This window comes from Podarcis erhardii, assembly GCF_964252035.2.
Source record: "Podarcis erhardii genome assembly, chromosome: 3".
Taxonomy (NCBI): Eukaryota; Metazoa; Chordata; class Lepidosauria; order Squamata; family Lacertidae; genus Podarcis; species Podarcis erhardii.
Genome location: NC_138507.1, coordinates 92,202,779 through 92,317,119, shown reverse-complemented (window position 1 = coordinate 92,317,119; position 114,341 = coordinate 92,202,779). Strand labels below are relative to the sequence as shown.

The window sequence follows — 114,341 nt, the reverse complement described above, 5'->3', positions numbered from 1 at the left end:
TGGGAACAGGTACAAAACAGACCAGTTTCTCTGACTGATTCAAGCAAGTAAATCTAATCCACAGAATGCTGGGAGGAGCTGTGTGTGTGTGTGTGTGTGTGTGTGTGTGTGTGTGTGTGTGTCATGTCAGTAGCCAGTCAAAGGGGAAACTGCCCCCTGCCCTGAAATACAGTTATTACTTGGTCCCCGATTATGAACCAAAGGATAGTGAAAGCATTTTAAAGGATGTCATACGCATCCTATGTTAGGGTTGCATTCATAGGCATGCACAACACATGTCATTAGAGCGTGCACCCAGGTCACATTTTCAAGGCAACCTCTGCTGCTCCCTTTCAGGTCCAGTAGGTAAGATCATCAGCACCAGTGCCATTACAAATAATTACTGAAGGTAATCTGTTTCAAAAGGCGTAGAATATATCATTTATATTTATTTAAAATATTTTTAGCCAGCTTTTAAAGCAACATCTAGAATTGAAATGTAAACCTTGCAGAGTATATGTAAACTTTGCCAAGTATCTGTTTCACAGGGAAGAGTTTGCCAGCTGGGATTCATTAGACACTGGGCAATACTCTTTTTTCCCCCAAGGTTTGGTACTTGTCCGTTTTGGCTCCTGAACGCCGCAAACCTGGAAGTGAGTGTTGCGGTTTGTGAACGTTCTTTGGAAGCTGAACATCCAATGGGGCTTCCAGGGCTTCCGACTGGCTGCAGGAGCTTCCTGCAGCCAATTGGAAGCCGCGCCTTGGTTTCTGAACGTTTGGAAAGTCAAACAGACTTCCGGAACGGATTCCGTTCGACTTCCGAGGTACTGCTCTACTTAGGTTGATCCCTAACAAGGGATATAGGACAACTTGCAAACAATGGTTGGTATGGGGCTACTGTAGACAGAATGGGCTATCAAAAGCCATCAACCAGCATGTTTACTACGGATGGGAAAATATTTTATATTCCTAGAGGGCAGCCCTGCACTGCTGAAGCAGGAATCTGAATTCCAAGTTAGCAGAAGAATCCAGCCTCTACCTTGTGTTCTGAAGTGCAGTGGGTTATTGTCACTGTTATTCTCTTTTTCAACATGATCCCCTACAATGAATTAATGTATCACAACCAGTTATTGTTTGGTATATGTGAGATATATGAAGCACTGCTTCATTAAAAGGAAAAAAAATGAATGTTGATTTCCATACAGTTTTAATGCAGTTAACAATTGGTTGGGCAACAGCACAAAATTAGACAGAGGGGGGAGAGAAGGAAGGAGAAAGGGGGACGCCTTAGAAAAGAGGGGATGTAGGGAGTCATTGCTGATATAATCAGCTTCAGTAAGGATGGAGATACCTTGACTTCCTCTTCAGTCCATCTCCTCCTCCACCACCACCTTGGCTACTGCTGTACTTGTCTGCTGGTGACATCAAACCCAAGCATCTACTGCAAAGGCAGAATTTGCAGAAGCTGGCCAAATTCTCTTGGCATGCTGGGTGCTGCTTTGAGGCTGCCTGTTGGCAACCCCTGCCTTGGATGCATTTGCCAATTCATGTGGCCACAGCCCAAAGGCAGGTTGCATTAGAGCATGAGAGGGAGTAGGTTAAAGGCTAAAAGCACTGTCAGCACAGTAAGCAGGAGGCTCACAAAATGTAACTGGGCAGGTCTACGCTGCTTAACAAGGCCACGATGCATAGTATTGGGCATTCCAGGTTTTCTGATGTAAAGATAACTGTGGAGAGAAGATACTTGAAATTCTTAGAATGAATTTTTAGATTGGTGCCTGGATCTCATTATTTATTATACTGTCTTGATTTTGTTAGGTAGAGAGTTCCATAACCCCAGTGCCACCACACTTAACGGCACAATTTCTCGTGAAGGACAATGTCAGGCACTGGCAAAGATAGGGCAATATGGTGATCTCTTAATTACATTGGCTAACAGTGCTGTAAAGAGTGGAATATTTAGGTTCAGTTTTTTTTAATTGTTAGAACAACTCTACAGTAGAAGAAGAAAAAATGAGTCTGGCGATATCCGACTTGGAGACTTTCAAAAGGGTTTTATCTACATTTAAATTTTATAGGCTGCTTTTTGAGCTCAAAAAGGCTTACAAAAAACATCATTAAAAAGTCATTAAAAACACAACACAAACTCATAAATGACCATTAGTTTATATTGTATTAGAACAGGAAGCAGCCCCAGTTCTCAGATGTTTCATGTAATTTTTTAAAATACAGAGTTGAAGTCATGCAGGCTTCGTGACTTTCTCCAGAGAGGGAATTCCACAATATAAGTGCTGCCACTGCTTTAGGAACTCGGTAATCTTGTCTTCTGCCAGTGAGCTGGCCTCAATCCATTGGTCCCTACCTCTACTCCTTTCGACCCCTCTCCTACAGCCAGTGGTACAATTCCCTTGTACAGTATTATTTCTAATATTCGAATGTCAAGGTTTCAACATTCAGAATATCTATGGTGCTTTTTGCATCATGATCTTCAAATATTAAAAACTGGCTTTTTAAAAAAGAACCATTAAACACATTGTGTCATTCCCAAAGGCTATATCTGATAAAGGAGCTTTAGGGCTCACCCGCACCTTCCACTGTGCCAATTTCCACTCCTCCTGTGCTTTTGAGGCATGGGACCGAGCCGTTTTGCCTTTGCTCTTCCGCTTTCCCATGGAAAACCCACTCTTTAATGCTAAATTGGGGTGGGGGGAGCCCAGCAATCTGCAGGAAACCCACTTGCCATTTGTTCTGATTCATCGCTGGTTTTCCCAATGGAAAGTGATGGGGCAAACGGAAGTGTGACTGAGCCTTTTACTCTTACAATTACTGAGCCCGTAAAGGTAAAGGTAAAGGGACCCCTGACCTTTAGGTCCAGTCACGAATTACTCTGGGGTTGCGGTGCTCATCTCGCTTTACTGACGTTTGTCCGCAGACAGTTTTTCCAGGTCATGTGGCCAGCATGACTAAGCCGCTTCTGGCAAACCAGAGCAGCACACGGAAACGCCGTTTACCTTCCCGCTGGAGCGGTACCTATTTATCTACTTGCACTTTGACGTGCTTTCAAACTGCTGGGTTGACAGGAGCAGGGACCGAGCAATGGGAGCTCACCCCGTTGCGGGGATTCGTACCACCGACCTTCTGATTCGCAAGTCCTAGCCTCTGTAGTTTAACCCACAGCGCCACCTGCATCCCAACTGAGCCCTTACTTACTTTCAATTGGTTTCCTAAAAGGCATGAAATGGATCTACATAGGAAGAGCATTGCCGCATCAGGCCAAAGGCCCAACTAGGCTAGAATCCTGGATTAGAGGCGATAGGGGAAACTTGCAACTGGGACTTGAGTGCAACAGCGCTCTCTCCCACATGTGATTCCCAGCAACTACTATGCAGGAGAGGCGTGCTGCCTCTTGACAGTGGAGTTGGAACATAGCCATCACACCCACACCCACACACCCACATACACACACACCTGTGGAATTTCCTGGCAGTGTGGCGCTTGAGAGAGCTACCTCCTGAATGACCCAGGACAGCACAGGAGTACAGAGTTTGCCTGCCTTCAGAAGAATTGGGTGCTTTTTTTTTTTTGTCATGTGATTTTGTATGTTCTAGCAAGCAGGATTAATCAGAGGACAGTTGCTATGGAAATTGCGAACTCTTAAGGGCTGGCTTGCATCTTCCAAGAATGCATTCTTTTAATTATGCTTATGTGTTGGCTGCTTTTATTGCTTTTAACAATGTTGGCAAAGAGTGTGATGCATAGTACAAACTGGTACGGGGATGTATAATTTGTATGTAAACGCTATTGTTTTGGGGTTGTTGTAGGTTTGGTTTTTGAAGAACAAAGCCCAACTGTATTAATTCAGTGTCTCGACAGCTTGACTGAAACACAGAACAAACAAAAATTCTACGGAATAGTTTAGCCTAATGCATATTGGATTTTGCCTGTAGTTCTTGGGTGGGGGTGGGGGGAATTATCAGCCTGAATTTGAGTGTCCAATCAAGTTAAATTAATGGTGGCTGAATCTTTCCTCACACTGTTAGCCATTTGAATAAGGCTCCACAGTTGCCAAAGGACAATAACAGAATTAGATTCTTTCCCCTTAGAGCTCCCACAATTAAGACATGCAAGTGGCGTTTGGGGAGGAGCGCAGAGAGAAGAAAGGCTGTGGTTCATTTGCAGCAGCACAGCCAGACGCCTTCATCTGCCCCAGCTGCAACAAAACATGTCTGCAGCCACAGCAGGCGCTCCAACCTTCCAAGAGATTGACTTCACCCCCAAAGGCGCACTCCTCCATTGTCTCCTAAGACAGACGGATGCCAGCAGATTCTATACCTTCATCAATAGAAAAGTCTTCATTCAAAACCAGAAGCACAGAAGGAATAATGCTGAGTCCAGTTTATTTATACAGTATACCACATTTCCCACAACTACATATGTGGCCGAAGTGATTTACAGAAAGCAAGAAAAATGCATCTGTACAAAATCCAAAATGCACTAATTATTTATGTCCATTTGGGGTCTGCAATCCTATCCCACCCTCAACCTACCCAAGAAATCCCTCCAAACTTATTACAAATTAGCTTTATTTCCTTTAAATTATTTGAATTATTTTGCCTAAGCAGGAACCACCCAAATCCATCTTGAATTTTATTACAAATCCAGAAATATACCATATGCTTAAATGGGATTTGGAAATCCATGCCGATTCTTATTTTATTTTTACATTTGCTCCCTTTATGAATAATAAATTTAGTTGTGACCTTTCTGATGGTCTTTGGTCTTTGGTGGTTTGATGTTTTCTCAGGGGGGTTGTGATGTGGGTTTCTTTCAAATGGTTTCAGTCTCTTATTTTTAAATCTTATAGCTGTTGCATATATATATATATATATATATATATATATATATATATATATATATGCTTTCGTAGCATATATATATATATATATATATATATATATATATATATATATTCGTTTCAATAGGTGGAATCACGCCAATTAAAAAAAATGTCTAGAAGTATTTGGTCCTGAACTTGTCATCAAGTGGATTCCTCATCTCAGTATGAAATGAGGTTGTCTCTTTCCTAGTGGCAAATACAACATAATGGGACTAGGGAACCCTTGGAATTATCTGTTAGAAAAAGCAGCAGTAATACTGATCAGGAAGGAGTGGCAGAAGGGGCAGGAACCAGATCTAATCCCTACCAAATAACTGGTCAGCAGAGGTGGCTTTAGAGTGGTGCAGTTGCACTGGGCACTGCCTTGCAGGGGGTGCCAAACCATGCAGTTGCACTGGGCACTGCCTTGCAGGGGGTGCCAAAACAATTCTGCAGAACAGAGTGCGAGAGGTGGGGGACACCAAATTTTAGCATTGCATAGAGTCCAAATTCCGCCACTGCTGGTCAGCCCCTATCACTAATTTTCTGACAGCAATGCATACACATAGGTAAAGTTAAAGTTAAAGGACCCCTGGATGGTTAAAAGCAACTATGGGGTTGCAGCGCTCATCTCTCTTTCAGGCCGAGGGAGCCAATGTTTGTCCACAGACAGCTTTCCAGGTCATGTGGCCAGCATGACTAAACTGCTTCCAACACAACGGAACACCGTGCTGGAAGCCAGGGCGCACAGAAACACTGTTTACTTTCCCGCCACAGCAGTACCTTTTTATCTACTTGCACTGGCATGCTTTTGAACTGCTCGGACAGAGCAATGGGAGCTCACCCAGTCATGGGGATTTGAACTGCCGACCTTCCGATCGGCGAGCCCAAGAGGCTCGGTGGTTTAGACCACAGCGCCCCAGCAGCTAGAGACGGGGGAGGCCTGCACATGCAGCATCTGTCTAGAACAAGGATGGGGAAACCACCAGATGCTGTTGTACTCCAGTTTCCATTAGACCCAGCCATCATAGCCAATGATCAGGAACGATGGCTGTTAAACAGCAGCTGGAGAGCCACAGCCCCCCATCCTGGATTTAGAACATACCTTAGACCAGCTCCGATGATTAACCCGGCTCAATATTCCCTCTCCAACTTGCAGTGGGTCTGCAGGGTCTCTTTCTCAGCACGTGGTACCCTAATTGGAGATGTCAGGGATTGAACCTGGTGCCTTCATCATGCAACGCTTGTGCTCTACTACTGCGTTAGTGTGCCTCCTCACAGGCCATTGGACCACCCACCCTCACTTAGGTTGTGTACCCCTTAGTGGTTTAAAATGCAGCTAGGTCATTCTTTTCTTCAGTTCAGATCCAAACTGGTTTGAAGGGAAAGGTATAAATGGACAGTACAGTGGACGTTCGGGTTGCAAATGTGATCCGTGCGGGAGGCACATTCGCAACCCACAGCGCCGCGTCTGCACATGCACGGGCTGCGATTCAGTGCTTCTGTGCATGTGCAAAGCGCAATTTAGCAATTCTGCACATAAGCAACCACTGAAACTCGGGTCCGTAACCAGAAAAAAGTGTCTGTAACCCGAGGTGTGACTGTATTTCATAAGAAAGAACAGGATAGATACAGGATAGACGTGGATTGGGGCTAACATACATACACCCACCCCCATACCAGTGGGGGGAAACGGAATGCAGAATAAACTGGAGTGTGAACATAGCTTCTGCCAGAGATGCACATGCTGAATCCTTTTGCATGCAAACATGCCTCCTAGCTGGAATGGAGCTGTATGTTTTAAGATCATTATTTTACCTGTTTATACTTAATTTCCCCGGTGCAAGTCAAATTGTCACATCACTCTTTTCTTCTTTAAGCAAAGGAATTTGTTCCTTTTGCATGAATATCTAGTACCACAAAGCCATTTGGGTGCTTATAGTATTAATCTGTGCAAAGCTGACTAGAAATATAGATGCTTCTGCAGAAAACTCACCTCTCACGGAGTCAGGAAAATTCACTGAGATTGGTGAACAGAGTATGGATCAGCATTAGAATGGAACTCTGCATTTCAGGCTGTGATGAGCTGAATATATAGACCTGGTGCTGGTGGCAATTGAACTATGCCAGGCATCACAATGGAGGGGTTCTATCTCCAGCTATGTGCCATGTTTGTTAAAATGGAACAGTTATTAGCAGCAGGAGTGACATTTATTGAGCTCTGCCTAGTTATATTATGTTGTTAATGTCTCCCTGCTGCAGTCCTGCACTCACACACAAATGCCACAGCCTGCCTCTTTTAACTGCCATATGGCATTATATCGTCTTCTTTTTTATGTGCTTGGCAGCTAATGTACCATTTTTATGACTGTGTAGAACTGTTTTGATTTGTGAAATCAGATGTGACATGAGACATCTTTTGCTGCATGGGCAAAGGTTAATGAATGCACTAATTTGCAAAAAGGATAAAAAGAGTGTGCATGTGTATGTTTGTGTGCGTGTGCCAGAGCCCTCGTGCCTCCTTCCCAAAGCCAGCCAGCCCTCTTTACCCACTTTTGAGAAGGCAGCGTGAGGACGCCAAATTTTGGGCTCACGCAAGGCACCATAATACCCAAGTCCACCACTGGCAAATGTTCCATGCTCAGACTATGCTACTAATAATTGTGTCTGGCATTTTGTGCCCCAGATTCAGTGTTCTGGTTGGGTTAGAAATACATTAATCACTTGTGGGTCTTGGACTTGGATATGAACATTAAAAACACACACGCACACACACACATATATTGGAAGGGTGGGATCACACCTACTGGGGCTGCCCATATGCATTCAGCAAAATTTCAGCACAGAGCCTATAGCTGTTCAAAGCAATATATTTTAATGCACATATATAGTACAGTGGTACCTTGGTTTAAGAACAGTCTGAAGAAGTGTGCATGCACACGAAAGCTCATACCAAGAACTGACTTAGTTGGTCTTTAAGGTGCTACTGGAAGGAATTTGTTTTGTTTTGACTATGGCAGACCAACACGGCTACCTATCTGTAATAAGAACAGTCCAGTTTGAGAATGATTTGGTTTACAAACTCCACTAAAGCAGAAATAGTGTCCCGGTTTGAGAACTTTACATCAGTCTAAGAATGGAATCTGAACGGTGGAAGGGCACCGGCAGTGGGAGGCCTCATTAGGGAAAGTGTGCCTTGGTTTAAGAACGGTTTTGGTTTAAGAACGAACTTCCAGAACGGATTAAGTTCGTAAACCAAGATACCACTGTATAGGCTTTCTGGCGATGTTCTGCTGAGCATGTGAAGAGGGGTATGTCCAGCAGATACAGTGCTGCTTCTCCAATGCTAGTATTCATGGTACACAAAGGTCAGCGCAGGGCTTTTGCATCACCCCATTTTGGAGTATGCTCTATTTACAGATCTTTTTGGTAATCGGGTTAAATCAGAATGCAATTAACCCACATTTTAGGGCTCTACAGAATCAAGAAGTAGAATAATAATGTTGATTTCATTCCCCACCACCTCCCTGGTGTGTGGTTTTGTGTGTGTATGTCTTTAGCAGTTATTGGCATCATTTAGAAAAGCTCAAGTATTAATTAAGAAATTTGTAGCGCTCAAACAGAAAAGGATCAGCAGGAAAAGAAAGACATTAGCAGGAGGGCCTGACCCTAGAAAAAGGCAGAACTGAGAGGATTTCGATTGCTCAAACTTAATACAAGGAAGTGAAATTAAAAGTTTTGTATTCATGGCTGATACTCTCTAGGTGCTTTTATGCCTCCTTTTATACCCTAAATAAAAAAATTGAGCTATGAACCTCAGCAGACACTAATTTTAGTAAGCAAGTACAATTCTCCCGGCTTCCAGCTTCCTTGTAAAGTCTCCCACTGTTATGCCCTGTAACATCTACAAAGATATTGGCTTTCTGCCTCTTCCCCTCTTTGAAACCAAACACGGAGGGTTTATTAAAAAGAACGTCATGGGGGAATGTTTTTGCAAAAGAACATTGGAAGCTTAGCAAATTAGATCTGGCTGCCATTTTACAAAGGAGCGTGCTTTTTATCAGCTCTAAAATTAATAAGCTGGAATTTAACTCAGTTTATTTTGTTTCTCCTAAAGTGTACCGGAGGCTTTCTTTCTTTTTCTTTTTCTTTTTCTTTTCTTTTGCATTTACTAATGATGCATGCCGAGTTGCTGACAGGATTGCCAACAACAGCATTCCTTGTTTTCTTAGCCTGGTGCACAGTTTGTTACCAACCCTCCTTTTAAAACTTTTGTGTGAAAAGTAGCCCATCTAACGTTTCCATTTGTTGGTGAACTGAAGCTGAGAGACTCTTGACCTGCCAACCATCAAATTTAAAAATGGCTTTTTAACCATTTCCCGGGCCCATTTCAACAGAAAATGTTCACTTATAAACAAGCAGCACATTGGCTACTCCTTGGCAGCGTTCACAAATGTAACATTTTGTACCACAAATCTTCCAGTTAATTTTTTTATTTTTTGCCGACTTTCGTTTTGCTCTAGTGCGAGAGTGCTTCCTCCCATCCTGATAGCAATAATATAGCAGCATCAGGGAGCCTTGGCAGAACAACTAATAAAACAGAACAAGTCCACCCCCAGGGCACTGTTGTTGTGTCAATGACATGCTCCAGAATATACCTGCAAAAATAACCCACACCAATCTGGAGGGCCCCATTATTCTGGTGAAAGCCCCTGTGGTTTCAGAACTGCCACAAAGCAATGCCAGTTGCCTTTCTTCTTGCCACAAAGCTGTGACTCTCATTAAGCCCCGATCTCAGGTTTTGTTTCTGAATGGAGATTGATCACCATGTAGGGAAAAGTGACGCAAAGCAGCCTCGAAGCTGCCACTCCGCATTTCGGCGCACCGAACGCTCCCGCCCCCTTGTGTGCCCTCTGTGGACCCCTTCCTTCCGACAGGCACCCTCTCCCATCAATCACTGCCACGCATGTGAAGCGTCCACACCAAGAAGCAAATGGAGGCATCGTTCGCTTCTGGTGTAATCTGACCTGACAGAGCTAAGACAAGCTGGTGAAGACGTGCTGAGCCTGAATGAAATCACAGCCACATTCCCTCTGTGAGCGAGATGAGGGCTGCCTGCGGAAAGGCAGGAGGCTGGGGGGGGGGCAGAGAGGGAGGGATTACTGCTCTCCTTGTGTCACTTTTTGGGCCTAATTCAATTTATTAGCAGCGCACAACGCCGTTCCCTATTCAGGAAGTGTTCTTTGTCTGTGGCACATTGTACAGCCGTGATTCATCTCTGGGGAGTGAGAGCATATTGCATGGCAGGGGCTTACTGAGTGGAAGCAGAATTAGCCACTTAGTAACTGCACCCTTTAAGCAACACACACACACACACACACACACACACACACACACAGAAAGAGAGAAAAGCCTCCTCGGCTTCCTCAGTCACAGGCTTCATAACGCTGCCCCATCACTGTGCCTTCTCATCTGTCCTTGTCCCATATTCACAAAGAGTTGGAATCAGGCAAATATAAATAAATAAATGCGAGCAACCAAGTCTTTTGTTACATGCTACTCCAATCTACGAGCAATGAAAGTCTCCTGGGGTTCGACATGCTTCCCTAAGGCTTGGAGGGATGGTCAGCAGAGACTGTGGTGTCTTTAGGATACACTGGGCTTATTTACATGTACATGCAACCTGGGACGTGGGTGGCACTGTGGGTTAAACCACAGAGCCTAGGACTTGCCGATCAAAAGGTCGGCGGTTCGAATCCCTGCGACGGGGTGAGCTCCCGTTGCTTGGTCCCTGCTCCTGCCAACCTAGCAGTTCGAAAGCATGTCAAAGTGCAAGTACCATAGATAAATAGGTACCGCTTCGGCAGGAAGGTAAACGGCGTTTCCGTGCACTGCTCTGGTTCGCCAGAAGCGGCTTAGTCATGCTGGCCACATGACCCGGAAGCTGTATGCCGGCTCCCTCGGCCAATAAAGTGAGATGAGCGCCACAACCCCAAAGTCAGCCATGACTGGACCTAACAGTCAGGGGTCCCTTTACCTTTATATGCAACCTGGGCATAGGCTGGAGAGGCTCACAAGAAGGTTGCGCTTCTTCATTTGTCGCCGGTTTGGATCTAGCACAGAGCAAGTCATGGCTCTGTTCTCAGCTCTTGCAGCAGCAGCACCCAGATTCTAGAGCACTCATCAAAAGCAACTCTCCAGCCTGCTTCATGCCCTTTTTGTTGTTTCTTGCTCAGATGCAGCTATTGCAACCCAGTTCATCCCTTTGAAATGCTCGCTAGGGGCACTAGCGTGGCCATCTGGTCTCCATCTTCAAAACAACTTGCCTGGCCAGTTCCCCAACCTCCCTGAAAGTCTTAACACCAGAATTCCCTGAAATGGAGCATGCAGGAGGCTACAAGCATCGCTTGACACTTAGCAGCAATCTGTGCTTTTCTCTCTCCCTTAAACTCACATTTCACCATAGAGAGAACTTGACAAGCAAATGAGATTCTATCTCCTTTCCATTTACTGCTTCAGCAGAGTAGATATTTACCACCACAAAGGCTTATCCACATTTACCTTTCCTCCGCTTTTTCCAGGCATGGTCTACATTTAAAAGCTGCATGTTCAATGGCATGAACTAGCAGGACAATAGAGAGGAAGAAGAGGATTGTAGACGTAGCTGGTACACACTGGGGCAAGCTCGGGATGGAGGAGACGTAGAAAGTCACTCACAGGGTGACAGAGGACGGCGAGGGGATGAGAGTCAGTGCACAGGAACAGGAGATCTGGACCCATCACCAGAGCCCGAGGGGCACCTGTCTCCATGAACACAGTGGGCTCTGAGGCATCAAGAGTAGCTAGAGGGGCAAGGGCTCTCTAGCTGGCCAGGTGGGGCTCACCAGCTCTGGGAGGAGGCAGGTGATTCCTCAGCCCGAGTAGGCTTTGAACAGGTGAGGGTCACCTGCCTCATCAAGCCCAGATGCTGCAATCAGCATGCAGAGTATAAAAGGGCAGCAGAAGTGAGGGGCCGTGTCTGCTCAACTGCCCATGTTGGGGGACCTCAGCTTCAATGCTGTAGCATCTCTGTGGGACTGTGCTTTGGACTGGATTTAGGATGAGTGGATTGACCCTGGACTGGGGGCTTGACATACTGACTTGCTGCCAGGTAGGCCAGGGGTTCAGGACACTCTGATTGGCATGTCTGTCTCGGCAGACAATGGAGGAGTGTGCCTTACGGGTGAAGGTAAACCATTGGAGAGTTATAGCACCTGCTGCTGTGGCTGTAGAGACCAAGGAACAAATTTAAACAATTGGGCTGTTAAATGATGTCGAGCAGAGGTGTAATTGGCAGGGAATTCCTCAAATGATGTGTGAATATGAAATTTCTGGGTTTAAGCCATTTATCCAGCCCGTAAACTCAGCAAAGCATAGAATGGAGCAGAGGGAGGGCAGGAGGGCATGATGCAGGCTTCAAGATCCGAAAGTGTGTTGCCTAAATTGAACGTGGGCCACAGTCAGATTAAAGGGAGAGGGTGGCAATTCACTGAGTCTAAGTATCACTCCTTACAACCTTAAATCACTAAGAGAAAAGCCTTAATTATCAGTATTTTGTGTTTTACCAACCTGACAGAGCCATCTTGGCATGTATTGTGCTACCACCTTCCTCGGTGCTTAGATGTAGGGAAAACAGTTTCATAACCTAATGACTACATTTGAGCCACCACTTTTGTTCTCTCCTCTCTCTTCTGCGAAGCTCCTTTGTTTCTCCACCAAAAGGTCTCGTCAGAACTGAAGTTTAAAAATAGACCAAATGGCACCAGAGCTTCAACTGAGCAAACAAACAAACAAACATGTTGCTGGGCTTGAAACATTGTCAGACATTAGACTTTGGATCTGCTACCCTCCTTTGTGTTTATATATACTGAATATAAATTAAAGCAAATAAGAGGTATTCACAAGATGGCCTGGCTACCATAACCATCTCCCTTGCTCATGATGTTAGGATCTCTAACTAAGGGATGGTGAACAAAATCCAGAGGCATTCAGCACTGGCTGGTCAAGTTTGACAGATGAGTGAGGTGGTTGTTCTGTTTCTCGCTATACCGCTGTTGTGCCTTGAGAAAATCTGATCTTACTCGCCGAATTGAAGCTTGGTTAAGCAAAACCTCTCCAGATTTTTCTGTGCAACTGATAAGATCCAATTCAGCGGGTAAAATCAAATTCTTGCGAGGCACAGCTCTCTGATCCAGGGAGATTACCGTATTTTTTGCTCTATAAGACTCACTTACTAAAAAGTAAGGGAAAATGTGTGTGCATCTTATGGAGCGAATGCAGGCTGCACAGCTATCCCAGAAGCCAGAACAGCAAGAGGGATTGCTGCTTTCACTGTGCAGTGATCCCTCTTGCTGTTCTGGCTTCTGAGATTCAGAATATTTTTTCTTGTTTTCCTCCTCCAAAAACTAGGTGCGTCTTGTGGTCTGGTGCGTCTTATAGAGTGAAAAATACGGTAGTCAGTACACAATACAATCAAAATATGGGCCAGGTTTCCAGTAAAACGTTCAGCAAACTTACCAAACTACAGTTCCCAGAATTCTTAGGGGGGAAGCTATGACTGTTAAAAGTGGTGCAAGTGTGTTTTCAATGCATGGTGTGGCCCAGGTCTGCAAGAGGACAGAGTCAAAGGTGCTTCTACCTGTAATCCAGAGAGCTGCAATAGCCTAGGTCAAAAAACTTTATGTCACCCAACATAAAGCTTAACTCTGTTTTATTTTCTCCACTTCAGCTTTCTAGGGTCTGCTTTTAGTGCTGCTGTGCTTCTAGCATTTCAAGTCAAGTTGACTTAACCCCTGTGTACGTCACACCAAGGAAACTCTTAAAATAGAAACATTATACTGTAGCAACAAACAGCCCAAAGCCTTATGGGTTCCCACACCAAGTCCTGCAAGGAGACAGATGTTTGATTGCAGAAGTGGGCTGGCTCAAAGGAGGCTTGGAAGAACCTTTCCAAAAACTAAACAGTGTAATGCATCAGTGGCTTGGCGGTTGTGTAGGAGTAGGGCTGGGGAAATCTGGGTTTCCGCCTCAGGGGAAAAAGTGGAATACAGCCACAGGCCCATTGACATACATTCTAGGCTCACTCATCAGCCAGCATTCTGTGACCCCAGAGCATCCTCACTGGGCTATTTTGGAGGTCCCGCCTTCTTAGCCTTCCCCTCCCGAGATAATTTTTGAACCAAATTCTGCACAAAGGACCCCTCTCTCAGGAATACAAAAGAAATCTGCATTTGGCAATGAAAGGGGAAAGGGGAAAGTCAGAAATCATTTCCCAAGAATGGAAAAAATGGCTAATGTGTTCCAAATCTTTGGGCTCTTGTTTGTGGCACTGCCTCAGTCCTGTCAGAAGACTGCAATTGATTCGGGATAGGAGTTACATCTGCCATCCCAAGCAAATTTCACATCTGCGAGCAAGAGAGAAGGAATTAAGAACAGCAGCAAGCAAGCGGCTAGCCAAGTGCTGCCACCTCTTGGCTGCTGTGAGTACCACAGCTAGCACCACAGAGCTAGAGAGAGACTTCAAAATGTGTGATATTTACTGCCTGGTCCCTCCCTGTCATAATTAAAATGTTGAGATAGCTCTCAAATCTTAACTAAGGGGGTTGGGGGTGTCCAACAGGTGCAGCCAGGACCAGAGTCAGGAGTTGGTACCCTCAGGCACTTGTCAAGGCCCACCACCCAGCAAGGGGCCTACTGTTGACCCCAGGTCCCACTGGTCCTTATCCTCTTTCTCCTCATTGTTGCTCCGTTAAACTTCCCGTTCCAATCTTCTGAGCAGTGGCAACACTATTACTACCTCCTGCTGCTGCTGCATGTGTAGACAAGGCTGCTCACCTGTCTTGTTAACAGGTTCTTAGGCAGTCAGCAATTTCTGGGCTATCAGCTTAGAGAGGTGGGAGAACCCAGACCCTGAGATCATCCTGAGGCCCTTCTTTGTGTGCTTCCTCAGCGTGAGCTTCTGGAGGGTGGCAACACAAGAATGGGCCTTTTCTGCAGTGGCTCCCCATTTGTGCAATGTTCTCCCCAGGGAGGCTTGCCTGGTGCCTTCATTGTACACCTTTTGGCACCAGGAGAAAATGTTCCTTTTCAGCCTTTGACTGATGAGCATCTCATACCCCCTTTAAACTTTTTGGGGGGGCGGATTATTGATTTGTTTATTTTTGTTTTTATCATGTATTTAGTGTTTTTACATTGTATTTTTATTTTGTGAACCACCCTGAGACCTGCAGACAAAGGACGGTATACAAATTTAATAAATAAGAATAAGTAAGGCACATAAAGTCGTACCTTCGAAGTTGAATGGAATCTGTTCTGGAAGTCTGTTCAACTTCCAAAATGTTCGGAAACCAAAGCACGGCTTCTGGTTGCCTGCAGGAAGCTCCTGTAGCCAATAGGAAGTCTCATCGGACATTCAGCTTCCAAAAAAATCCGCAAACTGGAACACTCACTTCCAGGTTTGCGGCGTTCGGGAGCTGAAACGTTTGAGAACTAAGCTGTTCAAAAACCAAAGTACGACTGTATTTCAGTTGAGAAACCTTGATGAAATGTTGTGTGCAGCATGCAACACATTTCGAATTACTTCTGAAGAAAGGATTGCACTGGTAAAAGTCATTTCAGATATATCCTAGACAGGGTAAGGCAGAGAAAGAGCATGAAATTGACTCAATTACGTTCAACAGAAACAACATGACATGTTCCCTCTTAGGGGAATGCATTAGCTTCTGAGGAAGGAACAGTCCACACGTTTCTCTACTTGGTGAGCTGCAACAGGAAAATACAGGGAATACAAAGGGGAGATCAATTGCTCTTTAACAGCCTCTCCCTCCCCAACGTAGCACTGCATCTGAAACTGCTCCAAATAAAGAAAATGTATTATTTAAACATCCCTGAAAATGTTAGGTATTGCACCAGATAATTCCTTGAAAGGCAGGTTAACAAGACAACTTGTTTTCTCAAGATCTTAGCTGTCAGAAACTCGACTGACAATATCTGAGAGCAGGGGTGGGGAACCTTAGGCCTGGGGGTCCAGTGTGGCCCTCCGAGGCTCTGTCATTGGCCCTTGGCACTCCCCACAGGCCAAGGACCTCCCCAGGTCATGCCATTTACTGGAGCTGCTCCTCCACCTCCTTGCCTGTCTGGAATGTGTCCTCAAGCGACAATAATGTGCCTTGCTAAGAGCTACATCCATTGCTATGCCCACTTTTGAATCTGGAAAGCGTCCCCTACATTGTGGAAGGTTGCCCACAAGAGAATGTGGTCCTTGGGGTAAAACAAAGGTTCTCCCCCCCTGTCTCGAGAGGTTATGGCTTTAACTCGTCTTGCACAGCCAAAACACTAGTCCTGGTTTCTTCGTGAAGCTTCCATCTGCCACATTTTTCAGGATCAGATCTCCTCATACCAATTTTCCATTTAACTCAGTCTCTTTGGCTCTTAGGACAATGACAGAGAATCACAACAGCAGCCATTTTGTATGCCTTTATTTTGAGTTATTTGACTTACAGGCACTGTGCATAGGTGGAGTTTTATAACTCGGCAAGTTCTTCGTGTCATCGCTAATCCGGGAGAAATATGTGTTGGGAGAACTACCTCACAGCAAGAGTTCCAGTCTCCAGGGGGGCCTTAAGAGACATCTGGAGAAACAATTCACTTCTTTGAAAGCCACAAAGCAAGGAATCTTGTTTTACAAACAGGCTTAAAAAAATAAAAAATGTATATATAATAGAAGCAATTTAAAAGCTAAATACAAGTTTAAAAATGGTATAAACTTACACTGCTTCAAGGACTCGCTCCCTGCCCTCCACATACATGGGAAAAAAAATACGTTTTGAAAACTTAGCATTATTATTTAAAAGATTCCATGCATTAAGACTTAGTGTTCTAGGCAACTAAAAAAAGGAATGGCAATAAATAGAACTTTTTTAAAAAAAACCAAACCACTTTTCCATGACACTAATGCAACAGAAAGCAGTCCATAAGGCACTTCCACACAGGCTATTATTAAACAGCAAAGGAAACCTGAAGGGGAAAAGCAGCCAAACAAAGCAACTATTTACAACAGCACTGAAGGATGACAGATAGGGGCCTAGTGAGATACAAATGAAGGAATCCCCCAAGGAGTTTGCATCCTTGAAAAAGGAGCCAAGGGGCATCATCCCATCCTGCAAAACACACACACTTGTTGCAGCATTAGAACCAACTCGAGATAAGAAACTGCAGCCAGCGCATTGCAAGGGCAAACAGGGTTGCCACATGACTACTGGGAAGAGTGGAAGCAACGGGTTCTGGAAGCATCTGGGATGCATCGTGAACATGGAAAGGTTTAAGGATTTGTTGGTACTGACACCATCCAGAAAAAAACAACTCTGGAAAGTCTGTGACCTCTACTGAACAGTCCCCCTTCTCAAGGTTTCTGCAGCACTCGTGAATTCCTAGAGAGGGAAAAAGCAAATGTACTGTCATCCCCTCCTGACATCAGTAAATGCCGCCCTTTGAGATGTGAGTACTGGAATGTTTTGCAAGAGCACACCTGAGACGTTGCTTGCCACTTTAAAAGGGTCTGCAGTGTTAACAAAGAGAAACCTGAATGGCAGGTATAGCCCTTTGCAAGCCAGCCCTTCATCTGACAGGCTACTAGGTCACTCCAAGACAACTAAAGTCTTGGCAAAAGCAGGAAAACTGTGGACTCCCATCAGCCCCCAGCCAGCACAGCCAATGTTCGGGGATGATGGGGGTCGCAGTTCAGGAACCCCTGGCAGGGGTTAGAGCCCCTGGCTTAGAGCCAAGGGATCGGAACTTTTCTCGCCAGCAGTCCAAACCCAACCCCAGTAGACAAGTGGATGCACTATCAAATATAACCCTCAGGAGCAGACAGAGCTTTGCTATTCATTCAACTAACTACTCGGCGATTGCGCAGCTGCCGTATGCCAGCAAGAAATTGCTCGAATATATTGAAAAGTAGACTTGATATTAAGTTATTCCAACAAGCTCCTGTATGCAGATTAACTACACTGAGGTTAGTACATGTTAAAAGGCCGCTGTTCAAGAATACCAGTTATATTTCTCCAAGGACGTTCTTGTTAAGTTCTTGATTCCAAAGACTCCGAAACTTCTCAGGAGGAAAGAGCACCGATAATCCCAGCAAACTGCCTTTAAAATCAGCAGCCCAAGTAATGTACTAACTTTGGGCACTAGAGGGCAGCAGATAATTACAACTCAGTCTCTCCTTCGCTCTGCAGCTTTGAGCTACCGGTAGATAGAATTTAAGCAAGACTAGGGCACTGTCTTAATTCAACGGAGATGTATGAGAACTGTACAAGCCCTTACTGGTTAAACACAGATTGCATAAGAACTACCGAAGGGGGAATTTACACTATCCTTAACTGCTAAAGACTAAAAAGTCAATATTGGTATGCACTTCCATCGTCCCAAGCTTGGCTTCACGTCCAGCATTTGTTCTGGCATATATATAACTGCATATTTACACCTTAAATAAAAGGAGCTTCTAACTTTTAGAACTGGGAAGGAGAGGGTGGGCAGAAAGTGTCTTGTAGTGCAGTTCAGAAAGTCAGTTTGGGGGGCTGGCTTCTGAGTAGTGGCAGAGCTGGACTTCAATGCAGGTCTTCACTCTGAGACAACTCCGTTAGGATCTCGATGAGGTTCTCCAGCCCCCAAAGGTAGCCGTCCTCCCGATTCCCTTCTATCCAGGGCACGTTGTGCTGGAGGACCTCTCCCTCTGGCAGTGGGGTGGTTTTCCCAAAGTCAATCATCCAGACTTTGGCCTGTTCTTTCTTGTCGTGGATGAAGAGGAGGGAACTCCCAATTACCTGCGACAGGAAAAAATTAAAAGGGGATTATCACACAGGATTCGAAGGCAAGCGGTCAGCATTCGCCCAATACATTTTGGCACCTGAGGCAAAACACCGGCTGCCACCGCCACAATGGAGAAGCAGTTTCCAAAGCTCCCTTCCCACCCAGGCTTAGCGAAAGGAGCCCTCACCTAGCCTCACCAGCTTGCTAGTCTGGCGGGGTGGATCAGAAAACCGTAGTTTTCGCTCCATAAGATGCACCTGACCATAAGACGCACCTAGTTTTTATGTGGTTTGCTTCCGAGGTGGCAGTGGGGCGCTTGATGCAGCGCCACCTCTTCTGTTTCTGCCACCTGAGGCAGCTGCCTCCCCCTGCTTCATGGCTGGGCCGGCTTTGGTCTAAAGGCAGAACTTGGCATTCTATGGTGTTGGGCCTGCTGTGTCTATAGCACTCTTGAGGTTATATGAAAACAAGGCTGCTAGCTCTCAAGGTCACGGGGAAGTTAAAACATGCAATGTGAGAGGAGTAGAAACTCTCTTTGACAATTAAAAAAAAAAAAGCAGTTGTTGAATATCCGCTCTCCCAAGTCGCAAACCCAGTTAAAAATTCAATTTTTAAGCAGCAGTTTTAGGAGAGTTAAAATAAGTTCTGCCACCCAGTGCCAGCCTAAAACCGAAAGGCCTGAATCTCCAGGGATAAGAAGCTCCCCAAATGCACTGGGGGCGAAATCCCCTCTCTTTCTGTCAGTCAGGGAGAGAACCTGGTCACTTCTCACATTTATTCAGACTTTCAGGACCAAATGACACACAGGACTCTTCATCACATAAATGGCAGCCGGGGTGGGGGGGGGGCAAGCCAGATTGGGAATATAATGGGGGGGTGAGAGGGGGTTTCCTCCCTTCAACCCCAGCGCTGATCAAAATCGGGGGCCCTGCACTTGCTATTCACACTGGGAGCATTCTACTTAGTGTGAATACCAGGGGGTTGGGTAGGAGTGATTCTGATCAGGGCTGCAGTATGTTCCCCCTGCATTATGGTCCCCATATAGTTTGCCACCCCACCCCCCATGAACATCAAATTATTGAATATCAAATAGTGATGCAATTCCAAAGCTTGTGGAAAGATTCTAGTCCGCTAACTTGTTTAGGTAAACCGAACTTTGCTTTGACCAGAGTTCTAACCTTATTAAAAAAAGAGATCATAGAAAGGCGGTTTAGTTTTTACCTCGTGGCCCCTGAAGAATGGTGACAATTCCAAGGTATCACGGATTCCCTTCAACCGGTTAAGGTAGCCGTTCTGTAGTGGCAAGAACAGAACATTTTTAAGAGCTTTGAAAATACTTCTGAAGCACCCAGTTTCTGAGCGTTGACCTTGCTTAGCAAGAGGCTGCACATTCCTCACATAGTTTGAACGGAAGGAGTTGCAATTTGTTTTGCGCGCGCGCACACACACACACACACACACTGCCTGTAAGCTAAATAACCGCTCCTGTATCAGGACTGCAAGCTGGGTGAGCTGCACTTCCAAGCAGCCAGCACAGACTTCCCAGCGCTTTACACCGCTGCCAGCTATCGAGAGAACCTTGTTCCTTTGCCCTTCTCAGTAACTGGCTGAATAAGAGCAGCTGGGGCCCAGAAATGGAAACAAGAAGAATTACTGACGAAAAAAGAATGGCAGATGAAATTAATGGACTATGCAGAATTAGATAAGATGACAGGAAGACTTCGAAACCTGCAGGACCAGAGATTCTCAGAGGAGTGGAGTAAATATGTGAATTATTTGAAAAGCAATTGTAATCAACAGATTACACTAGTAGGATTACAAGAAGTTTTGCAAGGAGGAATATATTGCAAGGAAGGTTATGAAGAGAGTTATTAGTTAAGATAATGAAAAGTAATAGTGAAATTAAGAAATGTAAATTAAGTGAAAAAGATTGGAAAATTTTCAGATGTGGTTGATGGAAGTCAAAATGTATAAGATATGAAATTGTGTTAAATGATTGTTGAAAATGATGTTAAAATTATATCTATATATCTATATATCTATATGAGCAGCTGGGTGGGGAGGTGAAAAGTTTTCAAGGCTGTAGCAGTAAAAAAAAGAAAAAAGTAAAGTAAAACACAAGCAGGGTCCAGAACCAGCAAAATGACATGCTATCATGAAATACAGCACTGGTGTTCAGCTACTGGGTCCCGGCCTGATCTGAGATGGGCCACAACAGCAGCAACCTTACCAACACATGCTTAAATATTAAAAGAGTCTCCAAATGCTTGTTTTGCATTGAAAGTGGGTCCTGGGTCTGCAAACAGTGGAATACTACTGTGCTTCAGCATATACACGTGCACCCTCTTTTGGAAGTGGCTGAGGCTACAGGGCAGGATTAAAAAGGCAAGCAGGAGGGCAGGCAGACCCAGACACTACCCTGCACCTTCCCACAAATGTGGCAATCTCTCCTGCCTGCGTTACAGGTTGGTCACCCATGACTGAAGACCAGGGGGCTCTCCAGATGTTCCTTTTCTCTGACCACTGGCCACGCCGGCTGGGGCCGATGGGAGCAACTAGCTGGTGTGTCACAGGTTCTCCCAACCACGACGTAAGGAGTCATGTTCACGAGAACCATTTCACTTTTAATTTTTTTTCAGACCTTCCCGGACTGCAAGCAAAATGATTCACATAGCAGAACGGCTCGGCAGTGAGCAACGTACCAGCTTTGTTCACTGGCTCCAGAAGAAGCCCCCATTAACTACCATCCATTGTAAACTGCAAACTTGCAATGGGTAAAGAGCCAGGTTCGGAGATGCTAGTCTGAGACTGTACACAGTGGGATCTAAAATTGAGCTCACTTGCCCAATTGGGTGGTTTGCAGCCTCCTTATCTAATAGGAGGCTGGGAGAGAGAGGTGGAGCTGTACGTCACCTGCATATTGAAGGCATTTAGTTCAGACCTTATTACAACTTTTCCCATTGGTTTCATGTAGCTGCTAAAATCAGGACAAGATGAGACACTCCAATGGCTAATCAGAAGTCCTCTAGCTTCACTTTCTTGGTCTTGCACTTCAGAAAGGACTGGCACCACCATTATCCTGGACTTTCCAGGTCTGTTCCTGGCATGACAACCCAGACGGACACGGTACTCAACAATACTGAAATCTACTGATGAGGTCAAGGGAAGCCAACAGGGTTGCAGTACCTCCCGCTACTTCCTGGCGTCAGGTCACCCACCAGGGCGACTTGGTGCAAAATATTTAGAGCTATTTCACCAAGCGACAGGGTAGGGTGTGTGTGCGGGATCAACTCTTTAGGAAAGTTGATGAGATTCCCAGCCCTTGGCTTCCAGGAAATAAAAAGATGGGGAGCTTCAGCGCAGTTTCCAGGTATGCAAAACCCTGCAGTTTACTTGGAAGGGTTGCCATTTCCCTCAAATCGCAAGATGCACCCACCTTTCCTCCTCCCTCAGCAACGGCATTGTTCCAGGGTTCAGTAATGGTGCAGGGTTGCTCACTGCAAGCTAAAAGGCCTCCTCCTGCATGTATTTGTGATCTTTTCAGTTTGCAAAGGGTAGTTGCATTTCATTTGTAACTAGAAATTTATGAGTAATCCCATAAAATTATGTGAGATGGATACACCTATCATTCTTTCCTCGTCCCCTGACAGGCTTCTTTAAACAGTTTGCTTGCCCCTTCAAGCTCCAGCCACCACCACAGAGGAAGATTTGTCAAATGTTACAGGAGGTGCCCACCTCTGGACCAAAAAGCAGTAGACAGATCGAGGGAGAGCAGCAGGACTGTAGTTTCCTTGTTCCTCGTAGTGAAATAGAAGAGGTTTTGTAACCATGTTTGAACATTGGAGCTCTCTCCATTATGCCTTGAAGGAAAGATGCCTTCAGCTGTCAGGAAAGCCACTAAGAATGGGTCACTACCAGGGCCGGATTTAGGTTTGATGAGGCCCTAAGCTACTGAAGGTAACGGGGCCCTTTATATGTCCAGCTGTCCTTTGTCAACAACAAATTGTCACTGTTTTTTGTGTTGAATATATGCTATATGGTAATTTATGGACCTAATAGGTATCCAAAGCCATTTGCACATAACAAAATATGTATTTTATCAAAATAATCATTAATTCAAATACAATTAAGAAGAAGTATATTAATAGTGAAATAATTGCACAACACAAAACACTGTTGCTGTATGTAGATTTTATTTGATTTGTTTTTTATCTTATATTTTGAAAATATACATCCAGGTTTTTTTCCCTTTAATTTTTTGGGGGCCCCCAAGAGAGTGGGGCCCTAGTTTGTTTAGCTGATAAATAAATACGGAAATGGTCACTACTGCACTCATAGACCCACTTGTGCTGCCAACCAGGCACCATAAACTTCCAACTATCTGTTTAAACTTTGTGTGTATGTGAGAGTGCGAGAGAGAGAGACAGACAGATAGACAGAGAGAAGGACAACAGTTCTTGCCTGTTTCCCCTGACATGACCCAGAGCCAGTCCAGGACTCTTTCCTTCATCAAAGTGCTTAGCAAAGAAGATGAAGCTGTCAAGGGTGTAGGCCTGATAGGTGGGCCTCATAAAAAACACCTTTCTACTTCCCTAGCATTCAAGGAATCCCATTTTCAGTGTTCCATTACTGACAGGATTTGGACCAGCTTAACCAAGAATCTGAACTAGTTAAGATATTGTGCATCTTGTGGATGCGTAACATAAACTGCCGAGGAAAGAGAGCAGGTTTCACATTAGCATGTATCTGTGGATATTAAAGAAACCTGGGGTACTAAACTAATAAGGAAACCAGCTGCAGCAACTCACCAGAACGTTACGATTTCCTTTTGTAAATTCTCTGAAGGCCTCCATGACTTGTTCCTTTGTCCTGGTCTTCTTGAAATCCCTGTTCACGGTGCCATCTTCCTTCTGCAAAAAGCAATGACAAAATCCAAGGCTATTACTCAGAAGAATGCATTTGTGTCAACAGACAGCTTTGCCGTTCATTAAACAGGATGCGGAATAACCTACAACAGGGCAAAGGTACAAGATGGCCATCGTTTAAATAACAGCCATGGGGTGGGGGTTGAATGACTTGCAGACTGTCCAGAGAAGACTTGAGAATGGTTTTATTTGGGGTGGTTGGGGGTATTTGCAGATTTTGAACACAATACATTATTCTTTCTTCAGCCATGGAAATTACAGGAAGGGATCTGCATTGCCAAATCCAGTCCTTTGTCCCACATGTGAAATGGTTTGCAAGTATAAAGCTCTGTGCTATACAGAGGTTGATGATCAATTCATCTCAGGCATGAACCTTTCCCAGCACTACTAACCAAACTCCTTGAAATCCACAGGGTTTGCAAACACCTCTAAACATATAAATTAGCCCACATCTTTTAGTATTCTGCAATGAGGAGTCTACAGTAATTCAAAGCAGAATGGAGTACCTTGGAAGGTTTCTAAGCAGAGGTTGGAATCTTTAGCTGTGATTCCTGCATTGCAGAGGTTTGGACTAATGTCCCTTAGGGACCTTTCCCAACCCTACAATTCTATAAGCCAGCACAATTCAAGTACTAATTTGAGCAAGTCCATGTGGTTTGTTTAGATTCAGATGGAATGAAGACACAGCACCCTTTTGCACCCATGGTTCTCATTTCAGCACATGTTCAGAACCTGAAATCCATGAATACACACTGTAGTGCCAGGGGACAATTTAACAATATCTTTTTTAAAAAAACAACAACAACTTGTGCAGTGTGGAATCAGACAGCTATTTACTGCTTTGTGGCTGCTTTAAGACTTCCTGTCTGGCAGCCTAGCTGTGTTGAGAGCTGGTATCTGAAGCCTCCAGCCACGGACTCAGCTGAAAGTCGCAAAAGGGTGCTATGTTTTCATTCCAATTCATTTCTCCTGCTTCCCCAGATACCCAAGCAGCTGTGAGAGTGTGGTAATGCCTGCGGCCTCCAGCCATGGGGTGAGCCATGCACCACCAAGCTCCCATAACTGCTCGGATATCCGGAGAATGCTGTAGGGCTAGAGGCTACAGGAAAACCGAGCCTCAAAACAGAACTGGCCACTTGCATCCAAACAGAACTTCTTAAGGCTTTTTCTTTTCTTTTTTCTTTTTTTCGGCTGGCACACAACCTTCTGCTTCTTCTGTTCACGAGTTTGCTCACTTCCATCGGCAAAGCAACCTGCCTAAAGAATAACTTTGCAACCTTACATAAACCAACGTGGCAAAGCTCCATGCATGCATAATATTTATTTATTGGCTGATAGCAATTAAAATGTCAGGCAGCAGGAACTATGGCAGGTGCCTTCTATCTTTGTTCACCTATCTGTATCTACTTATGTTGTTATACAGAGGGAGGAGAACGGGTTATGCCTCAATAAAGAGATTACAGGATTTTCATTTTTAAAAATTTAATTTATACACCATTTTATATATTTAAAGTATACCTCTATTCAGTGTACAAAAATGTGACTCACAGCTCTTTCTTCTACAAGAGACCTCCCATGCACTCTCTACAACGCACATTCAAAGACTGCCATTTCAGCTTGACAGTGAAAGACCTTGTTTGACCTTGGTGGAACTAGAACTTCATTACAATGCACTCTGCAAAAGTGCTTAAACATCTAGTTTAGCTGCGGGTTCAGTTGCAGTATATCGGGAACTCTATTGACAAAGGAAGAACTCCTGACAAGCACCTTTCTCAGAAAATATTCCACCTATTATCTCTGTTATGCACCAGATAGATTCGAAACCCTCACCTTGATTCCTTCAATCCTGAATCCGAGAGTCGCTGTAGAACTTATTGTTTCCCTCCACTGCATGTATCGGGGCTTGGTTACGGCACGCTGGGCGTTCTCCTCCTCAGTCGGAGCCTCCGGATCGACTTCAATCATCTTTTGATACATGTCCTTCCGTAGGCTTGGCTTCTTCCTGGCCTTTGTTAGTTCTTCCTCCAAGTAGGTTCTGCAGAGAGGACACTAAGTGTGACTTTCACAATCTTCGGAAACTTATCTATCACAGCCAACTGTGGGGGGCAAGTTTTCGGCCTCCCTCATATTTTGATCCTCTAAGATTCCCAGAAACCTGAAAACGAGGTCAGAAACCTTCCACGTACTGCTACTTAATCTCCTACCAAGACACAGTGGTAGAAACTTGCAACTAACCAGGGCAAAACACCCTAAAAAGAGCAATATCTGGAATGGAAATACATGTGTCGATTTAAGCTAAGAACTTAAGAGCAGTCTCTGCCCTGGATCAGGCCAAAGGCTGACCTAGTAGTGCACTGCTCAAACACTTTATATTCTGGAAACCAAACACATGTGTTTAACAACATTTATGGAAGGTGCCCATGAATAAAGATCACAGCCTTCTCTTTCAAACAGCATGTGGTAAGGCAACCATGAAAGGATAAAATAATTGCACGAGAAGGCCATAAATTATACAGGTGGGTAGTTCTCATGAGCAGTTTGAAATTCAGCATCCTTTCCAGATATAAGGGACACCTGGAATTGTGAATCACTCAGAGGGCATTAATTTGGCAGTATTAATATTGATCACCATCCCCCATTATGATGATAAAAGTAATGAGTGAGCCACTCTGTGCATCCATTGCCTTCGTCAAATGCCGGGATCCTACTGATTTTTAATTCCATTTGTGATGGGGGGAAAAGGATTCAGAAAAGACACTTTTCCTAAGCATGTCTTCCCCATCTGCCCACTAGAGGTCTCTGCTTTCTATTAGTAACAGCTGCTTGAAATGGCACTAGTCGGGGCACTCTTGGGTCAGCAAAATTTATGCCAGTCACCCTGCAGCGCTTCCTCAAGTTACTTTTTTGCTGCCCCTAACAAGCCTAAATGTTAAGTTCCTGATTCCAATAATGTCTAGAGATAAGGCTGACTACAGATTTGTAGTCAGTAAATTTGGGAGCCAAACGCATATCCAGACTTTAATCCAAATCTGCTCCCAGCCATGAAAGTTACTAAGCACTTTGCAGCAGGTTTTGTGTCTCGGAAGAAGGGGAAGGCCGAACGGTTGCCTGTAGGCCTTCCGAACAAGAGGAGTGTCAGATGTAAAACCATATTCCAAATCAAAACAAAACAAATTCCTTCCAGTAGCACCTTAAAGACCAACTAAGTCAGTTCTTGGTATGAGCTTTCGTGTGCATGCACACTTCTTCAGATACACTGAAACAGAAGTTTCCAGACCCTTCTATATAGTGAGAAGGTGGGGAGGGGTATTACTCAGAAGGGTGGTGGGAATGGGTGATTGGCAGATAGCTGTGATGAGCCTGTTGACGACTCTTAATGACTGCAATAGGTCTTACAGGAAAAAGCCTTGGATTCTTATCTCATTATACATGACAAAGCCATTTTTCACCTTTTCACCCCCAGCTTTTTCCTGTAAGACCTATTGCAGTCGTTAAGAGTCGTCAACAGGCTCATCACAGCTATCTGCCAATCACCCATTCCCACCACCCTTCTGAGTAATACCCCTCCCCACCTTCTCACTATATAGAAGGGTCTGGAAACTTCTGTTTCAGTGTATCTGAAGAAGTGTGCATGCACACGAAAGCTCATACCAAGAACTGACTTAGTTGGTCTTTAAGGTGCTACTGGAAGGAATTTGTTTTGTTTTGACTATGGCAGACCAACACGGCTACCTATCTGTAACATATTCCAAATGTTTCATACAAGCCAGAGGCGAGTGTAGTGGGCAAGGCTGGATAAGACCCTAAAATTAGATGTATACATGGGTGCCTCCATGTATATATCTAATTTAAAATATAAACAACAATAAACCATAAAATAAAATTGCATTTTTTGAAATGAAACAAAACCTGCAATAAGATAGAAAATAATGTGGTGGGTTTTTTTGTATACTTCCATCTTATATTTGAAAAAAACTCCCCTTTTTCTAATTGCAAAGTCTTTGATCAGTTCCTCAAAACTAATCTTACATAACACATCTGCTTCTATACTTAGTAGAGATAAGGCATCCAAACCTGTTGTTCTGTTGGGCTTTTTAATATCTGAGAAAACTGAGAAAATGAACACTCAGCTGAGCAATTTGTGAGCATTAATGTTAAAAACCCGGCAACCAATATTTGAAATAAAATTCCAAAGCTGACTCGGTTCTTCTCAGCATTCCACGTGCCACACGACAGAGCTTATCCAGTATATATAACGAGAGGCTATATTCCTCTGAATACTAGCCAGAGTTATCACCAACAGGTGTAATCTCCAGTTCCAGATCATCCCCTCTTCCCTCCACAATATACCACGTCATTGAAATTTGGCATAAACTGAAGTAGTCCGTGAAATCTTATGTCATGGATTGGATAGGGAGCCTCTCAATCTAATCCTGGGGACTCTCCTAGGCCCTCCCTGTCCCCAGGTCACATCCCTCATTGACACTATGCTCTCAACTGCTAGACTCTGTCCTTGACCAGTATTTGTCTGAATGGAGAATTGTGTGCATGTGAAGGCAGCCCTGTATAGGGAAGTTTTTAATGCTTGATGTTTTATTATGTTTTTATATTTGTTCGAAGCCGTCCAAAGTGGCTGGGGCAACCCAGACAAATGGGTGGCATATTATTATTATTATTGCCTCTGGCATCACGCATTTCCTGCCATAATAATCTTGTCCGACTCTTTGCTGCTGTTTGTATATTGAAAGGGTATCCTTTGTACCATTAATGAAGCATTTTGGCTCCAGTTTGAATTAGTTGGCCAAGGGTTCTCAAAAAGAATTCAAGTTTCTGTACAGTTGCCACCAGTTTTGAAGTACTCTTGTATAGCAGACCTACAAGTTGCTTCTAGGTCAAACAAACTCCGAGGCAAAAATCTTCCGCTATCTCCTTGAACCAGGATGTACTTTTTTGGGGAAAAAGTACTCGTTAACCCAGCTTAGAATGTTTTTCCATTTGTTCATGCAGTTAATTTGAACTTTGCTTTCCCTCAGCGCAAACAGATTCCAAGCCAAACAGAGCAAACAGCATTTTTCCTCACAACGAGTAAACTCACGATGACACCGGACAGTGAATTTCTTTATCCTGGAAAGGGGGCTGGGAAGAGGGTGGCTCAGTATCTAAACTGCCACTTCAGATAAGTTTATCCAGATATGCGGCTCACTGAAGACATTTTCTTCACAGGTAAACATCAAGACTTTCATTTTAATCTCCCACACTTAAATTAATTTTTAATAATAATAATAATCAGGAGACCCCTTTTGCATTTTGTCATGGTAATGTTCAGGAGGAATTTGAGACTGAATGGCAGAATTATACATTTAAGCTTATGAAAATAACCTGACAGACATGATATAGCCCAGCTTATCAGGAATTCCCACAGCCAACCTGGTTTAAATAACATCGGGTGAGGACTGCACAGTATACACCCTCTGTTGCAATTTACAGCTTACCCACATAACACTATTCAACTGAAAAGTACGGTCTTCTAAGGACATCTTTATTACTATACTTACCTTTGAGTCAAAAGGCCTATAAGACAGAGCAAGCCCTGCCATTAGGGAAAGTTATTTCATTTATTACTTTTGTATTTTTACTGACAACTAGTGGGAGAGGTACTTGTGGGATTTTCTGCCTCAAATGCCAAAACAATATCGCGGTATCGTGCATTTTGACTTGGTGCGGAGACAGGGTGTCCTAAGCTGATCTGCCCTCAGGCGGCAAAATGCAATGGAACAGTCCTGCCTATATCTGTGCTAAGCTTGGCTTAGTAGTCAGATCTGCACCATTTTTTAGGAAAAATATGAAGTACGTGGGGTTGGTTTCAAAGTGATACAGCAATATAAAACCAGCCTTTCTTGATACCTGAAATCCATCCACCCAAATGGCTGGGAAAAGGCTTCACCCTTAGAGCCTAGCTCTAAGGCTGTGTGGCTGCCATCTTCCAAGTAAATGCAGTAACAGAAATGTGTGGCATGATGACCTCATGCTCAGCATTTTCCTGCCTCCCGTGGGGGAGCAGAAAGGCATTAGGCACTGCAAGATGAAATCGTGCTTCTGTTGTTACTGGATAAAGCTGGGGAAGAGGCAGCTACCAAGAAAAACTGACCTGACTCCCATCTTGCAATCCATGACACAGGGAGAGTCAAAGTCAGCCAGGAGATCTTCCATCTGATTGTAACGCTCCCCATCCTTCACTATGTCCCCATGGTAGGCAGGAACATACGGCTTAAGGACATCATTCATCAAGCGGTCCAAGCAGCGCTGTTCAGACTCGCAGTGCTTCTTCAGTATCCTCCCATTAGCTGCAGCTTTGAAGCTACCTGAGAAACAGAACAAAAAGCAAAGGATAACACTGAGTTTTCCACTGGGTACGGAAAAGGTTTCACACAGGTTTCACTTGTTCCCTGCCTCTAACAAAATGGTTAGTGCATCAAAATGGTGCAGTGGCATCAAATAGTATTTCCAGGCACAACGCAGTCATGTTTACTTCAAAAAAGATCCTAGTTAGCAACTCCAGATCATTCAGGGGCACATGTTCAAAAGGGTGAGGTGCTAGAAGATGCTCAGATACGCAAGGGAGTGCTAATACATAATGGAAAACTTTCAGGTTATCTTTAGTGTACCCTTAAACATCAGGCTGAAAGGCTAGGCAACTGGAAAGCCTGGAAAACAGCAGCGAAGTCTGGTTCCTAGGTTAAAACTCTAGGTGAATTTCTCCATTCTAAGGCCAACTCAACAATGGAATAAGCCTCCTTGAGGGTTTTCAAGGCAAGGTTGACAACCATCTGCCAGGGATATATAGTCAGGCTATTCTGAATAAGAGAAGAGTGTTGGCCTGGACTGGATCCCAACAGATTTCAAACACTGTTTGTTTCGGAGCAAAGACTTGCTCTGGTGAGGACATCAGAGCATTTTGATGGCAGAAGTTATGTGCCCTTTTTCTGTGGCTCAGACATTAGCATTCATCCTTGGGCCATCTATTACAGGTGCCACATATTTCCCGAGGTTTGTACACACCCTAGCATTTGGCTCAAGCCACCCCCGTAGAGACGACCCAGCGCAAGCACTTATGTTTCAATTTCCAGAAACAATTTGCATTAAGGTAGCTAATTATCTTAATCCACCAAGAGACTTCCGAAACACTTTCTCTTTCTCAGGCGGGAGTTTCCCTTTGAGATTACACAGCACAACCTAAATCTTCTGTACCTGCGTGCCCTGCTAGCTGGATCCAGGGATATTTCTTCTTGAAGGACATGACGAAAGGAGACCAGTGCACCATGTTCTTGATCTTCCGCCATGACTTGCTCTAGAAAGGGTGAAAAACAATTAAGTATGGTTGACACAAACTGTAATCCCAGTAATATCTGACCTAGGGACTGTGGTTAAATGTGAAAGGGGAAACACTGGTGAAGAACAAGCTGAGGCAGGAAACTAAGTCTATGTTACAATAAGCAGCTAAATAATCCAAGGATTGACCAATCATCTGTTGTGTGCCCCACCTTTGAAGCTATATACAGAGGGTCAGTCGTTCACAAATTTGTTATATACGTACACACTCATTCAACTTCCTGTTCCTGTGTGAATTTACAGAGATGAGAGAGAGAGAGAGAACGAACAGCTTGCTTCAAAAAGAAAAGGACACCGTCCTATTAATACAAGAAGTGGGGAGGGACACTGAAGAGTGTTCACCTCTTCCTCTGCAGGCAAGAACTGAATTACTGTGCACACGCCCTTGAGAAATTCTCTGCCCTTTTGTATTTGACATTTGTTTTTGCCATGTCCCTGAATCCAGGAACCTATTTTTGTTCTCCTGAGAAAGACATCTGCTTTTGCCATTAGTTCTGAGTACATGAATGTCACTTTGACCAGAGGAAGTACTACCCACAATGATAACAATTTCACCTTTGATTAAGTGTGTCTCTCATGTGTGCACATGAGCCCAATTTGGGGTACGGTGGGGTGGGGAGAGGCAGAATAGGGCTATGTGCTGCATGAAGAAGTACTTTCTTTTATCTCTCTCAAATCTTTCAATATCACCTTCATTGGATGTCCACAAGTTCGAGTGTTAATGGACAGGGAGAAAAAGCATTTCCTTGGTAACAGAAAACAGGAATAAAAAATAAATAAAGTTTTAAATTATACTCCTCTGATTGCGGATGACGACTATCAGTTACACAATAAGAGAGACATATAGTTCAAACTTGGAAGGATAAAAAATACCCACCATTCATTTCTCAAGAGGCTGAACATCTTACTGCCCTTGCTACATTTGAACATATATCTTGTAATCATCAATCAATCTCTTCTGGATATCTATTTGGACATATGGACTCTGCATGTTTGAATTAGGATTGATGGATTATTCTTACTGTTAGTGTGAGCTGACGTCGTTTCTTTCTTTTTTCTTTCTGTTATATTTGCAACAAAACATATATTTAAAAAGAAACTAGACAGTCTTAATATTAACAAAAGTTGCAATTAATTTTAGGTGGTGTGTAACGGTTCCTTGCAACCATAAAAGGTGCATGCCCAAGATATTTTTAACTGATTAGCTTTTTCTGTCCTAATTTTAGCAAGATGAAGAGTAAAAGGGCAGATTTCTCCCCCCCCAACCCCCACCACCTCTTTTAAACAGAGATGTTGAGTTAAAGGTTACAAGTATGAAATCATGGGATGGTAATAACTGGAAATTAAGATTGCAATCCTATACTGTACAGATTTATCTGGGTGTAAAGCTCGCTTCAGGGGAGTCTCCACTTATGGGCAAAGTGGAACCTAGTCCTGCCATGATTCTGTCCCCTCAAAACCCTCCAGAGCCACAGTTCAGTCTTTCTCCTGTCACTCACAACCATATTTATACATTTTCAGGCCTATGACAGCCCAGCCTAAGCCAATCAAAACCATGCATTCTTCCTATGGATGTTGCTCTTTCGGCATCTGCATAGTTCATTTGCTTCCTAACTTGTTGCAGTGTGAGTGAGAAAGAGAAGGGAAGAAACTCAATTTTATCTCCTTTTTTTGGCCACATTGCAGGGGACAGAGAAGAAGAACTCTCCACAGATTTCCCTGGTTTTAATTTAATCTCTGGAGCAACATGCATAGTTCAATCCTATTAATACTTACTTGGAAGTCGGTCCCACAGTTATTCAAAGTTTTTTTAAAAAAACCAACCAACTACGTAGGGTCAGGTACCAAGTTAGCAAAGTTTACAGAAGGAAAGTTTTCCAACCCCTCTCCTCCTGCCACAACCACCTGTACCCCTGGAAAAGCGTCTCCCTGGAGTCACGAGACTCCGCACAACAATTTGGAGTGCTCTTGGCAAAGAAGAGGAGAATCACCCCAAATTTGCCCAATTCTGGACAACTCTATCCTTCTCCATCAGCCCACATTATTCAGGAGGGGCTGTTTGGAGCAAAGGAGGGAGAAGAGGGCAGGCTATTTTTTCCTTCTGTGAGCTTTCTTAAGTGAACTTACTTCAGAACCCAAGCCGTTTAGACTCAAGGAGCAAATAATCTTGAATCAAAGGGCATTATCTATGCATGTGCCACAACCTTCCACAGGCCCTTGGAGTCTCCCGGTCCTTGTGTACATGGGACCACCTGAAATGTGCACATAAACATTTAGGAGTAGCGATGGCAGGACCAGGGGAGATCAGCCTAGCAATGGGGTTCTTTTACAGAACCAAACTGGCAATTTGTCAGCAACCTCTCCTTTCCCTCTACCAAGTCCAGGTTTAGTCAAAAGTTGCAGCCTTGCCAAATTGCTGTCAAATGTTTCTGAAGGCATCTGCCTAGACTAACATGTGTGTTTCCAAGAAGACTGCCAGGAGCACTGTACTTTGGCTCTTTTGTTCTATGCTGGCAGAGAGCACAGTTGGATTCCCCTTTTGCTTTTTTTGTTTTGTTATTTAAGCAGTCCTTTGCTTTGACTGATGTAAAAAAAAAAATCTCAAAGGAGAGTCTCCAAGGGAATTTGGGCTTCACATCAATAAGACTCAACTTGCCCAGCAGAGGAATCCTCCTACGAAAACACAAACATAAGTCACTCAGTCCCAGGATAAAAGTGACTGCCAGAGCAGTAACTGTTCTGGAGCCAAGGTTTTGTTTCCTTGGTGGTTAGCAATCATATAGCAAGAGAAAACTTTGAAGCACTTCAAAGCCAGACTGAAATGAAGCAAAGCTACGTCAAGGATAGTACACAAACCATCACGGTACGTTTCCTAAACAATATTGTAAGCAGACTCCTTGCAAAACCAGCCCTTCCCCTTCGAAGTTAGTAATGCCCCAATGATGAGTTAAGAGTCCTAGTGATACCTATGTTGGGAAACTCTACAAACCATGTGTTAAAAGATGGGGGTAGGGGAAGGATGAATGGGATCTTTGTGTGCAGGACACTGAAAAACTCTTTCCCACGGCAGAACTACATGTGGAAGAGTAACATTTAAGGATTTCTTATCTGTGCGTCGCCCAATTGTGTGTGACATATGCACACCAGAGCTCATTCCCTGGGAACAGCGGCATTGTGCGCACACAATTGGGCAATGCACAGATAAGGAGTCCTTAAATGTTAACATTTCAGCATATGCTGCTGCCACACTGAAGGATTTTTAAGGCAGTGGCCTGCACACAAGAAAGGTCGACTTTTATATAGTGGTTGTGATGAGCCAAAAGAGTACACCCATATTATCAAACAGGGCCAGATTCAATGAGGGGCTATCAAGTTTCCTCAAAAGAAAAGACCAGATCTTAATGGATTTTGAACTTAGGGGCTTTCCATCTGGGGATATTATGAACAACAATAGGATGAAATTTTTGCTTCTTCAAGGCTCAGGCTTACATGGCAGTTGACACAGTTCTCTAGCAAGAAGAGGGTGTTTTGCTTCACCAACCAACGAATTGTGCTGGGTTTTCTTAAGTCTGAGTTCTTAAGGGCTGCCTCCAGGGGAAAAATTCAGTGCCATGCTTTTCTGATTGTTGCATCCGTGTAAGGCATTTCAGCTTGTCAGACAGAACAATCCCCCTTCTCCTCTACCTGTGCACTCTTCTGGGGGTTCTGGGGGTCCTCCTGACACCCCGAACCAATTTTGGGGGCATGGGGGGGGGAGAGAAGGAGATAAAGCATTTTGTACAGGCTTGCACCGATGTGACTCATTAGTTGAATCCTGCCCTGGGCATTTCTTTGCAGGTGCATTCTGCAACATATCACTGATGCAATAATAGTGCATTAGTAGTGTATTTATACTGGACTATCCACACACCATTCTGCTTTATTAGTTGTTCTGCAACACTTCGCCAATGTTACTGCGTTATTGCTGTCTGGAGGGGTGCTCTTGTATCGTAATTCAACAAAAGCAGGGCAGATGACCCCTCCCCCCATGGAACATCTGTGGCATAAAAAAGCATGCAGGATTTCAGCAGGACAGCATGGGGCACACACTCTGACTGGAAATGGTCGCATGTCCACCACAGGTGCAAAACACTGTTGAATACAGGGCCATGTGCAGCTACCCCGATACCATCATAACTGCAAATGATCATGAATGCACATTTAAAAAGACACCTGGAGGGAGCCTCTAGGTCAGCCTTTCATACAGCCCTCCATCACGAAGCTGTTGGGCTACTGGGCTACTGGGCTTCATGCAGGGCTACTGGGCTACTGGGCTGTTGGGCTACTGCGGCTTCATCTATCACATCCCTATAAAAGGGAACTGTGCATTTCAACCAAATCAGTGCAGCAAGATTGTGAACTATAACACACGCTTGCTATCCCTGTGTGTTCCTCATTCATAAACAAGGAAGCTTATGAACTTTCTCCCTTCTGAATTTTTGCTTGGATTTGGGGATCCCAAATTAGCTAGTTTTGTTCCTGGAACAGCTCCAAGGAGTTTATGACTTGCTTCTCTTGTAATGCTATAATCTCCTTATGTTGCGGCTGAGCTTCTCATGTCATCTTCAGCTATGCTGGAAAGCCACAAGGAAGCAATTCTCTATTACAGAGAGGTTAAGTTCATACATAAGGGAGCAGTGTGCTTGGGAATTCACCATGGACATTTACAGTCAATCATTGGCTATGGAAGCTTTAGGGGGCCATTAGTTCTCAGGGGAAAAAAGCCCTACATCAGCCCATTGTCCTCAACAGCTTCATTTGTTAGATTAAAACAAGGACTCATCACTTGCTCAACTGGTGTCTTTTGAGAGGGCAAAATCTAGCCAAATTTTGAATGGTGCTTTTTTTGTTGTTGTTTCGTTTCACAATTTATACAATAATAACCTTGCATTCAAAAGCCCCATGAAAGAAATATTGTGCCTGCCTGATAAGAGGTAACACCTCATTTCTCCTTGTCTTTCCAGAAGACTTTACAGAGAGCCCGTAACTTTGTAAGCTATCAAAAAGTTCTATCTGTCGTCCATGATATATGAACCAACCTCTAAGGTTAGAAGCAGCAATTTGCTGTGCAAACACTTTGCCCTATTGTGTAAAGCGAAGAGATCTAAAAGCATCCAAGAGAGTCCTAAAGGAGGAGACAGAATGTTTGCCTAGAAATGAGTTGACCTATTTTTGTGAGATGACATGGTGCCAGCAGTCATGGCGAATGGGGGGGGGGGTGAAGAGCAAGACCATTTCATGCTTATTAATGAAGGTGGGGGCTTTTTAGGAATGAGTCGAGGTTTCTGCAATGATAGCATCCTCTCTCTTTCCCCCTCAAAAAATTAAAAAAGCAAAACATCTTCCCTTCCCCACCAAGCAATAAGTTTTGTTTATTGGCTAAGGACATGGAACAGCAGACTACTCTGCCCATTAACAAGCCTTGGCAGGTAGAAACATCTGGCTGAACAGCTCATTGCTGGAAGCACAGCTTCAAGCCTGGCTCCAGTCCTTAGGAATGCTCTTGTTCTGGCACATACAGAATAGCCCTTACAGAGGCTTCAACCCAAGTGGTACATGACCCCAAGGGTGTCAGCTCCAGTTGACAATTGCTCTCTTACAGCAAGGTTTTGCTTTTCCATTGTCCCAATATTGGGCCCCAGACTAGCCATCATTCCTCCATAAATCAGGAAGGAAAGCCCTGTCTAGCTTTCCAAAATGAAGCTTAGAAGATTTTGGTAAATGATAACACAACCAGGAAGTCCAGTCCTATTTTTCATCTGAGTGAGCACTTCAAGCGGCTGATTGCGGGACATGAAACGGATTTGCTGCCCTGCCCCAAGCAGCAAAATGTCTTGGGGGCAGCCCTAACAATCAGTCCATATGTGTCAGTATGCACACACAGTCCCCATGCCAAAGAGAGGAAGAACCACTGCCATATGGACTTCAAGAGTCAGGATGAATTTGACCGTGCTGTGGAGCAACCCACAATCTTTCCTTCAACACAGCAGGAAGGCCTCACAGCTGTCTGAACTGCCAGGACTGAACAAGATGCCAAGGCTTCAAAAGTTCACCTCCTGGCACACAGTTCCTTGTAAAAAAAGAAAAAAACAAGGCCCAAGAGGGAAGGGAGGCAGAATTTTAGCACCTCACTTGCATCTCACATATGCCTTTGAGGGACAGGAAAAGCAAGCATACCTATGCCCTATGTTGCCATTCCTCCCCCACCAGCTACTTCCAGCTGGTGAAAACAAGCAGTCACAAGCCATAAAGCCTGAACTGAAGTTAAATTCACACAGATAAGGATGCTCTACAAGTTCATAAGAGGCGTTGTGTCCGATTTAACTTGCTGGTTCTTTCACCTGGCCTTGCTCCTGCAAGAGATGATTGAAGAACATAAGAAGAGCCTGCTGGACCACTGGACCATTTAGTTCAGCATCCTGTTCTCATAGGATGCTTGTGGGAAACCCACAGGCAGGATCTGAACACAAGAACATTCTCCCCACCTGCAGTCTCCGGCAACTGGTATATGGAACCATTACTGCCTCCAGCTGTGGAGGCAGAGCATAACCACTACATGGCTAGCAACCCCTGACAATCTTCTCCTCCATGAATTTGTCCAATTCTCTTTTAAAACCACCTAAGAGCTCCTTGATCTGCAGGCATTAGTAGGTGGGTGATAAGAACCAGCTGTGGGTGGCAGTGGAAGACAGAAGTGCCTGGCGTGCTCTGGTCCATGGGGTCACAAAGAGTCGGACATGACTAAACCACAACAAGGACCAGCTCCATGTGCAAAAATCTCTACCTGATGATTCTGCTATGTCAATTAAGTACCGACAGAGCATGTGTGGAGGCAGTTGTATGCATGCTTTGTATAATTTTTTAAATTAAAAATCCAACCCAGGAAATGCTCAAAAACACACAGGCAATTATAAATTTGCTCGTGCAGTTTTCTGGTTAGGAGCCTGGCCGGAAGAGAAAAGAAAGCAATTGTAAATTCTCAGCAGACACTTTTTTGGATTGTTGCAACAAGTGCTATAGAAATTTTTAATGTGGTTTGCTTGTGGAGTTTTCTGGGATGATCAAAAGAAAGTTATATACGTGTGTGTGTGTGTGCGCGCGCGCGCGCGCGTGTGTGTGTGTGTCGATATTTATAACCATGCTCCCCTATTCAGGAAGGCACCAGAAATAGTTAAAAGGACCGACAAAAAATAAATGAAAGCAACGAGGAAGTAGTGGGGGAGTAGCAGAAAGTGACAAATGATGCACCCAAAAATTTCATAGAATTGGAAGGGACCATGAGGATCATCTGGTCCAACCCTCTGCAGTGCAGGAATCTTTCACCCAACACAGGGCTCAAACCCACAACCCTGAGATTGAGAGCCTCGTGCTCTACCAGCTGAGCTATCCTTCAGGTTCACGCAAGATGTGTACAAGGGATGCAGGGAAAGAGTGCAAGTGTACCACTACACTTTCTGCCAAATATTTAAACACAGACAGCATGCTTATCTCTCTCTCTCTCTCCCTCCCTCTCTCTCTCTCTCTCTCTCTCTGTGTGTGTGTGTGTGTGTGTGTAAACAGGGAGCTCTTGTACATCTTATTTAATATATATGGGATCCACTCAGCTCTTCCTAGCAGGCTTCCATAAAATAAAAGCTGATCTACAAGTACAATGGTACCTTGGGTTACATACGCGTCAGGTTACATACGCTTCAGGTTACAGACTCCGCTAACCCAGAAATAGTACCTCGGGTTAAAAACTTTGCTTCAGGATGAGAACAGAAATCGTGCTCTGGCGGCGCGGCAGCAGCAGGAGGTCCCATTAGCTAAAGTGGTGCTTCAGGTTAAGAACAGTTTCAGGTTAAGAACGGACCTCCGGAACGAATTAAGTACTTAACCCGAGGTACCACTGTACAGAAGAAGTGTGTGGGGTTGTACCACTTCTGTCATGTATGCGCCACCCCCCTTACCCAGTGAAAAGGGGCTAATGTCATAATCTAACAAGGATCTTGAATTTGTCCAGTGTCTTTCAGGTGTTGTTGGGACTCCCAAACCCCATCAGCCCCATCCAGCCTGCCCATAGTTAGGATAATGGGATTTGTAATCTAGCAACACCTAATTCTAGCCTATTTAAAAAGTCAGAAGTTTGCACATTCTACCACCTCCAAAGTACTGAGTCACATTCTTGGGTTAATTTGAGGTGATGCGTAGCAATTGGGATATTGTTTTTGTTTAGTCGTTTAGTCGTGTCCGACTCTTCGTGACCCCATGGACCAGAGCATGCCAGGCACTCCTGTCTTCCACTATCTCCCACAGTCTGGTCAAACTCATGTTAGTAGCTTCGAGAACACTGTCCAACCATCTAGTCCTCTGTTGTCCCCTTCTCCTTGTGCCCTCAATCTTTCTCAACATCAGGGTCTTTTCCAGAGAGTCTTCTCTTCTCATGAGGTAGCCAATGTATTGGAGCCTCAGCTTCACGATCTGTCCTTCCAGTGCGCACTCAGGGCTGATTTCCTTAAGAATGGATAGGTTTGATCTTCTTGTAGTCCATGGGACTCTCAAGGGTCTCCTCCAACACCATAATTCATATGCATTACCTTTCTAATTATGTGGGTCTTTATTTCAAATGGTTAAGTTTTCAGATTTGCACTAGGTACTACATTAGTAACAAAGGAGATTCTACATTTTAGTGCGAGCAATAACTTTTGTGCAGCTAATAGCCTATCCAGTCTTAAAATTGAGGCATTCCACTTTACTGACTTATATCTTGAACTAAGCTACAGACTTGTGAAACTGATACTATCTCCGCTGTAAAAGTCAATTAGTATTTTAAGAGTTTATATTTTAAATAATTCAAGGAGTATCAGTGTTTGCTCTCTCACATTCCCCCAGAAAGAACAGTTCCAAAACACTTCTCAGTACGTACCCATACAGATTATAACAACCGGTTTTAGAAATATGTCTGTATTAATTTTTTTACAAATAAAAGAGACTCTTAAAACCAAGTACTGCTGAGCAACCTTGACCTTTTAATTCCTTTCAAGGCCTTTTAATTCCCTGTGGTTTATATTTGACATTAGCTACGTTAGTGTTTGGACAGCACTTTAATGATTTAAAGTGCTATTTGAAGTTTTATTGTTTTGCAAACTTCAGGAATGGAAACTGCAAATGCTGGTAAGTGTGCTAAAGAGCTCGTCATGGCCACGGGAGCTTCTGTTAAGTCAAACAGATTGTCTGCTGAGCTTCTAACAGGGATCTAGCTCCAGATATTGCTGGTCTACAGCTCCTGCCATCCCTCTTGGGTTTCCCATCAGCCTCTGGAGGACCACAGGTTGCCCATCCCTGCTGTAGATGGACAAGGCAAGAGAACCCCATTTATTTTCTTCATTTCCATCCAGATCATGAGTTGAAAGACTTATACAACATTTTTTATATATATAAACAGAGCAGAGGGGTGCACAAACATGTTTCTCTTAACATCCATCTCAGAGTTTTGCTGCAGGTACCATGTGTAAATACAAGCAACTCCCCATTTATGCAGTGGTTGTGTTCTGGGCTCCTACGTGCATCAGCAAATACCACGTTAAGTGGAGCACACCCTCTAAAACCCCATTAAGCAACCTCTCTGCCACTCTTTCTCCAATCCATATAAAAAATACTGTATCCAAAAATACCTACAACTAGAATTGAAGCTCTGGGGCTGGCTGGAGGATGCACAGAAAACCAGCGGTTGTACTACTTCTCCTTATCATTGGCAATTCATCCTCCTAAAGAAGAATACTCTGAAGAAGGCTCTCAAGGTCTTACAAGCAACTAGACTCATAAGGGGAAGAAATGGTCTTTAAAGATGTTGACCTAGTACTAATCTAACAGCCTTTGAAAAGGTAAGGAAAAGCACCTCAAGAGGACCCTAGTATCAGCACAAAACTAATATATTCTTGCTTTCAAATACTCTCAGAACAAACCAGCCAGCATTCTTTACTGGCCACAGCTACAAACCAACATTCAAAGGAAGTCCTCATATAGTCCATGAGGTCACAAAGGTGCTGTGGAGGTCAGGGTTCTCCACAAAGGGACCTAGCTGATGCATTAGATATAACATATAATGAAAAATAATTCCTGGCCATTGCTGTCACACACTTCTCCAAATACTGCAGTGGATTCAAGAGGTCACTTAAGCTGCATACCTGCTATGGTAAGAGTAATGCAAACACACACCTTCTATTGCAAGCAGATTGCATGGTTCCAGAATCTCTAGCCACAACTATAATCATTTCCATCTTGCCTGGATTAAAGTTAAACTTGTTAAGGCACATCTATCCAACCACAAGCTCCAGTTACTAATTCACAAAAGATACAGATGCTGCCAGCTGCTTTGCTAAAAGAAAAAGAAAGGTGGATTTTATTATATTAATTACATCAAATCTCAAATGTACGGACAATCTCTTATTGCAGCTTCTTATAGACATTAAAGCATAGGTGACAAAATTTGATTCTGTCCCACCTGCTACATCGGCCATGAGACAGAGCAAGTCTCTCTGCTGATGACCTTATGTGCTTGCTTAAAAAAAAAAAAAAAAAAAAGCAACACAAAATCAGTCCAGTGCCAAACCTTCAACCCTGACCCTATCATATGTTCCATGATACAATATTTCCTTTTTTGATAGATTTACAAGCTTCGTGGATCAGGGGAATGCTGTGGACATAGTGTATCTTGATTTCAGTAAGGCTTTTGACAAAGTCCTCTATGATATTCTTGTGAAGCTGGTAAAATGTGGACTGGACAAGATAACTGTTAGGTGGATTTGTAGCTGATTGACTGACCAACCCCAGAGTGCTCATTAATGGTTCTGTGTCATCCTGCAAAAAAGTGACAAGAGGGGTGCTGCAGGGTTCTGTGATGCAAAACCAATGCTATTCTAGGCTGCCTCATATCTAGGCTGCATCTAGACATGATAGGCATCTTCAAATATCTAAATGGTTGTTGCATGGAAGATAGAGCAATCTCCTCTCCCCCCCCCCCGCTCCATGTATGATCTAGCTGAGATTCCTGCATTGCAAGGAGTTGAATCAGATGACACTCAGGGTCCGTTCCAACTCTACAGTTCTATGATTCTATGTCATGTTGCAGTGTCAAACGCTAATGAACGTTTTTTAAAAAAGCTTTCCTCTCTCTCCTCTTTCTGTGTGCCCCCAAATTGGCTCTAAGGGGTGCCAGGAGAAACCCCAGAACAGCAGGGGAGGGGAGAAGGGCTCATTCCATCTGGCAAACCGAAATGCTTGCATACAGAACTACTGGAAAAATGCAATGTTGAATTCCACCCTATTACATCAGTCCCTTTTGGCACTGAACTGTCACTGGCTGTGCACTAACAAGCTTTCCCAGACTCCCTGCTTTAGGAACAGTCCATCAAGTATGAAACTAAGTTGATCTAGCAAGCTTTACACTAGTATACAGAAAACAGGAACAAAAATCTTGCAACCCTACCCATAACATGGTACAAATAGAAACAGTATTGTAATAGAAAGTTCCTGCTCAGTTGATCACAATAGCACAGGATAAGTTAAAACATTTCTGTTTCAGAAGTGATGCAAGTTGTCTTAGGAGAACTGACAGAACTATGACTTGCATGGAATATTTCTAGTTAACCTTGCATACAGCAGAACTCGAGTAAAAGCAAAAGAAGCTAATATTCATCAGTTTATATCCCATCTTTTGGCCTGGTTCAAAACAACAAGCTTGTTTACAGGTGGGACTCAGGTATGGTGCTCTCATTTGTGCGCACTCCTTGGGTTAACCTCATCCTATATTTTTAGGGCTTAATGTATCAGAACCAGTACCTTATATTGTGGCTGAAAAGCTAAGTAACACCCAATAAAATTCCTTGGGAACTGGAATGAAGTGAATGTAGAAGTCAGTCCTGGCCAACAGCCAGGATGCCACATTTATAGCCAAATGTTCAGTTGATGTATAATTGTGGTCAGACCATCTTAGGACAAGGGTAGTCAACATGGTGCTCTCCAGATGTTGCCAGACTACAGCCCCCATCAGCCCCAGCCAACATGGCCAATGGTCAGGGACGATGGGAGTCGTAGTACAACAACATGAAAGGCCCTATGTTTTCCACCTGTACTGTAGGAGAAGACAGAGCTGGCAAACCAAAGCTAGCTAAAGACAGTCCTGGCAACAGATGCCACTTGAGCATCCAGATGTAATGCTAGGTCTAGGAGCACATCACAACCACCACCAAATTATACTCAAGTCAGAAGTAGCTCCCATGTATATCTACATGGATGGTAAGCTGAGAAACCACAGCTAATTATGAAACACCTAGGTGCAGGCACGCAGTATGGTTGTATGGTAAATCTATAACAAGGAAAGCTGCCTTTACTTTGCCCCTTTGAGTCATCTATCTCTTGAAAGTAAACAAATCATGTTCAGAAATTCTCAGCACAAAGCAATTTGATTTGATTTCTGGAGTCTAAATCAAGACTTCTGGGAAGTCATCATATGTCAAATATCTACCCAAAATATTGGGGAGGGGACACTAAATGTTCTTGCATACAACAGGAAATTGTAGTTTTAAAAATATGAAGCTGTTCACGTTGTAAACCTGAAACAAGGAAATCATTTACACTTTTGTATATTCAGGATCTTCCCCTAAGGCATTTACAAGGAGGATAAGAGTACATTTTTCAGCTTTAGTAGATCTTATGCCGACCCATTAGATGTGGTTAAGAAATTATTCTCTAACTTAAAGAGGAAACAGTCACTGGAAACAGGAAAGTGGAATGTTTCAGCATTAATAATAGAAAAGCATTCAAAAGACGTGCAGATGCCTGCAGAGTCGCAAAACAATGCTGAGATAACAGTCCAGGAACCATTCTTGCACAATCTATTATACTGTGTAGGGTGTGCCCATTGTTATTTATTTATCCATTAATATCTGGGCCTTCCGCTACAGAGTTTAAGGAAAGTAACATGGAATTTTCCCATTTTATCATCTCAGCAACCCTGTGAGGTAGGTTATTGCTGAGAAACAATGACTTGCCCAAACCTACCAAGAGAGCTTTATGGCTGAACAAAAATGTGAACACAGTTCTCCCAATAGACTAATACATCAAAAGCAAAACAGAACATCTGAGCCTCACTTCCATTTTTTGGTCAATTTAAACATGCAGCAGGTAGTCGGATAAATTTCTTAATGTTCCCCCATCTAATCACTATTAATAATGATAATAAATTCACCTCATTAAAAGCTGAAAGACAGCTCACCAGGAGGAAAGGCCCATCTGAGCCTCTTTCCTGCTATGTTATTTTCTACTTGTGGGGAGTTCTTAAAACTTTTTAATGCTTCCATATGTAATCTGCCAACCTGATGCAGCATAACTTGGGCAAAGGGAAGGAGATCAATGTGTCTGCATATAGTGACATGGCACTTTCCAAGTGGTGGAGCAATTCCTTTCTATCATACTAAGGCTGTACATTTGTGAAGCCATATGGAGGAAGATGATTATCAAAAGGATACAGCCTTAGGGCTTAGCTTCTTACAGAAAACATCCTGTCTGCATTATGCCCTCATAGCTTTATCGGGGCAGTATTTTGGAAACTCCAGCATATGACCGCTAAGTTATTATTGAATCATAAAACTGTAGAGTTGGAAGGGACCCCAAGGGCCATCTAGCCCAACTTCTGCAATCTCAACTAAAACAGGTGGCCATCCAACCTCAGCTTAAAAACCTCCAAGGAAGGAGAGTCCACCACTATCTGAGGGAGACTGTTCCACCACCAAACAGCTCTTACCAACATAAAATTCTTCCTGATGTTGAGTTCGAATCTCTTGTAACACGAATCCACTGACTTGAGTCCTACCCACAGAAAACAAGCTTGCTCCACCTTCCATGTGGCTGACCTTTCGATATTTGAAGATGGCTATCATATCTCCTCTCAGTCTCCTCTTATCCAGGTTTAACATAACTCCCTCAACTGTTGCTCATAAGGCTTGGTTTCTAGACCTTTGGTCATCTTGGTCACCTTTCTTTGCACATGTTCTAGCTTCTCAATATCCTTCTTCAATTGTGGTGTCCACAACTGGCCACAGTACACCAGGTGTGGTCTGACCAAGGCAGAATAGAACAGGACTATTATGTCCCTTGATATGGACACTATACTTCACTGGACACTATATTGTGTATGGATTATGGTAGCAGGATAAGAATGGGATGGGTTGCATGGTGTAATGGACATAGCATAAAGTTTGGATGTGAAAAAAAAAGATGTTCTGCTCACCAGTCACTGTCTCATCGTAGTCTCTCATTTTTGTGAGGCTAAGGGAAACCAAAGCACTTTATCCACTAAAAAATCAGAATGAAAAGAATGAAAGGAATCTGAATTCTACACTCTTTCTTTCAAAAGGGAGCTGGAGATGGATGTCAAATGTAAGCAACTCTGCAGTTACGGTCAAAGCATTGTATGTGGAGATGTCTGTTTTTACAAAAATAGAAAGTCACAAACTACTGAACTCCCCAATTGTTTCCAGCTTCCTGTTACTGGAGATTTACTACAAAACAATTTAAACAACTCTTCATCTGCATTGTTAAGCTAGCAACAGGAAATGCTACTGCCGGTTGTTGTTTTTTTAAAAGAGGCTTAACCCCTGCACCAACAATCGGCTGTTGAACATTTTCTGCTTTGTTTGAAAAGCCAGTTAAATTCTTGGCATAGCTTGTAAAGTGATCCTCTGCTGGCACAGAGCTGGCCACAGCGACATCAGGAAGCCCTGGTATTTCCCTGTTCTCCGGCATCTTTCGAGGGGGACACGAAATCGCACCATCAGGCCTGTGCAAAAACTGACAGGCAAACTTGCCTATTAAGAAGTTCTGTGCAGTGACTGGTTGCTAAGCTACCGCATGACGTCCAGGCAGGCCCCGTTTCTACATTTTTCCATTACATTGTCCTCAGTCAAGCTAGCTAGCCTGAACAGGAGGAGTCCCTCAAACAAGTTAGCTCTATATAGAGATCAGCAAGAGATTACAAAAGCCCTGCAGGGCATTAGCTGCCTGATCACATGAATTTAAGCTTAGGAGTATGACTTGTGGGCACAGCGTGACAGACAATGCACTTGTTGCGTTGTACCCAACTTCTGTTTCCAAACGTGTAGTAAGTGGAACGATGGGGATCATACTGTGGCTCCAGTGTTAACAGAAGCTGAAGGAAAACATAGTGTTGGGATTTCAGAAGTACAAGTTCTCCTAGTATGGAGCTCACAACAAGGGATGAGGATAGGGTTGCCACCCGTCCCAAGAAAAATATGATCAGTGGTTTTTTTAGGGGGGAGGGGAAGCTTTTGAGGACATACTTAGATTCTAAAGCATCTTTGGCATACATTGTGTACAGACAAAACAAAGGGATGTTACAATCTGGTTTGGACGAAAGAACTCAAGTTCTTCCATTTTATACTGACTGGTCCAGTATAGCTCGCCAGAGCTCAGTAAAACTTAAGAAGTGCCCTTCTGACAGGTGGGAGAGGAGGAAGTAAAGCAGCAAGTCCCTTTGAAGTCATGCACAATACACTTCCCTCAACAGCTGTTCACATCTGGGATGAGGGCAAATGGTGTCTACATCAAAATGCACGGCATCCACACAACTCATGTATTAAAATAAATACGTGGTTCTGAATGCCCAGACATATGTGGAAATTTGAGTGAAGATCTGCAGAGGAAAAGCTGTTCTGCCTCTCATATGCAAAGCAGTACATTTTTAAAAGCTGGAAATTAAAAGCTACATTTGCATAGCTTTCCCCCAAAACACAGATTTGAATATGCTGTTTGTCCAGCTGTGTAAACACCAAGGCCAGAAAGCCTTCCCCTGTCCGGCTGCTCATATACCTGTAAGATAGGATGTATATCTTCTGAATGGAGAGAGATTATAGCAAGAGGTATTTGAATTATAAATACTACTGCAGCAATATGAATTACAAATATTCCTATTAAAGAGTAGGCAATATTGCTTAGGAATTGTAAAGCAGACAACAGTGCCTCTCTCTCCAAATAAAATCATTTAGCTACAACCACAATGTTATGAGGACTGTCTTGCTGACTCAGACAAAGGGTCGGTTCTTCCCTCACTGGCCTCCACCACACTATCAGTGGGAAGCTCCCAAGAATGGCACACTGTAGATATGCCCTGCCCCCAGTAATCAGAAGTACATGCCAATGACAGAAAGGGGGGCGGGGACTGGGGGCTGTTTAAGTAAAGGGGTGGAATAGAAATGGTTGAATTGAATACTGCATTTATTCAGCCAGGTCACTTCTTTGGAAGTCAGCACTTCAAACATTACATTCTCTCTTGCTTGCTGCATATTCCTCACTTTGTAATTTGCCCTTGTGATAAAGGTTCATACAGTCAAAACACATTGGATTCAACAGCAGGTGGAATTGCCAAAGTCAATTTTCCTGGAACCTCACACTCCCTTTTCATTTATTATTTTTTAATTGCCAAGTGCGTAAAACTGAATGTGCACAAGTTAAATGCATGTAAGTTGTGAGTTAGGGGTGCGGGTGGTAGTGTGGGTTGAACCACAGAGCCTAGGACTTGCTGATCAAAAGGTCAGTGGTTCGAATCCCCTCGACGGGGTGAACTCCCGTTGCTCGGTCTCTGTTCCTGCCAATCTAGCAGTTTGAAAACACGTCGAAGTGGAAGTAGATAAATAGGTACCGCTCCAGCGAGAAGGTAAACGGCGTTTCCGTGCGCTACTCTGGTTCACCAGAAGCGGCTTAGTCATGCTGACCACATGACCCGGGAGCTCCCTTGGCCAATAAAGCGAGATGAGTGCCACAACCCCAGAGTCGGCCACGACTGGACCTAATGGTCAGGGGTCCTTTTAAGTTGTGAGTTACCTGTATTTTCACAGCTACCTCTTTCAACAAAATATACTTTTCATTTGCTTTAGACTTCCTAGATTTCTCATGCTGCAATATCAACACTCATCAATGGTTCCTCTTCATCCTGGAGAAGAGTGACTAGTGGGGTGCCACAGGGTTCTGTCTTATTCAACATCTTTATCAATGACTTGGATGATGGACTCAAGGGCATCCTGATCAAATTTGCAGATGACACCAAACTGGGAGGGGTGGCTAACACCCCAGAGGACAGGATCACACTTCAAAACGACCTTGACAGATTAGAGAACTGGGCCAAAACAAACAAGATGAATTTTAATAGGGAGAAATGTAAAGTATTGCACTTGGGCAAAAAAAAAATGAGAGGCACAAATACAAGATGGGTGACACCTGGCTTGAGAGCAGTACATGTGAAAAGGATCTAGGAGTCTTGGCTGACCACAAACTTGACATGAGCCAACAGTGTGACGCGGCAGCTAAAAAAGCCAATGCAATTCTGGGCTGCATCAACAGGAGTATTGCATCTAGATCAAGGGAAGTAATAGTGCCACTGTATTCTGCTCTGGTCAGACCTCACCTGGAGTACTGTGTCCAGTTCTGGGCACCACAGTTCAAGGACACTGACAAACTGGAACGGGTCCAGAGGAGGGCAACCAAAATGGTCAAAGGCCTGGAAACGATGCCTTATGAGGAACGGCTAAGGGAGCTGGGCATGTTTAGCCTGGAGAAGAGGAGGTTAAGGGGTGATATGATAGCCATGTTCAAATATATAAAAGGATGTCACATAGAGGAAGGAGAAAGGTTGTTTTCTGCTGCTCCAGAGCAGCCGACACGGAGCAATGGTTCCAAACTACAAGAAAGAAGATTCCACCTAAACATTAGGAAGAACTTCCTGACAGTAAGAGCTGTTCGACAGTGGAATCTGCTGCCAAGGAGTGTGGTGGAGTCTCCTTCTTTGGAGGTCTTTAAGCAGAGGCTTGACAACCATATGTCAGGAGTGCTCTGATGGTGTTTCCTGCTTGGCCGGGGGTTGGACTCGATGGCCCTTGTGGTCTCTTCCACCTCTGATTCTATGATTCTAACACATCCACCAATGTATTTCCAGTAGAAAGAGTCAGCTTGTCATGGAACAGTATATATCATTTTTAGGCAGTTGAAGCAGCCTTAGTAAAGGCCCACGAGGGCCACTGCTAATCCACTAAAGCATTTGCCTTCTACAGATGAATAAATCAATATACACAAATGAACTGACGGCATGCATTTGCAACTGAAACTGGTGTAAGTTTATTTGCAAGTTAACTCCAACAATCAGACAACTGGAAGCAAATCACCCATTTTGTCACTTCAGAGACTACAATGGACGGCTACACTTCAGTAAGACTTCCAGAAATACAACAGTCATTAAATACTTGATTTTTTTATTCTTTTTTTATTTTACAAATTTATAAATGGCTTCACAACCTAAAGTCATCAATGTAGTGTACAAGTTAAAATGACAAAACCAGCTCCTGCCGTCGGGACGGATATACAGGACGATGAAGACAAGAACGAGCCGTCTCAAGAACAGCTTCTTCTCCAGAGCGATCTCAGCCCTGAATGGGAAACCTGGACTTTGAAAGTCATCTAATCTTCCTTGCTGTATTATACTGTATTGTTTTAGGTCGGAGTCAAATACTACAAACTAAGAGCATTTGCAGATGACCTAGTATTGACCTTGCAACAGCCAGACACTAGTACCAAAAGAGTATTAGAATTAATTGAGATATTTGGTCAAGTAGCAGGATTTAAATTGAACAAACAAAAAACGAAAGTGCTGGAAAAAAAATTAACAATGGAGGAAAGAGAGAGATTTCAGAACGAAACAGGTTTGGAAATAACGAAAAAAGTGAAATACCTGGGGATAAACTTAACATCTAAGAATGTGAATTTATTTAAGGATAATTATGAAAAATGTTGGTTAGAAGTAAAGAAAGATCTAGAAATTTGGTCAAGGTTGAGACTTTCCTTGTTAGGCCGAATTGCTACTATTAAGATGAATGTATTGCCTAGAATGTTATTTTTATTTCAGACGTTGCAGATCTTGGACAAGATGGACTGTTTCAAGAAGTGGCAGAAAGATATATCAAAATTTGTCTGGCAGGGCAAAAAGCCCAGAATAAAATTTAAGATCTTAACTGATGCAAAAGATAGAGGGGGGTTTGCCCTGCTGGACTTAAGACTTTATTATGAATCGGCAGCTTTCTGCTGGCTGAAACACTGGCTACTTCTTGAGAACACAGACATTTTGGATCTGGAAGGGTACGATAATAACTTTGGCTGGCATGCATACTTATGGTACGATAAGGCAAAGGTGTATAAAGGTTTCAAAAATCATATTGTTAGGAAAGCATTATATAATGCTTGGATCCGATATAAAGATCTGTTGGAAAGTAAAACTCCCAGGTGGCTGTCACCAATGGAAGCCAAGGAGGTGAAAAAACTTAATATGGATTCTAAATGGCCAAAATATTGTGAAATCTTAGAACATGATGGTGAAAGAGTTAAACTTCAGAGTTATGAGAAATTAAAGTCCAAAGTTCGAGATTGGTTGCACTATCATCAGATAAATGAGACATTTAAACAGGATAGGAAAATAGGATTTCAGAAAGAGAGGTCAAAATTAGAAACAGAACTGTTAGAACCCAATACTAAGAATTTGTCAAGAATGTATAATTTGCTGTTGAAATGGAATACACAGGATGAAACGGTGAAATCAGCTATGATCAAATGGGCACAAGACATCGGTCATGACATTATGTTTGCTTACTGGGAACAGTTATGGACCACTGGTGTTAGATTTACCGCATGTAATGCTTTGAAAGAAAACATAATGAAAATGATCTATAGGTGGTACATGACCCCAGTCAAGCTTGCAAAAATCTATCATTTGCCCAATAATAAATGTTGGAAATGTAATGAGACTGAAGGTACTTTTTACCACCTTTGGTGGACCTGCCCGAAGATTAAAGCTTTTTGGGAAATGATCTATAATGAAATTAAGAAAGTCATTAAGTGGACCTTTCCTAAGAAACCTGAGGCTTTTCTCTTGGGCATGGTTGGCCAATTGGTGTTAAAGAGAGACAGGACTTTTTTTATGTATGCTACCACAGCAGCAAGAATTCTTCTGGCAAAGTATTGGAAGATGCAAGAACTACCTACTCTGGAAGAATGGCAAACAAAGGTGACGGACTTTATGGGACTGGCTGAGATGACTGGCAGAATCCGCGACCAGGGGAAGGAGACAGTGGAAGAGGACTGGAAGAAATTTAAAATATATCTTAAAAACTGTTGTAAAATTGAGGAGTGTTAAGATGTCAAGGGGTAAGAAGCAGAGAATTACAGCTGTAATTAACAAATTAAAGAAAACTTAATGAAAGGGAATTATAGATAAATTGACTAAAGGGTTGCTAAAGAATCGTAAAACAAGGATGCAGTGATGGGGAGGTATGGGGAAGTCGAAGGAAAGAAGGTGCATGAAAATAAGATTATGAAGTTATACATGTTTAAATGTTTTGTATGTTTTTGTTTTGTGTTTCGCTTGTCTTTATTATGTGTTTGGAAAATGAATAAAAATTATTATAAAAATATATATATACTGTATTGTTTTAATTAGTGTTTTTATAGTTGTTCTGATTTTGAGTGGAGTGCCCTACCTGGGTGGATGGAGCAGCCAAGTAATTTCGTTGTCCCCGAGAGGGGGCAATGACAATAAAGATATTATTATTATTATTATTATTCATACAAACTGTAAAAACAATAAAACAATTTCTACAGGTGCACAGTTGATATTCCATAAATGACTGGGCCACACCTCAGAGAAAACTCAGAAGGCTGGATGGATCTGCAATTCGAAAAGCCTTGTTTCTAGTACAGTGGTACCTCGAGTTACAAACGCCTCAGGTTACAAACGCTTCAGGTTACAAACTCCGCTAACTTGGAAGAGTTACCTCAAGTTGATAACTTTGCCCCAGGATGAGAACGGAAATCGTGTGCCAGCAGCGCAGCGGCAGCAAGAGGCCCCCTTAGCGAAAGCATGTCTCTAATTAAGAACAGTTTCAGGTTAAGAACAGACCTCTAGAACAAGTTAAGTTCATAACTAGAGGTACCACTGTACAACTTAAGTACCCCTCTGGGACATGCAGTGCTCTCAGCAGTTCCTCATCTGAGGAGCACGGTTGCCAAACAGGGATATATGGAGCAAGGTGGTGCCTTAGGTAACATGGACCGGAGTGAGAAGTAGTGAGGAGGCTCAAGAGTTTCCTGGGTTATATTAATCAGCTGTGGTGTTTGTTGGCATTTGCCTGTCTCAAGAGTCAATGGAGTGTGCCTCTGGGGATGAAGTCAAACTGCTTGAGAATCACAGTGTCTGCAGAGACTGGTAACTTGCAACTGCTGCCTCCTGAGCTGTTTTTGCTGCGTTGGCAGTACTGAAGTAACCTCCTCGGGGCACAAGTCTGGGCTGTGTGCATGGAGGCCCTGGGTTGCCCAGATGACAAGACCCTCCTCTCAGCCTCACTGATCTAGTCCAGAGGAAAGCAGAGCAATTTGGCACCAGCTTGGTTGCATGAGTTGCCAGAAGGAGCCATCCAACCATCTTAGGGACTCAACTCCAGATTTGTTTGGGGTTTACTCCTTAGCCCTTTCAAGGGCTAAGATGTCCCGCAAGGCAGCAGGTGTGGATTTTTCAGGTTTACTCCCAAAGCCTTTCTCATGAATGAGTATAGGCAGCAGAGATTTAGGATCAGAGTTTTCCTTCTCTTAGATGGGCTACCTTCCCAGGTTGACAAGCCTCACCTGCCCCATGTTTCCCTCTACAGGACATGCAGTACCAGCCTTCTTGACCGTCGAACCCACTACTGGTCTTGTCTATTCAATCCATCAGAGCCATGCAGAAGAGGTCCCTAACTCACCAGGGGTTTGAGACCCATTGGCTAGCCTCACCTGGTTTAGCTGGTCAATCAAAGCCCATTTCTCAGGGTGTGGCTGCTGTTGTATGCTGGCAGCTACTAGGGGCCACAGGTAAGAGCTGAGTGCAGAGTGGGGACCAAAAGTGGTCAAACTACCCCAGAAGGAGCAAGTCATGTCTCCCAAGAGAGGTTCTACCCCTCCCCTAGCACCTGATACATTGGGGGCATTAAACATAGATATTGTTACAGCAACACCAAAATGTAACTACAGTATTAGAAAGAAAATGTTAGAATTTTATGTTTTATAAAATAGTATCAAGCAGAACACTTGATGAGCAGTTCTGTACATCGTTATGGGCACGCTCAATTTATGTGAGGCTTATTTCACAATAGCAGCTCAGGGCCACTTCTGTTGCATGCAATTAGCTAAGGTTATTGGTAGATGAAAGATTGCAAGCACAATTAAGTTTATGCTGAAAGCAATGTTTAATTTTAGTTCAGGCTAAGCTCTTTGCCTCATCTGTTTTGGAAACACATAGCTCAGCTCCAAGAAATGCAACATAATGAAAAATGCCTCTGATTATGTGCAGAATGCCTTCTCCTCTCTGTTGAGTAACCATACCAGCCCACAAGCATCTGGGAATAAACTTTCTAAATAAGAATTTGAGCCTTTCAGGCAATATAAGCCCTGGAACACTGTATGAAGAAAGTGCTGCTCAGCATGACTATGATTCAAGACTGTGCACAGAGGAGGAAATGAGGATAAGGTTGCAGAAGTACTCAGAGGGTAGAAATTTGCAAGGTCTAGAGTGGTCCTGACCTTCCTGAACTTGATCTTTGGTCTTTTACCAGTCTGCAGTATCGTGAACAAAAGTGAACCATCATTAGGCCCAGCTCTATCTCCCAGCAATGTCTGAAGCATGCAAGGCAAAAGCAGTCCATTTTCACCTTGCATACCCCAGTTAATTCATTCCTCATCAGGAGAACAGGGAAATAAAGCTGAGACATTTTGCTGAAGGTACTAACTGAAAATCTTCATTTTAGAACGGTACATCCAACGTGTTAATTTGTGATTAGGAAGACAGGAGCCACAAGGCACAAACTATCACATTTCCCAAACTGTTAGAAACACCAGAAAAGTAGTTCAGAACATCTTACACTGACTTTCAAAGACAGATGGCCACATCCCACAAATGGAGGAAAAAGCCCAAAGTGTTTTGTTTCAGCTCATTGCCATCAGTAGCCAGTGTCCTTCCAGACAAAGCACAATAAAGCTCAAAGAATTAGATCATTATCATATTTCATACTAATTTGCACTGGGAATGTTTATGTTGAAAATGTACTGACGGGACGGGGAGTTGTTAAGCAATAATTAAAGTTAACCCACTGAAAGGCAGATGTTGTATCAGCTCAAGCTCTTGCAGGTTGCATCTTCCAGAAACAAAAGGCATCTTCTAGCCTTCAGCGAGTAAACGAGGCATGTACTCCGTATTTCTAGAACATCTGGCTATACACAAATGTCACAAAGTACTTCCAACAGTGGTGATGTTACGTTGCGAAGCTGCTGTCAAGAATCCTAAACTAAAGCAAGTTCAATTCACTTAAGCAGCGAACCATCTGCTGCTGCATTCCTAGCCAAGATTAATTTGCGCCATGTTTATCAACCATGCCTAGTGATCGTCATAGGTCTCCTGCCCTTGGATCCAAGCAGGGTGCCTTTACTCGTATTCTAAGAAGCCTTCCCTCGCTGGCTCTGCCAGAAGCATGGGAGCCAATTGTTACAGCATGGCTTGTTTTCAACATTATCACCACCCTTGCCAGTGTCCCAGTTGTTTACCCTTTTATAGGGAGAATTGAATTCCACATTGTAACCAGGTCAGCATGAGACCGCAGTACTGGAAACAGATTTTCCAGACTCCTAGGTAAAAAGGAAGAAGGCAGTTTCATACAGCAGTGATTCCTGGGGACTTCATTAGTAGAAGTGTTATGGCCTCCTTCTAGACATGTCAGCAAGTTTTTAGAAGCCTGTTTATTATTCACTGTCTTTTCTATGGAAGAAACTCCTGGGTATCCATAAACGGGGTATGGAGGGGGGCGGAGTTTTATCTACCATGTCTGATCATTGCCCAAAAACCTCTCAATGCAAACCAATGCAGCATCATTCCATCACCAGCAGGAAACTGCCCTGTGCCTTTGCTTTGCATTTTGCCAATTCCACTTTGATAGACATCGTAACTAGGCCTGGGCAATATATCCATATATTGCCCAGGACCGGTATTAGGGGCTGATCGTGATGACGGCTTCAAACAGTGGTATATTGCTGGGGAAACCACTGCCTCCTGAGTCCCTCGACCTCCAGCGCCCAGCAGAGAGAGAAACAAACTGCAGCTGGCGCTGGAGGCAGAGGGACTCAGGAGTGGTGCCGGTTTCACCAGCGATCTGCCTTCATACTGGTGCAGAGGGAGAAACAAGCTACATCGGTGAGGTGTGATACAGCTTATTCCTCCCTCTGCTTCAACAAGCCCCCTGTCCCTCTGGCACACACACACACCAGTGGGATGTGGGGCTTGCTCAGCCGGGGGGGCGAGAAGGCTCAAAGAAGCCCAGTCTCCCTTGCCCATCTCAAGGCAACAGTGGATACTGCCTCTGTTGCCACCGCCTTGGGACGGGTGGTGGAAAGTGCGAGCGGGAGAAGCAGGCCACTCACCCCACCCCGCTCGTTTCAAGGCAGTGGATGGGCCTGCCTCGTCTGCCACTGCTTTGACATGGGCTCCTTTCCGACATTGTGATATACCGCCATGTTGTGGTGCCTAGATGGCAGTATATGACTATGTTGCAACACAGTTATCGCCCAGTCCTAATCATTTGCTTTGCTGCTGTATTGGGTGGGACCCTCTACCCCTCTCCTTCTGCACTGAAAAGTTCCAGAAGCACGACTAGTGAAGCAGTAGATTCACAACTGTGGGGCACAGAACAACTCCCTCATCTATAAACAGTGGTTAACAGAGCGCCATTTGAAGAAAAATGTCAAGATGAGTTTCATGGTGCCTAGTAAAGCAATTGTCTATAGCTGCAATCTCACCCCTGCCCTCAAGCTGCTTTAGAATACGCATGCACAGAATTTTTTCTATAATTTGTTACGTTCTTTTAAAGTATTTGGTCTCTGCAAACCACACACAGTGTCTAGTGCTCAGCAAGCACTTACAGTGGTGCCTCGCAAGACGAAATTAATCCGTTCCGTGAGGCTCTTCGTATAGCGGTTTTTTCGTCTTGCGAAGCAAGCCCATTGACAGTTTAGCGGATTAGCGCTATTAGCGGTTTAGCGGCTTTTACCGGATCAGCTGATAAGCGGCTTAGCGGCTTAGGAAAAGGGGGGGAGGGGAAAAAACCCGCAGGAACTCGCAAGACATTTCGTCTTGCGAAGCAAGCCCATAGGGAAATTCGTTTTGCGAAGCGCCTCCAAAACGGAAAACCCTTTCGTCTAGCGGGTTTTCCGTCTTGCGAGGCGTTCGTCTTGCGGGGCACCACTGTATAGCCTAACTGCACTGCAAAAATCTGTCTGTAGCAAAGGACCAATGCAAAAGGTGAGGTAGAACAGTTCACACAGGGAAAAGGCAAAACTGGATAGGAAATAAACTGTACACCATGTTCTGCTCTGTACTGAGATGTATTGTGCCTTCTTTGCTCATGTGGTTCTGGGATAGCATGAAAAGAATGGGAACCAAGCCTGTGAAAAATGATGCGTATTCACATTAAGAACAATTCAGATCTGATTGTAGCCATACAAGCCAACAGTACAATGTATGTTAGAGGTACACATAATGTGGATATCTTCCTCACATTCTCCTCACCCCCCAATCATCACACTACAATCTGTCTTACATTAAAAGGAGTTTCAGATTGATGCTACTGTGAATGAAGTAAAAAAAGAGTTATCATCATTCTCACACAATTGCAACCAGCCAGTGTTAGGACTATCTTTCTCCAATACAAAAAGTAATAATCAAGCATACTATATACACAGTATACAGATTTTAAAAAGAATAAATTATTTACCACCAGTATGTGTACTGTGAGAGTCCCATGGACTGCAAGAAGATCAAACCTATCTATTCTTAAGGAAATCAGCCATGAGTGCTCACTGGAAGGACAGATCCTGAAGCTGAGGCTCCAATACTTTGGCCACCTCATGAGAAGAGAAGACTCCCTGGAAAAGACCCTGATGCTGGGAAACATTGAGGGCACAAGGAGAAGGGGACGACAGAGGAGGAGATGGTTGGACAGTGTTCTTGAAGCTACAAACATGAGTCTGACCAAACTGTGGGAGGCAGTGGAAGACAGGAGTGCCTGGCGTGCTCTGGTTCATGGGGTCATGAAGAGTCGGACATGACTAAACAACTAAACAACAACAACAAATAACATAAACTGCAGCTTTGCCAGTTAACTTTTAGCCATTACCCTGGTGTAACTGATCTCCTTTAGGGCTGCAGAATGATTGTCAATTGGGCTTCCTATATTCTTGATTTCCTCCCCTATCTGGTGTGGGGCAGGACTGGAGTTCTGCATTTACACCACATGCTGGAGGAGGAGGGTGAGCAGGTAAACCATCAGAAGAATGGAAGAAGGTACACCTGCACCCATTATTTCTCACCTGATGTTTTTCTCTGCGGAACTGTGAACTCCACCACCACCAGTCACTGGGCCAACCAAGTCTCTTGGCCTAACCCACCTCAGCCTGTTATTGTCTACATGGTTATTTCTCCCAGAGTGAAAGAGGTCACTGAATCAACATCTCTTCAACTTTTGATAAAGTGACTCCAAGGTTGTCATTTTTAGGATGACCCAATCTGCAGACAGGTCCTCAAATGCATGCAGCTGTGCCAATATAGCTTGCAGTACCAAAGTCAAATGGAAGAGCAGAGGGTTACGTGTGATGTCTCCAGAACCCAAGCCCAATATGATCATACCTAGCTGCCCAGTTCTGGCAGTGTGGCTCTGTAGCAGCTACAGCCCACCTTGCTGCAATAGTTATGTTCTCAACACAAGCACAACAGTGCTGTTTGTGACCTTATTGTGTGTTTTGTCTTTTTATTTTGTATTTTGATGCTGTGAATTACCCCGAAATCTTCGGGTGAAGGGTGGTACGCAAAGGGTGGTACGCAAATTTAATGAGTAAATAATGAAATAATTTATAGCATGTATTCACTGACAAGGCAGTTCATAGGACTGGGTTGCTAATCTCAAACAAAATCAAGGGAAAAAAATCAAAAATATATATTCTACTTTGATGCCAGAAGCTTAAAGTCAAACCTTTCCGCAGCCGATGATGTCTGCCCAATACCTAAATCTGACAATAGTGCAAATGCTAAAAAATTAGCAGTCACAGAAAAAGTAGCTGCAGGGCTGTTCTTCACACAGTACCACAGAGGCTCACAGTTAAATTATATTTTTAAGGTGATTGTGAGAGTCATAGCTTCGGAAATATCTTCACTAATTATAGCACAGAATAGAGTCTAAGCGAACTTGAATCCTCTCTTACCACTGAAAAAAACTTTACTTTCACCATCAGCTTGAAAGCACATGGTTCATTCACACACCGCAATACGTCCTTATTACAAACAACTTTGCGCTCTATACTAAAACTTATAACCAGTTGGAAAGTCTTTCATATTACAGATTTTATTGCACACATGGTTTGCCTGAGAAAACAAGCTTGCACTGAGGAATGGACACCACATAGTGGAAAAACTTCTTAATGAAAGTGGGTGCTGTCAGGTGCTCAGACACTTTTCAAACCCAGACAGCATCCTCTTTTTTGAGTGTTGTCCTTTTCTATTCAAAGCCCTTTTTGTCACATGTTGCCATTTACCCCATTCATATATCCATCTCGGGTGCTGGTCAGGACTTACAATGTCCAGTAACTGAGGAAAACTCCCTTACCTTGGATAAAATGCCTCTTGGGGATTGCTTCTGTCCATTGCTGCTGTCCCACCTTGACGCCTCTGGCACTGCCATGCAGCCTTCGTGGACAGTCTTTTTCTCTGCCCAGAATATAATGCACACCCTGGGGAAAACACTGCCAGCTCCACGTTGCCCCCTCTCTTCTATTAACACTTCAAGAAGCAGTGCAGAAAATGCAGTGCAACTTCTGGGCTTCTTGAGTAGCAATCTACCCAGGCTTTCATGAAGGTTTCCCACATCTGCTGGAAGGCGATTGGTTACTGCGACTCATCAGTTCTGCTGCTTAGTCACCTCTGTCACTCCAACCTGTGCCAAGTTGGAACTATTACTTCACTTCACAGCACATGCTGTACCAGTTAGAAGTTGGTTCCTGTAAACTAGTTGCTCCATTTCAAATCAAATCCTTCCCTCTCTTTCTGGACGAAAGCAACAAGCTTAAAGTTGTACAAATGATATGGTGAAATGCCGAAGATATGGAGACTGCTGACAGCAGCAAGGGGATGATGAAACCTTGCAAACATCTGGAGAAAGTCCCAAACTAAATAGAGACATTTATCCAACAGGCGCTAGTGTAATTATGTTTCTGAACATTCTCTGGGCAATAAAAGAACTCAAAAGAGCGTGTTATCACAGTGCAAAGTGACATGTTGTTAGAAAACTGCTTTTGTTTTGATTACGTGACGTCTTCAGATTACTGGATGCCTTTTGATACAAGAGAAAATTTCCCGGGAAGCCAAAAGCAGTGGGCTGGTTCAAGAAGAACACGCCCACTCTTCCTCCTTTTAGCATGACCTTACAACCAGCTTTGGAGGGCATATCAGTAGCTGTGCCACCACCACCTCACAAAGCATGACATTATACTGGAACTTTAGCAACTACATACCAGTCAGAGGCACACTGGCACGAGTGATTACAACTGAGTTCTTCAACATAAAACCATGAAAAAGGAGCAATGGGTTCATCTTCAGTCATCAGCAGTTTAGTGTAAGGCATCTTCATACGTTCCTAATAAGGCAGTAGCAAATTGGTGGAGTTGCACCAAGGGATGTGGGTTGCCCATTATAAATATTTGGGCTACCACACTTGAAAAAGATAAAAGGCATGGAGAAGCACTTCTCTGATGGTTAATGCTTTGTCTTCTTATAATGGAACTTCAAAGAACAAAGGAAAACAATTTAAATCTGTGAAAACTACAATAGGCTTTTAATGGTAAGAAAAAACTTTTAAAGACTAAAAACAGCTAACAGATGTTTGGCGTTGGTCTACCTTGGTACAGATAAACTATCACAGCACAATTCCATGTTTTTTCAGTATTGTCTTCTTTGAATTTCGCCATTGTGAGAAGAACACAATGAAACAGTGTTTTTCAGTAAAGCACAAACCATTTCCTTCATGTTTCCATCCATTATGCAGTTGCAGAAAATAAAATACCGTATTTATCCGTGTATAAGACTAGGTTTCCCCCCCTAAAAAATAATGTCAAAAATTAGGGGGTGTCTTATACACAGATACATCTCCCCCATTTTCTTAAATCTGAGTGCCCCAAAATAGGGGGCTTATAGAAGGAAAAAGATGGTAATTTATAAGCTTGGATCCACAGTAGCTCAACAATCCTAAATAAATATATGCACCCCTTGATTTTGCAACTTACTTCCATGTAAGTTCACCTGGGGGTGCATCTTTAGAATAAATACAACTACCCAGTTGCAAAATTTATATTCAAGACGTTGGTACATTCTACAAGTCATCCATGAGTCAGATGTTTGTGAGTGATTATGAAATCAAATCACCCAAGTGGGGTGATTTGAATCCTGGGTTTGCATTGTTCTATGGAACAAAATGACTGTCTAAATGAGCACATGGAAAGGCAATTGGGGTCATGCTCCTACAAATGCAAGGAAACTGTGTGAACAGAAACTATGTGCATCATGGATGAGTGAACACACAGAGACTCTGTGCAAGCAGGAATCTTGAACACAGGCAAGTCAAAGGAAAGGCTAGCAGGTGTGGCCCAGGTCCACACTCCATGCATTCAGTTAAGAAGATAAGAAGAGCCCTGCTGGATTAGCCTTATCAGGTCCAGACTCCTATTTCCCACTGTAACCAACCAGATGCTTATGGGAAGCCCAGAAGCAGGCCCAGGGTGGGGTGTGGGACAACAGCCCCCTCTCCCTGTTGCTTCTGATCATGGTAGGAACATATAACAATCATGACATGACCAATTATCATTTTATCCTCCATTACTACCTTTTAAAGCCATCTAAGATGAAGGACATCACCACATCTTGTCGTAATGTCATATTTCAATTATGCACTTTTTAAAGAAGCACTTCCCTGTCTCTCCTGAATATCCCACCATTCAATTGCTATACTTGTATACGAGTGAACGGGAGCATAATTTTTTCAATCCAACAAAGCCTGACCTGACGCATTTCTGCAAAGGTCAAATGAAAACTGGGCACATAAATGCCATTTTCACATAATGGATAATGCACATATGCTCCCTGACAAAAACAGAGGTTGCATCTTAATATACTGTCCATAGGCATTCATGTAAGACTGTGTGTCATTTGTGCACATGCAGATTTCTAATTCTCCTGCTGCTATCTGTACAGATCCTTATGTTGTTCTCTATTCAAAGAGAAACTACTCAGCAAAAGCATGTGCAGCCGCAGAAAAACAACATCCACTTTTGGTTTTCTAATGCCCTTCCCCTCCTCTTCATGCCGCTTACAGTTAACCGTGTGGGTAGGAGGCTTCCTTGCTTGCAATTTGGGTCAGTTCAAAGGGCTTCGAGACTAATGCAAATCTGAAAAGGAAACCCGTAACGTATGCCATTGCTAGGGGGATTGCATAAAAATGGCTTTATCTGTGTTGACGTGTTTGGCTTGGCTTGCTGCCACCAGAAAAAGGAAACACATGGTGCATCCCTGGCTTTTCTTTCGTAAGAGGAAATCACCTCCCATGTATGCAAAGTGGTGGAAATGCTCCCTCGCAGGCATTATATGGTAGCACAACACTTGCTTCCCTTAGGGGCCAAACTAGACACCACATGGGTGATGTAAGGCCAGGATCTGTAATTTCAAGTAATTCGTGGCACAACACAGCTGTTTTGATGATCATGGATATGGCAAATTAACCTTTTCTCACTCTCCTTTTCCTTTCTACCTCTGGATTTTGAGAGATTACACCTGCTGGAATACCGACACCATGTTCATGTGCAGAGGATAAGCCAGTTCAGCACTGCTTTCATACCTTCAGATTTCTGGCTGGGAGGAACAGTTTTCTTCCATATTAAACAGGATAAAGATCCTGCACCTTCCGCAGTAAACATCCGACTCAGTTTAATTTCTACAGCTATCAGGACACATTTTACAAAACCCGACAAGTCTGGGCTACATGTTAAGTACATTAGAATGGAAGACGGCCCCCAAACTCCACAGTGATGAATGGCAGTGGTACATTCCATGAAAACGGAAACCAGAAATGTGGATGCCAAGAAGGAACAGTACAATGGCAACTGAACAGCCCCTAATTGAGAAACTGAAATCCTGGGCCTGCTCCAATGGAAAATTTATAACAGAAAAGCAAACTATCTTCCTTCAGATAAACACACTTCTTATCATGCCTTCTAAAGCCTCTAAGTCAGGTCTAACCCATCTATTGCTTCTGTCCTGATGCTCTCCTATCTGCCAGCTGTGATGCCGGATGGTTCTGATATAAAATTAAGGCCTCATGAACACTTGGTTTCCTATCCCCCTCACACATTTGCTTTTGTTACATAGGATAAGAATCTACATTCTACTGTGAATTATAACAAGAATTAAGGAGCTTGGTTTCTATCAGAGCTCCTGTGATGTGCTAGCTATTGCATGGGTCACAGACTGAGGAGACAAAAGTTCAAATCCTTGCTCAGCCACAGGGCTTTTGGGTGATCGTAGGCCGCTCACTAGCTCTCAGTCTAACCTATTTCACGGAGTTACTGTGAGGAGATTCATGTATGACACTCGAGGAAGTGGCAGAACAAATGCAAAAAAAAAAAAGTATGGAAAGTTCACATTTGATTACAGGATCCACAGCTTAGTGCAGTGCTTTGCATGCAGGAACTCTGAGGTTCAATCCCCGACTTCTCCAGGTGTTTGTCTGTTTGTTTTAAAACAGAGTAGCAGATAACATCTCTACCTGAGACCCTGCAGCATTTTCAAGAACCAGTGGTTCTCCTGATGTTGGAACTACAACTCTCATCATCCCTGACCATTGGCCCTGCTGGCTGGAGCTGGAGTCCAGCAACATTTGGAGGGCCAAAGGCTCCCAGTTCCCACCCTAGGGAGATGCTGCGAGTCAGAGTAGACAATGCTAGGCTAGGTGGACAGTTACTCGGGCATGGTATAAGGCAGCTCTCAACGTTCCTTTGCATTTAAGAGATAACAACATTTGACCTTCAACAGGAAGAAGCTGTTCAGGAGGAATAATGCAGCAAAGCTTTTGAAATGGGTTATCTTGGCATGAAAAAGCTATATACAGAATTGAAATTACAAATTGTTGCCATTGACTGGTGCTTTTACTCACATGACCTTTGACTACAACTTTCCTTCTCTCTGATCTTTAAAAGTAATCCTATGCAGCCATTCCCACAAGCCAAACTCTTTCTTTCTTTGTTTTTAACATCAAGTTAGTCATATACGTGAAACCAATCTACTGTTTTTTAAAAGCCCCATCGTTTCTTACTGCTGCCACTCATTTCAGCTTTGTTAGAATGTCAGGCTGATGATTAGTCAAAATCAGCAGGCAAAAACAACTAACACTCTGTAGTAGCAATGGCCCATGTGAGTGTGACCAGACCCTGGTCAACATTTCCTGTTGAGCTGCTCCTGAGATAGAAACTGCAATTAAAACAGTTGACTAGAGATTTCAAGTTTGAGTCATTCTGACAGTTTGGGATTCTTATTTTTTAAAAAAAAAATTAAAAGGAAGAAAAGTAATCACAACCTCAATTCCTTCCATGCTAATGAGTCAAGTGTGCAGCAGCTAAGAATGTGAGGTGTAAAGGAAGGAAAGTCCCAAGGAAAGTTCAAATGTCACCTCAGCACAAGCTCACTAGAGGTGCTTCCAGATCATGGCTAATCTCTTCTGCCTGTAAACTGCAAGAAGAAATGAAATTAACTTCTTGCACTATTGAGGGCATTATATTTTCAGCGTTCTGTGGGGCTGACACAGCTGTACAGACAGAGAAGGTATAAGTAACCTGAACAGCCATTCTTTAAATAATCTGTTTTAATTCTTCTCTTTGGTGCTCTAATGGTTAGGATTTGCTGTGCTCACTGCCCAGTCAGGGAATCGTTTTTTTTTGGGGGGGGGGCCTACCTCAGTGGCAGAGTGTGTGCCTTGCAAGCAGAAGGTTGCAAGTTCAATCCCAGGCATCTCCAGGTCTGATTGGGAGAGGCTCCCACATGAAATCCTGGAAAAATGCTGCCAGTCCGTGTAGACAATACTGAGGTAGATGGACCAATGGTTTGACTTGGTATAAGGGTTTTTGTTTTTTGTTTTTTCATTTTTGCTATAGTGCTTACTTGTTGCAGCCACAGTTGTCTAATAACTGACATGATGAGTTTTTATTATTATTATTATTATTATTATTATTATTATTATTATTATCAGCTGCAAAACAAAGTGTTGGTTTGGACCTGAATAAATCATACTGAGGGTAGACTCACTGAAATCAATCAACAAGTTTTTAGATTGGAAAAAAATAGCTATTTTTTAAATAGGGGGAAAACCCCCAGTTTTCTAATCATTTATTTAATTAGCTTGATAACACTCTTCAGTTTAAGCACTATTATTTTAATATTTTTATAGAAGACATTGCTGGAGTGCTAATATTTAGTGCTACTTTTTTAAAAATAAAGAATAGAATGGTGTCCACCAAAAAAGGGGCCAGTTTCACACATGAAAACCACATCTCCTGAAAAGACACAAAAATAGCACTAAGGATCATGCATATTAGTTGAGAGTGCACTGGCGTTCCATTTCCCCTCTTCAAACAAGGCAGGTTTTCTGTGGTTTAACTAAGGTGGGGCAGTTTCACACTATACATCTAATGTGGTGTCAGCCTAGGAGAAAAGATCCTGGTGTACACACCACCATCCTGCCCTCAAAGATGCATTGTTCCCATCCACCAATCTGGACAGACCTCTGTATCATCTCTACATTCCTCCTGGACAAGTATTCATGGTGGACCCTCCCCGTTTGGCAGAGGTTTTGGGCAGGGCACAATAATAACCAGATAAACTCAATGCACACTTAACTTGGAAGTTAGCCCCATTGTACACAGCGGATTACTCCCAAGTAAATACGCATAGGATAGTGTGATCGGTGCCTCAGCCACATGCACACAGTAAGTAAGCCAATGCATTATAGTAAAATTTGCTTGGAACACCTTTATTAGTGAGGAGGAATTTGCAAACACTGTAAGACCGAAGAACTCTATCCTTGATCCTCCCTCAAATGGAGTCACTAAATGTAGTCAATGCACAGAAGAAATTATTTAATGCTATTGACTTCCCAGTGTGAAAGCTCTTAAAAGCAGAGGAAATGAAGAGTGAGAGAATGAGGTAACTTGGAAAAAAAGAATTAACTCGAGAATAATATATTGCACATAGCTGAACCAGCACATTATATGGAATTGGCAAGATCATAGCTCCTACATCTGAAACGAATCATTTTCCACTTATATAATAAGTGAGGCACTGAAGAGTGAAAAGCTTCATGATCTATGCCCACAGTAATGCTAGACTGAAAGTGTTTGCAAATGCATTTTCTCCATTTAATGGTTGGCATTTAATTAAAATTCCTTATAAAAGAACCATGGTACCGCTTTACCGTACCATGAACTTTAAATGAAAAGCAGGCTGTTCCCAGAGAAAATCAACAGAGATTTTAATAGTGTATATATTAGTAGTGTTACATTTACTGAAGCTGGACTGTAAATGCAAGATGAATGGAACAGAAGGGGTCAGTGCTGGGAGTGAGGCCAGGGAAAGCAGACTGGGGGAAATTACTTGGTACAGCTTGATGGTCATTAATGACTGGCGCAGTCTGACAATACGGGGTTCAAACATGGGGTTCTCAGATCCATGTAGAATCAGAATCATAGCTCCCATGATTCTCGGTGTCCTCAAATGTGCACATATCATCATTCAGGAATGTTGGGAACCACGAGAACTACATTTCCCACAGTTCCAAGCATGCTTAGGTTCCATTGCAAATGCTTAATGAAAGGTCCATGGCCAATAAGAGATCTCAACGAGGAGCTGCAACTTCTCTTTCAGGGGTGTTTTCATTAACAGAAGGCAACTGATAATGTTATGCCCTGAACACTCTTAACATATATTTTGAAAAGCTGTGAGGGTGTGCAGGCAAATCCTGAGATATAAACTGATGTGGCGACCCTCACCTGGGAGGGTGGCTCAATACACACATGCCATCCAAGCTCAAGAGCTTCCTCAACAGCTGTTTTTCAGCCACTTGAAAACACTTCTTCTGCAGACCCTGTGCAACCATCCAGAAAAAGAACCTTGGTACTCTCTGGAAGCCCAAGCTGCCATGCAATAAATACCACTGGACCTAAGGGATAACTTTACAAAATTGCAAGTGACTTAACCTTTTATAAATCCAAATCACACAATGAGGTCAAGGTGGGTCAGGGCAGGTGCCATATGCAAACACCCACCAGACTGGTCTTCCCTTCTCAGATATTTTCATATGGAAATCAGGGAAATATTATGAAAATATTTGTGGATGTCAACTTTCTAAAAATAAGATCCAATGAATGTATAGTAGATGATGCCCAGCAAAGAGATGTACTAGAACACTAGTTTTACGAAGCTTTTAAAAAGTTTTATAATCTTGCTTCACCTTTTGTCTACTGATGTTTCTTCTATCCTTGTTCCATGGAGAACCATATTTCAGTTTTTCAGCCTATATTCTATCTTTCCTACCCCTTATTTGTACTTGTCATTCCTTGAATTTGTCTTTCTTTGTCTTTTCAGTGAGTGTTCTTTCTCTCTCTCTCTCTCTCTCTCTCTCTCTCTCTCTCTCTCTCTGGCGCAATCACAATCTCACTTTTTCTTCAGCCATAATCCACCCGGACTACCCCACCAGTGCAAGAACTGCTTTTATTTACAGCAGCTGTTCACTTGCCAAAGAGGTTTAATCAGAAGTTCTAAACTTTTTACTTTCTACTTAAAGTGACTTTGCAGATGAACACAATACAAATCATTGTAATAAATGCTAAATTCCTGGACAGTCCTCACCTCCCTCTCTGTTTTCTTCTCATTCTTTGCTATCCAAACCTTTTACTAGCACACTGACTTAAATGTACACCCACACATTCAAAGGGGCCAACCGAGCATGCACACTAGCTCCAAACCAAACGCACCCACACACTTCCCTTCCTTCAGCTATAATCTTGTGCACCTACCCACATGCCGCACACTCCATCTTCCTCTCTCGCCCCCCACCCCCCGGTATGCACATGTACCATGAGATGAATGGAAATTTAAAGGCTGGTAGTTTGCTAACATGGTGTTCTTTTAGACTATTCCCAACCACAAGAAGTGCTAATGCGGAATCAGAAAATGCCAGAAATCCCTCTTCGATCAAACACCGATAATGTGTTGGCACTCCTTCATTTCACAATACCACTCATTCCTTAAGGTAGCTTTTAAAAAACAGGGGTTTTGTCACACAAGACTTCAGAACACAATCCTGTTTTTAAACCATTATAAATGTAGACAGAGACATCCAAGTTGAAGCACGGGACTGGGTGTGATGCTTTCTCTCATTGCAAAGCAGCAAGGGAGCTTGTAAGGACAAATGACTAAGCAGGAAAAAGAAGTGATTGTAAGAAAAATGTCGTTGCTCAATTGAAGCACAAGCACGGCGGGCTGCTTCTGTTCAGACCAAACTGTATTCGGCAGAGACACGGAAATGGTCAAGTCATATCAGGCCAGCTATACTCACATCAAGCCATCCTATACTTGTTCGGAGGGACTGCAAAGTACACCTTTCAGACTCTCTCCCCTCCTACAAATAAACTTTCTGAACTCAATAAGACTCTTGATCCACAAGGGAACTTTGTGACTGTATTCCATGGCATCCCAGTTCTCAAAATTGGAGGAAAGCATATCTGAGGAACTGACAGGGCTGCAAGAAAGGGCTGCACAGTTATTAACAGAGGAAGCCTGCTATGAGCCTCTTGTCTTTTGAGCTGTGTTGTGCAGCCCCCAAAAGCAGATTCTTCCCCACCCCTTTCTTCTCTTAACACCCTTCTTATTTATTTTATTCATTTATGAATCACCTTTCATACGAGTCTCAAGGCAATTTACAAACATACAATAGCAGCACCTGTACAAAACAGCAAAACAACTAAAGGTAGGTTTTTTTAATGGTGCAAAATAAACATCTCCTATAGAGAGACCTTTTCATCCTGCTGAAAAAGCTCACCGGACTGAAATGTCTTCAATTGTTTCTGCAAAGGACAAATATTAGGTGCCTGTCCACAGCAGGGATGCTGTGCCACAGAACAGGGGCAATCACACTGAAAGCCCTGCTCTGCGTTGGCGTGGAGTGTGCTTCTGATTGTTTTAGCTAACTTCAAAGAAGAACTCTGGCACGCAACACAGTGAGCTACTGGGTATGTAAGGTCCTGAGCTTGTGGAAGTAACTGTCATGGCCAACGCTTCAGAGCCTTGGAAAAGCAGCTTTATTCACTGCGGCTTGTTAAAAGTCTGGAGGCTGATTATTATCTGAATTTTCACCTGGCTGCTTTCTATTTGTATTGTGTGCTGTTTTGACAATAAGGTGTGGTCCTTTCCTCTGGAGCAAAGTAACCTCTCTGGAATGGAACTAAAAACAAGCCTGTAAATCGTGGAGAGAGGTAAGTGCCTCAAACCATTTTCCTGTATGCTTAAGGAAGATCCCAGCAACAGAAATTTTGTTCCTTTCTCATTGCAAAAAGAGAGAGCATCCCACCGTTCTGCCACCACAGGATCATGGATCTTTGCTTCTGGGATACAATAGCTAGCCAAGTTCCAAGTGCTTTCCTTTATTCAGAACTCTTCACCAGAACTCTTAGTCCCAGAAAGAATTAGGATGCTCAAGTCCCAGGCTCAGCCTCTTCAATATTTTAAGTTACACCCTGCCCTCAATTTGACATGCAGAAGGGCTGCTGCTCACCCATCCTCACCTCTCCCCGCTCCAATCACCCCACTGGGATCCCTTGTCTCCCATTAACAATAAGTCTTTTCTCCATGCAGTAGCTCTACTGTTTCTGAGCACCAGAAGTCTAAAAGCAGGGGCTGACTTCTGGAGTTGCTGAGTTCATCACTACAAAAGGTGCTCTACACTAGACAGCATAAGACAACCCTCTCTCCCCCCAAAAATTCAATCTTTGGGCCCTATACTTGAAAGTGCAGTAATTTTGAAATATCATACTACGGCTTTGTTGTTTTGAAATGCCCTGAAACCATTTTTTCCCACTAAGTGTCATGCTAGATGGTTTCTTAAACTACTTCCTGTTCCAGAAACAAGAGGAGCAATTACGAATGAATTCAAAGCTTTTTTTAGAAAGACAGAAATATCTTAGAGAGACTGTTTTTATTTATGTCCTTAAAATTATGCCTGCACATGAATTTGGGAGGCATACCAGAACATACCCACAACCTGAACTGCAGCGAGGCAAAGGGATTGCCAGATCCAGACTAGAGTACTCAATACGTGCATTGTTGTGGTTCATTTCCACTGTGCAAACACATGTTTGCACAGCCTGCCCTTTCTCTCCATGCAGTTGTCTGTCATGAGCATGTGTGGCATGCTCATGACAGACAACTGCATGAGTGCAAGGGCAAGAGGCCAAAGAGGTTTCCCCTGTAGCTCCAAGGACTATTGGAAGGCAATTCACGAGGAGCAAAAGGATGGCTGGTGGCCTTTCCCCTTTGGTTTGAGACCACAGCAGGAAGTCTAGTGGTGGGGACCCTGGCCCCAATCCAGACACTTTCCAGATTAAAATATGTGACTACTACTAGCATGAAAATCTAGCATGGAAAATCTAGCATGGAAAATATTATTGATATTATCGCGTAATATTATTTATCCAGTTAATTATAGCAAGCAAATGTTCTAAATGTGCTAATTAGATTTGTTGTAGGCAGTGCTATATGTCTGCACATCTCTCTCTGGCTCCTAGGAAAACACTAGCTATTCCGGATCAGCATCATCGGTCGTTATAATTCAGAATCATATCTGAGCTATTTAATTAAGTGTTTTGCATTTTATGAAGCTGCTAGCACAGCGTTTTGCATTTCAGTAAAAGTGTATCCAATGGGTGGCAACCTTAAATTCCGTTCTACACATGCCAGCTTGGGAGTAATGTCATTGGGCAAAACAGGATTTATTTCTGGGAAAACATATTCAGAATCACATTGGAAGGAGTATTATACTGCCTGCACTGAACGCTATCAGGCTGCAGAATAACAAGGTAGGCTGTAACGGAGACACTTGCACAGGGCTTCCACTCTTTGTCGTAGGCTGGTTGAAAAGAAGACCTATAGACCTTGCTCTATGCCCAATATCTTCAAAACTAATGAACTCTAGGACCTCTTAGTGTCTTGGTGTGACCGGTGTTTTGTTTTGTTGGGCAACCGCAGACAAAGTGTGTTGAACGCAGCACATACCAAGCAATTTCCAAAGGTCAATTGGTGCTGAGTTCATTAAGTTCACATGGCAAGTTTAGCCTGTGGCAGTGCTACTGAAAGCAGAAGTGAAGGATGCAGAACAGCAGTTACCTTGGGATGAAAGAGTCAGATGACTAGAAGGGCTGCAGCTTCGTAGGCAGAGTGCATGGTTTTTATGCGGGAGGTCTCGGATAGGCCTAGGGAAGACCCCTGCCTGAAATCCATAGAATGGCACAGTTGGAAGGGACCACAAGGGTCATCTAGTCCTACCACCTGCAATGCAGGAATCTTTTGCCCAATGTGGGGCTCAAACCCATGACCCAGAGATTAAGAGACTCATGCTCTACCAACTATTCATAATCCTACCCTATAGTGGTTTTCCAGAGCTTTCCAAGTCTAATATTGCCTTTAAAAATTAATTGCCACTTGGTCTTCATGCTAGCTATTTAGTCTCAAGATCAGGACTTCTGCAAATATCTTATCATCTACCCCCAGAAAGAGGCACTGGGTAGTAGCCCCAAGGACAGTGTTTTCCTGTTTTATAACCTTAATCAGAGGTAATATAAACAGAGCTGGTCTCCCACTCACTCTTTATTTTAAAATACAGTGGTATCTCGGGTTAAGAACTTAATTCGTTCTGGAGGTCCATTCTTAACCTGAAACTGTTCTTAACCTGAGACACCACTTTAGCTAATGGGGCCTCCCACTGCCGCCATCGCACAATTTCTGTTCTCATCCTGAAGCAAAGTTCTTAACCTGAGGTACTATTTCTGGGTTAGCAGAGTCTGTAACCTAAAGCGTCTGTAACCTGAAGCGTCTGTAACCCGAGGTACCACTGTAGTAATTTTGGAATTTTTTTCCCTCACGGCAGGATTCTTTTGGTGAAGGGTAACAAACACATAAAGCATAGCCAGTCTGTCTCAGCCCTCCTATATTTTCCTTAGTTATGAACCTCTCACCATGTTTCATTGAGAAAATGCTCTGTAAATTTTTTCCCCCATATAGTTATCACCAGAGCCTAGATGATATGGCCAACCCTCCCCTTCAAGTGAGCAAACAGGAAGGCAAAGTTTGTTTTGTTCATCGTTGGGCTCTACTTTTTTTGTCACCTGTTTCCTCCCTGGGCCCTGAAAGAGCAAAGCAAAATCTATTTAATATGTGTATGTCCTGTCTCTCCTTCTCAATCAACAAAATTCATAATTTCCATAAAAGGCCACTTAGCATATAATTTTAATTATATTTTAATTCCATTCCATACTGTTCCAAAGCATAAGGAGGACAAATAGGTGTCAAGAAACACTTTCAGGCCAATTCTAATTAGTTCAAGGATAAGCCCGTTGAGTCTGATTCTTAAGTTTAGTTAGATGCATCTCAGGGGAACACTTTTTGGACAAGCTACATTCTGTAACATTTTCCACAAGTCTTTCCATAGGAGTCAATCCAAAAAGCCACCCATGGATACAAATCTGTATGTTGGAACAGGTCCTCAGCGAAACTGAACAGAACAGCAAATACTTTCAATTTCCTCTCCCTCTCTTCCTCCGTCTCTGTAACTGGAAAGTATGTTGTTTGCTCAAGTTATGACAAAGCACTAGCTCACTGCCTGGTATTGAATGTCCATCTAGCAAATCAGTTGAATAGCCCTACTGTTAGTGTCTGAAGGAATGAATGGTTTGCCTCCTGGCCACATGCAGAATTCAGACCTTCCTGCAGATTTCCAAAACTGATGTCTGGCTGCTGTGAGTTAGGGCAATTATTTTCTCTAAATGTACATGTGTAGTTCCACTTCTTAAGGAGCTGTTCAAGTCATCCAACACCCCGCATCCACAACTATTTATTACTTCATGCCACAACGTGATTCAGTTTCAACGGTAGTCAAGCTATGTTGTCCTCAGTTTAAGCTGTAGCCCTTCAGTAATAATAATTTAATAATAATTTATTGCTTATACCACACCCATCTGGCCAGACCTCCCCAGCCACTCTGGGCAGCTTCCAACAGAATATTAAAAACACAATAAAACATCAAACATTAAAAACTTCCCTAAACAGGGCTGCCTTCAGATGTCTTCTAAATAATAACAGGATGGCATTAGATCAGAGGTATGCACTGAACAGCCTTTTATGTTGCATCTTAAAGGTTGACAACCTTATTGGTCCTGTGGGCACCTTTGCAAACTGGAAAAACTGCTTGGGACACAACACACACACACTTTTCTTTCAAGACCAATTTCAGCAGGGAGGGAAGAGAGAACAGGTACCAAACAAACCCTGCCAGTAGGCCAGAAATTTACTGCCTTTTCCAGTGGCCTTTCTGTTATGTACTGAAGTTCTCACCCTGGGCCAGCAGGGGGATACTGTAGATAGTTTTCACTCAGGTCCACATATGCAAATAAGGGATTGAAAGTGACGTTCAGTGATTGGATAGTTACAGGAAATGGTTACTGTTGCGTTCTAGTGGAGCTCTATATAAGCAGGCTGGCTGAACCCTTCAGTTCAGTTCTGTTCTGGCCTGTGAATAAACAAGAGCTGTTTGAAGAATCGCTGTGTCGTCTGATATGTTCACCCACAACTTAATACTTTCTTATGCCTATCTATCTATCTATCTATCTATCTATCTATCTATCTATCTATCTACATACAGAGAGAGACAGATGCTAAAAGGACCTTATGTGTGCACATATACCATCTCAAACAGCAGGAGCTTTTAGATTATAAAAATAAGCTCAGGGCTATAACAGGCATATGGTAAATCCATTCTGACCCGAAAGTACTGAACCTGAACTGCCAACCTACCACTTTCTGCCTCCAATAGAATCATAGAATTACAGAATCGTAGAGTCGGAAAGGATTCTGAGGGTCATCTAGTCCAGCCCGCTGCAATGCTGGAATCTCAGTTGAAGCATCTATTGCAGATGGGCATCCAACCTATGCTTCAAATCCTCCAATGAAGGAGAGTCCACAACCTCCCGAGGGAGTCCGTTCCACTGCTTCTGTCCAGCAATTTGTAAGAAAAGGGGACCATTTCTGTTTGAAAAATCAACGTATATACAATATGTCAATCATCTGGTGAAGTACAACTTGTCTCTGTGCCTATGACTATTTCTCCAATTACACAACAGGATCATATATATGCAAAGGGAAAGCTGTACTGTGTATGGTTCCAGCATAGTGCACAGAAAGGCTGCTATGTCAAATATTTAGAGCAAGCACTGACAGGTCTGTTGTTGTTTTTAACCACGAACATCCTTTTCAGATGTTGACGAAAGGATTCACTTTGGTTCCTATATTGGGGTGTTGACATGAAAGCTTAAGAAGAATGCCAAACTTTTCCCCTTTTGCACTGGCACACACATGATAAGATTTCAGCGTGCACACAGGCAAACATGTGACATGCTTACAAAATCTGACACGTAATGGTGTGGCATCAGATCGCCAAATCTAATACTAGCTGCAACATTCTGGACAAAGCGTGAAAGCATTGGAGTTGTTTAAACTACTGTACTTTTTCATTTGGCTTTTTAAAAAGTTGTTTCATTTTAGAATCTTTTAAACTTGCTTTGAAATCATTATCCGCAGTTGATGTTGAGTGCACAGGCCTTTGGAATGGCAAAAAAGAACCACCTGGGCTGAAATAAATCAAAAGAAGCCCAAACCCATGGATATTTACTCCTGAGTAAGTCCAAAGGTCTAAACTGGTGCTTTCTCATAGACACCTGTACATACAGTTACAGACTGAGGCAACATTTCATATGGTTCTGCATACATTTCTGTAAAAAAAAAAAAAGTTGCTTTCAGAAGCAGCTTGGACTGCAATCATAACACCACTTAGCTGGGAATAAAACTCATAGAATCCATAAGGACTGACTTCAGGTTATTCAATATGATTTTTTTATTGCCCATTGCAAGCCAGGGTTTTGTGAGTTTTCCTCATCTATTTTCAAGACCTTCTTTTTATATTTTAAAAATGGGAGCACAAACCTACACAGCATAACAAGGCAAAGGGCTCCTGTATCTTTAAGTTAAAGCTTCCTTCTTGCAATTTCTGTCCTTTTATTGCTTCCTGTTAAGGTCAGGAGCAGGATTACCATTGAATAGCCTGCTAATTGCCCCTTGAACAGCTCCTCTTACAAAGCAACCCTAAGTGTCTCCTCTCAGAGGTAAGTCCTACTAAATTAAATTTGGCTCACTCCCAAGAAAGTAGGTTTAAAATTACAGCCTTGATGTTAGCTTTACTAATTAATTACTAAAATTAGTTTTACTAATTTTCTCTCATATAGATATATATAGATATTCTGCTTCCAACTGAGGAAAAGCAGCGCTTCAGCAGTAAAAGGTGCTGGTGTTGAAGCAACACGAGACTGCTCTTCATTTATATATCTTACTTATTATTTGCAGACTTCTCTTGTAATCCCTTCTAAAGTCATGGTTATTGTTTCTTGTTCCATTTCCATGCCAAATTGCTGTTTGATTTTCCATGTGAAATTATTAAAGGATCAGATTGTTTATCTTATCATTTATCTCTCCCTGTTTGGTTTCCTACTGGTAGGCTCTGATGGAACGGGAAGGAGAATCGTAATTCAAGCTCCTTTCTGTATTATCATTAAAGACTGTTTAAAATTATTACTTGCAATCTGTAAACGCTGCTGACTCTTTGAATCTGAGATTTATTACAGAAAGCATAAAATGCTACAACATGTCATTGGATTAAGCAGCCCTGATTCAGCTCCAGATGTGGAAGAAATACATAACAAGAAATCCTACGGAATTAGGCATTTTCAGACTGAGGTCATCAATTGCCATAGAGAAGATAAAAACAAATGTAGTTGAGCCTGGAAAGAATGCTGCTAAAATTGGAAAAACATTTAATATGAGTAGCCTACGGGTACAATAACACCATACTGTAACTTAAGAAAATCCCGCAGCACAAAGCATACCAAAAGGATTGCAGACTTAGCTTTTTAGTTTCTGGATCTCCAGGAAATCATAGCTTCCCTTCTTTCTTTCCTCCTCTGAGATTTGCCTTCCCAGTTCCATAGGGTCAAGCACTTCTGCCCATGTGCCCTATAGAAACTATTGTATAAATTGTGCTATTACGGCTTCATGGAAGAAGAAAGCAGCATAATAAGTTTATTCATTGCCCCCCTTACCAAAAAAAAAAAGCTTCTGGCAATGATAAACTATAGAAAGTACAACTGAAACTTAACCAGCTGTTACTATTAGTAAGTGGTAGTTATATATTTGCATAGGTGGTAGGAGCGTGTCTGAATCACAATGATAGATCATGGATTTCCATTTGCAACTTGTCAAACAAGCTGCACTTGCTAGAACAGGAAGACATTTTCTTATGATGCACATAACCATTTTGGAGCAATACAACCATGCAGTAAAATTGCTTCTTACGCTATCTCGGTGGTGTTCCGTTTCCAGAAAACAAGACACCCAATTCACAGGGCAATTTCTTAATATGGCAAAAGTCACCAGCTGTGAATGGGGGGACAAGGAGAACTGAAGGAGAAAGAAACTGCCCGACAGCATCACAGAGCGCTTGCAAGAGGGTAAACAGAGAACTGCAGAAGGAATGTGTCCCTTTCCTCAAGGCTGCTGGCACTTATCAAACTGACTGGAAGACTCAGCACCATGTCAGCAGAGTAATGTGTTGCTATAGGAGGAGTCTTCTCTTGTGATTGTGGGGATGGCTGCTACATTGGCCGTGTTCAAGCAATAGTTATATTGGGGCACACAAGATTTTCAAGACGTTTTTGGCAACCAAAACCAACCATTTTGTTTAGTGTGGTGGCATGGCAATTGTGCATAGCTTTGAAAAGAAAAGGTTTGGTGGTTCTGGACAGGGGTCTTTTTAACTTATCAAATGTTAAATGGAAAAGGTAAATCCAAGCCAAATGGGGATGGCGGCATATTGATGGGCACTGCAAAGAAACCCAACAACAACCAACCCCTGCCTGAACTGCACTGATTCCATAATGAGCAGTTATGAACTCATTTGCACACATCCTTTGTCTAGGCAAGGAGTTACTGAGCAGAGAACAGGGTCTCTTTCTTTACCCCATTAGCTTTTATAGGAACCAGCTGCCACTGAAATTAACCCATTTAAAATGTAAGGATTTGACTCCAAGCACAACACTTAGTAAATATCACAACATGACCAAACTTTACTTTAGTTCCTATTTGGCAAATGTCGATCAGAGGGCTATTTGTTGTTGCCTTTCCAACTAACCAACAGTGTTTTATTCTCCTTGTTATCATCAGAAGCATTATAGGCCATAATAAATGGGAAAGCAGCTTCTCTGCAGGCATGATGGAGGTAGCCTCTTCTTTTTTAAGTTAGAGGACTTGTTCTGAGTTTTGGAGCATGCACTTCCTATTAAATTCTCTGCATCTGCAGGCAGAATCAGGGAAGACGCCTGTATGAAACGCTGGAGGGAGAGCCACAACACTGAGAAGGGAGACCAATCTCATGATCAGTATAAGGCTGATTCCTGTTTCTAGAGTGCAACAAATGCAAAGAGCTTTAAAAAAGGAAGGGTGTCCAAGGCAATTCTGCTGCACTGATAAAAATTTCTTCCTGGGTAGGATCTTGCTGAGATGGAGAGGTCTCATCGCACATGCTGGGAGGGTGGGTTGTTCTTAACACGGCTGGCTACATATGTGGACATATGTATTCATCTACATGTTATGTGCCTGTTTTAAGTTACAAAAACTATTGCTGTGGCAAAGAAGCATAAACACACCACTTGTTATGGGCACTGTCCCAAAGGACCCTGTGCCAATCCCACTAAAATGCACACATCTGTAATTGTTTTGGATTTTTCCTAGTATTCTTTGAAGAAATGCAGAAACCTCTACATGGCCAGATTTTCACATTAGCCGTGAACCGTTTTATGCACTGCTCCCACAAGGCCCTGTTAGCTTGAATCTACTCTGAAGGCTCAGCTTTGTAGCCGACGTTTATGGGCATTTCTGCCAACATGAAGCAATCACAGCCAGTGGCCTACACATTCATTACTGTACCTGGTATATGCTGTAGTAACTGGCTTTAATGAGATAGCGGCTACTGCACTTGTGTTCATGGCAATCATGCAGAGCTGGCCCTACTGTTAGGCAGAGTGAGGTGGCCGACTCAGGCGGCCAACTCAGGCGGCAGATGCTGAAGTGGCAGGGAGCAAAAGCAAGATGCTGGTCAACAGATTTCCAGCCATGTGGTCTGTCCACCACTCCCTAAGCCAACCTACTACCCTCAGGTGGAGCGGAAGCCACCATTCCCTCACTAGTGTTGAAGTAAGACTCAGTTGCCAGTCTGTGTTCTACACTGAATGGGAGGGGGGCATCTTCACATTTACCTCAGGCAGCAAAAATATCTTGGGCCTGTTGCGATGTCATAGTTAACTATATTTTTCATGATGTGGTTTTGGTAATGTTTGGGCCTTCCTTTTAACATCTCACCCTCAACATGTTGGCTCTCCTACAAAGTAATTTCCAGAAAACAGTTAATTTCCCCACAGTGACTGCTGAATTCTAACACGTGTGTGTGGAATCTTGTTTGGGCTCCATCCATCTAAAACTAGTGAGAATAACTAGATGTATTCAGCCACCAGAACATAAACATGAACTTTGAGAATTATGCAAGACTGAGTTAGGCCACTGTGGCATTTTATAGCACATCCAGGTGCCAAGATAATCAAGAGTGTGACTTCACTGCCACACAATGACTAAACATTAGTACTGAGCTAATGTTTTCACTAAACATTTAGAACATAAACCTGTTCTAAAACAAGATAGCAAACTGGCAGGCATGGAAATTATGGCACCAGTGCTCAGTGGTGTTTTATGTCTTCACTTATTCTAGTGTACAAAAGAAAGATTGAGATTGTAATTTCAGCTACTGTGTATTTTAATTCTCTGAAGTTTCTAGGTTGCCAACTAATAACAGCTGGTCTCTATTTTAAAGAAATGTTTTCTTTATGGTGATTCCTTTAATGAATTCCTAGCAACTTGTGTTACTTACTTTAAAATGTTGGGGGGGATTAAAACGGTAATTTAGAAAGAGATAACTCTTTTTCAGGGGCATAACAACAATGCACATTATGAATGGAAACACTGGCTGCCAAAGATCAACATCCTGACCCAAATGAGTTCCACCCTTTATACTGAGCCACCACCCTAGATGTGTTTTCAAAATGCAAACTTAGGAAGTCTTCTCTCAGTCAGTCAGAGCTTCCTCCAACTCCATTTTCCCCGAGATACACATTGATGACCATTTAAAAAAATACAGAGGTTACAAATCAGAGAAAGGCCCCCATCCTCAAAATTGCACTGGGCTCCTTCTGGGATATATCACCACAACCTTATTTCAAAACATTGTTATTTTTATCTGGAGTAGAGAGGCAGGAAGCAGAGGCAGGCAGTAGCCCAAACTTCCCCAATCTGGTGCCCTCCAGAGGTTTTGAGCTGCACCTTTCACTATCCTTGCTCACTGGCCCTGCTGCTGGAGCTGATGGGAGCTGGGAATCCAAAACATCTGGAGAGTGCCGGATTAAGGAATGCTGCATATACTTTAAAGTTAGCCTAGCGATAGTGGAAATTGAAAAATGGTCCCCATTGGCTGACATCCTTATGACATCTTCTCTCATATGCCTCTGTGACTGTAGTTACATTTGTAGCTCACTACTGGGTTTTCAATCTCCTTTCTGTCCTTTTTTTGTTAGCTGCCTCGGCTGTCATCTATCAGGTCCTAAAATTCTGCCAGGCCATTAAGGTGAGCGGGTTCAAGACTTTTCGATGGGAGGAAAATGTGGACTCTCTTCCTTTGGCTACTTTTACTGAGCTGGACAGCAGTCTGCCTACCCCAATCAATCTGCTGTCACTTTTTTGCAGACCACAAAAGTCTTGCCTTGACACAGCAGAGCTTTTGAGGAGAGACAGTTGCAGCCCTTATTTTGTTGAGAAGGGTGGGTATACTGAATAACTCTCTCTTTCTACTGGAAGCAGATCTCTTGGAAAAGCAAACTGTTTGCATCCACTCTGTGTGTGTGTGTGTGTGTCATTCAGGGATAGGGCGTTTGATCCAGGGAAGTTAAACCATTTCCATTGTTTTAGACTGTATGCTCTTTGGGGTAGAATTCCTTATCTGAATTGTGTACAGAGCAATGTACACTTATGGCACTATATAAAGATACGTTAAAAATAAGTGGCCAGAGGAGATGCTCACACAACAATCCAAATGCACTAGGTAAAGGTAAAGGGACCCCTGACCTTTAGGTCCAGTCGTGACCGACTCTGGGGTTGCGGCGCTCATCTCGCTTTATTGGACAAGGGAGCTGGCATACAGCTTCCGGGTCATGTGGCCAGCATGACTAAGCCGCTTCTGGCAAACCAGAGCAGCGCACGGAAACGCCGTTTACCTTCCCGCTGGAGCGGTACCTATTTATCTACTTGCACTTTGACGTGCTTTTGAACTGCTAGGTTGGCAGGAGCTGGGACCGAGCAACGGGAGCTCACCCCGTCGTGGGGATTCGAACCGCCAACCTTCTGATCGGCAAGTCCTAGGCTCTGTGGTTTAACCACGTCCCTTCTAAATGCACTACACAGGCTTAAAAAGGTTGGCAACCTCCAGTCTAGCATTGGCTGTCTTCAAACCAAACAGCCAAGAGAAATAGATGCTGTTCGTTGCTTATCCTCAGCATTTTCTTATGATTTCAGAGTTAAACGGGCAGCACCTGACTCATGAACAGCTTTTTTGGCTGTGGTTCCCTCCCTCTGGAACCTTTTGCAACTAGAATTCCTTTCACACAGCTTTCATCAGCAGCTCAGTGCACTTTTATTCTCTAAAAGCTTTAATGGTAAGTGCTGATTTACTCTTTGGGAATTTCTGAAACTTTTTTTTTTTTCTGACAACTGTCGTTTTAATTTGATGTTAAGTGGTTCTAGCAGTCTGCTATTATAATGGAATTTTATGTTATTTTAAAATATTTCTGTGTGCATTGATTTGAATGCTCAGGCTGGAAAACTGCATCAGTAAACGCACAAGCATACAGACATGTTTCACTCTTGCTTCTACCCAGCCTCCTGCCGATCCCTTTTCTGAACCTTCAGTCAGTCTGACATCAATACCAGGGAAGATTCTGGAGCAGATCATTAAGCAAACAGTCTGTGAGCACCTAGAAAGGAATGCTGTGATCACCAATAGTCAGCATGGATTTCTGAAAAATAAGTCATGTCAGACTAACCTGATCTCGTTTTTTGACAGAATTACAACCCTGGTAGATGAAGGGAATGCAGTGGATGTAGCCTACTTTGATTTCAGCAAGGCATTTGACAAGGTGCCCCATGATATTCTTGTAAAGAAGCTGGTAAAATGCGGTCTTGACTATGCTACCACTCAGTGGATTTGTAACTGGCTGACTGACCGAACCCAAAGGGTGAACCCATCAATGGTTCCTCTTCATCCTGGAGAAGAGTGACTAGTGGGGTGCCACAGGGTTCTGTCTTGGGCCCGCTCTTATTCAACATCTTTATCAACGACTTGGATGATGGACTCAAGGGCATCCTGATCAAATTTGCAGATGACACCAAACTGGGAGGGGTGGCTAACACCCCAGAGGACAGGATCACACTTCAAAACGACCTTGACAGATTAGAGAACTGGGCCCAAAAAAACAAGATGAATTTTAACAGGGAGAAATGTAAAGTATTGCACTTGGGCAAAAAAAATGAGAGGCACAAATACAAGATGGATGACACCTGGCTTGAGAGCAGTACAAGTGAAAAGGGTCTAGGAGTCTTGGTTGACCACAAACTTGACATGAGCCAACAGTGTGACGTGGCAGCTAAAAAAGCCAATGCAATTCTGGGCTGCATCAATAGGAGTATAGCATCTAGATCAAGGGAAGTAATAGTGTCACTGTATTCTGCTCTGGTCAGACCTCACCTGGAGTACTGTGTCCAGTTCTGGGCACCACAGTTCAAGAAGGACACTGACAAACTGGAACGGGTCCAGAGGAGGGCAACCAAAATGGTCAAAGGCCTGGAAACGATGCCTTATGAGGAACGGCTAAGGGAGCTGGGCATGTTTAGCCTGGAGAAGAGGAGGTTAAGGGGTGATATGATAGCCATGTTCAGATATATAAAAGGATGTCACATAGAGGAGGGAGAAAGGTTGTTTTCTGCTGCTCCAAGAAGCGGACACGGAGCAATGGATCCAAACTACAAGAAAGAAGATTCCACCTAAACATTAGGAAGAACTTCCTGACAGTAAGAGCTGTTCGACAGTGAAATTTGCTGCCAAGGAGTGTGGTGGAGTCTCCTTCTTTGGAGGTCTTTAAGCAGAGGCTTGACAACCATATGTCAGGAGTGCTCTGATGGTGTTTCCTGCTTGGAAGGGGGTTGGACTCGATGGCCCTTGTGGTCTCTTCCAACTCTATGATTCTATGATTCTATGATTCTTCCCTCCAAAGTCTTCAAGGAAATATTCTGGATATGTCCTCTAACCCAATTCTGGGGGCATATGCATTTTTTCTCCTATTTTTATACTGGTATCTCCACCCATATGATCTAGATTGCTATGACAGCCTGCCCCACCATTCTCCCAAACTTGCATGAAAAAGGCTTGCAAACCCTTATCTTGAAGCCAAGCTCAGCTTCCCTAGGCTCAGAAGGCAACATATACTAAGCTCCATATTGTTTAAAATACCCTAAATAAAACATTTAGGATTCATTAATTTCAAGAAACCTGGTCTGCACCCAAACTGTGGTAAATAATATGAAACTACCCCATCTGTGAAGGGACGTGGGTGGCGCTGTGGGTTAAACCACAGAGCCTAGGACTTGCCGATCAAAAGGTCGGCAGTTCGAATCCCCACAACGGGGTGAGCTTCCATTGCTCGTTCCCTGCTCCTTCCAACCTAGCAGTTCGAAAGCATGCCAGTGCAAGTAGATAAATAGGTACCGCTGCGGTGGGAAGGTAAACGGAGTTTCCGTGCGCTGCTCTGGTTTGCCAGAAGCAGCTTAGTCATGCTGGCTGTATGCCGGCTCCCTCGGCCAATAAAGTGAGATGAGCGCCGCAACCCCAGAGTCGGCCACGACTGGACCTAATGGTCAGGGGTCCCTTTACTTTACCTAAATAAAACATTTAGGATTCATTAATTTCAATAAACCTGGTCTGCACCCAACTGATGGTGAATAATGTGAAACTACCCCATCTGTGCCACAATCACTAACTCTGTTTCCTGATCCTGACAGCTCCTGCTGAACTGGACCAAGAACACACAGTCCCAGTCACCCAAGAGTTTCTGGAATAATCTCAGTTCTAGCATTACTCTTTCACAAGACATATCTCCCACAAATGGAGTTTCTCTCACTTCTCATTACTCAAATACAATTGCACCCAGAGAAAAAAATGTTTTTTTAAAAAAATTGGCAAATTAATGGCGGGTGGGTGTGTTGGTTTTTTGGCTGCGTAGAACAGGAAAAACAGAAGCAAAGGGTCTGACTTGCACTTGGCTACAACGTGTCATATATAAACAAAGCTCACTTCAACTTTATTTCACAGTCACTGCCAGTCAAAGGAATGAATAAGCTTTCGCTTTCAATAGCTAGCAAATATTACACACTCTTATACACTGGCTTCCCAAACAGTCATGCTGTTTTGCTAATGTTAATAGAGGCTTGCACTTAAAAGCAGGCAGCGATCTTAGGATCCCTTGCATTATATGTGGAGAAGCAGATGTCTGAAACCAAATGGCAACTTGAAGAAGAGTTTGGGGGCTGAGCATCCAAGTCCCACCCCAATATTCCTGTGTGCTCCATGCAGGATCCCTCACTGAGTTATCAGGGGTCCTGATCATGAGGAGCCTTCTAAATGTGTTTAGCTGAATACACTTTGAATCCCCCTTAAGCCTTTGCTACTCAGCCCAGGAAGATCAGGAGTGAAGTGGGGAATAGCCAGCTCTCCCAGAGACACTGCAGGTGGCGCATGCAGACTTGCGGTCCCTGTTCAGGTTGCCATTATTGATTGTTGCACATGAGTGCTAAAAGCCTTTCACAGTTATCTGCACTTAGCAAAGGAGATGCTGGAACAGTAAATCTTAACAGCGGCTTGCATATCACATGGCATTTCCAGCTAAAAGGCCTTCACTTTCATGAAATGTTTTGAATGCCTAGCAAATAGTTCCACATTCCCCAGCTGCTGGGATGCCCTGGAAGCCACAGATACGGAGCCCCAATAAAGCTTTCATAGCAGAAATCTGCTAGCAATGAGTGACAATGGAGGATTAAAGTGCTGTAGCAATTATCTTACATGTTGGGCCACAATAAAGTATTGCACAACCATCAAGGACTGACCTGTTTCAGGGCAGGAGCAACTCCAAATGATTTTGGTGGCACTTTCCTCTGGCTGGAAAGTGTCAGGCAAACAAATTGCAAAAATTAGCAAAGGCCAGGCTAGTGGTAACCTGCTCTTCAAAAAAAGCAAGCAACCTAAGCATTCAAAAATTCTGTATTTGCCAAATACAGAATTTGTATTTATTGCTCTCGCATAAAAGCTGAAGGAAGTTCACGATACCAAATCCTGGAGCATAGATTTTTATTCCAATGTCTGCTTTAAACTATTTCTATGTGCCAAATGAGTTCCAATCCTCTAAGAAGGATAGGACCTGTATATGGGTGAAGTGATAATATCGCCACGCCAACACCAATGAAACCAAGTAGCACCACAGGGGGAAAATAAAGGGCATTTTGTATCATATGCTATTTAGAATGCAGCTTATTAATGAGTTGATGACATCTCTGGTTGACATGGATAAACTCCAGAGAACAACTATAAGCAGAAGACTTGGGAGTAAAAGTCCCAGGTGTGAGAATTTTAATCCAAACTGAAATGTTCTCATTATTCGACAGTTGATCTGTAAAAATAACTGAATCTTAAGATGGCCCCTTTAATTAGCTTCATGGTATTATGCCAACTCCAGTGTCTTAATTTATAATATGATGCACTGTCCATTTTTGTTTTGATAATCTTGTCATTGCTGTTTCGTTGCATTTTTCAAATTGAGTTTACAAAGTTGCCATTAGAATGTTATATTGTTAGGGGGAAGGGAAAGGTAGGATATAAATTATCGTCATCATCAGTGCTATTTTTCAGGAAAAAAGAGGTGCAGGAACTCACCATGAATGCCTCCCTCGCTCTCTTAAGAATGGCAATTGTGCCCACCTGAGAGATTCTGGAACTATGTTCCAGCCAGTGCCGGCTGAAAAAAAAGCCCTGGTCTTCAAAATAAATAAGTTTTCATTTTTGGAAGGGAAAAAAAAGAGAGCAATTTTTTCACTTCACACAGCTGTAGCATTTAATAAGGTATGGACACTGTCTGCTGAAGGCTTATGGCATGTCTAAAGCTACTAATGTAGCTGAAAACAGTGCACAAGGAGTACTTGCAAAAACAGTGAAAGAGGCAGTGTGCCTCAGGGAAAGTTTTTCATAGAAGGGCCATGATATCTATAATTGTTCTCATTCAACAGAAAACTTTCCCTGAAGCACACTACCTCTTTCACTGTTTTGTAAGAATTCCTTGTGCACTGTTTTCGGCTATATTAATAGCTTTAGACATGCCATAAGCCTTCAGCAGACAGTGTCCATACCTTATCAAATGCTGCAACTGTGTGAAGTGAAAAATCTGCTCTCTTTTACCCCCCAAAAAATGAAAGCTGATATTCTCAGAGGGACACTACATTCTGCAAATTCCATTTTGCGTGGGATGGGAACACAAGAGCTGCCTTGCTGGGTAAGACCAAGGGCTCATATAGTCCAGAATTCTGTCTCCAACATAGCCTAGGAAGATACTTCTGCAGGGTTGTAAGCAGGGTATTAAAGGGATGGCCATTTTCTGCTTGTCCTGGACACCCTGTGCTCAGATATGCACGGCCTCTGAACATGAGAGACTTCGCCCTTAGCTGTAATAGGCAACAGCTATGGATGGATAGATAGATAGATAGATAGATAGATAGATAGATAGGCCTATTCTCCTTGCCTACTGCTTACTGTAAGCTACACTACATCAACATATCTTGTGCCAGGGAGTTCCATCATTTGTCTAACTATGTGCTATGTAGAAAAAGTACTTCTCTGTCCTGAACCTACAGGCAATCAACTTTCTAGGGTGAATCCCAACTTCTAGTGTACAGGAATGCTTACAATACACCAAATAGAACTTAGTACCTTGTGGATGTAATGCCTGCGCCCTAACAGCCATTCCATCAGGCTGCAGAAGAGGGAGGGGTGAGAAGCAGAGCTATTTCATCGGCTCTGCTGAGGAGTCACCAGCTGCCTTTGGTTCTTTTTCTCCCTCATCTATCACCTAGCAATAGTTGTTCCATCAGACTACCTGAACTGTTTCCATCTAAATTAGTCATCCTTAGAACTTCAGAACTAGTGACTCAGTTTGCTTTTTCCTCCCTCTGAACCCCTTGTTCTTTTAGTGTCATGCCTTTTAAATCGTAACTCCAAGGCCAGGGATGATCTTGTTTTCTTTTTATTGATCTGCAAGCTTTTCAGATGACGAGCAAGGTAAAAAAAAATACATGCTAACTAAATAAAAAACCTATTACCTTCATCACCATAAATCTGCATTGTTGTCCGAGCCCTACTCCATATAATGCTTGCTGTGTCACTACCTATAACATGGCAGCCTCCACAAAACATAAAACATCTAATCAGTAAGGGGATGAGAACTGGATTCAATGCTACAAGGCAAAAAGCAGCAGAAATGCAAAAAGCTAAAGAAACAATAACAATCCGATCAGGTCTTATAGCAATGAAATAGAAGTGAGCTTTCCTACAATACCTAGAAAAGATGGAACAGATATTCATAAAGCACCATATAATAGGAATTAACTTCCAGTGTTGGCAACTAATGTGGTACAATTGATAGTTCGAGGAATTTGGAAGTGCCTGATCCAGAGACAGCTGAGCAGGGTGGAAAGGCTGGGTGGAGTAAAGGGTTAACATGTGTGATTCTGTCTGTTGATTCTTTGTGGTTCTGGAATGTAACCCTGACAGTGTTCCAGAGGAGTAATGGGGCCTTTGGCTCTAAAAGGGTTCTCCATGCCTGGGCATACAACATTATAATATTAAAACACATTTATGATGACTCATGCATGACAGGTACACCATGTAGTCAGCCTCAAGGGCTTCCTCCAGACAATTGCACTAAGCAACACCACTGATGTATTACATTCATGGATCACTCTGTCCTCCATCCTTTTGGAGCTGAATATATTCCTCTCCAAATTGCAAAACACAGATTTAGTAAAGCCCCACACTCTGGCCAGACGGTATAAGCAGCCAAGACTGTCAAACATGTCAAGCTCATCACTCTTATTCGCCTCCTCTTCCTTTGGAATAACTGTTACAACATGCCTTTTCCTATGCTTATGTGCTTTGGAGCATATTTCAAGTTTCCACAACAAGATGACGCTGTGACTTTCCACAATGCTGGATTGCCGTTTGTGTATCCTTCCACCCACTTTTAGATCTCTAGACTGCTTCCCTATTGAAACAAAGCGGTGTGCAACACAAACATTTGAGCTCAACAGGTTTCCCTTCCATGCAAATAGCTCCAGGTTAAATCCCTGGCATCTGCAAGGAGGGGCCAGGAATATCCCCTGTCTGAAACCTTGTGGAAAGCCACTGCCAGCCAGTGTAGACAATGCTAAACTTGAAGGGCCAGTGGACTGATTCAGCATAAGACAGCCTCCTGTGTTCCTTCTCCATTTCAACAAAATGAGAATAACTACAGTCGACGCTACAGGATTGTTATGCAGGAGTAACGTAGGAGCTGCGTATATGAGTAGGGTTGGGCTGAACAATTTCAGAGGTGGCTACGAAATACTAGACTGATTTAATCATGTATTGTCTCTCACAGTACAGCAGCAAAAATGGCATCTTCTTCAGGGCTTGAGGATATCAAGCTAAAGTTGGGGGCAGGGAGATCAACCATACATCCGAGATACTTGCCTAGCTAAGACACTTGGTGCTGTGGAAAACAAAATAGCTTTAGGTGAAACTGTGTTGAAATGTCAACACAAGGTCTTCCCCACAGAGAACATCCAGGAGTTAGTATAGACAACCGGATGTTCCTGAAAGGTTCCTTAATCAGGCAGTGTATGGCCTCAGAAAAAGGTCAGAGGGAGCCTTCTGTTGACTGAGCACTTAAGTGTACATCCCAGAAAGGAATTTTCCTAATGCATATCACCACCTCTTCTGTGTAGGTGGTAGCCTAGCCCAAAGTAGAGTAACAAACAAATTTTCCTCCAGGGTTAGAATGGAGAGCAGTGTGATTTCCAAGGTTTTAGTGGACTAAAAGATCTCACAGAATAAAATAAAATATAAACACATTTTGACAAAAGAGTTGTTAAAAGGCTGGCAACAAACTTCCGAGCCACAAGCCGGAAACTGATAAAAAATAGGTTGCTGCTTTGCGAATGTTGTTCACGCTGCCGTGTCTTCAACTTTTCAGGATCAAGATGCACGAAGTTAGCTGAAGCAGATACTTAACTAGATTACAAGCAGACCGTGATGGTAAGGTTTCAAGTTACATAAAGGCCCTTTCAGGACAGAAGTGCTGTATTAAATGTATGTATGTTCCCTTTGGAAATAACACAAACGCAAATAAGACATGTTTGCAACTTCAGAACTATTGGGAATGCACAAGGTCCCTGGAGGGGGCAGAACATATTGTAAGGTTGGGGTCAGTTTGGTCATTCAAGGTAGCAGGATTACATGGAATTAATAGGCTGCATTTGGGCTGCCAGGTTTGAACTACTGAAACATTGTTTGCTGTCAATTGTATACAGAGCTGTATGCTCAAGATGCATTTTGTCATATATTGTCAGTTTGGCTTGCAGTCAGATTTTATGATTTCTCTCCTGTGGTACTCACTTCAACAAAATCTAGCATTAAGAGAGCTCATAAAGTGTGTGTGTGTGTGTGTACATGCATATGCCAATAAATATGTGCCCACACTTGCATTCAGACTGTCACAGGAGAGGCCCGCAGGATTGCACTTGCACATACAGTTCACTTGCACCATATGTGGGGGTTATGCTCTCAGGGTGCTGCATATACACAAAAATGTGTATACTCAAACCACCCCCTGGAGGACACAAAACTGTCTCCACATGAGTAGTCCTACCTTTCGGAGCTGGCACGTTGAATGGGTCTTACCAGCAGCAGCCCAAGCAAGGCAGAGAGCTTATTAAAAGCTCTTTCCAGGCTGGGAAAACCCTGAACAAAGATAACTTTTAAGCTCTTCACTTTCCATACATTTGATTTCTGTGATTTCAACTGGCTAGCTGTGAACCATGTACAACTGCAATAACACATGTTAAACGGGCTTAAGTTGCAAGTCACCTGTATTCAGATGCTCACTCCCTTATACATTTTCAATGGGCAGGAGCAAGGTCAAGATGCCCATGAATTCTTTATTTCATGAATGAGTCCTGCTGCTCTTTTGACTAATCAGGAAGCTGAAGAAGATGCTAGATGAGGTGGGTTAATCTAGTGAAACCTTGTTCTTGAACGAAGGAACCCTGCAAACCAGCTTACTTCCTAGTGTTAACTTGCCCCTTCCCAGTGTCTCCTTACCAACAATCTCTCTGCCCATCCCATGCACCATAAAGGTGGGGGGGTCCCACTCTCTAAGGACAAAATAGTCAAGGTACTACACTAATAGGGACACGGGTGGCGCTGTGGTCTAAACCACTGAGCCTCTTGGGCTTGCCGATCAGAAGGTTGGTGGTTCGAATCCCTGTGACAGTGTGAGCCCCGTTGCTCTGTCCCAGCTCCTGCCAACCTAGCAGTTTGAAAGCACGCCAAAAAGTGCAAGTAGATAAACAGGTACCGCTCCAGCGGGAAGGTAAATGGTGTTTCCATGCGCTGCTCTGGTTTTGGTGTTCTGTTGCACCAGAAGTGGCTTAGTCGTGCTGGCCACATGACCCGGAAAAACTGTCTGCGGACAAGCGCCAGCTCCCTCAGCCTGTAAAACGAGATGAGCGCCGCAACCCCAGAGTCGTCTGCAACTGGACTTAACTGTCAGGGGTCCTTTACCTTTACCATTTTACTAGACTAATCTTCCTTATGTCCTTGCCTTGCCCAGAATATAAGGGTGAGAAATCCTACCTTCTGACACTGGTAAAAAGATAGCCTTCTTGCTGTTGTTCAAGTACTGGCAGTTAGTCCTTCTTGTTTATCAGAAAAATATCAGATAATCAGCCAATCTTGCACAATGTGGCTGGACCAATAATTAAAGCACGAAGAAAGTAAGAGAGTTGAATATCTTAATGCTGCTATAATCACAAATTCCCACACACAAAAGTTATTGTGCCACAATGCATTTCTGAAATTATCCCAACACTTGACAAGATCAAGGGGGTCCAGGGGAATCTTTCCTCAATATTTGGAGAAATCTCACACAGCATGTATTCATATTTTACAATAAGCACATATTAGGCAATTTACTACCCAACAACTGCAGCCAAGCTAAGAGGTAAATTACAGTAAAATTAGTTGCAACAAAAACAAGTATTGTGGCCCCTTAATAATTAACAAACATATTTTGTTATGAGCTGTCACATACTGAAGTCTGCTCTAACGAAGTGGGCTTTAGCCCATGAAATCTTGCACCACAATACAGTTGTTGGTCTTTAACCTAGGAGGTCATAAGCCTAACAATTATTGCCATTTGCTTCTTTGCATCACACCAACACTAAACTGTCTATTTTCCATTGATATTTTGTTTATATCTATTTTATTTAAGAAACTATAACCCGCTTTTTCACCATCTAGGTCCCAAAGGGGCTTACAACAATAAAATATACAACATACAAAATTTAAAGCATAACTTAAACCACCAGAAGTTAAAAATCTAAAATATTTTTTAAAACAAAGAAAAACATCTAAGAAGCATTCAGGGTGCAATGGCCTCTTGAAATAAAAATCTTGGCTAGGTATCTGAAATTCAGCAGAGACGGTCCCTGTCTAACTTCTTGTAGGAGGGAGTTCCACAACACTGAAGGCCCAATTGCTCATTTATACGATTCGTGCTTCTGATCCATGGGAAACCACTAACACTGCTCTCCCCAACGATCTCAGTGATTGACTTGGGGTGTGAAGGGTGATGTAATTCTTAAGGTATCCTGCGTCTAAGTTATTCTACACTAGTAGAAGAATCTTGAACCTGGCTCAGTAGTGGATGGGAAATAATAATAATAATAATAATAATTTATTATTTGTACCCCGCCCATCTGGCTGGGTTTCCCCAGCCACTCTGGGCGGCTTCCAACAGAGATAAAAAATACACTAAAATGTCACATATTAAAAACTTCCCTGAACAGGGCTGCCTTCAGATGTCTTCTGAATGTCAGGTAGTTGTCTATCGCCTTGACATCCGATGGGAGGGCATTCCACAGGGCGGGCGCCACCACCGAGAAGGCCCTCTGCCTGGTTCCCTGCAACTTGGCCTCTCGCAGTGAGGGAACCGCCAGAAGGCCCTCGGAGCTGGACCTCAGTGTCCGGGCAGAACGATGGGGGAGGAGACGCTCCTTCAGATATACTGGACCGAGGCCATTTAGGGCTTTAAAGGTCAGCACCAACACTTTGAATTGTGCTCGGAAACGTACTGGGAGCCAGTATGGGCCTTTTAACATTGGTATCATGTATGCCTGTCACTAATCTAGTCGCAGCATTCTGCACTACTTGAAGCTTCTGGACCAACAGACGCTACCAAAGGCAGCACCATATGGAGCACACTGCAATAGTCCAGTCTTGAGGTTACCAATGCATGAACTACAGTAGTCAGGTTATCCCTGTTCAGGAATGGCCATAGGTAACGTACCTGTCAGTGCTGATAAAAGGCACTCCTAGACACAGGGGCCACCTGAGCCTCAATTGATAATGATCAAGAAACTTGATGAAGACCATTCCTGGAGGAACCATACAGCAGCTGGCCTTGACCCTAGAATTCTGGGTACAGTGGGTAGATTTAAAAATCACAATGTTGACATGAATGATTTTTGGACTAGGTTTTTGGTCCATGTTGAGCTTTAATTTTTTTATGCTGGTGGATGGGATTTTTTTTGTTGTTTATTGCTAAGGTGTTGCCAATGTTTTCCATCACTGTTATAGGAAGTGGGTGGTTTTAGTTTTTTCCTTTTTTCCAAAATGTTGTATGGAATATGAATGTGTTATATGATTCCCCCACCTTTTCTATGATATAATGTATTCATGTATTTTTAAAAATGTAATTCACTTGGGGACTGTTTGGGTGACAAGCAACTACTAAGTTTAAATAACAACAACAATAATAATAATGATTTATGAACAACCTGCTCATCTTATGCATGTCTATAAAAATGGACACGAGTATGATTTAATATAGTTAAATGATAGGTTTGCTAAAATATTCTAATAGAATCAATATAATCAACAGACTACCATACATTTGCTAAGCTTGTGGATGTTGCCCTTGAACACATTTGAAGATGAAGACATTAGTTCAGTTAGGTAAATGTGTCAAAAACATTATTTTCTCCCTTTCAGATACTTCGTCTGTATGGAACTTCTCTTATAGTCAAACAATTTTCAGGTTATGAGTGGCTATGACTTCTGTGCAAACAGCTAAGTCAGACAGAGGGAGCATGGTACTTGCTTTGTCTTTTACTTGAGAATAAAAGCATGAAGCATTCCTGATTAATAACAGCTGAAGGGGTCTTAGCAATGAAACAGAAGAGTCTGGCAAGCTAGCAAGTTTGGCTTTTTAAGAAGATGACAAATAATGATTTTTTCCTAATCATCTGGGACAAGTGTTAACAGCTGAAGCTCTCTCAGCTCTAACAAATGCCCTGAACTATTTTTCCCACTGTGAGATGACTTTCTGCCCTCATCTTAGGTTGAAAATCCATATGGAATTCAATTATGGGCAGCTGGACACTTGGACTCAGAGGCCCACAAGAATCTGAAAACCATCAGGACGGGTGCAAAAAAATGCATCTCCACCAACACCCCGTTTCCAGTCAACAACTACAGTCACTGTTGTGGGATTCATATGAAACTAATTTGATCATACTGAAGTAAGTGTCCTGTGTGTGCTGGGGAGATTTAAATGGAAGGTGTGTGTGTCTTTTTAAATGAAAATCCTATTTTTGAAAATTCAAACAATAGGGGGTTTTTTTATTTCAGAAGTAATTAATTATAGTTGTCTCTCCTATATAAACAAACATGTTAAAGTATCTTAAAATATCTTAAAACCTAATTATGGCCATCTATCAAACAGAGTTAATGAAAGGTTTGTGTAAAAAATAGCACTGGGTGAAACTATTTCAGTTATAATGCTAAGCATTATAAATGACACAAGGGAAGCATGTATTGAATTTATTATTGCTGATTTCCTCCCGGACCCAGAGTCTAGCAAGCCATCACTGGTACTAAGATGCCATCTTGTATACTGCCAGGATCATCCACAGAGCCCATATGGGTGATCATGTACTCCTAATTAAACCCTTCAACTTCCTGAGTTCTGCAATATGTTCAGTTCTCATGTTATGAATATTTATGAGCCTACTAACCAAATGCCATGGACATTTCTCTCAATCACATTAATAAACACTATTTTGCTCAATAGATAATAGCCCTTATGGTCTCAATACTTCAAAGTGAAATTCTGTGCAATATTTTTTCAGAAGTTCCACTTTCTTCAGTGGGGCTTCCTTCCAAATAAATATACTCTTACTTAGCCATCAAGTAAGAGATGTTGTTTAATATTCTTGAATGTGTATAGAGAGTGCCAAAGAGAAATGTGTCTATTGACTCAGCTATGCATAAAGGCTCTATTTAATTAAAAGCTAATACATTTAAATTATTATAGTAACCAGTTAGTAAGCATGCCTGTGCAAATTTACAGGAATTTCAAAATAAGAAACTGCATTTAAATCAATCATTTTAATTTGTTCTTTTTCCTTAACAATTCAAACAATTTAAATCACCTTTGTTTAAATCAAACCACTCTGAGTGTATGGTGGTCTCTGTCATACCGCAAGAAGCCCTGGTGCCCATTGCCCTCTGGCACCCCTGGATTTACCCTCAAGGTGAGGTGTTACCACCCTGTTCTGGTTCCTTTCCCCCACCGAACTCTGTTTCCATTTTCCAGATTTCCCGCACAACATAATGATGAACACACCTAATGGAAGCATCAGTTGTGTGACTCCTTAGCGTGAAGATGCGGGTTATCTCATTTCACTCTTAGCAGAATGAAACTTGATGGAATGAGCCAAACACACGAAATATTAAGGGAAGGCAAGAGTAAAAGTAAAGCGATCATAAGTCCCAGAACAGAAACAGATCGAAAAGTGAGTGAACAACTTATTCCTCTTTAAGAGGATTCCCTTCCGAAACGGGCAGAGGAGACGCCCATCACCTGCAGAGGCAAGCTGGTAATCTCTCTTATTGTCTGACACTTGCTTTGCTCAGAACTTACCACTCTTGGTTTATCCAGGGTTTGCAGGAAGGCTGGGCTCTGGTCCAAGGATCTCTCGGGATCGCTGGAGATGTCTTCCTCAGACTCTTCCCAGGATGAGGAAAAGCCAGTGGAAGAGGCTGAGGAGGAAGACAACTTCCTGACAGGCATGTTCTTTCGGGGGCTTCCTCCTGCCTCTTCCTCCTCCTGAGCACCCAGGTCAGTCACTATGACAGCAGGGATGCTGCTTCCTCCTCCGCAGCAACTCTCAGCTTCCATCAGGGGCTTTCCCTGCTCCTGCTGCTGCTCTAGGGCTGCCGAGGTCCCAGGCAGAGGCTGCTGCCCCCCAGGATGCTGCTGCTCTTGCAGCCCAGCTCCGTTAGCTTCAGCCATAATGTCTGGGGAAGGCTCGGGTGCCGGCGGCAGCTTCTTCGCCGAGCACTCCACAACTAGCAAGCAGCTGCTGCTGCTACCCTCCTCGCCGTCAGTCTTGGCAACACAAGGCGGGTCTCCTGCCGGGAGCGGCTCTCCAAGGGGCTTCTCCGTCGCGTCGGAGCCCTGCCCTCCACGAAAGCCGCTCCTCCCCTGCGCGCCTTCTAAGAAATCTGGAGCCTTGGAGGACCCGCTCACCTTGGGCGGGCCCCGGGCACGCCGCGCATCGTCTTCCAGGAGCGGCCTCCCGTTCCCCGTCCCCCCGGACGCCCCTTGACATCTCCTCGCGCTCACCACGCCTCTGGAGTCCTGGCATTCGGAGGAGCCGCTTCTCTTCTCCAAGGCCTGCCCCCCACCGGACCCCGGCCTCCTCTCCTCCTGCGTCCTGGAAGCCCCATTCGCCCTGTCCATCGCGCCCCGAGGGTGCGCCTTTGGCGAGGGGTCCCCTTTCTCCCTCTCCTCGGAGACGCGCGCCGGAGGCGACTTGCTCTCCAACTCTTTGGACTCCTGCGCTCCAGTTCTCCCGCCGCCCATCTCCTCCTCCGGGCGCTGGGCTCTGAGAAGGGGCCCGTTCTCCGTCTCCAGCGCGCCTTGCGCAACCGGAGAGCCCGTGTCTCTCTTCTCCGCCTCCTGCTCCGGCGTCCTCGCCGTGTTCTCTAGCCGGGCCAGGGGGCTCTCCGGCCCCTCGACGGTCGCCTCCTCCTCCTCCTCCTGCCGCCGCCGCCGCTGCTGCTGCTGCTTGGACCCCGCCTCCGGTGCGCGCCCAAGCACTTGCGCGCCCCGAGCCGGGCTGGGCGAAGGCGACCTCCTCCTCCTGCCCGCGCCGGGACTCTTGAGGAGGAAGGCGCCCGCGGAGCTCTGCGCCTGGATGTGCGCCTCGAAGAGCCCCACTTTCTGAGTCACTTGCACGTTCTGCCGCTGCAGGAGCCGCGCCGTCCTGCGCGCCTCTTCCAAGCCGGGCGAAGGCGAGCGGCCAGGGGGGCTCGCCCAGCTGGGGCTGCTAAGCCGGCGGCGGGGCCCGCGGGGCGCAGCCTCCTCCTCGCCCCCAGCCTGCAGCAGCAGCGGCTCCGCCGGCGGGAACAGAAAAGCTGGGGTGGCGGCTGGAGCGCTGGAGCGCCCGGGCAGCGGGCAGTAGCTGCTGTGCCTCTCGGTTCCCGGGACCAGAGCAGGCAGCACCTGCCTGCGCGTCACGGGCGGCGTCTTGCTCCTGCCGCCTCCGCAGCCGCCCTTCTCCTCGTCTTCCTCGCCGCTCTTCATGACCACTAGGCTGTTGAGCGTATAGCAGGACACGGCCATAGTAAAGGGTCCGCTTCTTCTTCCTCCTCCTCCTCCTCCGCCACCTTCTCCTCCTCCCAGGTCAGCCTCTGCCGAGCAGCCCACGTCCTCTCAGGGCCGGCGGTGGCGGCGGCAGTAGTAGTGGCGGCTGCAGCATCGCCCAGGGAGCAGCCGAAGAAGCGCAGAGGCGGTGCGCTGGCCCCGGCCCGCCGCTCCATAAACAACTGAGGAGAGAGGGAGAGAGAAGAGGGACAGTGAGCGCGGGAAAACCGAGGCGTCTTTAGCCGCGCGCCCTGATTGGCCGCGACGTGCGCGGCTCGGCCAATGGCGGCGAAGCTCGCGGATCATGGGCCGGGCTGGCGGCCGTGAGGGAGTAGCTGCGGTTCAGGCTCTCCTCTTAAAACTATGGAGAGCGTTTAAATGCCCGCACGGCAAACCAGGACTAAATTTAATGTGCCTTTCCACAGACAGCGGAGATATCAAACGGAACCTTATTTCAAATCCGACTGGGGGGAAAAACCAAAAACCCTCAACGGCGAACAACCGACCCATTATTTCCCACCCACCGCCTCAGTGTTTAATGCACTGTATTTAATGTAAGGCGAAGAGGGAAAACCCAGGAACATACCGTACTGTGGTCAAATCCAGCATTTCATCCATTAAACCCAATATTAAACCGTACCTATGGAGACCATACTAGTCCAAAATCATAGCCCCTCGGATTTCAATGCCATGGCACAGCCTCGGGGATATATAAATAATGGAATGGAATAGAATGGAAAGGAAAGGAAGCACTTATATCGGCTGGATGAGTAACTTTCCCTAAAGTAAGCAGTCACAAGCATATTGAGAGAAGTGAGATCTGCGGACACGAGTGCCTCTGGACCAGGCAGTACACAGAATAAAATCAAGATATAAAATCACAAAATACATAATAAAAAATTGAAAAAACAACCCAATAGCCCCCCCCCCCAGCAGCGCAGTCCAGGGAGGATGCTATTGGAAGAGATCAAAAAGATTGGGGCACAGTGGGGAGCCATGGGCAAATCTCCTTATTAGCCTCCAGATCTTAACCCTGACATTAAAGTTTGGGCAAATAAAAGTCTTAGACTTGGAGGCAAAAGTTGTGGGGGAATGTGTAATGGGCATCCCTAGATGTAGGACTGGGAGACTGTGGTGGGGATGCCAAGAGACTCACAAATCTAATGGGCCTAATCATGGGTGTAGTCAGGAATTATGTTAGGAGGGCAGGATTTATGGGGGGGGGGGGGCGAACCAAGCTACCGGTGACACAATTGGTCAGTTAGTTAAGCATTTTTTATTATTTACTTGATTGGGGGCAGCCGCCCATGGCCATGGGGCTAATCGTGTGAAGGCCTACTTGAAGTGGAAAATTGAGCTGTAAAGACAAAATGCATGACAAGACTGAGGGAAATAGAGCTACTGACATGTCTCTTTGGATGTGAGCTATCCTACTTCACACCATTCCTTTATTTTATACTGTACTACCTTATACTGTACCTGTGCACACTGTCAGTTGCTATATACCTTGGCATATTCTTTGAATTTGTGGGCATCTTGCTGAAACCTAGGCAGAGTTACTTCATGTATAAATGACCTACCCAAGGTTGCAGTCCTAGGAACTTTTGTGAGAATAAGCACCAACTGAATTTACTGGGATTTATTTATGACTAAATATGCATAGGGTCACACAATACACAGTTACTTCCTCCTATACCAGAGTTGGTACGGGTGCATATATTATTATGTATGGGTGTACTGTTGTGTTTGTAACTTATAATGCCACTAAATCTTTGGACATAGAAACACTTACAGCTTTTAAGTCTTATACGCATCTGTGTGGTTTGCTCTAGTCCCAATTCAGCAATGATAAATTATGTGATGCAGACCTTTATTGTGTGCATTTAATGTCTTTTACATTGTGACTACCTCTGTGAATTCTGCTGCCCATTTATTTATTTTACAAAATTTGTATGCTGCTTAACTGTAAATAAAACTTCTAAGAGGCAATTTTATGTGTCTGGCTGCATGAATAAGCATTTGGTTTTTGCATCAGTCTACTTACAAGATGGGACACGGGTGGCGCTGTGGGTTAAACCACAGAGCCTAGGACTTGCTGATCAGAAGGTCAGCGGTTCGAATCCCGGCGACGGGGTGAGCTCCCGTTGCTCGGTCCCTGCTCCTGCCAACCTAGCAGTTCGAAAGCACGTCAAAGTGCAAGTAGATAAATAGGTACCGCTCCAGCGGGAAGGTAAACGGCGTTTCCGTGCGCTGCTCTGGTTCGCCAGAAGCGGCTTAGTCATGTTGGCCACATGACCCAGAAGCTGTATGCCAGCTCCCTTGGCGAATAAAGCAAGATGAGCGCCGCAACCCCAGAGTCGGTCACGACTGGACCTAAAGGTCAGGGGTCCCTTTACCTTTAACTTTACTTACAAGATCTCATAAGACACAAATTTTAGATGAGCAGTTACCAAACCATGCTACTATGTACCACTGCACCTAAGCACATTTGTAGTTGCTACATAGCTTTGCTCAGTAGTTTACTATTCTGAATTTGTGAGATGCTGGACAGCATGCTGAAACCTGAGTGAAGTTACTTCATGGAGGGAATCTAGTCTTACACACTTTTCTGAGAATAAACCCCACTGAATTTCATGGGAATCACTCCTTAGTAAACATGCATAGGGTTTGGCTCCAAATGCAGTTACCAGAATCCCATACCAGTGCCACTTGGCCAAATGCCTCTATCCCTACATTAGAGGAAAAGATGTGACTATTATTATTGATGCCTATATATTTCAATAAGCACATGCAATTGAAGTATTCTAGGGCAGTGTTGCTGTGTGCACCAATTTTTGTGATGCCTGTTCAAGATAATCTAGAACAGAATAGTTATTCCTTGATGCACTTCCTTTTGTATTTAAAAGCAAAGTGGCTAAAGAATCATTAAGATGGTGGAATTTCTCTCATCTTTCAGTGCAAAGCTTTGAAGATTATTATGATGCTAGTGGTTGTCAGTAAAAAGAACATCTTATCCCTGTGTGGTGTTACACTATAGGCTTCTGGTCCCTGAACATATATGTCCCACCCTGTAAATAGTCAAGAGTTAATGTTATCAACAGTGAGCCTTGTATCACCTTAAAGATCAACACATTTATTGTGGCACAACCTTTAGTGGTTCAAGTGCCCTGCATCAAATGGAAGTGTTAGCCTTGGTGGGCACTGTACATTTCCACCCTCTGAAGGCACAACCTAGAGAGAACTATGAACTAGACTGGCCATGGTTTTAAAAAGCAGCCATGGGCAAATATAATCTGAATTATGGTGATAGAAGAGTATTTTATCCTATCCCTTTGCATTGTTTTCCTAGTTCTTCACCAATACCTGTATGCTTTGCCACATGGTGCTAATAACAGCTGGAGAAGCAATTTTAATCAGGAAAATTGCACAGGCGAAAGGGCTCACATCCTCTCCCTCATCACTGAGGTCCAGATCGGAATTCCTTTCCCCCACCCCACAGCTATTAATAGCATTTTTAAAAAAATGTAGGAGTTCCTATTCATAGATCTCCTTTGCCTTGCCTAGTTTAGTCCCAAGAGCAACACTTTACGTAACTGATTAAGTGGACTCTTCCCCAAAACCCACAATAAATTTGTTCATTTCAAACGCCACAAAACTCTGGAAATTGCAACAATATTATGATTGTTATAATTAATTGAATTTCTACACTGCCCTTCATTCAAGGATCACAGGGCGGATTAAAATATAAAACACAGAAATATACACCATAATAACAAACAAAAACAATACCTCCCTCCCCAGTTTAAAAGGCCATAGATTGTTCAGTTAACCAAAGGCCTAGGAGAAGATGAATGTTTTTGCCTGGCACTTAAATATATGTAACGCAGGCACCAGGAAGGCCTATTGAGGACAGCATACCACAAGTGGTAAGCCACCACAGAAAAAGCCTATTCTTGTGTGGCCACCCTCCAGACCTGTCACAGAGGAAGCACACAAAGAAGGGCCTCATATGATGATAGCAGGGTCCGGATCAGTTCATATGTGAAGAGGTGGCTCTAAACATATCGAAGTCCTGAGCTATTTAAGGATTTGTAGGTCAAAGCCAGCACTTTGAATTGCACCTGGAAACTAATAGTTAGCCAGTGCAACTGGACCACTTTTGGTGTTATATGCTTAAACCAGAGATTTTCAACTTTTTTGAGTCCACGGCTCCCTTGACCAACTACTGTATGTTCTTTCTGCGGCACCCTTGTGGAGCTCAGGAGCCAGATTATGTCACCCCTTGTTTGCAGAGCTGGCGGCCTCTCACCCCTTATTGAATACCCTCCCTTGTGGAGTGCTCACTTAGCCTCCTTTCCTTGAGAGTCCTCCGGGCAGTCGCTGCTGCTGCCCCTGGTCTCTGAGCTGCCCCACCCAAAGAGAGATGCCTCCTCACACTGCCACACAGGGGCCTAGGACTTGTCTGTCCATTCCCAACAGCAAGGGCTGGCAGACTGGCTGGCTGGGCTGCTTGCTTGCTTACTCTGAGGCTGTCTCAGCTCCCAGCAACCAGCACTCCCTGACGAGCCCCAGAGGCACCAATTTGCCTGTGGAGCTTGTAGCCAGGGCTGCTGCAACCAACAGCTGTACAAGTCTTTGGGAGGCAGAGATGCAAGAAGGCATCAAGGAAGGAAGGAAGGAAAGAAAGAAAGAGGGACAGAGGCCAGTGTTGCCTGCGGCATCCCTGAACGTCATTCAAGGCACTGCTGGATTCCACAGCACCCTGGTTGAAAACCGCTAGCTTAAACCATCTTGTCCCAGTGAGCAACCTGGCTGCTGAATTTTAAGTTTTCACACTATTTTTTAACACTCCGTAGCTGCAAATCATAATGACGTAAGAAGGGCCCTGATGGATCAGTCAAACGCCCACTTAGTCCAGCATTCTGTTCTCATCATGGCCAGCCAGATGCCAAAGGAAATCTCACAAGCTGGACCTTTCTGCCAGAGCACTCCCCCCACTTGTGATTCCTTGCATTCTAACTCCACCCTCACAAGGAAGGCAAAGCCCATGTTGTTGCTAGATTTCTAAGGTTAAAAGTGGCTTGTTCAAGTCCCCCAAATATCACAACTAAACTAGATATGGACTCCTAAAGCTGAGCGCCATGTTTAGTATTAGCAGTACTGCTTTTGTGAGCACAATTAATTGCTTTACTAAACCCACTGTGCATAGCTACACATATTAGCATGAGTTTGTTCTTAGGATTGTGTAACCCTCTGGACCAAGGCTATGCTTATGTTCCCTGTTTTTTCCTTGACATTGCTATGCACATATGCTACCTCTCCCCCTCCCCTTGTTGCCTATGGCTTCTCGAAACACCGCAAATGACATGCCTTGTGGCTCTGCTTTTATACATAATGTATGCATATTTGCAATTCTGCTTTTAAGCACTTTTCTTGCAATTCCACATTTCCCAGCAACTCCATGTAAAACGACGCTTGTATGGCAAAACAAAACCCACAGCTGTGGACCTGAATGCACCCCTGTGGGGACTCCCTGTGCATCTCTGTGTTTACATATACCTTACTTTGCAGAATTCTTGCATACACAGTTTTTGTACAAGCAGTACTGCAAATACCTCTGGTGACTCGGCTAAGTACAAGGCACACTTTTCTCCAGTGTTGCATGTATGGGGGGGGGGGGCAGGAGTCAACCGTGGCCTACTAGCTGGCTCTCTGTGCTACCTGAACGGCTCATTAAAATTACAGCTCCCTTTATGGAAACTCTGAGTGCGTCCAAATGCCGAAGGAGAGGAAAGGAGGCGATGTGCATTAGATATTGGGTAAACATGCTGGACGTGGCCATGTGTGTTTATGCGCAGTCTAAACCCCGTGATGGATGCCTTACCGTCACGCTACACAGGGCAAACAAATGTTGGCGATGTCTACCCAAACAAACAAACAAACAAAGGTGAGTAATTGCAGATCAGCATCTCAACGCCCTCCACCCCCATCGCAGATTTAACTCCGTTGGCTGAACCGCCTCTCATCGTAACGGATACAACTCGCTTCTCTGGAAGTCTCCGCATAACTTTTGGGGGTTTCGTACTCCAAGCGGATCTTGCCCGAAAAAGGCAGCTTGTCGGAGGCTCCCCCTGGCAAAGGAACCTGCAAGGACTCGGAGCCCCATTGCCAGTTGAGCAGAGCGCAGTTCGGCAACCTCTTGAGAAATAGCCATTGTGAAATGTGTGCGCCGTTGCCCGCCGCGCACTCAGCCTAAAAATCTCTTCTGCTCCTACAGGGTCTGCGAAAGGAGCGATCCCCTCGGCCGAGCTGGGGGGGGGGTGTCGGTATGCACAGAAATAGGAGAGGTTGGCCTTACCTGTTCCGCAGAGAGACTGTTGCACCTTTAGTTCACATCTCCTAGCATCAAGGCGCGCAGGCTTCCAAACACCCCAGAAATTATTTCCAGCAGTCAGATCGCAGCTTTTTTCGGCGTCCGTTCACTGCCCCCCCTCTCTCTCCCCGCAGCCGAGCTGCAAAAGAGCGAGTGAATGGTTCGGTCGGCAGAATCGAGAACTTTTGTTTTGTTGGCCGATCTGCCGCCGTGCTCAGCGCTCGACTTTTGCAGCACCGCCCTTGTCATTGGCTGCTTCTTCAACGTTTGTTGAATGTGCGGGAGAGAGAGGGAGAGAGAGAGAGAGAGAGAGAGAGTAGGGAGGGGAGGGGAGGGGGTCGGAAAGCAGGAAGGAAGTTGTGAGCCTGTCTGGGGTTGAACTCAGCGGAACAAGTTTCTTTTCATTTTTTTTTTCTCTCTCTCTGGTGCTTGGCAGGACCGATGGAGGGAAACACTTAAAAAAAAAAAGTTTCCATTGTTAACTAGCTCAGAACAAAATCTGCTCCAGCCGTTGTGGGTTAAAGATACAGCATCCGTTTTTCCACCCCTCGCTCGCTCTTACTATGTATAACTTGCTGCAGCTATTTAAAAACCTTTTCAGCTCCTTTGGGCAGAACGAGATCCCAAGCTGGGGCTGCTGCAGCTTTGCAGCCGGGGTCTCCATTCAAAGCCACCCGCCAGGCAATAATCATGCAGTGTGCCCACGTAGGGGCGTGCACGCATGCAGGAACAGCAGTTGCTTCCACCCCCCACCCCCCAAACCCTCCCTGGAGCCCGTTTCCTTTTTCAGTCTTAATTTCGTGCCGGGAGGTGCGGCCTTGACTTTGCTCACTGAAAAGGGGAAACGGTCCTTTGGGAATGTGCTCTGGCAAGATTAACCCAAGTCTTGAGGCCTGAAGTGTATTTTTATTCACAGGACCAGACCAAGCATAAGAAGAGTCCTGCTGCATCTGGCCAAGGGCCCATCTAGTCCAGCATCCTGACTGGGAGTGGCTGCCGAGACCATATAAAACCAGTCCTGAAAGACCTACATTGGCTCCCAGTAGGTTTCCAAGCACAATTCAAAGTGTTGGTGCTGACCTTTAAAGCCCTAAATGGCCTTGGCCCAGTATACCTAAAGGAGCGTCTCCACCCCCATCGTTCAGCCCCGACACTGAAGTCCAGCTCCGAGGGCCGCCTACCGGTTCCCTCACTTCAAAAAGTGAGGTTACAGGGAACCAGGCAGAGGGCCTTCTTGGTAGTGGCACCCGCCCTGTGGAACACCTTCCCATCAGATGTCAAGGAAATAAACAACTACAGTGGTACCTCGGGTTAAGTACTTAATGCGTTCCGAAGGTCCGTTCTTAACCTGAAACTGTTCTTAACCTGAAGCACCACTTTAGCTAATGGGGCCTCCTGCTGCTGCTGCTGCTGCTGCTGCTGCTGCTGCGCCACCGGAGCATGATTTCTGTTCTCATCCTGAAGCAAAGTTCTTAACCTGAAGCACTATTTCTGGGTTAGCGGAGTCTGTAACCTGAAGCGTATGTAACCTGAGGTACCACTGTATCTGACTTTTAGAAGACATCTGAAACCTGCCCTGTTTAGGGATTTTTTTAATGTTTGATGTTTTATTGTGTTTTTAATATTCTGTTGGGAGCTGCCCAGAGTGGCTGGGGAAACCCAGCCAAATGGGCAGGGTATAAATAAATTATTATTATTATTATTATTATTATTATTATTATTATTATTCTCACCATGGTCAGCCAGATGCCTATGGTCAGCCCCAAACCAGGACCTGAGCACAACAGCACTCCCCGCACCTGCGATTCCCAGAGACACTGGTATTCAAAAACATACTGCCTCCGAAAGTGTAGGTACAGTATAGTCATATTGAGTAGTTGCCACTGATAGTCTTATCCTCCATTAATTTGTCCTTTAGAGTGATTCAAGTTAGTGGCCATCTTGACTATTTGCGGCATCAAACTCCGTAGTTTAACTATGCACTGTGAGAAGCAGCCATGTGCACAGGTGTTGCCAAAGGGAGAGCCAGGGATGCAAATGTCCCATCAAGTCTAGTTGCTTCTTAAACCCCCACCCCACCCCACCCCAGCCGCCCATTGCTGGACTCCCACAGTGACATGAAGAAAATAAGGTTTTCACCTACACATGATCATTGAATTAATAACAGGAGATTAAAATAAGGCTGCAATCATAAACCCACCTAAAAATCAACTCTGTCACAACCAAGACTCTTTTTTTCAGCCGGAACTTGCTGGAACTCAGTTCCAGCACCACTCAGGTGGGTTTCGGCACCTCTTAGGTAGGCGCCATTGCCATTCTAAGAGAATGAGGGAGGCGTTCATGGTGAGTTCCAGCATCTCTTTTTCTAGAAATAATAGCACTGGTCACAACCAATAGGATGTACAGTACTTCTAAGGAAATATTTTTAGGATGGGAACATCAATGTATGTTCTCATTCAGAAATCTAACATGTAAGATATGTTGCCCTGGTCTCCCTACATTGCTTTTTCTGGTGCTACAACTGCCTTTGAGTAACGCCTCTAGAGTACTTTGCTACTACAGGAGAAATATGAATCAGACCAGCTATCTTTTGGCTCCTCTTTTCCTGGAACCATGCCGTCTAAGTTCTGGTACCTGTGTTTGCTTGTTTTCCTCTTCCCTCCTCATACCTTTTCCCTTTTGTATTGTGTCTTTTAGATTGTAAGTCTTAGGTCAGTGTAATTTTTAAATTTTTGTACTAAAATGACCGTCTCTTCATAAATAAATAAGAGTATGGAAGTTGTCTTGCAACAGCTTTTGAGCACCGCTGAAGGATGCCAAATAACATGCTTTAGTTATTAATACAAACTTATTCGGTTGTATCTCGCAGCCCTACAGACATTTGACTCTTCTGCATTATTCCTGTCTATTCATTTTAATGTTATCCTTTTTTAAAAGGATGCAAATAGGAAGCATATCAAATCATGCTATTGACAACATGGGCGTAGCCAAGGGGGGCATGGGGGCAGCTGCCCCCCCCCCGCAGTCCAGTAAAACAATAGAAATACTTAACTAACCGACCAATTACATCAGTTCTGCCCCCCCTAACAAAAGTCTGCTCCCCAAAAAAGTCCCCCCCCCCACCAAAAAATAATAATCCTGGCTACACCCATGATTGGCAACTAGATGTATACAATTTATTATGGGGACTCCATTTCTATTGTCTGCACTGGATACCAAAATATCTTGAGATTACTCTACTTAGTCTGCAATCCTAAACTCCCTTACCCAGAAGCAAGTCCCACTGGATATGCATCAGATTCTGCTGTTGTTTGGTAAAATTTCTGCTGAAATTTTGTCTCTATTCAGCAACAACTCATTTGTTGTCCCCAATCTGGAAGATTATAAGCAGTCTGAGGTCTCAGGGTCATGCATTTGATAAAGAGGGCTGCAGCCTATGAAAGCTAGTGCCCCAAAGTATGAATTGCCACATGACTCATTGTTGTTGCTATGTCTATCTAACATGACTTTTCTTCTGAAATATGATGCACTACCGATACCAAGCCACTGTTTGGGGACCAGTAATTTCAGAATTGCTCTGAGCCCATAGCACATTGTGGTTTTATTTTTATTTATTGAATTTCTATACCACCCTTTATCTGAGGATCACAGGGTGGTTTATACTGTAATATAATTTAACGGAAACACTTAAATAATGCCCTTCAACTCAAAGTTTCCAACGTAATTTACATTTACAATAGGCCATAAAATGCTGTAAAACAGCTTGCAGCAGTAAAAGACAGCGCTCAAGAATCACAGCAGTCACAATCACAACACTCTTTTAAAAAAAACAGAATTTAGAAATGACACAAAGCTCAAAGTAATCAACATCCTCCCAATTCCTCTTAATCTTGTCTTCAGTGCAGACTCCATGATGGATGGCTGAAATTATAGCAAATTAGGTTTCTTTTGCTTTCGTTGGGCAGATGTAGGTACTGCATCGAGGAGGGAAAGTAATGTAGGAGACTGGGCAGGGGTGCCGACTTATAAAAAATATTGGGGGGGCCCATACCGGGGTCCTGCCCCGGGAAGTTTTCTAAATTTTAGATGAAAATTAGTGAGTTTTAAAGTTTTTTAAAAGTATTTTAGAGTCATATGATCAACATTAGAACCCCAAAAACTTGACTCTCTATAACTCCACACTCCGGGAAACTCGACAAGCCTGAAACACTTTTTGGCTTTGAAAAAAGAAACAAAACATAAACACGCACGGTATTTTCGTAAAAAGCTAATTTAATTTACAGTAACAATTATGCTTATAGACTATTACAGAGCAGTGAATATATAGCTCTGAAAAGACTGAAATGATATTTAAATAAATCCTAAACTATCATTAAAAGAATAAAACATAAAATATTGCTGTCGCACAGTAATAGCACTTTGATTAATAAGTGAAATAGCTAATTTAAGCTTACTTTCAATAAGGCTGAGGGTTCATTAAATAAAAATAATATCTCAAAGTTAATGCTTTAATACAGTTAATAAAGTTAATACAGTATGCCTAATACTGTATGTAAATACTGTAATACTGTATGTAAATAACGGGCTTTAATTGGGTCTTACACCCTAAAAATATTTAAGTATTTGAAAATAACTAATACAGTACTATAGTAATATAGAAATACAGTACTAAACTCGTACTAATATTTCGAAACTGAAAATTTAACATTCTGTATGTATTTAATTCTCTATTTTATAAAGATTTTTAATATCTGACAGTGAGTTTGGAGTAGCCCAATGCAAAAATCCTGAGGATCCATGTGGATCCGTGCTTTGTAACCACGTTTTTGCACCACTGTGACCCTAGGCAACAGTGGGTGCGTGATTTTTTTGGTGCAAGATGTAGCCATGGACATGCTATGTGATCTGATGGTGAATTTGGGGTGACCCAATGCAAAAATCCTGAGGATCCATGTGGATCCGTGCTTTGTAACCACGTTTTTGCACCATTGTGGCCCCAGGCCACAGTGGGTGCGTGATTTTTTTGGTGCAGGCTGTAGCCATGGACATGCTATGTTATCTGATGGTGAATTTGGGGTGACCCAGTGCAAAGATCCTGAGGATCCATGTGGATCTGTGCTTTGTCACCACGTTTTAAATGGGGAGGGAAGGAAAAACACAGAAGGGACAAGAAGCACAAGAGGGGTGTGCGGAGAAGCAGCTGGCTAAGAATGCAGGGAAGGAGTTTAACGGGGTGGGGGGGAGGAAAGGAAGGCAAAAGTCCCCCCCCCAAGCCAGCCCTCTCTCTCTCTCTCCCACCTGCGAGTCCCTAGAGCACGGAGAGGAGGAGGTGGTGGGCTGGAGCCTGCACGCAGTGTGACTAGGAAAGAATTAGAAGGAAGGACTCGATCCTTTCCTTAACCCTCTGCTTGCCAGGAGGGCAGGGGATTCCCTGCTCTTTGTTGAGTTTGAGCAAACGCAGCAAAGAAGCGGTGGGCAGTAAGACCCTGAGGCAGAATGCAGGAAAGCAGCAGCTTCCGCCTTCCCTCCGCCCGATCTTATTTTTGCCTGATTTTTGCCTATTTTTGCCCCTGCGCTCCGGTGAGTCAGCTCCAGGGACCACACATTCGCTCAATAACACGCACAGACATTTCCCCTTACTTTTTAGGAGAAAAAATCTGCGTGTTATAGAGCGAAATTTACGGTAATAATTTTCTTAAATTATTGGGGGGGCAGAGCCCCCCCAAACGAATTTTTGAGGGGGCTCAGGCCCCCTCAGGCCCCATGGAGTCGGCGCCTATGAGACTGGGTAAGAAGGAGGGTACAAGGAGAATAAGCATTAGGACAAGGAATGAATAAAGTGGGGGTGAGGTTTCTTACTCATTTTATTTTTATACTAGAAGAACTAGTGTGATTAGTTACAGTGTCCAGTTAAGACATGGTAGAACCTGGTTCAGGTCCTCAATTCAGCCATAGAGTTGTCCTCATTCCAGTCCCCATCCCTTAATCTATAATTTACCTCACAAAACAGCTGTGAAGATAGCAGTGGCAGGGGAGAACCTTGTGTGCTTTAAACTCATTGGAGGAAGGCTGTGTTAAAAAATATAAAAATAAACATATAGGTTTCTTAATTGCATCCTGTTGCTTTGTTCCCATTTTTGGTTCCTCTCCTTTTTCGTGTGCCCTTTGATCGGCAGGGCCCTTAAGAGTACATAACCTAAAGACAGCACATTATACTGGAAACATGAAAACAGGAAGTGCAAATCACTCACACTTGCTCTGTCACTGCTTTTTTGTAACATCCAAAGCTGTCGTCCCACACCCATGGAACAAAGTCTGCGCTCAAGCATTTTGAAGAATAACTGTGAGAGCTTCTTGCTTAGGCTTGGCTGGGGTCAAGTACGTAGCATTTTTCTACTTTAATTACTGCTTTGTCTATTTTAAAGGTTATTGGCTGGCTGGCAAGGGTACTTGCCTAAATTACTAAGGTCTTGGAGAATGTGGTATGTTTTACCTAAATGTCAGCACTTAAGGGACCAGTCACATTAACGCAGCACATCTGATCTCTGCATTGCCAAGTTCAAACCCACAGTAATGTATTGCTCCTTGACATGGCTGACATTTTCCTAGTGATATGAGGCCACAGCGAAAGAAATTGTCACTGCCATTAGGGATGGAAGAATGTGTCAATTTCGGTTTCTCTTAGAGTCTCATTCTTCCAATCTTACATTCAGTTCTCCAATTTCTGCAGCAATCGGCATTAAAAAAAAATAAAAATCCAAGGAAGCTTTTTTTGTGTTGTTTTCACCAAGATGTGTGTGTTTTGTGCAAATTTCACACTAATAAATGCCTTAGCTATGCATATTGTCTAGCTGAAGAACTGCTTTGCAAAATTCAGAAAAGAGTAAATTTCAAAAGATAGTTGTGTTCCACTTTGTGTTCTGGGTCAGAAGTGCAAATTAGGGTGTTTCTCGTTAAAATGCAGACAAAAAGAGATTTATCCTCCATCCCAACCTGCCATTCCTTTGTAAAGATGTTGTGCACCTCTATTGCAGTGTGTCAGAGCAACTAAGCAGGAGCACAGACAACTGCCAAGCAGACTTTCCTTGGCGCGCTTTGAGCTACCCATCACATTCTTGTATTATAGCTGTTACCTACTGAAATATACTCTCGCTGTGGATTTCATGCTCTTTATTCAGCTCATAGTAGTGAGGAATGCAAGTTCCCCCGAAATGTCTGATTATATACATTATTTACACAATGGGCCCCACGTGATTGGCTAATTCCGGGATTCTCCTATAGGCCAATCAGGTTGCGGATTAACTTCCACCTGGAGTTGGATTGGGTGGCTCCTGCGGACCAATCAGACTGCTGCATTCTGGATCTTATTGTTCTAGGACCAATCAGACTGCTGCATTTTGGATCCTATTCAACTTAGTACATAACACCTACCCTGCCTGAACTATATAGGGAGGGTGAGCTACCAATGACTGTAAATAAAACAAATTGTTTTCCTGCATTTAAATCCCACCTTTCTTTCATCAGGGAACTGAAGGCAGAGTACATCTGGCTCACATGCAATCCAAGCACTGACTTCTCAAACCCAGACATACATATTTTCAGCAGGGTGTTATTCTTATGTGTCCCAGGACTAACTTTCAACTTCAAATAGTCCTAATATTACATAAAAGCACACATTCAGTGGTTTAATAGGACAGTTCTAAGCACAATCACTCAGATGCCTCACTGTTTTCTGTGGGGCCTGCTCCCACAAAAGTATACGTAGGATTGCAGCAAAAGATGTTATGACAGAATCCAGGGCTGAATAACAATACACCTTAATTTATCATGTTGCTATTTCATGTGTAGTTTTCTACATGTGTCTAAGAGAACCTGTCACTGCTTGCACATCCCTCTGCTGCTCAAACTGACACTCCAGCACTTCTTTCTACATGACTGGAATTGTTCCACATTTGAACATGCAGGTTTGCTGCCAGGGCATCTAATCTGTCCCTTAGCTTGAGCTTTCTGTCGTTTGGCAACAGTTTAATCAGATGGTGAGAAAGCCTATCTGTGCCAATCGATAAAAGAAGAGAGTAGTGGCAAACAAAGTGAAAAACTGTGCACATGTTGCCACGCCCACAGTTCAGACTTGCCTGGTTTGCAAACAAGTGCAGAGGCTGCCATGTGAGAATCCCCATGATGGCAGGAAGACAGGCACAGCACAGGTCAGTTCCTGGATATAACCCTCCACCCTCACGCAAGAGACTTTTGCACACCTGATCCAGAGGACCTAGGTATTGAAGCCTATTTCAGAATGTGGATTGCATGTAATGAATCAGTATTTTTCATTCATCATTACTAATGACACACTCATTAATATGTCCAGTTGCTCTCAATGGTTCAGTGGTACCTCAGGTTAAGAACTTAATTCGTTCCGGAGGTCCATTCTTAACCTGAAACTGTTCTTAACCTGAAGCACCACTTTAGCTAATGCGGCCTCCCGCTGCCGCTCCGCCGCCAAAGCACGATTTCTGTTCTCATCCTGAAGCAAAGTTCTTAACCCGAGGTACTATTTCTGGGTTAGCGGGGTCTGTAACCTGAAGCGTCTGTAACCTGAAGCATCTGTAACCCGAGGTACCACTGTACCTGCTTTTTAAGTTGTGATTTAAACAGGACTGTTAAGTTGCATTGAAATCAGCTGGACTTAAAAAGTGCTTGACTTTGACTGGATTGTGCATTTATGAATATGACTAGTGCAAAGCTATGCCCTGGCTTCCCTTCCTTACAAGGAACAGAAAGAATGAAATAACAGTAAGGCAGCTTCCATATGGGATCTTCATATCACAAAGGAGTAATTCTGTGCACATGATTGGCAAGTTAGCCTTTACACATTCTTGGCCTATCCCCTGACATGAATATTTGTTGCTATTCCATCATTTGCAGTCCACACCAACATGCAGTGTGTACAGATATTTCTGTACCTGTGTGTGCATGCATCTTTTAAGAAAAATGTCACCAGAGCAAATGTAACCCCATCTTAGTTCCTATGCTTCACAATGGGCAAAATGAAGGTATGTACATTTGATGTGGGAGGGAACAATATCAGTTTCTATTGGGTTTTTAAATAAATGAATTATGAGCTCTTGCAAAGGTATCATATTTAGCCACATCAATCGGCTCTTTTATTTGGTGGTAGTGGGCGGCAATATCCCAGCAAATTACTAATGTCCAATAGGTCCCCATAGCCATTAACAACACGACCACAACCTCCACCCAAAACGCAGCAGCAACAAAATTCCAAAATTATGATAGAGGTATTGTGCAATACCTCTGCATTATTATTTTTTTAAAGTTTGATGTATGTATTGTGATTACAATCTCTGGATATTATCCCCCACATTTAGTGTGTGGAGATTTTGAGAGAATAGCTGCCTCATACTTGGTTACTGAAATTTTGATGTGCCTTCAGCATGTGACAATTGGTGGGAATAGTCTTTAATTTAATGTGGGGCTACTGGAACCAAATGGGCAAGTTTCTGCTCAGGTGGGGAGCAAACAGAAGTAGGGGCGTGGCAGCAGAAATCACGCACCAAAACATCTCCACATGCAATAATCATAATCTTAAACATAATATTTACAGTAAGGAACCCTGACCATTAGGTCCAGTCGTGACTGACTCTGGGGTTGCGACGCTCATCTTGCTTTATTGGCCAAGGGAGCCGGCATACAGCTTCCGGGTCATGTGGCCAGCATGACTAAGCCGCTTCTGGCGAACCAGAGCAGCGCACGGAAACGCCGTTTACCTTCCCGTTGGAGCAGTACCTATTTATCTACTTGCACTTTGACGTGCTTTCGAACTGCTAGGTTGGCAGGAGCAGGGACCGAGCAATGGGAGCTCACCCTGTCGTGGGGATTTGAACCGCCGACCTTCTGATCGGCAAGTCCTAGGCTCTGTGGTTTAACACACAGTGCCACCAGCGTCCCAATATTTACAGTACCTATGCTTTATTCTAAGGTCCAGCATGTTCACACTCCTGTCTCAGTGACATCTACGCTGGCTTGGTCATGCCCACATAATGGAAACTGGCAGGATCCCCAAGGAAGTGTTCTACAGTAGGTTGCCTGCTGGCACCAGGCCAATTGGCCAATCAAGTCTGTGTTACAAAGATGCCTGCAACCATGACATGAAGCCTGGCAACCTCAACCCTGCTGCGTGGGAATCCCTTGCAGATGATCACAATGCCTGAAGCACACAGTCAAGTTGTGTATCCACAGCAGTGACCAGAGGAGGAATGGTTGCTGCAAGGAGAGCAGAGAGAAGAAACGCCAGGGTGTATCTGGACGCCTTCATCTGCCCCAGCTGCAACAAAACATGTCTCTCCTGCATCAGTTTCTACAGCCACAGCAGGTGCTGCAACTGTCCAACAGCTTGACCTCACCGCCAAAGGCACACTCTTTCATTGTCTCACAAGACAGATGGATGCCAGCCCAAGGTGGGTTACAACATTAAAACACAGTATTAAAAACAGTTTAAATCACAGAAATATAGTGGGTCCTAAAAATATGCGGCTCATCTCAAAAGCCAAGTAACGAGGTGCATCTTCAGCATTCACCAGAAGCTGTATAATGAAGCTGCTGGACTCTGTGGGGAGAGTTCCACATGACAAATGGTGGACAAAATGAAAGTATGTACATTTGATGTGAGAGGGAACAATATCTTACCTTGGTTCTTGAATGCCTTGGTACTCGTACGTTTTGGCCTCCAAACGTTGAAAACCCAGAAGTAAGTGCTGTGGTTTTCAACCATTCTTTGGAAGCCAAACGTCCGATGCAGCTTCCACAGCTTCCGATTGAGTGCAGGAAGCTCCTGCAGCCATTGGAAGCCGTGCCTTGGTTTTCGAACGGTTCCAAGAGTCGAACAGACTCCGAGAACGGATTAGGTTCAACAACCAAGGTACCACTGTACCAGGAAAATGCATTAACAAGCTTCCACACCAGTAATGGTGTTGATAGCTTGTTTTAACTAATCAGATTTTCCGCAGGAAGGAGAAATTCAGATTAAATGTTGAAAAAGTATCGGCTGGCATTTTGATGAGAAGAATGTTTTGTGCAAAGGTAAAGGTAAAGGTACCCCTGCCTGTACGGGCCAGTCGTGTCCGACTCTAGGGTTGTGCGCCCATCTCACTTAAGAGGCCGGGGGCCAGCGCTGTCCAGAGACACTTCCGGGTCACGTCGCCAGCGTGACGAAGCTGCTCTGGCGAGCCAGCACCAGCGCAGCACACGGAAATGCCGTTTACCTTCCCGCTATAAAGCGGTACATATTTATCTACTTGCACTTGGGGGTGCTTTCGAACTGCTAGGTGGGTAGGAGCTGGGACCGAAAGATGGGAGCTCACCCGCCGCGGGGATTTGAACCGCCGACCATGCGATCAGCAAGTCCTAGGCACTGAGTACCCAGCCCCAAACTTGCATGCACAATCTGCACCAATTCCACAGGAAACTCCCACCTGGAAGCACTCTCTGAATGGGAGAGTGCAGTGTGTTTCTCAAAGGCACAAGTGAAATCAGTGGGGACTTAAGCTTAGCATCAGGACATACTACACTATTACCCAACTGATTTTAGAAAGAGGAAGAGGCAACAAGTCTTCAAATTCACTATTAAGAATGGCTGGAAAGATTCCCCTTGTAACCTGGCACACTTATTCCATTAAACTGTAATTACATAACCATAATTGGACAGCTTTGTGTTTGCTTTAAATCATTTTTATTGTAGCAGTAAAAGTTCTTTTGTTTTCTGAAATGTGACATAGAAGGTTATTTTCTTTTTCTCCCTGTATTCTCTGCACTATTTCTTCTTGGTCTCTGTTTTCGTAACCCATAATAGATGTACATTTTGTGACATGGTTGAGATAATCCACAGCACCTTTATAGGGATGAGATGAGCAGGAAGTTACAGTATATGCTGTAAAAGTTTCCACTCCATGCTGCGTGGCTTAAACTTTAGAAAAATAGGGAGGTATTCTGGGCTTTGGGAGGAACCACTTTTTAATTTTAGAACTGAAAAGGGGAAGGTGGAAATGTCATACGCCTCAGAACCCAAACCTCAGGGCATGTTCACTAAAGATTTAATAGAATGCTTAGAACA

The 114,341-nt window shown here is 43.7% G+C and overlaps 1 protein-coding gene across 1 annotated transcript; it reads right to left on the bottom strand.

Moving 5' to 3' along the window:
- Positions 1 to 16,354: 16,354 nt before the first annotated feature.
- On the bottom strand, positions 16,355 to 102,541 carry ITPKB (inositol-trisphosphate 3-kinase B). The gene is made up of 8 exons (XM_081854153.1): positions 102,200 to 102,541; positions 94,114 to 96,023; positions 30,877 to 30,976; positions 29,777 to 29,990; positions 25,459 to 25,663; positions 23,512 to 23,613; positions 19,925 to 19,996; positions 16,355 to 18,717 (listed from the first exon to the last, which is right to left on the bottom strand). Exons 2-8 carry the CDS (start codon positions 95,818 to 95,820, stop codon positions 18,502 to 18,504), a joined length of 2,616 nt encoding a protein of 871 aa, XP_081710279.1. The 5' UTR covers positions 95,821 to 96,023; positions 102,200 to 102,541; the 3' UTR covers positions 16,355 to 18,501.
- Positions 102,542 to 114,341: the final 11,800 nt, after the last annotated feature.

What these genes read in the sequence shown, in the direction of transcription:
- ITPKB (XM_081854153.1), bottom strand. Translation starts at nt 95,820, where the DNA reads ATGGCCGTGTCCTGCTATACGCTCAACAGCCTAGTGGTCATGAAGAGC. An exon ending in CCCTGGATAAACCAAGAGTG is followed by an intron (nt 30,977 to 94,113) that starts GTAAGTTCTGAG and finishes CACCCTTTCTAG; the next exon opens with AGCAAGTCATGGCGGAAGAT. An exon ending in CCAGCTAGCAGGGCACGCAG is followed by an intron (nt 29,991 to 30,876) that starts GTACAGAAGATT and finishes TCTGTTTCTCAG; the next exon opens with GTAGCTTCAAAGCTGCAGCT.